Source organism: Bombus impatiens, unplaced genomic scaffold (assembly GCF_000188095.3).
Source record: "Bombus impatiens unplaced genomic scaffold, BIMP_2.2 scf_1183, whole genome shotgun sequence".
Lineage (NCBI taxonomy): Eukaryota > Metazoa > Arthropoda > Insecta > Hymenoptera > Apidae > Bombus > Bombus impatiens.
Genome location: NT_177602.1, coordinates 1 through 127,776, shown reverse-complemented (window position 1 = coordinate 127,776; position 127,776 = coordinate 1). Strand labels below are relative to the sequence as shown.

Sequence of the window (127,776 nt, the reverse complement as noted above, 5' to 3'; positions counted from 1 at the left end):
CCTCGCCAGCTGTGCCAGCTGTTCCAGCCGTCTCGAGGTAGTTTTTCCGTCTCGTCGACCAAATCGTCTCTCGTTCCACGTCCACCGACCTCTCTCTCTCGTCGGCTTCTCGACAGGCGATCGAGACGGTTATCCATTCTAAAGTTATCTATTCCGAAGACGGTTTCCTATTGCAAACAAAGGTCATCTGTTTTCGAGGAGTTTATTGACACAAAGAGGATTTTCTATGGAGGTTGTTTAAAACACGTGCTGAATTTTTCACGAGATGAAGGAGCGTGAAATATAAGCAACACTGTGCCGATTATTTCCATGGATAGCAGACCGATAGATGGTCGACAAGATTTCCGATGTGTTTGAGGATCTCGTATCGGTTTATCGAAATTTTCTTGGGCAGCGTTCAGGTAGTGTCTCTAATTTTCCATGGTTTCTTATACCGCTTTCTTTAGTTCGTATTTCTTTGTTTCCTTTGTTATATCGTGATTGAGATTCTCTGTACCTTGTATATTGACGAAGTATGTAAACCTTTCCATCGCACGATACACCTGACAATATTATCCTGTGATTTCCATCACGAAGTTTATCTAACATTTTGGTTAACCGATCTTTTCGCTTCGTTTTATCGTTCAATAATCGATCTTTCCATTTGGTTTGATTCCGTTGTTTGTCCTTGTAACGACTCGAATTAATTTGCTTGATCGTGTCAATATTAGCCGAGATCCTGCGGTTTTCAAGGACGAGTTTGTTTGTTTGTTTGCTTTTTTTTCTTTTTTAACGATCCATCTTTCCGTTCGGTTTCATCATTCCAGAATGACTTTATCTTGCAATAATTGATTTTTCGGTCTGTGATCTGATTATCATCGTTATTACGGTAATGATTGAAATATATGATTATTTCGTTTACTCGTATATAATAAAATATTGCTTTTGTGCAGGCACGTTTAATGGACTCGTCCTGTGCGGCTGTCCTTGTTACGTTTCTGCCCCATTTGGGTTGTCCTGATTCATAGATAATCGAATCACGACGCTCTCTGCTCTAACTTTCTTTACCCGTTTCCCGCATGGCCTAATAATTTCTCTGATAGCGTTTCCCTCGAAGAACGTCAAACGGCCTTGCCTTCTCGTTTTTATAGCCACTAATCAACCTTGAATTTCATCGGCCAACTTGTTCATCTTTCATCTTTTGCTTCCAGCCTGTTGAGAATGTTGTTCATCCAAGACTTTATTACATGGTCCGATAGTATGTATAAAATAGACTCTGCATCTAATAACGTATCTTTGACTTTAAATAATAATTCAGCTTTACATAATCTGCTCTCTGATGAACCTTCTGTCCACACGACCAACTTCTTTCCATATTCCATTTTTCTTTCCACTCTGTTGATTCTTCCAATCGTCGTTAATCCAGAATTTTGATTTTAATTAGCAATTTCGTATCGAACAATCTAATCCATTTTCCATCAAATTTCTATTTGATCGAAGAATATTTCCCCTTTAGATATACGTTTTCTTTTTCTAGCCTATCGATGACGTTATCGATCCGAGACTTTGTTTTTTTCACCTACGAAAGTAGATTACGTATCTGACAGTGTGTCATCTTGGATTTAGATAATAATTTTAAATAATCTGATCTGATCGACATGGCGACTGACCAAAGACCTTCTCTACTTTCAGTTCCAGCTTGCTGCGAGTCTTATTAATCGAACGCTTTGTTACGTGATACGAAAGTAAATTTTTCTTATCAGATGCATCTTTAGTTCTAAATAATGATTATTTGTACGTGCAATCTATCCGATCGATTTATCTGAATTTCGTTGCCTTCCAATTCTGTCACTCTTTAATCCTATAGATTTTTTCCACCCTGTATAGAGATCTCTAACAGATAAGATTTATGCTTCGGTTCGCATGGCTTCTAGCGATTGTTTCCATCGACGTTTCCAAATAAATTTTCCCGCGATCCTGCGCTCCAGAGAAATTGGTGACCTCGTACGATTTAACCGCGCATCGATCCCATCCCTACCCTAACCAGTCGTCCCTCCTTTTGCCAAACTATTTTCAAATTCCGCATTTCAGTTTCTTGAAAACCCTCCGTCGATGTCTTCTCTTCTGGCCGGCGAAGATAATATCGTTAACAGCTTCCTGCATTGATCCTTCTTAGGGTGAATGTTTATTAGACGTTGGATATTTTCTTCGATCCTTTTTTTGTCCTTTTTTTTTTTTACAAATCATCCATATACCGTAGAATGTAAAATTCGAATAAAGACAAAAGAACGTGGATCAAAGAAAAGAAAACTGCAAGATCGAAATTGCAGCATTAAATTTATTAAATGAAACTCTAGTTAATTAAGATAATTTTACTAATTGTTAGCAAAATTTGATAAGATACCAATAGTAAATTCCATAGATTGCAAGCCATTTGTAATAATAATTATCTTACTCGATGTAATTCTAACTAACGCAACAGAATGGTAGAATTATAAAAAAAAAAAGAACGAGCAAACAAGTATCATAGCTGACGCGTTCTTTTTGTTATATGGTTATTTATAAAGAAATTTAAATATCATTTGCCGTTATCCCAGGCGACTGCGATTATCTCGCGCTATCGAGCACAAATATATCGTCCATTTCATTTATTTATGCAGAACGAAATGCAAATAATCGTTTAGGGCATATCGCTTATAAATATCTCACCAGATAAGCGTATAAACGCGATCTCACGCTGTTTACTTGTGTAAGAAAAAAGGGAAGAAAGTAAGAGGAGAGATGAAAATATATCTATGCATTTTCAATAATTTCCCAGCTAATTGATAAAGTGTGTCGGACAATCGACGAATATATATTTGTAGCTATTTCTAACTATTTATAAAAAGAGATCTCCGACAAGAGGAACAGCAATATAATAATAGGAAGGGCGGCAAGGAATTTTTAGTTTCGTATCGTACGTTGGATAGTTTCTTTCACGATTTATCGAAGAACATCGCGTATAGCACGGTGGAAGTAGAGTAGACGCAGTACGTAGCATTCGTAATGTTTGCTTAATGTTGCCAAAAAGTTCGTTGACCTACTAACAAGGAGGAGAGGAACTGCAGCTGCTTGGATGTTTCGCGTTATAAATTCCTTGATGTTTATCGATCGCAAAACGCGCGCTAATGCCGCTTCCAGCGCTTTTTCTCCTTCGTAGAACGCAATTTTCCAATTTCATTATATTCCAGATCCCGCTGCATCTATCAACGTATCTCGAACGCGTAGGAAATTATGAATCGAATAACGAGCCCCAGAGAACCATCTCTCGTGTCGCGTTCAATTACGAGTATAGAAATCTTGTGAAAATTTCACTTCGTCGTCGTTATAGAAATCGTATTTTCCTGTCCTTTTCTTTTTTTTCCTTTCCCCGGCGGAGAAAGGATTTCTTTTTGAACGAAACAGGAGTTTCTTCTCTCTTCGTCCTTGAGTTTCAATGGTATTTTCCTTTCTATCGAAAAAGATTGTTTAAGATTGTCGCGATGGGATTTTTGTCTCGTCGAAAGGGATTCGAGAAGTTTCAGCGAACGAGAATTCGCGTAACCTACCGATGGCGTTGATAAACATTCCACAATTTTACGCATAAATCACCGAGTTTACTCGAGGATTGCAAAAAATTGCTTATCGTACGCGTCTCTCCTGCTGTCTTCGTTTACAAACAATGCTCGCCTTAGATGTTCGAATTTTCCGCCTTGGTGAACCACGATTGATACTCGATCGAGCAGAAAAAATTGCTAGTAAAATGTTTGCTTGTAATGTAGCGTATTAAACGATTCGTTAAACGAGCAGATTATAAAACCGAAGAGAAAATGATGGAATAGATATCGATGGATTATGTTCGATCCAGGAGTATTCTATATAGATAATAGTGGCAATTACAGAGAATTAGAGAGGAACTGCGAGTCGGATTGGCAACAAAATCAGGTTTAAAGAAGCGTAAAGCAGGAGGCAGCGCGGAACGATCGTTTCCCAGCGATTGCCAGATCCAGCAGGGAGAGAACAGTGCTCGACTTATACGTATAGAGAAGCTCTGATGTTTGCCTCGACGTTGCCAAAAAATACAATGACCCAAATAAGACAAGTTGCACTCGTTTGTCGATACTCTCTGCACTGCGATCTCCTTCTCTCTGAAACTGTTTCGTTCAAGTGCACGTACCACCGCGTGCTCCATAAAACGACACAGATACTTATTCCATTCAAGGAAACGAAAGAGAGAGAGAGAGAGAGAGAAAAAAAAAAGAAGAAAAAGAAATAACGCAGATCAAACTGTTGCCATTAAAAAAATCTACATACATTTTCTTCCATATAAAATGTTTCTTTTCTTTTTTCATTTTTTTGTTTTATTTTTTACTTTTGTTTCTCCTTCCTGTTGTTATGCATAGTCGTATATTCTATTGGAAGAGGAGAAAAGAAGAAGATCGAAATATTGCCATACAAAAATCTGTATGCCTTTTTTCCTCTCAACATTCTATTATTATTATTATTATTATTATTATTATTCTGTTGGTACGAGATTCTTCTTTTTCTAATTATTTCTCTTTGTTTCTTTCGATCGTTGGGAGAGAACATCCTGATAAAGGTACCGTTTCTGCTTCTTTCTTTTTAATTATAAAGAAACAATGTTATACACACAATTCTAATGTACACGTAATATTCTCATCTATGAAGCGTATAAAAATTTCAACTCGAGCTGTTGGCGATTAGCAATTGAATAATTCTATGAGAAATTCCATGCTTACGAAGGTAAAGTTGCTGAAACGATTTGACGAAATACGTTGAAATTGACAGAGGAATGTTCAAAAGCGTCGTCGGTTTTTGTTATCGAATGGTATCGGTAGGTTGGAACCAGTTGGTGACCAACGAGACGTAAACTCGTCGAACAAACGAAATAATTGATAGCACTCTTATAATTGAAAGCCTACTCTACCACTTCTCTCAGCGGTTAAAGAGGAAGTCCCTTGTACCCTTTCGTTGAAAGTCTTGCCTCGACTTCCGATTTTTCCTCACGTTTCGAAAGCTTTATATAACATAATTTACCTGGAACAAGTGCCGCGCTTAATGTCTATCTTCTCAAATCTCGTCGATCTTATCGGAATATTTTAACATCTATTTCATTTAATCTTTATTTCTAAAAATGTTGGAATTTCTAGTATTTAAGATGTAATTCGATGTAGTAATTAGATTATACCGCCAGTAGATAGTGGTTTCATGGAAATAAAACATTCCTTGAGAGCAGGAGTATCTGCTTATTCGATCTTAAAATTGCTTGAAAGTTTCCTGTAATTAAGAATTACGGCGATCAGACAAGTTTCTGATCTGTTCTCCGGGCAAATTCTATGTAATTCTGAAAGCGTTAATTGCAACTAACACGTCCGTAATCGCGTTGTTAAAGAGTCACGTAAATCAAGCTACATACTCGTAAGCTGCGCGTAAATTCGAAAAGTTGCGCGTGTAAGCTTTTCACGATTGAATATTTGAAAGAGAATTTTTTTTACTGAAATTTGAACATTCAAGGACCTAGCAAGCCGAAAATTTGTTCAATCGATAGATTGGAAAATTCGTAAGTTAAACTGTCGTAAGATTTCGAACTTGGTAAATTAACGATTTATCTCGTAGCTGGTAATTGGAAAATTTACACGGTCTAGCCATATTGGGCAAAGCTTGTTCGTTAGCTCGTAAATAAGTGAGTTTTCCATTTACGAGGGCACCGTGTACCACGTTTGGGTTATCGATTGGGATGGCGAAATTTGGCACCTACTTAGGACACACCCGGAACGATGATTTAATAAAACGATACCATTACCGAGCCATTAAACTTGATATTTACCAAAGAATTTGGCCTACCCACGGGACAAAATTTGAACCAAATCGGTGAACCGATGTCGTGTTCTCCCCTCGTTAGTTATCTTCTCGACACACGATGATTCATCTTTAACCGTCTTCCTTCAATTGCCTTCACAGACTGCCTCCATATTCTGCTAACGTTGAACGCAATGCAGCGAAACTCGTTTAAACCGTTCGTACTTACATAATAAGTTTATTCGAATAACTCGATGTCACGGTTCTCATTTCTCAGTAGCAACGGTATATTATTTTTGACATTACGCTAAGAAAATATTTTGCCACCGTTGCTTTGGCACAAATCTTGCCTTTGTGTAATTTTAGAAAATTTTCTCTCTCTCTGTCTTTCTCTCTCTCTCTCTCCCCCCCTCTTTTTCTTTCGTAATATAAATTAGGTTAAAAATATAATAGAGTTATTTACGTCGTGCAGCGTAGTGATTTGTCAGTAAATAATACGTATATTTTTGTGAAATAAATTCCAATAACACTTTATTTTAAACTACTTTTTACATACGTACAGTGGTCGATGAAAATATCTGAATATTTGTATATTATATTGTATTATATATTATAAAAAAATGTTTACGCTAGTTGCTCGTGCATTTTCGTGGATCGCTGTACAAACGTTAAGTACAATATACGTTAACGCATTGAGACGTAGGATTTTATAGAATTTTTGCAGAAATTTCCTTCTTCGAAATCTTGGCGAAGTTTTGTAAGAAACCTAGAAAACGTTTGTTTCACAAATTCTCCTTGATTGTGATATTTTATGTTAATTACTGTTGACCTTCAGTGCGTTAAAAGATACAGTATGATTGCGAGAATCGATAGAAAATCGTAAAAATTTTTATTGAACGCAGGGATTAGGATGTAATCGAACGGACGATTTCAGTACACCAGTCAGTTCTGGCAGCAACATGAGCAGTATAGCACGGTTTCCAAAGTTGGACGAGTGTGCCCACTTTCATTACGAACATGTTGAACTCAGTTCCTTGGAGGTCAGTTACATTCGAATTAACCTTAAGCTATTCAATTCCATCCTCCAATCTTGGCCAAATTTTCATTTAAAAATATTATCACCTTACCTGTGAACTTCTAACTAAAACTGTTAATTATTACGTATATTATAGACAGTTTTAATGTACTCATTCCATAAGAATTATTCAAGATATAAATATAAATACATGTTTATTTATAAATATATACATTTATATTTTGAATAATTCTTACGCAATGAGTACATTAAAATATCCACGTTCTTTGTTTAACAATCCTTACGTTCAGTCAACTTTCTTTCAATATTTTAAAGATCCCATTTATTCTTCTTCACATTCGATTAACTATGTTTATTCTATAAAAAATTCAATGTATCGTTATTTACTGAATTATTAAATGTCCCCAATTATTATAATCAGTCATACGTTCTACAAAAGAGATAATGATATTCCTCCGGTATCGATGAAGCGCCAAAAAAAGAAAGAAATAAAAAAGAAGAAACGGCGGATTCAAAAGACACGACACGCGTGTTTTTTCAGATCCGTCGTCTAAATAAGACTAAAAAGTTATACGTTGGTTTTGCAGGTTTCGCTTAGCGAAGGTACCAATGATTCCGACAGCTACGCGGTCAGAGTAACATCCGGGGACGCATGCTGGACGCTGCAACGATCTTATGATAATTTTGTTATGTTTGACAAGCAATTGCATCGCTGCATATTTGACAGGAAGTTCTCTTCCTTAACAAAGCTTCCAGATACACGGCCAAAGAACACCTGTGATATACTGAGGGACTATTTGAATAGGTTCTCGCAGTTAAATCACGAAGGCCTAAATTGCGGTCCTGTGTTAAATTGGTTGCAGCTAGATAATAGAGGAAGAAGAATCCTCGTGCCAGAGTCAGATTCATGTCCCATTAATACTCCCGCAGTAGCCGCAGCTTATGCAGTTAGACCTTACGTGGCTCAGGCACCAGATGAAATCTCCTTTCAGGTATTATTTCAACTTGATAAAAAAATTCCAATATATACCAGTAAGTAGACCGCGGATCGTTATTCATTTGTGAGAAACTGTTGAGTATAAAAATGCACAGAACGTTCATAAATAGACAAAAATATATAAAATATGCAAAGCAGAGTGGCTGTTGTAATATTTAAGAAGATTTGATAAATCTCTGGTTAGCATCTGATTTAGAAATGAAAGATGATCGTGACAGAGTGCAATATTAAATTGCATAAATATTGAAGATCTAATAGTACGAGTTTGAATAGTAAAAAGAAAAAGAAAATTATATAACAAGTCGATAAATTTAATGTGAAAATATTGATGATTTTCAGGTTGGAGACATGATTTCTGTAATAGATATGCCTCCTCCAGGGGAAAGTACTTGGTGGCGTGGGAAGCACGGATTTGCAGTCGGTTTTTTCCCAGCCGAATGTGTGGCTGTGATCGGGGATAAAGTACCACGGCATCTGACCGTGTCAACGACAGTTAGATCAAAGTTACCCGTGAAACCGGTGCTTAGAAAGCACGGAAAGCTAATCGCCTTTTTCAGATCGTTCATATTGAATAGACCGTCTAGGAGACGATTAAAGCAGTCAGGAATTCTGAAGGAACGTGTATTTGGTTGTGATTTGGGGGAACATCTTTTAAATTCTGGTCAAGATGGTATATATCCGCAAATATTTTATATTGAGCTTGATATACAATAGCTCATGTATGTAATTTCTATATGCATTTTCAAATTGCTTAAAAAGTTTATGTATATAATCGTGATAGATCTAATTAAAGCGCCAATGAGATATCAAAATATCTTTCATAACGCACAAAGTATATACGTGTACATAAAAGTTTCCTATGACAAGTGTTCAAATATTTCCATGAGCCATTGTAAGTCACTTAATCGTATACGGTTTAACAATTGTACAATGTACCATGATGTTTATAGTGCCTACCGTTTTAACGTGTTGCGCTGAATTCATCGAGAATCATGGCTTAGTGGACGGTATATATCGTCTAAGCGGCGTGACATCGAACATTCAGAGATTACGAAACGCGTTCGACGAGGATCGTGTTCCTGCATTGCATTCCGATGAAAGTATTTTACAAGATATTCATTCTGTAGCGTCGTTGTTGAAAATGTACTTCAGAGAACTACCGAATCCACTCTGTACATACCAGCTTTATTCTACTTTCGTTAGTGCGGTTCAAGCTAACACCGACGCGGAAAGATTAAGGCGGATGAGGGATACCGTTAGAAAATTACCACCACCGCACTACAGGTAACGCACAGGATAAAAAGACCTGGCTTTCCCTTTTCCCTTAGTACATGTATTTCAAAAGCGATACAACTCAATAAGTTGTCAGGAAAAGCGAAAAATTATGTTTTGGAAGCTCTACAAGATAATTGCTAATATGAGATATATGATGTTGGTAAAAGAAATAGACTGTAGGAGACAAATATGATCGTTGTGATTTTTCATGTTCTTCCTCTAAGATTGCATCATTTTCAACTGTGAATTGGATCATTTCAACAATTTTGAAATACACGTGCAACTTGAAATCATAAATAATTCTAACATTATCTTTATAACACTATATGTATTTTGGATTTCAGAACCTTAGAATATTTGATGCGTCATTTAGTGAGAGTGGCAGCTCGAGGAGCGGAGACCGGTATGACACCACGTAACGTTGCCATTGTTTGGGCTCCAAACCTTCTAAGATGCAAGGAATTAGAGGTTGGGGGTGTAGCAGCGTTGCAGGGTGTCGGTGTGCAGGCTGTGGTCACAGAGTTTTTAGTCTGTTACGCCGAATTAATTTTCGGAGACGGTCCAGTTGGGCGGCCGAAATCGCTAGCTATTACAACACCGGCGAGATTGCTTAGTTTGGAAGAGGCTCGAAATCGAAGCTTGAGAGGCGAGCCTGATTACGTGGAAGTGGGCGCCGGTCCAGCCGGATTACCATTACATTACCATACGGTCATAGAATTACCGCGAAAGAGAAACGGCTCGAAACGTTCACCCTCATTGAACTGGAGAGCTTTATTCGGGCGAGGTGGCTTGGGTGCCAGAGGAAAAACAAGACAAGTTGGCACGCCACCTCAAACAGAAACGGTGCCAAGTTCCTTAAACTCCTTACGACGGTTAAGACCGGTGAAAAGCGCAGACAGCTTGGACGGTGAGGACAGTTTAGGTCCTCTGCTTGGACCACCACCAGCTAGACCTTGCGGACATAGTCGATCGGTTTCGCATGATTCGTATTTCGATCATTTAGCGGACGCACCGAATACATCATCGCCGTTGGATCTGTCGGAAATTCAGCTTAATTTCGACTTGGAGGAACGAGAGATGAGAATGTTCTCGGAGGAGGAGAGTGGCGGGGTGGCGTCGGTAGAAGCATCACCAAGACGTCAGAGGACGGAAGGAACGCAAAATACCGCTGCCACCGGTGGGTCCAAGAGAAAGAGATCGCGATTAGAGGAAAGACTGCAGTGCGACGTTGAGTTGCGCTTCATTGATAGCCAAAGTCCTGATCAGGTAAATGATATTTTACACGTCTTTATATATTTATGTTTCTATAATTTTGTAGATATGGTTGTGCCATTGATGTTGATCGATATATTTAACGCGCGTTCACAGGTGATGGTTTCTGCAGATGTTCACAGTATGGATACCCCATCTCCTTTGCCAACACCAGGGTACCTTCCATTATTATCCGAAGCTTCAACCCCACTCACACCCGCCACGCTACATGGAACACCGCATTCTACATCACCTGTACCAGCTAACAGTCCTAGGATAAGTTTTCGAAGTTTCACTTTACCTTTAGAGATCGACGAAGAACAAAGCAACGCGAACAAATTGAACAGAACTAGCGTGTCTTCCGATAAATCATCCGACCCTAGTCATAGGTTATCCGTAAACTTAGAAGGACAGAGTAACGCTAAGTCCTGCGAGAGGATAATGACATACGACAAACATGTAGATTTGTACGATGATAAAGAGTCTTCCAAGGCTCAAAAGACTTCGAAGGAATCGAACCTAGTTGTATCAGACGTAGTCGACCAAGACATGACACCTTGCGATAGGTTAATGTCTCATCCTAGCGAGATAGAATCTAGTAAAGTAACCATGTCTCCGTGTAAAGACGTAGAAAATAGATCGAGCTCCTGTTCCGTTGACGATAATAAATCTCACTGTGACAACAGAGACACGTTGGACGTGAGAAAACACGATGCATCGACCAACAAATCGATCGGTTCGCAGCACGACGATGCCATGGCTGGAAATTCAAACGCACACAGAAACGAATTGCCAGGACTGCCACTATCTAGCGCTACCGATCTAGATTCTCCGATGTCATGCGAGCAGACTATCGAGGACTTGCCCGATTCCGGTTTTGTGATTTGTGATAACTCCGACAAGATATTCACCAACACAGAAACGTCACAGATGATATCGAATACCAACGATTCCGGCGAATGGGTGATAGTCGAGACTACGGGCTCGATCACGACACCGACGAGCGAGTCGAGCAGTTCGAAGGATCCTTTGGAAGGCACCGTGAATAACGCGATCGCGACTGATGCACCGCAACTGAGATCCATGTCGGAGAACGTTTCCAGAACCTCCTTGGATCTCACTATGGGCTCAACAGTAGACACAGATACATCGTGCATCGGTGTCAGTGATTTAACCGAAAGTCCCGTTCTTCCTCAAGAATCTGCCGAGATGACATTTGACGTTGCCGACAACAGAGACCTCGAGGAACACGACGCTACCGCGCAGAGGACTTCTAGAGCTTTCGAGGACCAAACGAGTTTCGGGATGGTCAACTCTGGCAATAATTATTCAAACATCGTTCACTCGCCCATACACGATCAGGATAATGGAAATCAGAAAATTCGCACCGTTAGTATGACGGACATTCGTATGAACCAGAAATCTAGCGAAATGGAGCACGAGGTCACCGCCTGCTATTCGCAACTAGACAACACCGAAGCCTTCAACAGGAACGAGAATCCAGCAAAGGAAGAAGCTGTGGTAGAAGAGAAGACCTTCGAAAGCTCTCAACGCTCTTCGAAAAGCCACTCAGACTTTCAGCAGAAAGAAATTCGACGTTCTTTGCAGCTACATCAGAAGCCACAATTCCAAGCAAACGATCGCCGTTCGTTCTCTAATCAATCAAAGAAGAGCCAGGATCTGGATCTATCTTTGGCCAATACGGATAATAAGCAACGCAGTCAGAGTCAAAAGCCAGAAAAGTGCCAAAGCTTCGAATACGTTTCACCAAAGGAATCAGCTCAGAACAGTCAGCAACACAAACAGTTCCCTACACGTACCGAGGACCCTTCTAAATGTAACAACGTGAAGAACAGTCAACTGCAAGAGCACATAGAAGTAGTAATACCATCGGAAAATGCTGCCGAGCCCAGTGAGATAGCTCATCCCCCGGAAGGTGCATCCGAGCCAACGTCTTTAAACTCATCTTGTACTTTCTCGAATGCATCTTCTCCAGTGGATGATTCTATCGTTCTTCGAGATACGGCCGCTATACTTCAAGAGTTAGCGTTGCAAAGATTATCTGGAGGCATTGTGGGTGACTTGTCTGTTCCTCCGCGAAGAAGATACGAAACGGAGAATAATAAAGATCGAAGAAGCTTCGATTCTGAGATCGGTAGAGAGATAGTTCGTGAAAGGAAGATGAGGCAGGAACTGGACTCTGCTCGGGGAAAATCGGAAGAGCCACCGGTGAATAATACTCAACATCTGCCGCCATGTTTGAGAGCTCGTCACGCAAGAGCGACACGAGCGTCTCTTAGTAGATCGTTAGACGAGGCAAAGTTTAACAAAATGTCAGAGGAAGCTTCTCTACCTGTGAAACAAGCTACGGAGGACGTACAGCACAGTTCCACACCTAACGTTGGAACAGGATCGTCGAATAGTTCCTCGGCTAATTCCGATAAAACGCATCTAAAGAACCTAGGTGGTTTAGACTTGGGCGATCCCCAGTGCAGAGAAAGGATAGAAAAGTACAAAGAAGAGAGGAGAACGTTCTTAAGGGACAAGTACAGATCGGAGAGTTTTCGAGGGATGTTATCGAAGACAGAAGACGATGGGGAGCAGGCGCTTTTGGCTAGGCTAAAACAGAGAGCCACTAGGCCCTCCCTTCATTGATATTAAAGTAATATTTATGGAAACGTTTTGTCAACTTTTCCCCACGCGTTGAATAATTGAATTAATTGCCTCTGCAATCGCGTCATGCGATCAAATATGATGTATTCTAGTGAACTGTTCGTTGTAACGATCATTGCGTCTAACCCTTTGCTCTCAACGTTTGTTCGAACTTTTTTGATGTACGTTTTGTCCTTTTTATTTGTTTTTTTTTTTTAAGATTCCTGTGTTAAATATGGATACTATAGGACAAGAGTATGATAAGCTAAATTCTGTTGTTTTTTTTTTTTTTACAAAGAAAAAGGTTTTAAGAACCAATACATTGTTAATCAGTCTCACGTTGTCGGAATTGTGTTTTTATTCGTTTTGAAGCTTTTTCGGTCAATAGTTTTTAAAATTAAAGAAAAATAATACTCGTTATAATATTGAGATATTATGCGAATATCGAAGATATTGAAATATCGCTCGTCTTAAGAATTTCGCCTCTTAGAAGCCATCTGATCAACTCTATCTTTTAAACAACAGCAAACACCAAGATAAATTTAAGAAATGGCTTCTGCAGTGATGACTCGATCATACTTATGCTGAACGATTCAGCAGTTATTAAAAGACTCGTTTTTGGACCTAACCAGGCTTTCAGACTGTTTCCATTTTTAATTGTCTCATTGTAAAATCCTGCTATTTAAGCGCGAAGTAATACCAAAACTAGCAAAGATGAGAGATGTGCTTATCATTGCTTTCTCCTGATTTCTATACGAGAACAAGTATTTAATTTTAGTTTGAGTAATTGTTCTATACGAGAGGAAGCGAATCTCAGTATTTTACGATATGTTCACCGTAGGTGGTAGGAAATCGACTAAATTGTAATTTTAAATCGACAAATCGATGGTCCAATTTCAATGAACGTATGTACGATCAAGTTTTCGATGTTAAATACGTGTAGCAACACGCAGCGAAGATTATCGGACGTTCTGCCATGTTTTCTTTTCCTTTTTTAAAGTATTATCGTATACGTTTAATTAGTAATATAGAATCTTGTTTAAGAGGCGCTGTATTTATGTTCTTCTGCGTCCTAGATTAGTCGAGCGTGAAGGGTTAAAGGCGTGGGATTTAACGAAGTCGATTAAACACGAGTGCTAGAACGAAAAAAAAAAAGAAGACGGTCTGACGATTGACGCTTTTAAAAAATGAATTCAACGGGGAACGTTCGTCTCTTTTCTTTTTTTTTTTTTTTAAATTGCTGTTGTTAACAGAACAGTTCGATGATATACGAGTGTAATTTGTATCTTTTAATTTATTATTATAATTGATACTATATATACGTATATATTATTAGAATTATTTCTGTTATTGTTAACGCGTCGTGTAAGAAATCATTTCTCCCATTATTGTTATCGCTCCCAAAGATGTCCCATTTATTAAAGCTTTTCGCGCTGTTCTGTTAATCGACCCTTTTAATTTAAAACGATATGTACCAGAGTGTGTTGGGTTCGTGGACCGATTTGTTGTCGACCCTTTGCACGCGAAACTGCATTTTTTACGCGGGTTAAGCAAAAATCTAACTATGTAAGCTTGTTTGACAAATTTTACGCAAAGTTAAGTTTCCACGTACGAATTTATATGTATAAATATTCTCTTTGTGATGGTTGAGCTAAAAGAAAAAGAGTTTTCGAGTGACTGAGCGTCCGTAACGCGTAGTGCTTTAACGAGATACTGTTCTCTCGTGTTTTAATGTCATACCGTTCGTTCGAGAGTAACAGTAAAAAGGGAAAAAATTGAAAACAAAAAAAAAAAAGAACAAAAGTAAGAGAGAGAGAGAGAGAGACGTGAAACGACCAAATTGACAAATTCTATTATAGAAAATAGCGGAAATATTCGTTCTCATCTAGATTCGAAGTACGGGTGCAAAGGGATTAATGCTTTTCAGTGGAATCACGTGTCTTCGTATCGATCGATGTAATTGACTTACAAGATATGTTAATCAATACGCTTCCCTTTTTCTGTAAATTTCGTTGTTGCTCGCTGTTCCGTGTATTTTTATACGAGATGTGAAGCGTGCCGCGCCTTAATCACAGCGAGATGAAAGCTTGTTCGTTCGATAATTGTTCCAGATGCGTGCGTTAATTGTCCGAGCAATCTGTCGCTTCTTACTTTTTTCTCTTTGTTTTTGAATTTGAGTTATTCTGTTTGAATTTTTCTTTTCTAAGGACATTGTTAATTCTTTTATTTTATTATCATTTTTAATTATTTTTCTTTTTTTTTTGTTTTTTTTTTTAAGTTTTACACGTTCGTCTCCACGCCAATCGCTTGTCAGGTGTCACAGAAAGATAGCACGTAGCTAGAGATCTTTAAATATGTTAGATTTTATTAGCGATATATCGATGTCGAAAGAAATTAGAATACTCGTTGATATTCGTGTTCAATTTTACGTTAGAAGCTCTGGTACATTTGATGAATTTGTTGTTTGTACTTTACCGGAGAAGAAAAATTTTTCTTTTATATACATATATATATATACAAACAATTAAAGAACCATCGTATTAAATTAAGTATTCGATATACGCGTTCATATATTTTCTCTCTTTTTTGTCGTGGACTGGTCCATGGCTTCTATATAGCACCTCCTTTGTATATGCTTTATTATTATTATTATTATTATTATTATTATTATTATTATTATTATTAATATTATTATTATTATTATTTAGTCGACATGTAATATATTAATTTATACATTTTTTAGTTCGATCGTCGACGTAAAGAAGAGACTAGCTTGAAGTGAAGATTAATGCAGGACCGACTGTTTCGTTAAAGATAAACAATTTTATTTCACGATTACCATAGGATATTATATAATTCGTTTATCGATAGAGAGTTTCAACGAGAATAATTTTTTTATATTTATTTTTTCCCGTTTTTCTTTCGTACTGTAATTTTTACATTGTCAAGGAATTATTGTTCCAGTGTAAACGACGATCTACTTCTATTACGAATTATTCAGAATCTCAATGCTCGCATTTATCTTCGATCAGCGATTTTTATCTACTTATTACTGCTATAATTTACTCGTGAGTACACCAAGATCTATCAACAAGCTGGAGAATATTCGTTCTGTAGACCGGAAGAGCAAACGTGCGAGGATCGTTTAATCTTTCCCCCTGAACCCGCGATCTTGGTTCTCTCTTCTCCCAGCAACGAGAATAACCGAAACACCGGAAGAATCATCTTCTGTGACAGCATTTATATTTCATCTGACATCGCCATCGCGAACCAATGAATTAGTACCAAGTCTATAGACCGTCATTTTAACACTGTACATTTCGATCTCTGCCCGAATCAAACCACTTAACATACGTAGCTCAGAGAATCATCCTGTTCTCAATTTGTGATCCTGAAGATGCTCAAAACGAGAGAAGAAAGAAAGAAAAAAGAAAAAAAAAAAGAGCCGCTAGCAAAGTTTGCGTACGAATAACGACGAAACCTTTTTTAATCGAATTAATGTTAACATTGCTGGTGTGCGTGTTCCAGGATAGTCCCGATATTTTGCGTATTTTTTTATGCTACGATCATACAACAAGTAGTATGAAAACGGTTTTTCGCAAACCAAATTGCAAACCGAGCGACGACCAAGCACACATACTTTTACTCGAAACCTTCGAGAATACTTAAACCATATTAGTTACAATTTGTATTCGAATGTTTATGAAAAAAAAGAAAAGAAAAAGAAAAAAAGAAGAAAAACGCGAGAAAAAGGAAGGAAGAAAGATTAATACTTTATAAGGAGGAAATTTAATAACTTCCGAGAGGACGAAGGATTTTCTTTTTTTGATAGATGTTACGATAATAACGGCTATGATAAGAGTGAAAGGAAATTATCGACGAGAGAATGTTGCGTCGATAGGATGCGTTCGAGGGACGAGTCTCGAATTATTCGAACGATAAAAAGTTAGCGATCGAGTAGCGGTGATAATAGTGGAAACAGTTGATTATATTCCTCGTCGAATCACTCTTTTTTGCTAGCATTTCTCCTGTTCGATGTACACGTGACTCGCGTGATCAAACTTGTTAAAGCGTTCACGAACTATTAAAAAAAAGGAAAAAAAAGCTATACGAAGTATAAACGTTTCTATAGTGCGTGTCGAAAAAGACTGTAACAATTTGCATTTACAAGAAATTGCAGATTGTTCCAGTAGTATCGTTCGTTATAGTTTTCCATTGTGTTTCTCATTGAATTTAAATGAATTTGTAAACGGGCATTGATCATTCGGAGGGCTGTACAAATTCCGAATTTTCAACTTTTCAATTTTTGGATATTTACGATACTTCAGTTTATTAACAGTTGATTACTTGAAAATGCAGCATTACCACTTGATCATTTATTAAAGATAAATATTAACGGATAATTGTCAATAATTACTAGAACATCGGATGGTCAGTGCTTGATCCTCTCTGTTTTATCGGTAATCGTTATTTAGTTTTAATTGATTTAAAAAAAAAAAGGAAAAAAAAGAAGAAAAGGAAAGAGTCGTGAGCTCGTAAAATCCGTAAAAGATATGCATGCACAAGTAGCTTGTCCCAATGATGAAAATAAGACGAAAACTGTTTAGAGATATATTTAAAAAAAAAAGTGAAATATTTAAAGCGAACTTTAATAGCTGCTTCCCTGGGTACCAAATATAATAGGAAAGGCCTAGTTAGCGATATTTAAAATAATGCCTAAAGTAAATGAAAAAAAAAGAGAATGAAAAGCTCGAGAATACATCTATTTACGAGTATACTTCTGCACAATATAATGCGCAATAATGATACATCCGTAGGGTGTATATTTTTAATAATTTGAGATTTTCGCGGTTATACAGGATATAATAGTTATTATAGTCGTAGGATTCTGAGAATGAAAGAGAGAAAAAGATACACGCGCCTACTAGAAATTTAATATTTCCTGTGAGAAACGACGCAAAAGACTAATCCCTCGTAGTCGCAAGAGAAGGAGATAAGGGCTAACAGCAATCTTGTTTTTGAGCGTCGAAGACCCACCGTTCGTTAACCTTGAAAACCATTTTTATTCCCTCTCACCCTATCCTTCTTCTCTATTTCCCTTCAACTTCTTCTTCTTTCACAACGTTTTAGTTAGTATTCTTGTCGTACGACTGTTCTGTTATTAAACGATACTACTGTTTTTGCCTACTACAATTATAATTATAATATATGGAAAATTATATGTAAACAAATATAAATACTATAAATATCGGAGAAATCACGTCGCTCGTGTATTTTCACCTGTCTCTAATGCTTCCCCTCGAATTAAAAATCACGAGAGTATTCCATTTACAAAAATACTTTGTCTTTTTAAACATCACTTTACTGTTTCTTAACTGCTTCGTAATGTTCTATCGTACGTAGCTATGGCGATAGTAAAGTACAAAATCATTGGAATTAAATTTATACGTAATTCTATAATTAAAATTCATCTTGTGAAAGATAAACAACCGTTTAGTCATTTCTAAGCGGTAGCGGTATCTATATACATTGAATAGAATTAATTAACGCGGATTTATGTAGATGGCAGGACGACTGCGCCGATTGTTGACCACTATCAAAAATCGCGCCAAATTAGTGAACTCGTGATCTCTCATTCCGCCGATTGTTCTTCGTGATCCACTTTAAACTTACAAGAGTTCTTTAGTCTTTAGTTCTTTATCGTATCCTTCTCGGTCGATTCTCGAGTCTATTGAACGTCTACCCGATATTCGTTTCGTGATACGAGCAGTGTGTAGTGTATCCGTCAATTTAATAAGGCATATCCCCGTAGTACACCTTGTCACATTGTCATCGTCGAATAAACTCCTTTTCGAAGCGGTCTAACCTCTTAAAACGGTAAAGAACCTTTGGTCTTTACTTCTTTAAACGCGGTGATAGAGTGGTTGAAAGGTGAGGAGGCACTCGAGCGGTGCCGGAAGAGACGCGAGGACGTACTGAAGGGGTTGGCTGGGCTGCCTTTATGCCGTAACAACGAGGGCCCACTTCATAGGGCAGGAAGCACAAAGGTGAGGACGACTCCGTGACTATCGCTGAATCTTCCATGGTAATTATTTTTAAACACGTCCTGGAGATACGAATCTTTAGTGGCTCTAGCACCGAACGGCCGAGTAAACTTCTCGCATCTCCGTTGCCTAACTAAATAACCGGACTAATTAGACCGTAGCCATGCTTTCCAGCACGTTGTCGTCTGTATCACGTTGATAATTATTTTTTTCCTTCCTCTCTTCCAGACGAGAATTTACCCGTGCCACTCTGCCCACTCGTGTTCCCTGTCCGCACGTATGTATCGTTAAAAGTCTGTTACAATAATTAATTATGACAAATGAATCGATAATTAAAGGATTTTATATGAAAATGATTCTCGTCGAGTTTTCTTAGATTTTTTTGGATATATTTTAATACTTGGACAAGTGAGATTGATAAGAGAGTGAAACTGGTGGCATAAGGAACGATTTTACGATTTGATTACAATATTTGCGATCCATCGTAAACAAAGTATTTGATTATTGTTATTTTGTAATATAGTAGAACTCTGTTTACATAAAGTTGTTGCGGTATAAATATATATTTTATATAACTGAAATTCGTATACATAGGAGCCCACTTACGGATTCAACTGGTACAACAGTTCACTTAACCTAATATCAACCAATTCTTAGTATAAACTGATACTAAGAGGTTCTTAGTATAAATCGTTCAATTGCAATGAATAAAATTTTCATTTCGCCTCTACATATATTTTTATATTGATAAGATTTTTTTAAGATCATATCATATTATTTGCAATTGAAAACTTTGATGAAAATACCTCTTACTTACTAAACTTGTCTGTAAAACATGAATTTTATGTTCGTTTTCATTCTTTAGCTATTAGAATACAAATATTGCGTTCACTCTTATTTCTATTTTATTGAAAATGTTTTATTTTTCCTTGCACCAAGATCACTTTAAGATCAATATCTTATTATTCAAAAAACGTGCTTTAGTGAAATATCAGTAATATACAATTTTTCAGCCCCCTCTCTGTGCTGTTTCTTTCATTCTCCTCGAATCTTTCGTTTCCTTTTTATTCATCTTCGTCAGTCGTCGCGAAGCTTTCCCTGTTCTGTTACTGGCTCTCCCCAGCAGCACGCTTTTATAGTGTAGCAAATCGAATCAGAACGCCCCCGCAGGGTCGTCAACAATATTATTTGTTAGCGGAAGTGCCGTAGTAACTGGAGGTTGAAATGAGGCCAGATTGGCCAGGGTGATCAAGTTAAACGGCACGTGGACAGTAATGCTGTTCCCTGCACCACAAATATCCTCTCGTCGATCCTGATCCTTCCTCCGGCTCTCCAGATTTCAACAGATATTATGCTGTGGGTATTTTCATTCTTTTTTTCTCCTGTAAAGTTATTCTAGTTGGATAAATATTTTTTCAATACGTAGCTGTTAGAATTTGATTAATCAACTACTTAATTAAAATAAAAGTGAAATATATCGTTCGTTAGTTTAAAGGTAGAAAATTAATTGATTTATGCCAACAGATCACGAAGTTCATGATTCCAAGGACATGGAATTCGCAATAGATCATGCAGAGATCGAGGACTTGAAAATACATGATCCCATAGTTGTAAAAATCGTCACAAGTCATCTGAAAGTCGAAGAATATCGAAATGTATTCATGTATCATACTGTGTAACACAATTTATGTTCAAAAATGATCTTGGTGCGTTTATATCTATTGAGACTAATTGGTTGTCGTATCATATACTTAGCTTTAATGTAGGCATTAAAATATTTAGACAAAAATATTGATCGATAGCTGTAATTACGATTACAACTACTTTAGATCTCGAGAATGGTGATGCAACCAGGAAACAAGGAGCAGACAATGGTATAACGCTTGATCAGAAGTGAAATGTCAAGGTAAAGAGCAGTAAAGAGGCTCAAGCGTGTTCGATGAACAGCACGCAACCGTTAGCCTAACAAGCTGTCAAGACGTCGCCGCGTGTCAATCCAATGGTCTCTACGCACCCTTCGAATAAATCTACTGGGAGTCTGTTTCCACCCCATTTCTCGACGCCGCACCAACCAGAACTGCTGTTGTCTCTCAACCACCGCTTGCAAACTTTTAGCCCTGTGAATGATTTAACTTCTTAGATTGCGTTCCTCTCGTATCCAGTCTTGCATATTCCTTATCTTTCAAAGGTAATATTTCTAGCAATGATATTTATAATATTATTTATATCATTCGTTAACATATCGACGAATAGTGGTATATCATTTTATCTTTTTGTAGGTAAGTTAAGCTCGAGCAAGTCAACTATCGGTAGACTGTGGATTTTTATGCATTTAGATGAAATTTAATAGTGCAAGAATGTACGGAATGCGTACAATGTGCAAAAATACATAGAATACCCAAAGTAAAGTACCGATTATAATTTTTAATAGATAGGTGTCAATTTTCTCTAGTTGTGCACATAAAAACGTAAATTTGTATAAAAATCCGAGGTGTAATAACCGATAGAAAGCATACTATTTCGTCTCCTTCTTAATTTCAAGATTTTGCAATTTACTGCTTTGGGATCTTAATAAAATTATCAGCTACAGACGTGTTAGAATTCGATGCTTTATTGAATTATTATGACTGTACTTAGTCAGGAACATGTGATCGAATCTCTAAGCATCTCTCAATAATATGGTCGCTTATAAACTGTTATTGATCCTGCATGGAAACTTTCATAGATCTTATCTACTAGCTAACGTAATTTAATTTCCTCGAATTAGTACGTGCGTGTGGGGTGCCTTGTACGTACGATAATCTTCTCCCCTTTGATCTATCTATGACGTACTGTTTCAGATTATACACTTTGTAATCTGTAATGTACTCAATCTAGCGTACGATGTAATGTAAATTTGTCGATCATATTTAGCGGTATAAAATCACTGAACTTTTTAGACTTCTCCTGTAATTTTTTAACAATATTGCCGTATTCTTTATAAAAGCTATTTATGCGATGATTATTTCACGTAGTATTGTACATATTAAAATATTCTGAAACGAATACTAATCGTTATATGAATTGAATTATATCGTTTTGCATTGTTTGGAATGAAAATATCTTCCAAATCAATGTTCATTTCATATAAACTGATTAATACATTTTCATAGAGAATATTAACGAGAGACACCGATTATTATTATTATTATTATTATTATTATTATTATTATTATTATTATTATTATTATTATTAGATAAAGATAAATGATCTTTACCTGATCTTAACGCCTCCATTGAACAATATAAGCACCTCTTATCTCTTCTTTCCGGTTTCCAGTAATTCTTCTAAAAATATTCCCTTTCATATGATGTACAAATACTTTTTGAGATTTTTAGAATAATAGATCAAGACCAGACACCCTGTATATACTTTCTTAGAATCTAGGGAAAATTATAGACCGCTGTTACGAATGCAATTATCAGGTAGTCGACTTTTGGATGGCGCGTAACACGTTTTGTAATTCAGTTCGGCGAAATTGTGCGATTTTCTCATCAGCATCTCGACCGCGTGAAATCAGATTAGCGATAAACGAACTCGCTTCGTTACATCGTTACACGTTACGATATCAATTTGTAGCATGGAAGACCCGTTACAGTATGAATGATAATAATCGAAGTTTAGAGTTTAGCACCTATCATTGGTACAATATTTCGAAAACATTTTTGTGTGTTAAGTCTCAGACTTGTTAGAATGTTGTGTTAAATCCGTTCGCTGCAAATTCTATTTTTCCAAGTAGGAAAATAAATTTCCGAACGAATAAGTATATAACACAATAATTCACAGATAATTAGAATACTAATCGCGTAGAACTCATTAAGAAATCATATTCAACAATACTAAGTAAAGCGATATATACATATTTCATTTTACAGACACGTAAACGTCTCAATTTTCCATAGATCATAGTTTTTCCAAAATCACATCTTCATCTTCTCTAATCTTTCAATAATTCCATAACTCCTAGATATACAAATCCTTGTGACGATAAAGTCTCCTCACTAAGTAAACTCTTTCTCAGCTCTCAGTACCTAAGGTATTAAGTACATATATACATCTGCAGGATAAAGTCATTCAGACATCATCCATCTCAAGCGTCAATGCATTATGTAGACTTAATGAGTTGCCTCTCAAACGAAACATAGGTATTGATTTATTATTTCTAATAGACTCAATACGGTCATAAAAACAGCCAAGCGTGTTGAAGAATGTACAGATATCATACAACACCGATGATGTGCAAGAGTATTCCTCTTATTCCAGTGCTGTCTCATATGCTAACTTGTAATCTATAGGTATATTTGATTATTTTTTTACGTACTCATCAGTACTTTAGTTCATAAAAAAATGCACCCACCGCACCCGTAGTTTTGCTTTAGACTTCAAAACTTGTATACTTCACTATACAATCCCCTCCATTAAGTATACCATCTCTACACAGTACACGTTAAGATTAACATTAAGGTTGACTTGATTATTATCCGTTTTAGATGAACAAGGAGTGACACACACTTGGAAAGAAAGACAAAGAAGAAGAGACGGTGAAAGACACAGCCAGGTAGCTGTCTATTCGAAGCCACCCTCGCGCTTTACAGACTGCAGTATCCTGTGCTGCGCATATCGGTACCGAACCCCTATGACGGAAAATAATGAAAGTAATGGGAACCCGCCCACTGCATTTAGTCCGCGCAGCTACCAACCCCCATTCATCCCCTCGCTGCCTCTCTCGTCGTTCCTCTGCCCACCCTGTCCGCATCACCGGGGGTTCTCTGTACTTGCCGCCTTGTTCATTCTCATCCATCCTAGCCTTGCTCCATTGGCTATTGTACCTGCCATTTCATTGTCCTTTATTTCATTATTTTCGCCGCATTCCTGTCTCCCTTTTGCCTGGCAAGGGGTGCGAATTTTCCCCCTTTATTTACGGTGCCGTAATAACAGACGTCTTAACGGAATTTAAACGTCATAAATGGCCTGCCATGATCTCATTAGTTTACGAGATAGTTGCTTTCTCTTCCTACCTTTTCTCTTCTGCTTGTTGCCTGTGTGGTTCCGTTGCTCGGCGTACGACAAAGCTTATTCGAGAGCGAGCAATATCGCGAACCTGAGATCTGCCGTTTCGACATCAAAGAAAATATTTTGTAATATAGCTTATGCGTGCGCACGATTCAATGTTGAATGCGAATGTTCAAAGTAGACAGAGCCGAAAGAGTGCGTCGAAATAAAGCTGATGTTGGTACACGGTATTCTGAAGATTTGGTCGTTGTTGAAGTTTATTTTAAGCTCTTAATCGGTTAGAATAATATTGGTGATAATTAGGCTGCGGACATTTATGATATGCAAAAATTTTGTTCGCTCATTATATATACACATTCTGACAAGTATTTAGATATTTCACATACTTTTTGCGTATTATGGGTATAATATGTATTTTTGTATCTTTAAATTTTCCATAAACGCAAAACAATCTGCAATCTAGTAGTAATCTTTATGGATGTGTTTCTATCTAATATCGTACAGTATGTTCAGAAGAATTGGTACTTCGTGTCCTATATAAGATTTTAACAAATTGTTTACTAACTGTTTGTTACATCACATGCGTAAAATTCATTAACCGTTCTTTAATCTTTTCCAGACATTTTCTGTGATAAAATACGTGCCTTTATTCTTCATATCTTGAACGAGGGTGTATGTCAGGAGAAGGTGTGATGAAAGGTTTTGACGCTTGACCCTTGCTGAACGTGTCGATGAAGCGGCGAAGGAAAGGAATGAGAAATAACGTTATCGGTAAAAGTATTTTCTCTTACCTAATATTTCTCGCCGTACAAATATCATATTTGTAAGAGAGATTTCATCCGAGAATTTTCTTCTTTTTCGATACAGATGCAATCACCCTATAAAACCTACCTAAACATTTCTCGCCTGCGTTTCACATCTCTAAAATGTCACTTACCTATCGAATTCCAAGCAAGTACGCTTTAATTGTATCAAAGGAGCAAACTTTCTCCTCGAATTATCGGCTTATGTAACCAACCAGCCTACGATACTGTGCAAAGGTCTTAGACGATCATTCAGAGCGACCAAACGAAGCTAAACGAAAAGAACCGACAGAGCAGAATAAATTTCCTAAAAAAAGAAAAAAAGAAAAAGAAAAATTCATACAGCCAATAGCAAAATTTCCAGAATCATAATCCACGAAAATATATAGCAAGAAGTGATCCAACATTCCCAAAAGAGCGATCTCCGGCAAAACACCGTCTTCCATCGTCCACATACAAACAATCAACGGAATATCGTTGCACAAGTGTTTTTTCCGTTACAAAACACCATGATCCATCGTAGATCCGTATTTGAGAATATGCAGCGTGATTTAGCCTGGGTAATATGATTATAGGTCTCTGTCTCTCTCGCATCCTCTGGTTCCTCCATGTCTCTGCCTCTCTCATCTCTCTTCTCACCCCTCTGCTTGGCAATGTGTGTGCGTGCGCGTCTGTTGGACCGTCCTTTTCATCCACCCCCACGAATCTCCGGCGCCGCAAGGGGATGAGAACGCCGACACCTCCACCCTCTCTCTATACACGCTCCTGAATCCAGAAAGAGAGAGAGAGAGAGAGAGAGAGAAAGAGAGTGAGAGAGTAACTCTGCTCGCTCTGGCTCTGATCCCTCGCAATTACTTCCCATTATCTGGGTATTAGGATTCACCCCAACTGGGAGCAGCACGACGTGTTCCGCAGACTCCGCCTATGCCTTCGTGCTCAGCCGGAAACGCTCCGGGACTGTCAGCTCGCGATATCCCCCTTTTCTTTCTTTCTAGACACGATCGCGACCTCTAACGTTCGGCAACAGGTAGCAAAAGACGGTCGTGGCAAAGTCCTTGTCCTTGGCATTTGTCCCTCGTCCATTTCGACATCGATCTCCTGGATCTGTTGGATTCATACGTCTGCCGCACAATTTTCGGAGATTCTGGAAATTTATCTTTTCTTTTTATTTTTCATTACTTGTTCCCTCGCGGTATTTCGGTATTAAGCTTTCTAGGATAGATAATTTACGTATCTTCCACGAAGAAATATCATGTTTCGATTAGGTGGAAACTTTTTAATCTTCCCTTTTTGGTTTTTGGTTCGTTGGTTTTCGGAGTTTGTAGTTTCAGAATCTCCGAGTTCGGTGGTTTACCGATGAAGAATTTTCTCAGCTTCTGAAAATTTGTTGATCTCTTCTTTTTCTTCTTGTTTTGTTTTTTTTCTTCTTTTTATTACTTATGTGGAGGGTTTCGGCTTTGAGATTTCTAGGATCGGTGATTCATTGTACGTCGATTCTGAAGGGTATTTAAGGTTCTGAAAATTTTATAATGATTTCTTCTTATCTTCTATTTTTTCGCTTATGGCTTATGGTTTTTAGCTTTTGCTTTTAAACAGAACATCGTTAAAAAGATTCAACCGAACGCGGCTTACGCGTCTAATTTTGTACAGGAGTTTTGTAAGGAAGCTCAGTCGGGGGATGAAACATGATTCACGGTTTAATTCACGGAATTAAGCCGAGATTAACTGCTTCTTTAGCTCGTGGAGTGCGTTAAGCCTCGAAAATGTCCCAAACGACGGGCAGAAAATGTCAGGCTGTCAATTAACGGAATGATAATGTTGCACGAAAGGCGACCTCGTCGTTCATGACCCGCGACAACCTATAAATGTCAATTACGATACTTATCTGTCGTCTATAGGAACGCGCCAAATCTAATTTGAAAATTAGTTCGTCTATCTTTTAACTCTTCGCTTTACTTACTTTAAATAAAAAAATATAGAATTTTAAAAAAGAAACTGCATAATTTTATACGACAGTATTTCCTCTTCTTTCCTTCTCTCTTCTTCCAAATAAATGACTCTTATTTTAAATAAATAAAAGTTATACGAATTGTAATATGTAACTCTAAGGAAATTTAGCCAAGGAGAAGGAAAAATAACGAATCTGTACAAACCTTTTTCTTCCTCTTTTCTTTTTAAATAAATCACACCCGTTCAAATGACAACGCGTGATCGTAAAATGTGATCTTCCTGTCTTTAAACAAGTAACACTGAATCGAATCGTAACTATAAAAAGGACTTCTAACTGGGGAAAGGGAGGAAGTGATTATTATACATCGCGTTACATCATGACATTTTAATCCCAACTTGAATCACAAGCTAACTTTCTACTTCGCTATAAAAAGTGACTCGAAACAGACTAGCTTTATTATGGCATTTCGCTATAAAAAGTGTCGCGAGAGATCGACCAGACTCTAATCGCTAAAGAGTCATTTACAAGTCGTTTACACTTTCTACATCGTCTCGAGTCTTTCGATCTTCTTATATTACACCATTTCATTGTACACTATTCCTTCAATCACAAATTCATTCTTAACACTGAAAGTGTCGTTCGTATTTCTTTCACGTTCTTTCACGTTGTTCTATTAGTCACTGGTTCAAAACGAAGAGTCCCTCCTAACAATCTTGTTCGATAAGCGAGACAGTATTACTTTTATCATCCATCGTCGGATCTAGGTGGTTTAGAATCGTCAATTCTTCTCGTTCCTTAAATGAAAATATTCAAATTGTCTAAATCAATCTGTAGAAACATTTTGCTCCGATAAATAAAATTTCACAATTAATGGAAAATGTCGTCGAGGAAATTCTTTCGAAATCGCATTGCGGATCTTCGTATTTCCCGAAGGACTTCCTAACAGTTGTTTAAACCGATTGACTGCACTTTGAGAGAAACGATTCGAGCGTTTAGAAAAATCCACGTGATTTCTCTCGGTTCTCCCTTCTCAAATCTTCCTTCAATTTCTCAGACCGATCACTCGGTTTCTCGTTCTTCGATGCAATGTCTGCATTTACTAGCTCAGATTAAACGTTCTCCCGTGTGAAAGAGCAATATCAACCTTGTACTGTTTCGTTTCAGCGATGTTGGCGTTGAATAGCTTGTCCGTGTTGGGGTTGATGAGACAGGCTAACCGAATGACGATACGTGATCTGATGAAAACTCGTCGGTGAACCGGCACGCCTAGAGACGTGAATATTGCCTGTTCGCGTTGGCGATGGCGTCTCGTCACCTAGAACGTCGATTTCATCGTCGTCGGAGTCTACCGGCGCGTCACTGCTCGCCCGTGATTCTCGCCCGCCGCTCAGAGAGAAATCCACCGGTCGTTCTGTAAACAATTTCATCGCAAACAAGCTCGTTATTTATTTCTGCAAGTTTATGGGATTTTTTAACGAGTTTTTGTGTGATTATGTTGTGTCGTATGATTATGTGTCTATTATATATCTATATTTTTATGTCGATGGATCCCTAAATCTCTATATCGTATATTTATTTCTCCATCCGTACATCGTAGTTTTTCGATACGATTCATTATCTTAAATCTAAGTTAGCGTTACACCACAAACGTCAAATTTAGGACCTAGTCTCTATAAGTTTCTATATTTCTATATCTTTATGTCGATGGATCCCTAAGTCTCTATATTGTACATTTACTTCTCTATCCATACATTGTAGATTTTGGATAGGATCCAGTAACCTAAATCTAAGTTAGCGTTACACCATAAACGTGAAACTTAGCACCTACAGCCCCTAGTCTCTATAAGTTTCTATATTTCTATATTTTTATGCTTATGGATTCCTAGAAGTATCTAGAAGCAGGCTGAGTCTGCATATTTTTATATTTGTAAGTCCATAGATTCCTAAGTCTGTATTTCTAGATCTACAGATACCTGGATCTCCAGGCTGTTACATATATTCCTAGGTCTACAGATTTTTAGGATTCTGTGGTTCAGTATTCCTATATTTCTAGATCTGTAAATTTATAGGTCTCGATATCTTTAGATTTCAATATGTATCTCTGTACTTCCAAGTCTGTAGATCCCTAGATCTACGTATTTGTATATTTTTATATTCCTAGCTTTGTAAATCTCCGTATTTCTACATGTCTAGGTGTCAACATCTCTATACTCCGCTTCTTCTGTACTTTTATGTTTTTTTGTCATCCCTCCACTTCTATATATTTCCTGTACAAATTCGCGTAGAAGAGATTAATTCAAATTCATCTTCGTTCTGTTTGAAGAAAACAAAAGTAGCACGAAGACATTTAGTTAAAGAAATAAACATAATAATCGAAGGTTACTATTTTAACGAGTGGTTAACGTATTGACGGGAAACAGTGTAAACACAGTTCAGAACAAGAGGAATTTGACCACGGTAAGGCAGGATATTCGCTGAGAGTTCTACATCGAAATTATAGATATGTATTCGTCTGGTAGAATTTACTAGTTCTACAAACAGAATCGACAACTTTAAATTAAATTTCTCATTGAAATCGCCTATAAAATCATGAATTTCAAACCGAATTTCATATAGGAATTCTACGTTTCCGTATCTCAAAGAAGCATTCTTATTAATTTCAGATCTCCGAATACGCAAGATTCTTCGTCATCTTCCAATTTCTTTACCTCAAAAAAAAAAAAAAAAAGAAAAAAAGAAGAAGGAAGAAGGAAGAAAATATACGAATGCCATTAATTGCCACGATTCGAAGCTAATCAAACGCACCACCAGACGTTATACGAAACCCTAACGAAACCGAAAGGAAGCGTAACCGACAGAGAAAATGCCTCTAAAAAGCTACCTCCCCGGTTCTTATCTCGGTGGTCAGAAAATCGACTGATCAAATTGGGTCAGATATGTGCCGGTACACAACTATAAGGTCCTCGACAGCAGCCCTCGGCCGTGGGCAATCGTGAATGTAGGTCTGGCCAAGCACTTAGCCGATAATTGACTAATTTTCTCGAAGACCGAATCGAGAAGACAAGAGGTAAGAACAAGGTTCGTAAGACGTTCAGTCGGGAGCAACAGAGAAACATGCGATAAGAAAGTGATAGATGGATAGAGATAGATAGATAGACAGAGAGAGAGAGAGAGAGAGAGAAATTGGTGGTGGGGTGTCGTAACTCTGCAGTGGGTTCCTTAGACGGTATCCGTTGGAGTCTCTCGAGGACAAGGCGGTCTCATCTTCTACGTGCTTTCCACCCCTTACAACCCCCTTCTTCTTGGCTACCAAGGAGACGTCTACTAACTTCGTTAGCCCTTCCTACCGAACGAAGCCATCTTGGCTACCGAGACGAGCAACTTGCCGAAGGTTATGAGTAGATGCGGTGTAAGTCGCAACGGGGTCGGGGGTGAGTTCGAATCGTGCACCCCCGGTTCAGAGAGCGATCGTTTCGTGAAGATACAACATTGTTGGAAAAATATACCGCCTTATGGTGTTTAATACGATATAGATGTATCATACATTTTCTATTTTATTGTTTAATATAACGTATGTAAGATATAATACATTGATATTGTATATGTATATGCGTATATGTAATATACAGTGGCGGACAAGGGAAAGTTTATAAAATAAGAAGTATAGAAAGACGTCATGATTGTACAAAATGAAGTTACATTTAATAAGAGCAATGAAGAAATATAATATATACGGCAGAATAGATGATCGTTATCAACATCGAAAGTTACTAAAATTCATATCAATTTTAAACATTCTTTTATCAAGCACTGTATGTTACATTATATATAATGCCGGCATTACGAGGAATTGAATATTTACTGCGTTATATTTTTGCAACTGTCTCATCATATTGTATTTAGATACAGTACAATTGCGGTAATATATTAGGTTGTCCGAGAAGTTTCTATCGTTTTATGCGGAAATAATAGATGCACAACATTTTTGTTTTATATTATCTTATTAAATTATGTATGACCCATTTTGTTCTATTTCCATTATCATGATCATACATAATTCAATAAAATAATATAAAACAAAAAATGTTGTGCATCTGTTATTTCCTTATAAAACTTATAAAAGAAACTTTTCAGACAAGCTGATATATATTTTTAAACCTTATAAAAGAAACTTTTCAGACAAGCTAATATATATGAAAATTCTAGAACCCAGAAAATTGTACAAATTTGGGAATGTATATTTTCTTATGTATTTTTAACCGTACGTTGTGCCGTTTTCTCAGTGAAAGTTTAATAAACAAGACAGTTGGTTAGAATAGCGTATTAAGAATAGCATTAGGATTAATTTTATATCTTTTTAAAATAATTCAGAGGAAAGGTTCCTCCGAGAAGGAGTAAGCGGAATAAAGCAGTATTTTCGTTCGCGAACGTGAACGTTACAGCTTTAAATCAATTCACGCGAGCAATCCGATTTAATTATTCCCAGATCACGGCATTTACTACATTATAACAGCGTCGATCGTGCACCATTGTGCGTGCACAAAGCGGTACAGTTATCGGGAATTATTGCTCGATCTATTTGCACGACGCTGTTGTTTCGTCTTCTACGTTGTTTACGGTGTTGTAATTCACGTGATAAATACTTACGCGATACAGAGAGCTTTGCATGTAAATGAATTCTTTTTTAATCAACAAATCAGAATCGAAATTTGAAAGTGAAACAAGAAATATTACTACTCTGTTGCTTACTCTCTAAATCTACATGTTCATTTATATTTCAACTTGTCGTAACTATAACTTAAAACTAAAAACGATAGCCCGTATCATATTACGATATCATTACAACATCGTCGTCGCGATAACTAGTAGGAGATACATATCGACATTTATTATTCGTTTACTGCGATGTAACAATTTTCGATTGTGAAGTGCTAACAGATAGCGCCTGATAAACGAAGATACTTAGATTAAATTAGTAATAACGAATGAAAATACTTCTTTTATAACTGCGCCGTATAATTTGACGTTGAAATCCGATGTAAAAATCTTACGCGAATCTTACGAAAATCGAAGACAATTCAATTTAACAGCAATGCTATCCTACCAGGCGGTCGAACGACCGGTTTCAAAATTTAATTTAAAATTGTACATTCATTGTTATTTCTTTCGTTCGTTTAACTTATCTGATTAATCAATTAATATAAGAATTTACATAATATTAGACGAACGAAAGAGATGACAATGAATGTACGATTTTAAATTAAATGTTGAAAGCGGTCGTGTTAATCCTTAAATATCATTTATTTGCGAGAATTTGTTTCAATATTTAGAAACATAGAGATGCGCATATTGCTCTATTAAAGATCGTTCAGACGATCAATATTATTGTCAATATTTAAAGTTCTCAACGTTATCGCATCTAAGAGATCCTCCAGACGATCGATATATACCGTCAATACGATGTTGAGAATCTCAAATATCTACAATAATATTGATCGTCTGAACGCTCTTCTGTATACAGTTTTCTCGAATGAAAAATTATGTCATCCTCCTCTACCAATTTTCCTTTGAGTCTCTCTCTCATTGCATCGTTGTTATTCGCATTTTCTTCATAAAAGAATACGGAAACAATATAATCGAGCGTACGAAAGCCTGTTGAAGCGGAATTTAGAGGAAGGATAACAGAGGGCTAAACCGGAGGATAGGAATTGTGGGAAATTGTACGGCAAAAAGCGGTCATTATCCATGCAACGGTAGTTAATCATTATAGTTACTGCGACCTCGGTTATGGTCTGGTTAGTTAACTAAAGTTGCGTAATTTATTGCCAGCCGAATTTTGGTTGCATTATATGGTCCATTAGCATGATAACAGGGAACTATTTGACGTACACGGAAATTCCGACGCGCTGCCCGCGCTCGAATGCAAATTGATAATCACAATTACGAAGTTTATACTAATAATGATTTAATTGCGATACACAAGCCACCATCTACTTTCAGCCACGATTATTACTTTTCTGCTGGCTACGACGACGACCAATTACTGCGCGCGAAATCGTTAACAATTCTCTATCTGTCCGCCAACTGCACTTCGTTTCTTTAGTTTTTTCTTCATCTTTTTTCCTCGTCTCCTCTTTTCTATCTCCTCGGTAAATATTTAGTTTGAATCGGAATTTAGCGTACAATAATACGATTACTGTAATTATCAGGTTGCGAGTATTTCTACAAATTCACATTTTTAAAAGAGTAGGACAGAAGCAGCGATTTGTTATATAAATACCATAACGACGAGTATTGATACTTTCGATATATATTCTTGCGTGTTACGTGCATTTCACGCTTCTTTTTCCTTTTTACAGCTTCCCATAAATGAACAAAGATGCGAAGACTGGTAATCGTTTAGTTGATATCGAGATCAGAAGAATGATAGAAGCGTTTTCTCAAGAAGAAGATGGGACTAAATCGTCTGATCACCGTTGATCAGTAATCCAACTAACATCACGAGGCGTATTCCGAAAAAGTTGAGCTTTTAAATTACGCAATTAGAATACGAGAATTCACTTGAAACAGCAGAAATATGAACGTGATTCTGAATCGGACGAATATGATCGTTATTTCTGACGAAGAAACGATAGCAAGAAGGACATCTTTAAAAATCCTTAGGATTTCCCTTTTCTTCGCATGCGTGAAATTATATGAGAAAACAGGATTCGATAACGCAAACTGACCGAAAGAAAAAAAGAAAGAACATTGCAAACGAGATATCACTTTAACAAAACTTTGATCATTTCGATATGTTTGCGACGTTTTTAAACTTTCAAGAGCGATATTCAATATCGCGGACTTGTTCCCAGTTTTTATAGAGTGTCTTTCTTTTTTTTTTTTCCTGCCGACGTAGAATTCCAAATATGATTTATGAGCAATTGATTATGTAGGACACATCGTGTTGTTAATCCGAGCTAATTGATGCGAAGCAACGCGAGCGGTCGCGTGTTTATCGAAAAGTCGATACATGTGTTTAGCGGTAATTACGCATTGTTAGGCGGATACGAAACTGCACGGGGGTTCCAGCAATTGCAATTAAACGCTTGCATTAGCTACGCGATGCGTGAAAATTTTAAGCGTCATCGAGTTTATAATAGGAAGCTAACTTTCCATTTTATCAGCTATAACTTTCCCCTGAAGTCGTGATCGCCCGTTTCGCCTGTCTGATCACCTGTCCTCAAAGTCTTTTTACCTTTCCAATTTGTTACCCAACTTTCGTGTATGCAGCTCGTTCGATCCGTAATAATTTTATTACGAAAACAAAATCTTGTATTCGCTTTAAGAAAAGTCGAATGTATTGTTCAATTCGTTGTTCAGAGGGCAAGACGTTGGAACTTTCACGTGTTCAAATAAAAGTTTAAATAGACGTTCGATGTTCAAACGCATAAGTAGCAAGTCGCTGACGAGTAGAATACATACACGACGCTTTGAATTCGAGTTTACAAAACGATATTGCTGACACAAAGATTTTAAGAATTGTATGGGCAATTATAAACAGATTTCAGAGATAGATAGATATTCAAAGATATTACGAATACGATGATTCAGATACGTCGCCAATAGCGAAAATCACGATCTATGATTCATATTTCATTTCATAAGAATTCTTTTCGCAAACGTTGAAGTGATTCTTGCACGAATCGCTTTAAAACATAACTTGCAAACAAATTGTACGTTAGACAAGATATATACTAGTTACGATACGTTCTCGTAATTCTTAATCATTTCTAGCGCTAATGTAAGATCGTATATCAGACGAGACATATGATATACTGATTGTGATAAACTCTCGTAACTGTTAATCGTTCCTAGTGTCAATAATTCCATTTTTTTTTATAAAAACGCGGAAAAACATAGATATTTTCGTTCAATTTTATACCATCACGGTCTCAAAACTTACTAATCTTTCGCGAAATTGTCAGGCGAGAGTTAAACCCTTAATTACATAATTACGCGAAAGTTAAACCCTTGAAAAAAATGTGTACACGTTAGCTGTTTTATTTGTAACGCATATCGAGCCTGAATCTGCAACAATCTTTTCTAGATTCTGTTGTAAACGAAGTCTAGCTTTAATTATTATCAGGATGGAAGAATATGAGATTTGCTTACCGGCAGGCGATGTAACGGAAACGGATTGACCGGTGCATTGCTGATTAGAATTCTGGTTGCCATTGCTTCCGGCGCTGGTGTTCAATTTCCTCAATTGTTTCTTGTGCTTCATCCGCCGATTTTGAAACCACGTTTTCACTTGGGTCTCCGAGAGGTGAAGAGCCGCCGCGAGCTCTACCCTCTCCGGTGTACTCAGGTACCTCTGCACCTCGAATCTAGCTTCCAAACCCGCTAATTGTTGATCACTGAACACCTAAATACGACACAAACGATTTCTTGCAAGCCTGTACGAACTTTTACTTATTTCGACAATAGCGTTTTTAGTAATTTCGTTCTGTTTGATAAAATTACTTGCACGATCGATCGATATTGTTTCGACGATTAAATTATTTCCCGTGACATTTCCACGAACGTTGTTAACCGTTTGTATTTAATCTTGTCATACCAAATTCATATAGAATTTCATTAGTAGCATACTTAGGAAGCCGAAGGTAAAATATCGCAGCTGTGAAAACGAGCAAAGATAGAATTTAGGTGATCGGACAATGGAATTTTCTTAGCGCAACAAACCACTTCAAACAAGCTTACGCTTATTACTAAATAGCTTTGGTTTCTCTATTGGCTAAATTACCAGGAAACGTTAATAACAGAAGCTAGAGCGACAATGTAAAAATTAAGGAAAGAATACAGTTGCGAAATTTACTATGGAAGAGCTTGGCTCGACATAAGAAACATACACAGAATGCTTCGAACCCTTGCTTTGCCATTTTCTTAGTAGCTATTTAAATGAAGTTAATTTAAGATGTAACTGTCCACTGTTGTAACACCATGTCGGATGCAAAATGTCGTGAAATTTAATCCGGTTAATGTTTAAACTAAAATTAATTCAATCTAAATTTCTAATAGTTCAAATCACAGTTATAAGTAAACTTCGTGGCTGAATTGGAAGTACGATCCGCGTTACGAGTACGATTCGATATTTTAACATTAGAATTGCCAATTATAATGAAAGAACTACGACGAAAATAAATCTATAATCATAATCATTCTTATTCCAATGAGATCAATATCGATTTCGTGAATAGCGCATTTGTATGTTTTCAGTAATTAAAAGAAAATGAAGGAATTAAAAAGCAAGTCTGTATAGCCGTAACGTTCCGGTATTTTTATCTTCGTATCGAGACGAGTGAATCATGCAAACGACCACCAGTGGAAGAGGCAAAAGATAAGGATTACAAGTGGTTTCACTCACTGTTCTTGCCTTTCGTCGACGGCAGTGCTTCAAGGCCGCAAGTTCAGTAACTCCCGGTACCACGCCAACCCCCATCGCCGTGTTACCAAAAAGTGGTCCCAGGAAGAAGGTTGCCGTAGGCGGTGCAGAAGGATAACCAGGTAATAAACTGGCGAATTGCTGGTATTGCTGATGTTGTACTCCGTGACCGGACGTGAGGTGCTGATGATGAAGTTGATGATGAGAATGCGGTGGAGCGGTTCCACGACTCAGGATATCTTCTATCAAAAACGATGTTCTGCTCGCGGAAGTTCCATTCTGACCTGGCTGGGCCTGTTGTTGCTGACAAGTGGACTGCATTTTTACCAAAATGAGCAACTTTTCAGCTATCGAACTTCGATTATTTGTATTGAAAGTTGCTTGTTTGTTACATAGTTGGCGAAGTTTTCTTTAAAAAGTTATATATATATCAATCATGTAAGTTTAATACCGTTAAGCTTGATTTCATTCGTTTGAATTTTTAACTCTAACTAAGTGTTTTTATTTTTTCTCGCTTTATTAGTTTGTTTTCATGTTATTTGTTCGACGATCGACGAGTGGCAATTCAACGTTGAAGATCTTGACCATTCGAAAAGCCCTGGTATCTTCTTCTATCTCATTTTAGAAATCCGCATAGAAACATTCCATTCGCCGGTGTAAGTGCCCTTAATTACTCTACATCTTACAACCGCACAATAAGATGCCATTTATCAGATGACCGACACAAACGTCTTCAATAACTCTACGTTCTATATCTTGCAGAAGTCCAGGCGACATTGTAACCAACTCATCGACCAATTACTTCTCAACATCCAGTTCAATCCGCAGTACATATCAACGTCTATCTGACAACAGATATAAACGTCTTCGATTACTCTACAATCTGTACTTTTCGTCCTAAATGCAGTCTTGCAATCAACGTCAGCAAACAATTAGTCCAGTTCAATCCATGGTAAATATTCCAACGACCACCGCCATCGAACCGATGCTTGGCCAAAGTTCACCAAAAATCCTGATCATCACGTTCACCAAGCACTAAGCTGCAGAAACTGGTTTCAGGGGCTGCAAACTCTCCAAAAAATGGACACGTACACTGTCCCGGTTCGCGTGCTGGGATCACCAAACGTGTTTGATCTCGCGTAAACTGCACTACTGCACTAAAGAAACTAGAGAAACAAAAATATACAGGCAATCCACTGTGGCAGGCGAGACTCGTTTTGGCGCGTTGCACGGGCGGCTTGCAGCGGAAAATTCTAATTGAATTGAAAGGGGAATCGAAGGCAAGCAGCTGTAGGAAGGAAGAACTCGCGGATCGTGGCGGCGTCGCGTCGTTCTTCGTCGACGTTTAGGGAGTATCGGTGCGCGATTCAAGGCGATTCAACCCCCCGCGCGCGCGATCATCTCCACCCTCAGCCGCTCTAACTGGTCAAGAAAAGTAAAGCTTGGGAAGCGGATATCGCGGGGCTCGAGTCACGTTGTTATTGGCCGGCGTCGCGACGCCACTCGCCCTCACGGTTGGCCCCGTGGCGAACGCGGGGCGGTACCATTGGCGCCGTTACCATGGACACGATGCTGTTTCGTCATAGGATTTCCTAGCCACCGACGCGGTTCTCTCTCACCCTTGTGTTCGCCGGAGCAACCCCCTCGGTGCCGGATCCGAAAGAGAAAGGGAGGAGGAAACCGTGGAGGTGGAGGTGGAGGAACGAGATGTTCTGTATTCGTGGTTCCCCATGTCGTCGTTGTGCATTCACATCCACTCCACGATAACGGTGTTCACGCGTGTACCTTTGAGGTAGCTTTTCCTACCGCTTAAATTGTATTTCTTTCGCCTTTATCTTTTTCTTTCCTTTACTTTTTTTCGCTGGTTTTTATTGCTCTTTTTTTTTTTTTAAGCATTCCCTCCGAGGATCCGCCGATCGTCCTTTGTTCCGAAGATGGCTGGTGGAGAATTTCAGATGAATTTTAAGGTATTTCTTTACGTTGCAGAGGTTCGATCGTTTATTTTCTACGCTATTGGTCGTATTTGTTTTTCCTCTCGGCATGAAATTTTGTTTTTCGCGGAATCTATGGTTGTATATGAACGAAGGAACGTGAAGAAATGTTGTATTTCGAGTTCTTCTGCTATATCGAAGTAGTATTTCGTTAGCGAAATTCTAAATTAGAAGAGCGAAGGTAATATGATGATATAGTAGCTTCATATTCTTGTTCACGAAAAACTAATAAAACCTTCTTGAAGAAGGCGATGCATTTCGTTTGTCTATTGTTGTTCGCATTTCATCACGTTCTTTCTCTCTCTCTTTTTCTCTCTTTCTCTCCGTCTGTTTTTTATCTCCTTTTTTACTTCTTTCTCATAAGTATTGATCCTCCGTCTGCGTTGAAGTATATAAAAGCTTTTCGCAAGTCAATACATCTGTATCGAATCTTGAAAGGATGGAGAATGCGGATCAGGAGGAGCAGGCGGATCAAAATTAGATTTACTCGTTGGACGATGTGTACACGACGCAGGATGTAGATACTTACGATGTAGGTCCAAAATAGATAGGTGTTCGTGTATATCCGTGTGTATGATCCTCTGTAGCTTAGCGTAGGCTCTCGATCAATGGAATTATTATGGCATCACGTCGTAGATGCTAACGCAATTTTTACGACGAGACGCCCTATGCAACCGCTAATTGCACCTACTGAGAAGAAGATTTCATAGTGTTTAACGAATTCTCAATCTGCGTCCCTTTCTCCTTTCTATTTTCCATACTTGTACTCATACTTATACATTCCTATCTTCTATGGGTATTTATATCTTTTCATATTTCTATAGTCTTACATTCTTACATACCGTTATCTTCATTTTTCCATACTTCCACAATTTTACATTTCTATTTCCTATACTTCCTTACACACTGTATACACATGTACATCCATATGACAAACTGCGAATCATAGCCAAGTTAAAATTCCAAAAATTTATATCTATGCACTTTTCCATCTTTCGATAGGTAACCAAGATGTAATTTCGCTGTCTATCGTGACGAGGCATTTTTGTTAACCCAAGGAGACACGTTCAGTGTTTGTAACACCTTGTAATCCCCACGAAGGAGAAAAACACAGGACCATCCTTTCCTACCTCCAACGCCGAAAATAGGTCTCGCCACTAACGATCAGATGCATCAAACGATGCATGATAGTCACAGTCGTTTAGTATCTAAATGATGCCGCGAAGGTTGGCGATTTCTCGTGTAACAAGTCCCGAGAGGGTGTGTTTAGAGCGCGGCGGTGGACTTTGCCAGCGGTTTCCGGAACATCAGGGGGAACAGGGGGCTAGTTTCGACAGCGCTAAGCTTGCGGACGGGATTTTCGGCTTTGCTATCGACATCGAGGGCCGGCTACGCCGTATTGCGGACCGTCGAGGGATCGACGGAACGGATGAATGGACACTCGTCGGTAACACAATTACCGGGATGTTAATTTACCCAATAATCGCGGAAGCAACCCCGTCTAAATGCCGGCACGCGCCACTTCCCCTTCCGCCGTCGCCTAAATAGAGACAGCCTCGCTCTAATGTCAGGGATGGATACATCGGCTCAGGTTTTACAGACGATTGCGTCGTTGCACGTGCGTTTTACCAAACAGCTCCAGCTACGTACAATGGTCTGTAACTGGTCTCTTTGTGCTGTGTATCGAACAAGGCAAATAAAGTTGAGCGACTTTGCAACTGTGGTGACACGATGGCTAACGTACTTTGAGAATCCTGAAGCGATTTTTCGCAGGCTGCGATGTTTAATTATAATCGACGGAGAAGCTTTGTATAGATGGTGTTTATGTAGGAATGTAAGAACATGTAATACAACGTAGATACTAGGAACATAGAAATATGTTTGCGTGTATGTAATGCATTGGAGTAACGTAAAGTCTGGTGATGTGTGTGGGAATTAAAGAAGAAGCTTAAGGAGTAGGAACATAGACGTATGGAATAATGGAAAATGAAGATATAATAAGGTAGAAACGTTAAAATATATAAATATAAAGATGGAAGGAGTAATATCTCCTTCTTACTTTGCTGATTTGTGCGTCACATCTCGACCAATATTCCTAGGAATTGTTCGTTACCTTTCGTGCCTTTTTGGTCGATATGTGAAGTCTCTGTGGAATAATGCGAGACAAAACCGAGTTATATCTAATATATTCGATATATTCTTGGTGCTAATAAAAATCCAGAGCATTGAGCGCAGTGCAGATAGTTAAGAGCAGCGTAAACGAACCGCTTGGAGATTCGTCAGGATAAAAATAATGTACTCGTAATCGTTCATCATCCAGACGGTAATTACACGCATATTTGAAAGTCAATCATGACACGTAAGTTTTCGCAAACGGATGTGTGAAACGATCGCTTAATTGTTTCTCGTCTAATTCTTCCAAAGAACTGTCGATCTCTTGCAAACGCGATTTTACCACAACAATAATTCCAAAACGATCTTCTTACCAATATTTTATTACAATATGCATTTTTATTACAAAACACGTACATCGTTGGATGATTAAATACATGTATACATGCGAACAGATTATCCACGATAGCTTATAAATCGTGATCAACATAAATTAATATCGTCGAAAAGACTGCGAATTGCTACAAAATATTTAACATTTCCGTTCCACACTCTTACCATATATAACGTATAAGTTTGATACTATCTTATCAAACTGTCGTATCTATCACCTTATCGTTTCTACTTCGTGTTTTATCACAAACACTTAATAAAGAAACGTACGATCGTCCATATCTGACAAATGATTCACAGTACACGCTTGCGCTATTTTTTCTACAAATTCCACCGTAGCTTGCTTTGTAAGCGAGACACAGCGATCGTCTGAATTGCTATTGAACTGCGTGATGTTTACACGTCTGTACGAAATTATGGCAATGCCAGAAATTATACAGGCGGTCTCGGTGATCGTTGTCGATTCTACGTGAAAAGATAAGTCGACAATGGAGAATGAAATTTGTACTCGTTAAAATGTTTGCCGAATGAAACGAATCTCTGCATTTACAAAGATACAAATTTGCATAAACATGCTTTTCAGTCTGGTCATTTTATTCGCCTCTTTTTACTAACGAGATAGAGGATTATTCATCGATAGGAGAAAATTCTCAGAATTCATCGTCGTCCGTGGCTCTCTTGTAGAAAGCTCGTGAGAAGGTGGCGGGTCCTTGAGTGCCGCAGAAGAAGAAGCCACGACGCCAGAAAACGAAAATCGTCAGGCAGACTGGAATGGCGAGCAACAGACCGACCAATACGCCGATCAGGATCGTCGCGTCCCTTTCCGGTTTTGCATTGTATAAGTCCAAGCAACGCAAGCTTCGATGGGATAACGAAGACAAGTTCTTGCCAGCGTGTTCCGGCGGGAAAGTACAGGTGAGTGAATCCAGCTCGTCTCCCATGAGCTTCTTGCCGTATGTTGGCAGCAACGTGCCAATCTAGAAAGAAGAAATTAATATCGTTGCATTTGTACGATTTCCACCTTATCGTTTTGTCATTTCTATCGTATTATTCTATTTTATAATTATTATATTCGAAACAAGAATTTCAATGCTTCATCTTGGATTATTAATTTTTACTATTTTCCATATGAAATTCCGTGCATTTCGTATCTTGTAAAATAATTTTGGAAACTCGTAATATCTTATATCGCACTTTTCTATTTTCCAACAGTTCCAGTGTTTAATACGAAAATTCGAAAAATCAAGTAGTTTAATATAATTTCAATCGTTATCGTCGCGCAGTTTTTCCTCGAACAAGACCAAACATACAACGAAAGCTACCGTGTTCCCGCATTGGGTTTCCAGGTATAGTTTCATTGGAATTCGGTTGAATGGAGAGAATATTTCATACGAGATACTCGGCCAAAAAGAGCGATGGAAGAGATATTTCAGAAAGACTAGATCGACCTGTAAATCGAAGACTACCAGCAGAGGAACACGTTAAGTCACATCTTTTTATTTCTTACTTCTCGTACTGCTGGAATTATTTTGATGCTTGCCTTTCTAGTCAAACATACGTTTCTTCGTTCTTCTAAACATATTTAAAATGTCGCTTTCCTTAATAATAATTATACTTCTGGCATTCCTTAATAATAATTATACTTTTGGCTTGCGTAAAACTTGATCAATTTACAACCGTTATATTTAAAAGATTGGCAACGCCTTTAGACTTAATTACTTTCGTTTTCAATGACACGTTATATTAACATTCTGCTGTTTAATCCGACAGTGAGACTAAAAATCAACAATGCTGCACGTAACAGATTTTTCACCTCTGATCTTCAATTGGCATCGAAGGAACGATCGATTGGTTGGATGGAAAGTACGCGATACAAATGGAAGTGGATTGTGCGTTTCGTGATTGCCAGAACTTACCAGATATTGATTATTGCAATCGCAGCTCCATTTGTTGTTCATCAGATCCAATTTTTCAAGCCAGTCCCATCTTGCTACCAATTGCTGAGGCAAATATCGCAGGGCGTTATCCGATAAATCGAGTTTCTTTAGTGGCGGCCACACAGGTGCCTCAGAGTTACTCTACAATAATTTATAATAATAATTTGGCACGTAATAACCGTTCTTATTCTATCTGAAGGGAAACGGACGAACAAATAAATGAAAATGATGAAAAGGAAATAGAACGTCGATCAATATGTTCCTCGGTTATGGATCGTATTAGAATTAAGTGGAGGAAGAAGGATGAAATTAATATAGCAAGAGATGGAATTAATAAAAGTTAAGTTAACGCGATTTAAATAAAAATTAACGAATCAATGGAACAATACGTAAAACTAACTGTTGTAACAGCTATTTCTGGATGAAGTTACCTGCGTGGCAAGAGCGTAATCATCGATCGATTCCAGTTTTGGACAGTTTTCTATACGAAGATGCTCGAGAGACGTCAAGCCTGAAAAGGCATATGGTCCAACGATCGTCAAATGAGGCATGCAACAGAGGCTTAACTCCTTCAGCTTTGGAATAAGTGGAAACGGGTGTGAGTGATTGATAATTTGAATTGGATTTTCGTCCAGGTAAAGCACCTCGAGCATCGTTGTTTCCTCGAGAGCTTTCGGAACAGATGTAAATAGATTTCCGCTTAAGTTAAGCTTCCTAAGGGATCTAATCAATTAATTATTAGTTAGCGTTCCATTTGATTAGACTTAAACGTAGAACGTGTCTTATCGTATTGTGAAGCCATACAGTGCACGAAGATACTATTAAACAATTTACCAAGACATTATGATAAAAGGAAAATAAATAAAAGAAAAATAATAATGGTCTTGCTTTTAATATGGTAATAGGGTAAAAATAAAGGAATAATTTCAGAGCAGACCTTGTATAAGACGGCTCGTTAATACAATTTTTTAATAATATTTTTATAAATCGTGGAATTCAGATGTGTCATATTTTATGAAAATGCCAGGAAAATTCAGAAGTGGAGAGAAAGAAAATACGGAACATTATTTGGCACACTGACATTTTGTAGAACTTTCTTTCAATTGTATAGCTTCACGCTGTTGAATGAATCACACAGATAAATTGTTAAATTATGGAAAAAGTATAGGAGAGAAGGATGGAACGAAGAAAAGGAAAAGATAAAAAGTAAGGGAAGAAGGGAGGGAAACAGAGAAAATAGGGAAGGAAAGGAGAGGGAAACGATATGGAATAATTGGCAAGGTTCAAGCAGGAATGAATGAGATATTAGATTCCTGTAAATTGATTACATGCATAAATGATCATTGTCCTCTCGTCCATAAAATACTATTTCTGTTCGTAACAATGTATCTGAATATACTGGAATTTTTAAGGACTATTGAAAATTGTTTACTCTTTCGTTTACGTTATATGTATGCTATACATGTATCAAATAATGACTGTATCTCGTTTCTCACTTTTTATGAATTTTATTTTTAATTAAATTATTAACGCGGCTATTTCAGCCAATTAAGAGATGTTCCTGTATATCTGAACTTCCTCTACATCAAATGTATTCCAATCATTTACACAAGTATGCACTTATATATCTTTGTATCACGGAATTTTATTAATAAGGCAAATTATATAAAGTTCCTTCTAAAATTACTTGCTGCACAAATATCTTTTTTCCCATTTTTTCACGCTCACTGTGTACGTCGATATATAACGGATAGCACGTTGGAATGCAAAAATACATATCGGCTACTGGCTTTGATTTAATAAACTATTCTGCTATTTGATATACCTACTTCACTGTTCTTAAGTCTATACAGTAAAATGGGTATATCAAATAATAGAATGGTTTATTGAGTTAAGTAAAGTAGTACGTAGACGTGTATTTTTACATTCCAACGTATTATCCGTGCTTATTGACGTATAACAGTGTGCGTAAAAGAAAAAGTATTCGCGCAGCAAGTAATTTCAGAAGCAGCTTTATGTAAACCGGTTTATTAATGATATCGATGAGGATAATAATTAAATCGATGTGAGATACAAACATCGTTCGAAGGTAATCAATTAGAGCACGAGCATATCGTCTAAGTAGACTGTTAATCTTTTTCTTCCCACTTTTTATATTTTTATTCGCTTTCAGAATCTTCTAAATAAACCATTTATGAGACTGTGTTTATACGAGACAAATTATCGAGAACAAAATTGGACTAGACCAAATTTTCTCAATGTGAGTTTATGAAATTAATTTACAAAGGTAAAGAAATCTATCTTATTTTTGCAAATGAAACCTAGAGAGCATAACGAAGCGATGTGTAATATAACTGTACCTGAAAAGTAAAAGAATACCAAGAAAAATGAGAAAAGAAATACATAGAGCGCTTTGACTTAACTTTTTTGAATTGAAAGACAACGGTATATCAGGTAATTAATTGAAACATTTTGGTGGAATAATTTCTCGAATATTGCAATTATTCCATTTTTACTCTCAATAATCCATATAATGAATATTTTGGTAGAAAAATGAAAAATAAAAAATAGACCAGTCCATGAAATACTTGACACACATCGTGTAATTTCATAGACGATATTGTACGTTATCGAGATTTGCTGTATAATAATTTGTAGAATGCTATATCTAGAGTTTGTTATCAGTATAATACGTTCTATCGAATCAGTTTCCGTTACTGTATCAATGTTTGCCTGATAGTTTGCAGTAGTATCGAGGAACTGAGATATTTACCTAGATGAGTAGAAATGAACGTCCGAAAGTGTCTTTAGGCGACAGTAACTCAAGTCTAACTCTTCCAGATACGGAAGAGAGCTGATCGCAATGGACGTACGTTCGTCGATTCTCGTGAACTGATTCCAGGAAAGGTTCAACACCTTCAGATTTTCCATGTGCTCGAAAAGATCTTGATGCAACGAATGGAGCACGTTATGAGCCAAGTCTAAGACCACTAGCTTTTCCAATGGTTCGTAAGCATCTGGTGAAAATTTGCCCTGAGGTATCAAGACATAGAGATGATTAAATTTTTAGAAGTATATGAGAAACGATTAAATCAAAGCTTGTTTCTTCTTTCAGGAATGCCAGTACCGTTTTGGAAAAGGTAATCTATATTATCAAATGCAATATGCTTTAAATATTAATTGTAAATTGAAATTTATAATTTAATTCTATCGAAGTTACGTTTCAGTTAATGTATTTAATATCCATAATACTGATTAGACGAAAAGAATATAAATGGATGTAACCAACGATGATAAGTAATTAATCGATTACTATTGATTTATCGTGACACGTTATAAGATTCTTCAAGAACTGTAATGTTTCATTACGATTATGAATATATATTTCTATGACTTAAAATGTGCTTAACTAGCACGTAAATATTACCTCAAACACGACAGGTTTTAAGTTTTCCGTCGTAAGTTGATTATGACTCAGATCTAACTCGGTAAGATTGATTATCTCCTTAAAGGCTCGAGGATCGATTCTCATGATTTCGTTCTTCTGCAGCGACAGTTTCCTAATTTCTATTTTTGGGAATGGTTTCACGTGAACCAATAAATTCCCTTTGAACGACGCTATTTTTATTGTTTTATTGGACCATTGTTCGCCCTCGAAGTGGTGGGTCAAATTTCTGTTTCCACAATCTATGATATCATCTGATAGGAAAACATTAATTCGTTTATAAATTTCTATTTCTCACGTTCGAATATTTCTATATTCGTTTCTATCTTTCCTTGAACATTTCTTGAATATTTATAAAATATTGATTCTACTGTCGGTCTGTCATTTGAAACTTAGTAGATCTACCGGTTTAAATTTTTAAAAGGCTTATATCTTTGGATTTAACTGGTCTTAGTATTATACATCGTGCAATGGTAAAATACTGCTTTCTATTCAAATAGCTTCGAAATTAGAAAATTAAGAAAAATAAACTTAATACGTTATATAATGACCAGCGTACACGGTGTTTTAGTTTATTAAGGACTAATTAAGGATTAATTATCGTATTCGTTCATTATCAAATTCTCTTTTTAACGCTGTTACTAGACAAAGGAAATTCCAAGAATTCACTTAACATTTTTTTCGCCAGATTTCGTTATTTTTGCCAGAAGATGTAGATTTTGCAGAATCGTAGATTCTACAATTTTACGAAACTTAAAGACATGTAATTACTTGTAACATTACGATAAACTGTTGCTTGGTCCTTAATAGACTAATAGACAGAACTTTGCACTTGGTTGATTTGAAATTACCTATACAATTGCATACTGTGCACAAATGTGGAGGTTTCGGCTCAAATATTTCCTCCTTCAGATTGGTAGTTTCAACGTCCACAGTTGCATTCGTATTGTTTGCATTTGCATTATTGGCAACGTTTTGGCACTCAACGGTCGCAAAGGTGAAAATAAAAATAACGAAAAATCGGTAATTCATGATTTCTTGCGAGATCACTACCGGTAGAACCTCACAGTGAGAACTGAAATCAGTTTTTCTGTATCGAGCCGAGTGCCTCTGATAACAAAACCGGTGATAAGATACCGTTGATCACCGTTACTCATCGTTCCAACCGGGTAAATCCTTTTAATTCGCTTTCACAGTTTGTTTTTATTGAAAGCCACCATTCGCGTATATTGACGTCTTGATTCCTTCCTTGAAAATAATCGAATTTATAATTCATTTCGTCGATGTGGAATAAAATATTGCAAATATTTGATACTATTATTTCGTCAATCCGCGCAAAGACGATCGAATTAAAAATTTGACATGATTATAACTATGTAAATTTACAGATTGTGAACGTGAATTTATATATTACAATATGAAAACTACAGGAAATAAATATGGTAAATCCACTTTCGACATAATCGAGAAGAAGAAAATAATCAGTTTAATCTAAGGGTATATAACCGGTTTAAAAATAGATAATACATCTACAGAAACGTATGTTTAATCTCAAAATTAAATAGTCAGGCAGAATTAGAAATACGAGTGTGGATGACAGTTTATGGAATTTTTAAATTACTCAATCACAAAACATAAAGCTGCAACTTATTGTATTTTTTCTCTGTGGTCTTCATATATAAATATGTATATTTATGCCATAATTATATTATAATGTTTGAATCTGTTACATCCAAAGAAACAAGCCTTTTAAAAATAGCTTATAAGTTGACGATTTTTCGTAATAACCAGAGCTACAATCAATGAAACAAGCAATATTTCGTTTGAAATATATACAATTTTTTTTCATGAAATTTAAAAATCGCGCTCCAATTTGAGCGACACTTGAATGAACCGATAATCGCGTTCGTGTTGCCATCTGGTGTGTATCCGTGATATTAATGAAGAAGAGAAACCTTCGCGAAAAGTATTGAATCGATGACGTCACAAAAGACGTGTCAGTGGAAGGAGTAGACAGGGATTGTAGAGAAGCATGTTGAAAAATGTCCGATTACTTTAATTTATCGTACAGCGTGAATAGTGGTAAACAGAGGGGTTCGTGTTGTCGCGCGTGTGTACGTTAGACCGGTGTCGTTACATGATTATCATTGAGCCTCGAGGTATCACGTGGACTAAGACGAAGTCAGTTTCGAACTAGTCAGACACGCCGTCGTACCGAAATATCATCGAAAAATAAAACTGGTGTGGACGGTGTGGTTTTGTTCTCATGGGACTTTTTGGATGCTGGCTTTTGCGATACGGTAAGTAACCATAGGATAAATGATCTTTCGATTAGTGTCATCCAAACAGCTGTTTCGATACATCGTTCGATTCAGCGTAAATTCCCGCTGGGCCGTGCACCTGTGAATTTGTGAGGTTAGGTCTCATTTATTCGTTCCTGGTGCGCCGATACACGCGAAAAACTTGTTTTGTGCGCAATGCCCCCAGTGAACGCCCATTCCTCGCGGTCTGCCTTGACAGAATTGCGGATTGATACGATCGATATTGTTAAGGCTCTTCCAAACACCAACTTTTTCCAATGACATTGTGCCTGCCATGCGACCGATCCTCCATATCAACTGCCTCTCAATTGATGTTCATTATCTAACCCGTTACAAACATTTCTTCTTTCTTTCTGTTTCCTATTATTTTAAATTAACAATACAATATTTAATACATATATTTACACGATGAAATTGTATTGCATTATCTAAACAGGAATCTCAATAACTTGTAATCAATTAATTTCATAGAAAACTAATTTCAATAGTTACAGAGTAACAATGATTCTTATGATAACTTACAATATTGAATATTTTTCTGTTTATGTAATACATTACGCTCTCATACCTTAAAAAAATTTAGTCAATTATCGTAAGATCGTTTATTGGTATTGTCAATATCACCAAGTGCAAGATAACTGGCGGGAAGTTTAATCGAAGGATATTTTGTTACGAGTATTATAACAAATTTATCTTACGATATTGTTTAATTGATATATTTTAATAATAATTACGGCGATATTTTTAAATAGATTTTTAATTCAATAACTTATTGGTTCGTTTTATATAAATATATATAATACCTCACATATAATACATGTTATTGTACATCGTATAGATATTTATAAAAATCGGATCAACTATTAATTACTGAATTAAATTAAAAATCTACTTGAGAAAATCAATGTAATTATTATTCAAATATATCAATTAAAGATATCGCATGATTTTTTCATGATGAAACTATGTCAGAGAAAATTAAAATAGTCAAATAAACTGAGAAGTGGATTCCGATTAATAGGAATAGTCACTGTATTCACCTTGGTATCGGTAATCACGCTCTCTTGTATAGTCGAGCTACATATTTATGTTTCCATCTAGAACAGAATAATGCGACCTAAACGAATTACGTCAAAAGATAAACGGGGAGCTTCAGAACGCAAACGTGTATTCTCGATGAAACGAGAAAATCGCTGTTTACATCGTATCAAGAGAACCGGTTGAAATCGTTCAAAGAATTTGTTGTGAAAAAAAAGAGTGACAAAGATGCTGCAATGAGGTATCATTATAGTGTGTGCTATATATATTCGATGAATCAAATTATTGTACAGTCGATTGATACGATGAATTTTTTTATTTAAACCTGTACTTACAAAGCGAAATAAATTGATAAAATTTTTATAAAAGAATTAACCTGGAGGAAACGATCTACAATTTGATAAATTATATAATAACGTATTCCCATAAAAAAGTGTCTAGTGATTTTTTTTTTGTAACCAAAAAAAAATTTAATTATGATTTAATGTGAAAGAAATAAAAATTGCCCAACGGAATAATTTCTTCTCCGTAGCAATCGGGAAAATTATGGGAATAAAGTCAAACGTTTATTATTATCTTACAGGAATTATTATGAAATCTGAAAATAATATCGATGAATTCAAATTTTTTCCACGAACACACGTAAGCCCTTGTTTATCTCGAATTTTGATCTCGAAATGTGTAGTTGTGAATAAAAAGAAGGAAATACCTGAAAGCTATTATGCAGGCAATTTCCTTACGTAAACTAACATTTGCAACAAGTTAAAGCAGGTACCAAAGAATTTATTAAATATCAGAAGTAGTTATAAAATATTATCCATCTATGTATATCATTTCCAGCTTGTTCATTTTTTTTTAAATAATCAGATTATACAGATTTCCGATATCTCATATGAATTTTAGTTACTAATTTTACTACACTAATTTTACTTTTTAAAAAACAAGTTGCATTTCTTTCAAATAAAAGAAACATCTCCATCATTCAAAAAAATTAATTTCTTTTATATTTCCTGCACTGCGTATCTTCTCTCGGCTCGAAATTTTGATATTATTTGCATTAATTTCTTTATTCTTACGAGTTGTATTGTATTCAATAAAATGAATCGTTTTTCAGTTAGTAAATTAACGAGATTTAGTAAGAAAATTATTACAGGCTGCTCGTACAACCTTTAATCTTCTTTATCTAAATTCGAATATTGATTCAACTTTTACACTACAAAATCAATACAATTTTTTAACAACGAAGTCTAACGTTATAATAATATGATAACTTCGTGATAACAAGATAAAGTAACTAGAATTAGGAGTAATTATGCAATTTAGTGACTTTTTCCAGGCTAGACTATTTATATCCAATCTCTTTTGCTCGAAAAGTTCGACTCTAAAGAGGTTAGGTTGCGCATAAATATTCTAAGAGTAGTAAGGAATTTTAGTTGAGTAACATTTTTATATAAATTACAGGATGAATTATAGAATACACGGGACGAAAGAAGTAACGGAAGGAACTCGAATTTCCCGCAGAAATTTTATCGAGCACCCTATAGGTAGAGCGCTGCGCAGCAGTGAAGCATCGGCGCCGTCGGCAGCGGTGGCCTCTTGTAGTTTTTGCTACGCCCTCTTCGCATGAAAATGATTCTTCCCCGGCGTGCTGTAGTAGGGATCGTCGACCATTGGTTATCGAACGTTTGACTGACAGTTCGACTATCTCGTGTTAGGCTCGCGATGAAAGGGAGAAAGAAAAACGACTTCTGGCTTCGTATTAACGCCCACCGCTGATTCCAAAGCCGTTCTTTAACTCACGTCTCTTTCTACCGCGGTGTTGTTGCCCGTCACGACGCCGGTTTTAATACGCCGATGACTGACAGGTAGTAAACAAGTCCGCTTGCCCACGGGATACCATCTTTGTCATAATTAACCCTTTCGGTGCCAGACCGGTATGTGTGCGCGTTTAAACGTGTTTCTTCTAACGAGAATTTACTCCCGCTTTCTGATGTCTCCATGTTATAATGTAATATATTGTAGAAAAATAAGAATATATTATAATAATATAATAAAAACACAATGTCGAAAAAGAAATTATATATTAATGTATTTGTGAATAAGTTTTAGACAAAATATAATATTCAGTGTTGAATTTAATAACAAACACGATTTTGTTTGAGGAATTCAACTTAAAATACGGGATGTCTTTAATATATTGTTATTTTCTGAATGATAATGTTTCGGAATTTTAATGTACGGTTTAACGATGTTCATAGATGTATGATAATAAAGTAGCAAATTGAGATGTTGAAAGTGGGAAACCATAGAATAAATTCGTACAAATATTTGACCGCAGATATGTACTTAGCGGAATTTAAGTACTCTCTTACGTTCGAAAATGATCACTGTGTCCTAACCGACTGCTATAGCTCTGGCACTTAAAGGGTTAAAGATTCGTTTCTCCTCTTATTTACGCTCGTAAAGACACGTTTCATTGCTTCTCTGTCATTACTTTGTCTTATAAGAATGAGATGTTGCTTTAAAATACTTCAACGTGTTTTCTACTAAATTTCTTTTATGTTATTTTGTAATCTTAACTAATTGCGTTCAGTTATTTAAATCATAGTTTGGCACATTTATAAAGCGTGTTTTTTTTTTTGTTTACGAAAATATTAAACAAAGAAAGAATGTAATAAATTTAAAAAATGATTGCTGATTTTATTGTGCAGTTTTAATAAGAATAATTTAATCAATTCTTTCAACAAATTAACACGTCAGTTTCACGGCTCTTCTCCAGGTTAAGTTATTGCCTTTTACACTTTGATTACTTCTAATTGCACGTTCCTTGAAACTCCAGTGTCGCAGTAATTATTAGGTCGTTACAAAAAATCAACACGTTGGACAAGTTGTGTGGCAAATCGCGTGATCAAAGTGCATGTACGCCATTACATAGTTTCCGCCAATCCATTTCATTTGAATTAATAGCCGTCTCATTTTCGGCACTGTTCATAACACGTGGCTGCCACTATGTTTTAAATTCTTAATCTTTGACCAAACGAAATTTTTACACTTGTTTTTTTTGTTTTCTGTTTTTCTATTTCTTTTTCAGTTATTCATTTGCTCGCACATGTATCATGTATATTTTATTACACAACATGATGTATATTTTATTATAACGTATTTCATATTAATACCTGTTAACTAGATGTTATCTTAGTTTTAAGTAGAAGACTACATTTTTATGTTTCATTGTTTTTCGTTCTAGGTAGCATTTCAGTAATTTACAATAATAGATACGACACTGCTTTGTATATGAAATTGTTCAATTTTTGAGACTTTTAAAAGAAAGAGTTGTTACGCTTAAAACAACTGATCTTCAAAATATTATTTTTAACAAATAATATTTCTCTCGTATATATAAAATAGGAAAAATTGGAAATATTAAAATCGATTGAGTTAATTCATAAACGGAATAAAAACAAATATAATCGAATATCAATAATTAAACTAAGTGGAAATAACTATAAAATATTTTGGGTCGCTTGATATCGTAAAATAATTCCATAAATATCAACACGACTGCTTGAATACTAAAAATCGAGAGTATCTGGATCACGAGATTTCGATGGACATTACAGATTATTATTTGAAGTATACTTTTCATTTCCTATCTCTCTCTGCTCATTAGAGCATTACACTTTGTCTGTCTCGCTTCTCTGTAGCAGCTGCTGTCGAATAATATCGAGTACCAAAGAATTTGAAAGCGAGATGCGCAATGTATCGTTTAGAATAAAATAAAATAAAGAAGATAAACGTCACCCCTTCTCACGTTCGCAATGTAACTGCGAAATATGATAAAAGTAAACAATGATAATGGTGGGTTCTTCAATCAAACAGTATCGCGTTGAAAGAAAGAACGAATCAATAACGGAGGAACATCGAGAAAAGAATGAATAAAATGAAAGTTAAGTAACACGGTTTCGTTTGAAATTTTATTTACTTTTAATGAAAAATGCAGTTAAATTGTAGAAAATGTTGATGTCGTTGTGAACGCGCCATAAAACGGAATGGGAGAACTTCCTTACCGATAGTTTATTGCTGTATTACCCGAGGTTGAAATTAGAATAATGGTTCCTAGAGAAGAATATAGATGAAGTTTGAAAAGATGAACACATAGGAGAACATTTTTTTCATTATTCGTGAAAATTATAAAGAAACAAAAATCGTCGATAAGACACTAGATCATTGAATTATACGTTTCATTATATTTCAATATTTTTTCTTTAGAGAAGTTACCTTCTAGTATAAAGAGCAAGTCCAGGTCAACTATCTGTTACCTACCATAAAATGATTTTGGAAATGAATATCATATTGTCACTTTTCTCGACAAAGGTGAACTATATTCATGAAAAATGCATGGTTTGGTCCATTCTTCACGAACAGACGTACAAATCTTTTTATTGTATAGAAAACAAACTTATACACATAAACTACCTCTATAAAGAAGAGAATATTATGAAACAGCGGACGTAGATTTCCACGGAGAGATAATTCGACGTTTGACCTAAACGAATGAAATGGCAAAAAGAACGTACGAAATTGTAAAAGAAGGTAAAGAAAAAAGAGGAAGTTGAAACACGTTAAGACCGTTTCGATGTGTGGCTGCAGTCGTAGAAATGAAGCACACTGACCGTTCACCGTCAGCGATAATATTTTTAAATGAAAGCGGCGAGAGAGGCGACTGGCACAATAAATATCGGGTTTAACGGAAAGACGCGAGTGTGTTGGAAGCACCACTTGCAAGTAATGGTTACCTCTGTCCACCTCCTTTTTTTACCGCTTCCCTAGTTCAGCTACCACCTCGCGGCATTCCCTTTAATGTATCTAACTCTTCTTCTCATATACCGATACTTTCTCTCGCTTACTCATTCTCTGCGACTATTCCGTCACGACGAAGTTTTGATAAAATGTCAGGAGAACGGCTATTCCCATTATTCGAAGAAGAATAAGATTCCATTGTGTATTCGTCCTTTATACACATACTCTAATCTTTCTTACTTTTAGATTTAAAAGTCGTATTATAGTTTGCGGATTTTTATAAAATGGATTATGTATTATATATCTAGGACTGAAGGATACATGGAAAATGCAACTTATACAAAATTATATTTTTTCATGAGAAAAGAAATGTCAATTTTCTTCTAGATAGAGATTTTAAAAACAATCTTAAGGTCAGCTTCTTCTTTATTTTTCTCTGTTTTCACACCTTATTACAAAGCCATATTTCGAAAGTCACAAGTAGAAATAAAAATGATTGTAAAATAGATAATAACAATTATCAAATATTAAATATTCTTAAGTGGTCGTGCGCAAAAATAAAAAGCACTACAGTTTAAAAGGTGAAAACAATGTAATTAGCATGAGTCGTTGGCAAAAAAATTATTGGTTTAATGACACTACTACTTAGCTAACGAAGGTATTTTTCACAGACAGTTATAGCTATCAGTCGTAACCACGATTTTTCGGGTGTCGTCGTCTTGTCAGCCAGTCGTGTGTCGCAGTACTTTATTTATTCATACCGAGGGAACGTGTATGGGGATTGGGGAAAATTCAAAAGGAACGTTCGGAATGGGAAGCAGAACTGGTGCCAGCAACAGTGCTGATGGTGTTGAGACCGTCTAACGATGACATTTAAATGCAGTGCCGCGCATCGTTTGGTTCTTCGTGCCACGACGATTCTCTCTCCTTCCCCGACCCCTTCTTTTTCCTCTCGTCTCATCTCTACCCCTGGTTCATCTCTACTCGAAATACGCCGGGATATCTTGCTTAAAGTATACGATATTTTTTATCCTATTATTTTTTCAACCGTTACCCATTCCATTCTCACTTATTTTACTCTCAATTTACAAATACACAATACTCGCATTAATCATTATATACGATTTATTTTACTTTCAGATCACAAGTACGCAATAGTTATATCAATCGACATGTAAATACCATTCGTTATATTTGTATTTTACTGTTAATATGTAAGTTTCATTTATTACACTTATTTTACCTCCAAGTGACAAGTATGCAATTATAATCAATACATTAGCCAGTGGTGACACTCATTGCATTGTCGAGTAACCGATTATTAACCCATGTGTATTAGAATTATCACGAATATCAATAGATTGGATATTTCTTTTGTTGTAGGATAAACGTGTAAATTATTGGAAGACTGAAGATAGATCGAGGAATATTTGCATATCAGAGGCCCCGGAGGACCTGGGCAACGATGGAAGCTGCCAGACAGGAATGATAGGTAACAAAAATTCTAAAGAATGAAAATTTAATTGATGGCCAACGGTGGAAGTACCAAAAGTAAGCAAGCATCAAAATAATAGATTTTATATTTGTCGACTTTGCAATTACTCCGTAAAATTGATGTCGACTCTTGTTGAGATATATGTTGTTAAGATACGAGTATCTATTAAAATTTATTTAATTCTAATCGTATCCACTGCTAGCAATAAGTATCATATTAGGATACCTGCTACTTGCATTCGATCGGAAAACTGTAAGAAATATTTTAGTTTACTTATTATTTTATAATACATTAGAAGACACGTCATATAACGTAATGAAACGATGAGATAATTATAAAATAAAAATAAAACTGGAAGAAAAAGATGTTTGAATATTTATGGCCAACAGTGTCGATGCAGTATTATAAATAAACTGCAGATGTCTATACAAATTGCAATTTTTGTGCACGTAACTAAAAGAGAATGGAACCTATAAAAACTCACTTCATTCGCTAAAAATTGTAACCAAAAGTAGATCGATTATTTTATATGTTTTGATATTACGTTTCATTCTTACGATACACATATCTCTGTACCTACGTATCTCTCATAAATGCATAAACATCCGCTGTTTAGTTTTTATCCGCCACTTTTATTGATTAGGCCTTTAAAAATAAGAAAAGAAAACAAATAATAATTTAATGATATGAACGTAGAATGCAAGAGGGTAGCACCGCCGTGGCGCTAGCGATGGTGACTCCTGGCTACGATCAGGACCCTGCAAGTGGGGTTGCCGATTACACGACTCATCAAGATCAAGCTCAGTTCGAGGCAGACAAGAGGGCAGTCTATAAACATCCCCTCTTCCCGTTGCTCGCGTTACTCTTCGAAAGATGCGAACAAGCTACACAGAGTTCGGACAACTCGACGTCCGAAAGCTTCAACATGGACATACAGGCCTTCGTCCAACACCAAGAAAGAGACCGAAAGCCTTTCCTAATCAATGACCCCGAAATTGACGGTTTGGTAAGTTTCTTTATAGTCCAGGTATAACATTAGAAGTATAACATCTTCTGGAATCCCTCAAGACTAATTTACACTCGTAATAGCTTGAGTCAAAGAATTTATAATTTTAGAATATTTCTTAATCTATATACACATTTTGCTGTTGACCATTAATGATATTTATTAAAATTAAATATTCAGTTAATTAATTTTGCAGTTAATGGTGGAACGTACGACAGGATTTAAGAAAAAATTAAGTTGATTCTAATATTAAACTAATGTAAATTAATGTAGCCATCTCCGCGCTATAGTAAATGATATGTACATAAGTGTATTTGTGGAAAATATTCAAGGTAGAAATACAAGGTTATAATATTTAGTAGATGAAGCAGGTTTATGCTTGATGTATGTTTATGAAAATATAAATTTACACAAACCCATAACTCGTTAGAACATACAGAACTGCGCTGCAATTTATGCATTTTAAAAAATATGACATTCTTATCTATTTTTATAAAAAGTACACAGTCCAAAAATGTTCGTAATTCCTTCACATACAAAACAAGACACGCATTGGATTGAATAATAAGTTCAACACGGTGTATACTATTTCGATAAATTAAGATAAAGAAGATTAAGATTAAGATTAAGAAATAAGATAAATAGATTGCTTCTTAACTAGACAGATTTTTTATGAAACTAGTTCAAAATTCATGTTTCTTTCTTTCTCCTCCTTTTTCTTAAGAAAACGTGAATGAATTTATTACTCCACCTCGTGTTTATTAAAAAAAAAAAAAACAAAAAAGAAAGGGAAACAAAGAAAAAAGGAGAGACAGGAAAAAACAAAGAAACAAATAATAAGTGACGCGGTGCAACTCGATAATGAAAAGAAAATCGTTTAATCGTTGACGTTGTTTTTGTGTCTCTGCCAACGCAGATGATCAAAGCGATACAGGTGCTGCGAATTCACCTACTCGAGTTGGAAAAAGTGCAGGAGCTGTGCAAGGACTTTTGCAACAGGTACATCACGTGCCTGAAGGGCAAGATGCAGAGCGAGAATCTGCTACGCAGCGATTACAGTCACCATGGACACGATATGGGTCCATCGAGTGGCAGCAACGGAAGCAGTCCTTTGCAGGTTAGATATTATTTTGAACGTTTAATAAGGCGGCCTGGCCTGTTTCCCCCTTTACCTAAGTAGTTATCCTTTTTTTTTAGTGATGCGCAAGAATCGCGACTATAATCTTGAAAAACGCTCCAACGCTGCTACGTGTGTCTCTGTCTCTTCTTTCTTCCTACTCTCTATGTCTTAACTCTTCGAACCTAAAAGAACAGAAATTTAAAACTAGAGAACTTCTGCGCCTTCTCTTTATTAACATCGCTAACATGTCTCGTATAGAAGTCAGTGTACTTTTAAAATAACTTCGTTGGGAAGTTTGTACGTCGAAATGCGAAGTAAGAGGAAAAATGCCTCTTTGTGGGATATCTCGAAATGTCGATCGATTGACTAACTCTCGTGAGTACTCTGACCTAAATGTAGCGGTTACTGATAGCTAAATAAGCTATTGATCGAGCAACATTTTTCTAAGGGAGTTAAATAAAGTTTCGTTGGTAAATAGGCAGTAATTGGAGGGAAATATTTACTCTATTATATACGAGATACGTACCGGTTGATTTAGTAGTATTGTTATTGTACAGAATACATTCAATAGTTAGTAAATCGTAAACAAAAATTAGTAAATTGTTCAATGCATATGTAAGAGGTCAAACGTGGATCAAATGCTTTCTAATTCTTTACTATCTCTCTTTAATCGTGTTTTATCTGGTAATTAACATTCCAAAATTAACAGCACCTTGTAAATTCTTCAAACTCTAACAGTTGATCTGAACGATCTCGCTGAATATTCAGTTTAGGATCCTTCTCATAACAGATTAAACGATATACTATTTAGATTAGTCAAAAGTCAAAATTATTCTAACAGTAGATTTAACACTCTAATCAACCAGTCGATTACTTAATTCAAAGCATACGTTATTTAAAGAAAAAAAGAGAAAGGAAAGGATGAGCGATACTTGCGCGTCGCTCAAAATATTATAGAACCCCACCCCTGCTCTCTGACGGCTAGTTGCGACATATATTTCCCAGGTGCTGTCTTCTACAGGCAATGATGTTGAGTCGGGAGCTAACGGATTCAGAGTGAGCAGAGGCGACACCCTGTCGGAGAACGGTGGTGCGAGTCAGTTGGCTGCGCAAGAGGAAACCGGTAACGACAGGCCGTCGTCGGTGCGATCATCTTCCACTGCTCAGCGCTCGATCAGATCCTCCAGCCAGGACCATGACGATCCACTGTCACCTTCCACGGTACACGGGAGCACACCGCTCTCACAAATTGGGGCTCATTCCTGTGCACCAGTCAACGATATCTATCTTGGTCAAGGTAAACGTATTTGTTTATATTAATTCATTTTACATAGCAAACGGGTAACGATGATTCTAGCTAAATGGCTTCTACTTTTCGTTTCATAATTTTTTTTCTCCTTTCTTCAGTGTTTAAAATTGAAGAGTTTGCAACAATGAGGAAATAGTTACAATACTTAAATTGTATCGATTGGAAGAGAAAAGAAAGGTATAGGTTTTATATTCAAAATTCTATTAGATCTGGTACACATGAAATGATATATCGTTTCTTTGAAATATTGAAATGATTGCTCTATCATACATATTAAGGAGATCCATAATAAAATTTTGTTGGTTTACACAAATTACTAGAAAATGAAGCCGCTTCCTTATTGCAGCAACCTCTTCAGTTATATTTGATTGTTGATTAATCAGGTGAAAACAAAATAAAGTGTAAAATTCTATGCATTTGAGTCTTTTATTTGCAATTTTTGTTTACATTGAATTTCACAGAGCACATTGATGATTACAGTATAGAATATTCAACAATTAATTGTGTCTTAGCTTGAAACTTGAATATTTTTGTGATTATCACGTCATAAAAATTGAGCTTTCATAAAGATTAAAATATTGATTTAAACGTAAGCATTGTCAACTTACGTTTATAGATGATATGGACTGTGTGAATATTGGCGACAGAATATATTTAGAAGAGGTTGGTTATTGGGGCCTCCTTGCCTTGCAAGAGCGTGAAAATGAATACGTCGATGTCGGGGATGCGAATGACGAAAAGTATTTTGGTTAGACGAACTTGGTTCTTTCTTACCAATGACTAATGTTTTTTTTCACTTGAATATTAATTACTAATTAAACATGTGAATATAAACTAACTAAATTAGAATAAATAAATATTATCAATTCTGCATGGAGCTGCAGTTAATCGGTCACAACAAATATATCGTGTTTATTATGCCCAGATATTACTGTGGCTGGCTCTCCTTCACCTGCACCAAGTGAAGACGAAGACGAAGGATGTGGCACTGGTACTGCTACTTCCAATCACAGTAGTAGTGGTCATGGAGGTAATCATAGCAGCGTTAAGAAAGGAAGACAAAAGCGAGGCGTCTTACCTAAACAAGCTACAAGCATTATGCGAACTTGGCTCTTTGAACATTTAGTTGTGAGTATAATCTCCTGTAATATAATATAAAATTCAATCCAGTGATCATTATTTTATACTTCAGTTTACGACTTTGTTATATAGGATCACGAAAGTATTTACCACGGAAAATTTTTACGAATATATTGCATAGTTGTAATTCTTGTAAATTCTATTGGCACTGTAACGAGACACGAGTATAGAATAAAGTAAATAAATGATAATTATCGTTATCAATTATTTTTTAGCATCCATACCCCACGGAGGATGAGAAGCGTCAAATAGCGGGTCAAACGAACTTAACGTTGCTACAAGTCAATAATTGGTTCATCAATGCTCGTCGAAGAATCCTTCAGCCAATGCTCGACGGTGCCGGAGCGGATTCGATACAGCGAGCCGGGAAACGTCACAAGGTATCGAAACACGTGGTGCAACATCAACAGGTGCAGCAGCAACAAGGCGGCGGCTGGCAATCTGAAGATTCTGGAAGTGACTCCGGCTCCAGCGACGGTGAGGGAGGTGCCGATAGATCGAAAGATGGTAACGATAGCGACGAAGATGATCTTCACTGACCTCTGTCGATCATTAAAACATCAACCTCTTTACGGTACCTTCAAATCCAGTTGCTCATTACAGTATTAAGGTATTCGAGAATAGATTTCGCTTTAACTGTCAAATACGTAATTATTCTCGCGAAAATCAAGGGTATTATTGGTCGAGGTTATCACGCTCTCTTATCGGATCCGACAGTTTCAATCTCTTTTACTATCCATGGAGTATCTTAGCGTTTTTAAACGTCGTTATTCGTTAACTACGATCCGAGAAAGATTGAACAAGAAATCCTGTATAATTCGAAACATGTTCTTTCGATAGATCGAAAGATGGTAACGATAGCGACGAAGATGATCTTCACTGACCTCTGTCGATCATTAAAACATCAACCTCTTTACGGTACCTTCAAATCCAGTTGCTCATTACAGTATTAAGGTATTCGAGAATAGATTTCGCTTTAACTGTCAAATACGTAATTATTCTCGCGAAAATCAAGGGTATTATTGGTCGAGGTTATCACGCTCTCTTATCGGATCCGACAGTTTCAATCTCTTTTACTATCCATGGAGTATCTTAGCGTTTTTAAACGTCGTTATTCGTTAACTACGATCCGAGAAAGATTGAACAAGAAATCCTGTATAATTCGAAACATGTTCTTTCCCTTTTTTTTTTTTTTTTTTTTTTTTTTTTTTTTTATACATTGTCTGTAAGAATAATTCGATCATGATAAGAAAGAGTTTTAGGATTGTTATATTTTTTAATCAGTTTCCTTGATTCGTTGATAAACAAGTTACATTGAAGCAACTTTTTTTCTCCTGAATAATTCGTTCTTGCTGTTGTTTCTTCTTGATGACTCTTGATGAATCTTAATGATTATTAATTTATGTGTAATGGTTCAAGGCGACAAACGAAGATGGTATAAAAAAGTCATCACTTGTATCACTTACTGAACAATAGACAGTGTTTTCCAAGATGTTTATCAATCGAGTTGTTTAGCTGATTAGTTAAGAAGTAGTTCAAATCAACTGATTTGTAGAAGCAAATTATTTTTCGAAAGAAGACTTGAAATGTTCGTGAACAATATTCACACTGTGAAAGATCTTTATGGAGACGAGTATGTTTGCGTGTAACATGTACATTTTTTCTATGATATAAACTACGAACAAAGAGTTTACTCGTTTAACAAAACGATTAGAAACAAGTTAAATCTAAGGTGACAACAACACAAAAGTTAGCGTTACTGTTTATATATTTTTATATCGAAACTTTATTTCCTTCAAGATACGTTTTTCCCAGGCTTCGCAGCGATATGACACGTCTTTCAATGTTTAACAACAAAACAATAAAAAAAAAATAAGATCAGTACGTGCTTAAAGATCATAATTTCTGTAGAAAGTTAGCGATCTTTATATCACTTTATTTTCAAACTGTTCTGAAATACTATTAAACTTACAGATACATTTATCCAATGAACTCTGGGTGGAATAAAAAATTAAATACTAATGACATTTAAAGTAAAGGAAAAAAAAGCAAAGATAAACGTTTGACTATTTATTGGTTCGACCAGCCTCACACAGTTAACTCGATTCCTGAATAGTTTTGAGAGAATTTAGGGATATTTCTGTAAAGGGGAGACTTAGTACTTTCTATAGTGTTATCGAAAATCGTCCAAATGAGACTATGTATAATATAGATATCTTAAATAACGACACAAATGAACGATCGTTCTCAACCCTTCCTAATTAAAATAAGCTATGACGATATTGTGCTACTACATTTAACATAGGCGAGATATGTTTTTGTGATCGGTCGGCAACCATCGAAATGCTAAAAAGATAAATCTAAATCCCGGGAAAACCCATGCGTAAAAAATGAAGAACTGGATTACAATGAATTAAAAAAGAAGATGATTGTGATGATCGGTCAGTAAAATGGTAACAATCTCGGTCTTGTACTCTTCGTGCCATTAAAGAGCGTGGTAACTTCCGCGTTTAGTCTTTGTTCAGCTCTGCAGTGTCGTGACATAGCGAAGTGCTATCCCTCCAAGATAATAATAATAATAATAATTAATAATTAATAATAATAACAATAATATTATTATTAATAATAATACCATTACGACTAATAATGATAACAACAACAATGATAATATAATACTACTTTAAATATATGATGATTATATTTTTAAACTCTAAGTGTCGTCTTTAAAAGAAGAAAAAACAAAAAGAAAAAAAACACGTGTACCGCAGTTTGAACAAATGTGGTAATGCTGTACATATACAATATACAAGAACTATTAGAAATAAAGGAGAAGAACGTTTAATGTGATTTCTCTTCAAACAGAAATCAAGAGAAAACAGGAAAAATTGAAGAAAAATATGATTAACAATACATTTTCTTGTAACTGAAAAAATACAACAGAGAAAAAAAGTCTAAGGCTCGACGACAAGCACATGCCATCTTAGGATTATAAGTGTTCATACATTCGCTGTCTGCATATGATCGGTTGCGTTTTACTGAAAGTGTCCTCCAGATTGCGCGTGCTGAATAGTTAGCGACATGTAAAATGTTTTACTTGAAAGAATCAGAGAAAATTGAACGGAAAACGAGTTTCAAGATTTTTATCACTTAATCGACGTTGTTTTAAGTTCGATGACGATTAATCATGTACATACATACGATGCTCTTCCTGCGTACTTGTCTTCGATTGTTCTTCAATTATTTCCAAGCGTTCCGTCCATCGCATTTTCAACACTGTTGAGATCCTCGACTGCCTTCGAAACGCTATTCTAAAAGAACAAGCATTTTTTAAACAATCATTCAAATGTAGAAGTGTAATCGCATCTAAAAACGCAACTTACTATTAGCAATAATTTTCATATTTCTTTTACGATTTTCTCTACTCTTTTAATGCCTGCAATGAAGACTATTTTTCTGTATTCAATCATCCCTTATCGATCCGTAAAATATGTTAAGGTGATATTGGGGAGCGTTATCGAGTTCCACCGGATAATAGGAGAATGAGAATGAAATAATGATTCGTTTGAAATGAATTTCATAAAATTTCTTAATAAGCTATGTTGGTGTCAGTGATTCCTAATATACAGCACTCTCTTAATTTCTGTGCGAGGTAATAATAATATTATAATCTGTAAACAAGTATATGACTAAGAAACGAACGCTAGTCCACTGATTAAAACGCATAGAGGATAGCCCGCATAAGTAGTCGATTTTTGGTCATTTTTTGATCATTGATCGCTTCCTAAAAGGACAAGATGAAACGATAAAGTTAGGTTATAGATGTGCAAAGATAAGAAAAGAACAAATAATAGTTATTAATGTAAACTATGCGGTCGATTCTCAATGTACTCAGAGGAGCGAAAAGTTAAAAATTATTGATTAGGTCTATTGATATTTACTTTGCTATTAATTGGTATTATACTTTTCTTCCGGTATATAATCGATGTACATAGCCGAAACAGGCACAAAGTGCTTCCATTAGTGGCTTACGAGCTTTTTCCGAGCATTGTTCGAGACAAACTGATTTCTATTCCAATAGTTGGCCAGTGTCTTATCCGGCTGCTCGAAACTGTTAAACATGTTCTAAGGGAAAGAAGCAAGTTAATCGAGGCTTAGTAAAACGATATCATCAGTTGAAGACAGCTTTTATTACAGTATAGCTCCATATACGGTGTAGTGATGTAAGTGAAACAAAAATAAATGGGGCGAACGATTGTGGACAATGGTTGCGAAAAAAAAAAGAAAATCAACGAAAAAAACGCTGATTCGATTATATGACGAACTATATATTATTTAATAGCATTTTTCTACTTTGCTTTTATCTCTAACTGGATCAGCGATTAATAAATATGGTCTACGATCGTTCGTACCAGTTAGTTCGTCTGTGTTTATAAGTACCAGCAATAAATGCGCACTCTCCCTAAGAAAATAGAACTAAGAATCGTCAGCTCGTATCGCGTCAAATCACCTGATACGGGACTATACTGTACACTCTCGACTAAGTATAATTATAAAGTAATGGTAGATTAAGAGGTAGGTTGTAAGGCTGAACCACGTATACGTATGTGCTGCGGCACCAGACGACTGTGATAACTCGGTGGGCGGTGCCCAGCCTCCTACTTCATACTTGTATACTGAAAATTATGGAATACTTCAAAGACACACACATACAAACACACCATACATATACACAAGATAAAAAAATCAGAGACTAAATACACAAGTAGGAACATTTACCAGAAAGGATTGAATGTATATGTTAGAGCTTGCATTGAGAGAACTTAGTGCTTGGTCCGTAGGCTTGCTTGGATTGTTCTTTTTGCCCTTTATAAGTTTTTGCTTGTGATCAGTGGTTCCTATTGAGAGTGCTTGTTTTAAAAGTAACTTGGACGTATTTAAAAACCAACGAGTTGTTTGAATTGAATATTTCATATATTTTGTAAATAGAATAATTGATAGTAGATATACATTTATTATAATTATACTATACAAACATACACATACTATAATTGTTTACATTAAAATATAAATAGGGATATAGAAATTCAAAACGTATGAACATTTTCATCCTTCCAGGTGCATGAGGACGGACTTCCAAGTAAATCTCTAATGTTGCATTAGTGATTGAAGTGCAAGCTCTAAAATATTTGAGAAGATAGGAATGGACCGAAAAGTGTGATGATAATAAGAGTTTTTTTGGTACAAGATTAAGTTTCATGTTTTGACTGCCTGAGTTCGTTGAATTATTTGTTTATCTTCCATGGACTTTTATAACTAACATACTAAAGATAATGTATATTTCACATGTTACATTTCTCATCTTGTTTTACAATATTTTGTACTGTTATTCCGTTAATATCTGATATCGTCAGGGAACACCCTAGGATAAAGTACTTCTTTTAAACTTTTTATGTTGTATACGTGCATTGATTTATATTGTTCTACTATAAATGTGATACGAAAAAAATAGGACAACTCAAATTTTAGGCTACCCGCTTTCCTAACATTATCCTTGTTGTAATTTCGTATTCTCTATTTTTTTTTTAATTTCGTTATATTTTGTTACTCCTTAAATAATAATGAACTATACAAATATTTGTAAGAAATATGTTTTAGTTCATGTATTTTATAAATATTCACGAAATCCCTAGAAGAAATATTCTGTACCTTTTTAAAGATATTTAAATGTACATTAACAAATGTTTGTACAATACTGCATGTATATGATAATATTAAACTACAGGACTTTCGTAGGTCCATTCCTAACTTGAAATTTTAAGTCATAAATTAAACGTATTACGTACATACTAAAAAGAAAGCATAAGTAAACAACATGAATACTTCTCTCTCGTGTACATCAAGGTCCTGTTAAATAAGTTGTTTATTAATAATAAACGCCATCACGCTTGCAATACGTGTTTCTGATTTTTATCGTAACCTTAAGATATTGATAATCAGTTTTCCAATAAATAATTATATATCAAATGATATGAAAAATTAACTGACCGATGTAAAAACAAACGTTTCTATAAAAAAGAATGTGTCTTAATAATATAATATTAGAAAAATTTAAGCAAAATTTAAATTTGTAGATTTATCATACAAAGTAATAGTAAGACCATGTAACTTATACATTCAACAAAATACCAATCAAATATACATATATTGCTCATCATGCTCGTATATTTTAAAAATAGTATGGAATTGCAAATAATCACAGTTAATTGTTTACAGTTTAGATTATAATAAAGAATCAAAGAATTTAGTAAACATCTCTCTTATAACGTACTTACATTGTTTTTATAAAATACGTACAAATTGGTGTATATATTTACAAATATCTTTGAGTAGAATTTTCTTATAACAATTCGTTCTAATCTCTGACAAAAGAATCCTCCAATCTTCAATTATGCTTTACATAATTTTGTTGTGTCATTTCCTACATTGAATAATCTAGATTTTATAAATTAGGGAACACTATTAATTAAAAAATAAATATTGCAAATATGCAAAAGACACGTTAAAAACATGAGATAGTGAATATACAACCTTAAATTGTCTTTTAATCAGAAAAAATATTTATTGCAATTGAAAATTTCTCTATTAAATAAATTCTTAAAGTTCTTATCGTAACAATTGGCAAAGAAACTTGATTACATTATGTATATTACATTATTATCGCATTTCGATATTTCGTACAATTGTCTAGTTTTAGGTATCGTGAGCAATAATTGTGTTAAACAAATTAAATATCCTGCACTAACATCGATTCATTACCGATATAGGATAACTATAATAAATAAACAGAGAAATATAAAATTAATTACAAAAATTATTACCTATAAAATCTCGATAAATGTACTGCAAATAATCAACGATTCACTATAATATGAGTCAAATACATGCATGACATTTACAATACTAAATGTTCATGAAAAATGGGCATGAAATTAAATAATAATCGTTTAAAGTATTATATTGATCATACTAGCTGTAAATATTATATGTAATTATGCGTATAAATAAAATACGTGTGTATATATATATGTATATACATATGTATATACATATATATATATATACGTTTCATCATTGCGTACAAAAAAAATCCTAATGAGACCAAAAATTCAATAAACTTTCTAGTGCTAGTGTACCCCGATTATCTCGAGATACAGGAGTAATACTCTCTTATTAATTTTGTTACAGAATTAAAAAAAAATTGCATCGTTTCATTTCATACACATAACGCACATTTATAAAAATGTTTATGGTCGAATGTGTTGTATATGTATAATCATCGGTAATATCAGAGAAAGGGACGTGACAAATTAAGCGGATGCACATCCGTTCTCATTATACTAACAACAGGTGCAAAAGTTTGATTAAATAGCCGTCGAAACATCACGATGATATCGGAATTAAACATCGGTGGCATCATATATTTCAACATTGAGGTATAAAAATTGTCCGAGAGCGTACCACACATACATTCAAAGGCTAGTTACTGGAACATCCTCGTCTTCTTGATAGTAATCCAACCTGGCCATTGATATGTGGTCCGCAGCGTATCCCTAGCAGTTTATTGCTCTTCTAAAACAAATTTCTTTAATATTTAACATAGTAAGCAACTAAATCAGTATTTTGGATTTTCATATTTCAAGATCATTAAATTACCTTGAATTAAATAATATATCCGCTCGGGAATTAATGAACCATACGAGTACAAATGATATACCAGCTACTGAACTTCCTAAAATCATAGTGAGTTGTTCGGTTGCTGCTGAAGGTTTCAGGAACATTCTTACACTTAATGTTTGCCATATAGATTCTGTCCATGTTGAATACACTCCGGATTTCATGTCATACCCTATTCAGAGCATAAAAACTTTGTAATACTTTGTTTTGAAATATCTGCTTTCACTAGTCAACAAACTTACCATCAATAATAAATGCTGGACTCATAGCTGTGCTATAATTTACACTGGAATTTATACATAAACCTGAATTATTATCACCAGCCATCCAAATAAGGTGGTTTTCATAACATGTTGTTTCTGTCATATTTGCAACTTCCTCTCTAGTCAGATATGCAAGAAGTTGACCAGTTAGTGTTGTGGCAATATTTGGTACCCTATGTACACCAACATATAGTGATAAAACTTGATTAATTAATTTAGCGTTTGGAGACGAAGCAGCATGAAACAAAGGGCATTTAGCACTTTCTAAATAACATTTCAACATTTCCAAAATATGGTGTTCAACAGATTGGAAAGAATCATAATTGTCGAGAGACCCGGTACTGACTACTTCTTTGTAAAGGATTTCAGCGACATGAACTGCTATCTTTGCTAGAGCAGTTGCAAGCCCATTTATGTCGCTCCTAAAAAGGAACATACTTTATATAATCAAACCTTAAAATAGAATCTTTATGTAAAAAGATATAACATTAAAATATAGTACCTATTGAAGCTAAGACTTTCTGCGTCATCCAAAATCCCATTGTAATATTTGTTTTTAAATTGTTGACCGTGGTCACTTATAACAACAGCAGTCAAATCTGGCTTTTCTTTTAAGAAACTCTGTATAGACGTAGGCGGAACGCTGTCTTCTAAAACCGTAGCATTTAACGCTACTTGTATCTTTTTTATCATTTCGTCATTTTGCGCATTATTAGAATGAAGAAATAATTTTCCTTTAGTCAGTTGGCCAAATTCGATCACAGTTTTAATGTCATCAAACTTTAAATTTACTCCACCTAATGCATTGAAATTACCTTCTTTCAAATCATAAATGAATCTACTAGATCCTATATAGTCAAAAGCTTCTCCATTTAATAAAGAGAAAACCACATTAGTGTCTGAAAAAAAGGACATAAAGAGCAATTAAAAATATTTTTATATGTATAGCTTATATTATACATAGTACACTGTTATACTTACTTTCCACTACAGCATCCTTAGCTAATATATTTAAATAATAAGCTGTAGCAAGTAATGTTACTAATCCTGTGACCACATTGCCTGCTCCAGGTGATATTCCATCAAACAAAGAAGATGCATCTAATCTAGCTGTCACCAATATTATGGAGTTTTTATCTCTATTTATGGGAGCTAACGGCCAATATATATTCCTATCTCCTAAAGGATCACAAAATTGTGTAGGATTGAAGTTCAATTTAAAATCACTACGTTTAATGCAAGATTCAGAGTTAATTGCAGCAAACATGAATGACTTCATTTCTAGTGCACACAGTGGTCTGTACTGTTGATTTTCCATATCAGGAGCATTATGTTTTAAAAAACAAGATTTTACAGCTTCTATCAGTGTTTGATTCTGAAATTAAAGATTGATATAATTAATTAAACAATAAAATATATGAATTTTAAAAATAAATTAATTATATAAGATTTTAAAGACAACCTCTGTATAAAACATGGGAAAAGGCCAATCTTCCATGAGCAATGAGGATCCATAAGGATTCCACCCCAAATCCTGGCACTTTTTATAGCCTGAATATCGATTGGGACAAGTATCTTCAGGAGAATAATATTCAGGATGTGGTTGACTGGTATTTTTAGTTAATAAAACTCCATTTATATTATGTGTATTTCTTAAACGAAGTAATATGTCTCTGGTAAACATAGAAAATGTAAGAATTACAGTATAATCTCCAACATTAGCATTTTGTTCAAGCCATCTGATATCATTTTCATCTTCCACTAAGTGAATAACACCAACACTTCCTGACCTACTTGCTATAACAAAAAATAAAATATCTTATGTAATTTACCTCTGTTATCAATAATTAATTTAGTTCAAATAAGGTTAAAATTATTTAAAAGAAAGTTACACAATGAAATAATGCAATTTAATATATGATAACCTTACAAGAACATCCAAATTGATGTGTTCCATTGTGTCTACGGAAACAGGCAGCAACTCCTTCAAAATTCATATAAATCATATCTTTTATTCTTTCTGCACCCACTAAAACAGGCAATTACATATCTATTAATTCTTATCGCAGAATTTTGCTGTCTTTTTTGTTTTATTTATGCAATGAACAAAGAAATAGCTGTTTTTAATTGATAAAAATTTCCCAATTGATACATAATATTTTCCCTATGTTTAACTTTATTTCAAAATAGAAGGTTTATAATTTTGCACTTTATTAAATTACTCATGGAAAAAAGATCTTATATTTAATCTTTTATTCAATTGTAGAAATAAAATTTTAAGTATCTTTTTTATCTTACCTAAATGTACGATAAGAAATATTAGAAAGTATCCACAACCTAAACATTTTGCCATTTTTCTTTTCGTGGTGGCACCTGTCAAGAGATTGTTTTATTTTCCTTCCACTATTGCTATGAATCCTTTTCACACAGGTTAGACACGATGACACAAATGCATCGCGTGAATCAGAAAATAATTGAACGTTTCATATTTCGCTTGGTTTTACCTACTAGCGCCATCATACTGCAATCTAACTACTAGAAATTGTATCTGCCTTATGATTTTCTGGATCACTACGGTAAATTAGCATCGATAGAACTTACACACATTCTTCTTTTATTCTAAATAATTAAATTTAATTTCAGTAAGAAATATTTAAAATATATTTAATTACTATCAATATATCACTTTACATTATTTAAAAATAATGTAAAAGAAAAATATATATAATTCAACAATTTATTAAATATCTCATTTCAATATGCATTATGGCGGTGAAGTAATTTAAATGAAATTACTCGTTTGATTAATTTTTAAGATTCAATTGTGTGTAGAGTGGCAAAAATATTTGTGAGAGAAATGAAAATTAATTAAATTAAAGAATGTACCCATAAATATTACGTTCCTGAGCATCGTAATCATTCATTAGTCATTCTCATTTGGTCTAAGTTACACGTTCTAACTCTCTTTTTTTATCTTTATCTTTTCTACGTATTCTTGTTTTCAAAAAAATGTTCGATAGCGACTGTATCTTTCCGCTTTTACTGGTCGTTTGAAACGCTATTAGGTTTTCTAAGTAAATTAACAACTCATCTATAAGACGTCATCATAACAAATAAATTATATGACGCGTGATATTAATTGAACGTCACGAATAAATACATTACATGTATTGTGTCGATCGCAATTTTAGATAAAGTAATTATTAATAATGAAATTAGTAATTCTTTGATCTTCTTATAAAATTCCCTTAATATTTTTATTTATTAAATTTAGTAAAAGCCATTTTGTTGTTTACAGGAGATCTTTCCACATCTTTGTAAGATAAGATCCAATAAAAAAGAAGAGATACGCTTATTCATGTTTTGTGTAATAAGCTATAAAGGTAAACAATTACTTCTATAATATTTAAGATTTCTTATATCAGACAAGATAATGGCTAAAGTCTTCTTTTCAATAAAAGAATAGTAGTTTAAAAATACTTTAAATGCAAAAGAAAATTTCTGAAAAATTGTTAAAAAAGAACTATTAAAATTTATTAACTTTGCTGTTTTGCTTACTCCTTCTTCGCGTCTGTGTCTCTTTATGCATACTCTCATTTTTTATACTCTGTTCATAAAAAGCGTGGAATACACATCACGTAGTAAAATCATGTTCAATCATCATGTCAAATCATCAAAAATATATTTAAACACTACTTATATTTTAATGATATGTATTTATTGCAATATAAGATCCATTTACTAAATTGCGATCTAATTTCTTTTTAACTAATTTGTCACACGCTAACTTATCAACTTTCAAGAACATTAAACTATCGAATTAAGCAGGTCTATCATAATTATATCGTAAGCACTTGAACTTTACATTTCATACGATTTTAGAATCTACGTAGAAGAAATAGTATTGGAGAAATATTATTTCCCTTTCAGAGGGGTAATGTTAAAATTTGGATCGAAAACAGATCGCGAATGAAACGCTGCGTTAACGCAACATTAGCCGTCAGAGGCCAACACAAAATTCCATACAAAGCGAAAGTATACTTCACCATTCGATTAAACTCGAAAGACATCATTCCTATATTTTTCAAATAATTTGTTATTCATTAATTCCTAACTTTGAACTCCTAAAAACAATAATCAGGTCCGGCATTTTCCCAAAATAGAGACGCAGAAAGAACGACACGCAGCGATGATGACGCATATCGGGTGAACGATACATGTATACATAGGATAGCCATGGGCGAATGCCTATGCACATACAGGTATCAATACACAGGGTACACGTGAGCTGTGAAACACGTGTATCTATTTCAGCTGCCTTTAGCAGTGTCGCGTGCGTCAAGCAGAACACCGTAGGCGCAGTGAGCAACTGAGCACAGTATTAACTCGAGACCGGTTTGTAGGGACGTGCGTTTAACGAAAAATATCTGCTAAAACAAAAAATTCTATCGGTCTCGAGAAGTCCGTTATAGAGTTACCGCGTAGAACTGGAGATTCCTCAACAAGAAAAACAAAAATACATACATACTTGGCAAATTGGTATTTGAAGAACATTGCGTGTCGTTTCGCTTCGACGTACCACAAAACACGAATATCTGCGTATTAGTAGGTGTGATCAATTATTGGGCAAGCAATTCGGACGATTCTAAAGGGGGATATGCGTAGTAACATGATGTTGAAATTCGACGGTCAGGTTGCAGGATTCGCTGCGTAACGTTCCGTGACAAGGAAAGTTGTAATACATAGAAATAGTTTTTTGATTGGAAACGGCGAAGCGTTATTAACGATCGTAGCAGTGCCGCGTAAACTGGACCAGATCTTGATTCGTTGACTGGCTACCTTTTCCCACCAGAGTTCTCGAAACTGATCTTATGAAGTGAATCTCTAGTGTTATATGTACTTACTATTTACATATGTATACGATGGCACGCGAAAATTTTTGAATACTTAGTACAGATATCTTGTAGGAATATATTATACGTGTTATATGAAACATTTTGAAATTTCTTCATTCTTCTGTTTCATTAAATTTGAAATCAATTTGAAGTTACGATATAATTAAGATTAAAGAAAAAAATCAATATACGATATGGACAGCCATTTGTGCTTAATGTACTGAATAATTGAATACTTAAATGCCTTTGTGATCTCTGAATTATAAATTATGATTGTGATGTGATGTATATATTTGTACTAAATATCTTGTAGCTGTTATATAGGTTTTCAGATTCTGAAAATTTAAGATCAGTCTGAAAATGTATATAAAAGTTACTAGATATTTATTCCATACATACACTTCACAAAGATGTCCAGAATATTTGAACAGTTGATTATTGATTATATTACTAAGCTACAATATTTAATGAGACCATCTTTTACGCTAACTACATATATTTAACATCACAATTCATGCTATATATTCGTTTTTTACTGAACGTATTTTTATAATAAATGACTGTTTCATTAGAATGTTAATGAAATTTCGAAACGTTTTTATATAACATGTATAATATTCATATTCATAAAATGTTTCTATATCAGTGACAGGTATTTGTATTTCATTCGTACTCAATGGAGAGAAGAAATGATAGTTGTGATTTCATAGGAAAATATATTTTCCGATATAGTTGGCCAGATAAACTAGATCCGTGGCCAGTTAGCGAAGCAGTGCTTGGTGTAATGAAGCATTACTTGGAGAAATGAGTTCATTGTTCAGGTGTATGACGACAGTGTGTTAACAATACGCGTGCTGTTTCAGGTAACAGTTTAACTGACGGGCAACCGAATCGAATGCTGGCGGCGAGCCACTGCAAAAGTAAATGGGTTTCGCTTCCAAAGAACACGACTCTCCTCCGCAAAGAGCTTTCGTTCCATCTGTCAGCTTGTGTCCCGCGATTCGCGTTCACTCGCAAATCACTGTTCTTAAGGAACGTAAAATTCAGTCACAACCGGGATAATAGGTAATGTTCTTTATATCTTTTTATATGTAAATATTTGTTTGCATTTTGATCTGTATAATTCGAATTTTCTAGAACACTGAATGATTGGTTGGTGTATGCATAATATGAAAAATTGTAAATTTAAGCTTAGGTTTCAGCCTCTTTTTTGTAGATGGACAATTTATTATCGATATTAGATATTATCGATATTAGATACATTGATCGAATGCTTTGGAATAACACTTTCTAAATGGTACAACGTTACAATTACGTTGGATGAAACGGTAAACTGTTTGGTAGATTCGTGCAGTAGCACTCGTTATTTAATGTCTGTTTAGAACTTCGCGCATCGCGTAACGAATAAAATATGACGAATTTAACGTTTAACGAAGCTTGACTTTCACCGCTGTTACTTATATTTGCCGTTCTAGCCATGTTCTTCCGACTAGCAATTTTATAAATGAGTTTGTAAAGGGTTAGCTAAATTTCCTAAGATTTGTACGTACCTATATTTTAAATGTTTTTAAAAATATAATATAATATAATATACAAATCCAGTATATCAAATAAAATGTATAAATTGTAAAAAATATAGAAAAAATTGCTTATTTTCTTACTAGATACTATCGAAAAAAATATAATCTTTTTAACAGGAATAAAGAACGAAGTGTTTAAACAAGTATTCGATAAGTAAAGGGAATCGAGTAGGTATCGAACGATGTTTAATTAGTTAGTCATTTATATCAGTTTCCTTTCTCTTCGTGATACACGTGAGTCGCAAAGGAAAACACGTGCATGGTCTACTGGGAACCGGCAACAGTCTCTGCAAGTCCATGACCTCCTTTTACGGATTACAAACGTTTTATTGAGCCCGCAAAATATTTAATATTTGAGCACAAATGCGCATCAACGCAATGATTATGTAATATTTATTTCGTTTGATTAATATTCGTCTCATTTATTTTCATTGTTTCTCCGATCCAGTTATGATCTTTTTTATATATTTTATTTTTGATAGTATAAATTCTTTGCTCCTTTCTTTTCTTCTTGACTGTCAAATGTCACAGAATCTATCGAATTCCGCGTCATTTTTTTACGTGTAAAAAAACAAAGAATTCTCCACAAATTCACTGAAATATGATATTATTACCAAGTAAATCGTTATTTCTATTTATTTCTAGAGAGAATTCTGCTGCAACGATAAAAGATCCTCGTGGACCCAAGATTTAGGATTGTCAAAGAAAGAATTAGAATACTTTAGAAAACTGAAGATTTTGAATTCTCAGAGAAAGGATCAGTACTCTTCAGAACACTGAAGATTTAGAATTTGATATGCGTATACTTAGCACTTGCTGAAAATTTCTTGCTGTCCTGTCATAAATTCTATTATAAACATACGCTACGTCGTGCTACTTTGAAAAAAGAAAAAGAGTAACGAAGAGTTAATTAACTTGACTAGCAGTATCATTTATCAAACTGGAGATCCTCTTGATACGGGCAATGCACGTGATCCGCAAACGCTAGCACGTGAATAGCAATATAGCTAGAGGTTAAGGAACATTTAAAACATTTTACTTAGTCCATGACCGCTTTCTATAGCTATGTAACGATCCTTTTACCTGGGTATACGGCTCAAAGTATACACAGACTCCTTATAAAGTTAGCTGCGGAACCTAGTGCAACGGCGCATACCTAGCACGTGCATGTCCTAGTCACAAGCCTCTCCGTGGTCCCAATTCGATCAGTGTTTTCTCTTGCACAACGATTGTAACAGCCTTTCCAATCGTCCTTTCGCTTTTTCTCGCCGCTTCCTGCGGCGGAGGCCGTACGAACTAGCTCTCTTCAACTATGAGTCGAAGGTATTGCATTCCTCGGCGTAACAACTTTGTCCGTTCCACGAGTTCCTGAAGAGTCATAGTAGCGTGGAGCCTATCGAGGCTGTCTGCACGCTAATCGGATACCCATTGAACATTTTCGGCGGTTTATGGTTTCTGTGGCTGGTATAAGATTAATTATATCAATTGTATCGGTGGTATAAAGAAAGTGTTCAAGTTGTGGAATTTTTTGGAGACTTCCTTTGGAGTATATTCTTTTTTAAGGAACAATTAAGGATTGTTATACCGGCGAAAGTAAGATTTTGGGAAGAGCTAATGGGATGGAAGTAAATATAGTCTGTAATATAAGATTGTGAACATTATGCCTCTGTGAAAATTAATTCTTTTTATAAAAAGATTTATAATATCATAGATGATGGTACATATAAGAATGTGATACACTTTTACTTAATAGTGGGCTCAACCCTGTACGTTATTATCATACAAATATCGCAACTGGAATGATATAATGTTCACTGGTGGATTCCTCTTGATAAAGATGGAACCATCTATGAAATAAAAGTGTATTATTTTTGTAAATATATATTGCACCCATTTAATCATGCGTTATAGATTGTAAGTCTTTGGGAAGGACTAACGATGGATTGATTTACATATGTTTCGATGGTGTAGTTTGATTAGATTGATCATTTTTGATAAACATATATGAAATTAAATGGTGAAATGAGTAGAAACGAAGCGCGCTGATCATTGTGTCATTTGATTGATTAAGAATACTAAGTCAATTCAGCGGTGAAGAAGTACAATTTTAAATCTTTACCACAAGTCCTGACTAGATTTCTCTATTCTAAAAGAAACTTTTATTTGTAGTTTAAAGAGACATTATTAAATTTTTTAAGTTAATTAATTAGTTTTTCTGTTGGAATGTTTGCTGATAGATGCTGGCACTAATGAGCACTGCAAAGCCTGATTTCTTAGACATCGACAATGATAAGTTCAAATCCATCATAAAAATATCAAACAAAGACTCGATCGAACAAAAGAAGGATCGTTCCGGAAGCGATGACGACTCTTCGAAAACTTTGCAACTTCTACGAATTAAGGGATTTCCTCGATTGTTACCCGAAGGTTTAACTCACTTTCATTCCACAAGAAATAATCCAATGCTTGCTAAATTTCATCTTGAAAATATTCAGCTCATTCGGTGTTAATAATAACGTTAACGATTATAAGAAGTATGGATAAAAACAATATGATATGAACAAATTTTTGCAGGGATTAAGGCGTTGGTCAATTATTGTCGATACCTGCAAGAGTTGTCACTGTCCTATTCATTACTTAGCGACGAGTTACTATTAGCTTTGAGTTCTGAAAAACAGGTGCAATTGGAAACCCTGCGATTGGAAGTGCATCCAGAGACAAAACCACTTCCGCGAGTCAGCGATAAAGCTTGGTTTACCTTTTCAAGTCATTTGCCCAACATAAATCTTATACTGTGAGTACACCTTATATATTTACTTGTACCGTAAACGTTCGTTCTTATCTTAATCCTTCAGAGCATCGTAACAGAGCTACAATATTTAAACAGATTAATATGGGATACATTATTTCACGATATAAAATATTTTTGTATAAAAGGAATATCTAAATTCTATCAGGTGCATTGCGGTATATTTATATTATGTAAAATGTGAAATTCACTCTAAATTAGATTGTCCTATATGACGAGCGAAGACGATCAGAGTCCATTATTTGCACCGTACGTTCCTATAACGCACCTATACTTTGGGGAAGCGCCGTCGGAAGCAACTGTGTTACGTATTGGCTATCAGTGTCCCCGGCTGATTGAGCTAGTAATTGCAGCTTATGGACCCGGTTTACTCGATCACGTATTACTCTCTGTCGCTCAAAGATGTCCACGCCTAAGCGCCGTGGGTTTGGGTGATTGTGAAATCACGTACGTAACACATTAATTAAATTTGTCTATACAGTAAGCAAATGCTTATACGTAACGAATAGAAATAACAAATTTTATATTGCGAAACATTTTTTCAATTTTCCAATATCTCCAGCTATTACATTATATTTTTAAATCTTGTATTATTTACTTCTGTATTATCATGCTGTAGTTTCTTTTTAGTCGATCCTAATTAAATTAAAATAATTAAACGACGATGATCTGTTTTCCTTAACATGTTTAGTTGCTCAGGATTGTTGGAATTTGTTACGCTCTGTGCAAAACGTTTGCGGATACTGTACGTTTGGGAAACGTCATTGATAGAGGATTCCGAACTTGACGTCGCAAAAGTATCAAAGAATGTCTCATTGCTCCTTGGTCGTACTTGGGTACCTGAATATATACCATTATGTTGAGACTTAATGACCGATGCAATTTATTACGATGCAAATACACTTAGTGGCCGACAATAGTTTGCGCATGTACCAAAAATGTGAGTAGACGATAAACGGGACATTATGGATATGTATCCATAATCGTCGTCCATTCCTTACATTAAAAAAAAAAAAAAAACAATGTAAAAAATCATAATTTGTAGCATAGATATTATATGCATATTATAGGTTTCCAATAATCTTAGGATTGATGTTCACAAAAATGCCTTTCCGAAGACCACAATGTTAATGATTGAGATAAAAAGATGTGCACACTTTTTGACACATGAACGACCCAACACGTTACCGATTGATCACATGCGATTCATACATACAAAAAACAATACCGAAAAAAATCTCGTATTGTAAAAATTGCTCGTGTCTGTTAATACCAAAAATATAAACTTTATTAGATTATAATGGTATCTCTTGCGTGTAGTGTATATAAAATAAAATAATACCACTACATATTTAGCAATCGTCACGCATGATAGATGTGTATAATACATAATAATTAATATAGTCTATAATGTTATTGTAATACAACAGAGTATGTACATTATTTCTACATTATAACATAATAAATCATTGGGTATACGATATCTCAAAATTTTGATTGGGTATACGATCAGGTAGTTACGATATCTAATAACGTTAACAATTAATATCCTTAATATTTACTTGTTTTTCAATTATTTTGTTTCATCTTCTTTTTTTTTTTTACATTTTACTTATGCTACTTTAAAGATGCGAGGCGCTCAGTCTTGTATTCCAGCCGATATATCCAATCTCTCGTCTCACTAAGGCCGATTAAAATCTTAACGTTTCGAACAATTTGCAAATTTCAGCTAAGTTTATGATAAATTATATTTTAATTGTAAGTAAGAATCTGCATCGCTTTTTATATCGTAATAATTCTTATATTATAATACATAACACGTAGATCGTGTCGAACAAATATTATACTTTTATGTACATTATAATATTTTCAGTTTTCAATGAAATAAATAGCAATTTAAAAAGGAAGGTGATAGAATTTAAATTATTCAATATGTACCACCAACATGCTATATATTTTGTAACATCGTCGATTATAAAACGTATTTATTACTCATTAGCATCCGTTAAGCAACTGATAAGTAGTAATCATAGTCAAAATTAGTTTAACATTTAAAGTAACAGAGCCCTTTGAACACACTTATATTACATATTAAAATGGTTACCTCTCTGATAGTATTAATATAAATATTTTTATGAGAAATATTGCGAAACTTTTAGGAACATGTAGAAAAATTATTCTAATGTAAATGTATGACTTTTGTTTTTTGTTCTATATATTATAAACAGACTCGTTACAGATGTATGTTTAAAATTTGTTATTAAAATGAAAATTATTCGAAAAAGGGCTCGTAAATATAATAAAACGTTTCCAAGAGAATAAAAATAAAATGTAATTAATTTTATTATTTTTTCGTGTAGTCAACAATTTTTGTTCATTAATTGTGACAATCTCTTGAAATTTACTAGACGAATAATACAGCCATGTCTTATTCACAATACAAATTTTGAATATTAAATAATGTAAGATAAAAACGGTAATCTTTAAAAGAAAATGTAAAACCGTAATTAATCATATCGTTCACAGCTTTACTCGTTTTTACTTTTTACTATTTATGTTATCTTTATATATACGTATGTATACATACAAATTTTTTTTACAAATAATTCAATGTTGACAAACGTTATGTTAACGAAAAGTCAGACAGTTACGCATTAATCAAAACTTAGCTATATACATAATAAACTTCCTGGACATGACCTGTACAGTGCTAACAAATCCTAAAACTTGGAGTATTATTTACATGAAAGATTTTCCTTGGTAACAAGCTTCAAATGTACATTTACGACACTCTGCAGGAAAATCTATTTAAAATATAATATATTACAAATTAAGCTTAGCCCTGTACAGATCACGATACACTGAGGTTTAGTTTCAATTTTAAACACAGTTCACAGTTGCATATAAAACATATCTAAGATATTTTTAATTTTTTTTAGCACCAGCTTAGGCATATTCACCATTATTTTATACCTACTACTTTTGGCAAAGTAATAATAATGCTACCGTTACGTAAAGTTTACGAATAACAGGCTTAATAAAATAGGTCGGCAATTATCCTATATCATTATAAAGGAGCAATCAAACAAATGGACGGGTTGGTTGCTTATTCTACGCATAATTTAAGTGTTTGGATAGACATAAAATTGATGCAGCTTTAAGAGACAATGATTTTGAGCACTGCGACTGCTAAATTTGCTCTAGGGGCATTTCATGTAGATGCATCCAATATTGAACTCTATCTTCAAGTAGATCGTATTAAAAAATCTTTCAAGATCTTTTCTACCAAATCTTTACAATGATCATGTAAGGCTTAAACCCCACGAATAAAATGGGTAATATAATTATGATTGCCTTAGCGCACAGTATGTTTAACAATAACAAGACTTTCATATCGTACCGAAAATAACAATCTCCCACTTTTTTTTTATAATTCTGTTATTATTTACGCACCTATCCATCACTTGGTAAGATATCGCATCTGGTATGAACCAATCATATGGATAAAAATATTTCATATATCCGAATAGACCCTGTAACATAAAATATTTCTTTTAAATTGACATTAATTGTCTATATCTATGTATATTTATGCGTACCTAAACAATATAATCAATCCGGCATATCGATAGAAATTATAGGTACGACGGGTTTCATTAGGTCGACTTTTTTAACGTATTTTTCATTCTTTTCCGACACCATTGGTTGGTCTGATGGTGGTTGGTCCTGCTCACTTCGTGGTTGATAAGAAATATTACCATATTCTTGGAGCAATGGACATAATCCCAATAAAAAATGACAAAAATCTTTCCTAACACCAAACCACCCTAGAATAAGTAACAATTTTTTCTTAACACTCTGGGGATTGTATTATTTGTATTATTCAAGCATGTAATGTAAAAACACATTCATAACATTTTGTTTACAGCACCCATTGCTTCTTTACTGTTTTATTTAACAGTAGTTAACATTTTTATAGGATATCATATGAAATACGTAAGACGTGAATTCGCGTCTCCGGTCCCCAACCATTGGAGAAGTAAAGACGCGAATTCGGTCCTTAAAGTGTTAATAGTAATAATTTTATCATTTTAAGATATCTAATTTTATATGAAATCTATATTAGATATTGTTGTCTTACATATGTTTCCTCCTTTTGCCTCAAATGACATAAAAATAAGTGTTACATGAGATATTAAAAGTGGCATTACTACTGTTGTATAATTCAGTGAAATATCTCCATCTAATTTATTTGCTAATAGTACCTAGAACGAATAAAATCATAGTATTAATGAAATTCGCTAAAAAGAAAATTAATTAAAAGAAAATTATTGTAATTCTTACTTGGAACACTAGGACTGGAACCACAAGAGATGTATATGCCAATGCTGAGTACAAAGATGTCCGCCTTTGTCTGGCATTAATCTGTGGAGTTCTTAATAAAACAGCAGCAAACACTATTGCATATAGTACTGCAACTAAAGATAATGATAACAGTGCCCAAAGGGGAGCAAACACTACTTCCCAGCTCCATGTAATTATACCATCCAGTTTTAATGCTAAGAAAATAAATTGCAGAATATTTACTGCACAAAATAATTCAAAATCAAATAATCGATCGTGCTTTGCAGCCCATATACAAACCTAAAAATATAAGAACATTTTCTGTAGAATCAATCCATACCTTCCAGGTATACAATTAAAAATTACTTACAACTATTGATACAGCAGAGATGAAGATAAGTGGTATAAATACAAGCATCCAAAGGTGTCTTTCAGATTCTAATTTATCACATACTAACAATTCAAACATTAATAGAATCAAATGTAATGCCAATGTAATCAACATTGCTTTATAATGTATATAAGCATCTCCTTCCAATCTTGCATGTGGATGCTTCCACCAAACATAACTTCCAACAGTAGCACCCAAAATTACCATGCTTTTCCAGAACCATATTGGAGTAAATACAGTCCAATAACTCCATTCTATGAAACCATCCAAACGAAGTGCAAATAAGATTGTGAATATCATCAAACAGCAGTGTACCAAAAATTTACTAAAATATAAATTAGAAATGATTAGTATATTTTGTTGCATATACTTTCATAAACATTTTTAAAATTGCATAAAGAATATGTTATAAAGTTTTATAAAATTTATTATCAATTATATTTATTATTTTAAATAATAATTTCCAATGATTACAAAATATATATCATAAATAGATAAAATATTGAAACTGTATTACTTTCGATAATTTCCGACAAAGGTCAACAATGATAAAATGTGCTGAATGAAGTAGCAGTTATTTGTTTAAAATAACCATCTGACCCAGATAAAATGTGTATCTTAGACTAAAATTGAAAATATTAATAGACCCTTGATGCAAATTATCAAAAGTTACGTAAGTTCACAAATGAAATCATATAGTTTTGCGAAGAATATCGAATCAGAAATTAAACAATATAAATCTTTAAACGCATGAAATAACGCTCGATGTTTTAAACTATATTGTATGTTCCAGTAAATATAAAATACCACTATATTACGCGAATTTATTATTAATTTGGAAATAGCATTTAAATTTTTAAAAATTTAAAAAAAGAATCCCCGTGCAATAATTTTTACCTTGGATTGAAATCCTGAAACAGCGTGTGGAGATTCATGATTATCAGAACGATTTTATAGGCCAACTACTTGATACAAGTCTCCGTAATGACCACTGCGTGCACATATATTCCGCTAAAAATCGTCTCATTTACCGAGGAAATTTATCGCGAAAAAAGACGAACGCTGAACATTGCATTTGCGTTCGATGAAAAAAAAAAATAAATCCCACCGTCTTACATGCGAAAATTCGAATTGTACTGAAATTAGCCAAAGGCCAACAGCTGTCGACATTCGATATCTTAAGTAAAACTCAAACTTTAGCAGAAAACTTCGTACCTATATGCACAAAGTGCAATTATGCATTTATAATCTCCAATAGTCAATATATTTAATTGTATTTAATGTATTTAATTAACAGTTTAAAATAAGATTTCTTAAAATAAATCTAGATTATAGAAATAGCAATTTATTTTTAAATTAATCCATATTAAACTTACAACATATAAATAAACTTATATTATAATTTAAGCTTGTAAATACAGGATTATTTTCTTTAGAGCAAAATATATTTTTTATTCGATTTTATTGTTGCTACGTACATATACCTTTGTATATCCAAGTTTAGTATAATAATATATTAAAATTGATGTTTAAGTAACACCATTGGAAAATTCTTATTTATATTTATTTTTAATACCCATTTATTAATATTAAGGATTTATTTATAATAAATATATATGATTAGGAATTTAATTTTTAAATGATTTTATATGATCACAAGTAAAATATTATTTAAAAAATTGTATTCAAAATAGAAGCGAATTGGTTCAACCAATCAGCGTTCGTGTATACGCCGATAACTTATAGATCGCTCTGCCAGTTTCCGTTATAATGTAAACGTGGTTCTTTTCGTGTGTAACGTTAGTCATGGCGGTCGGTAAAAACAAGGGGCTCTCGAAAGGAGGTAAAAAGGGCGTTAAAAAGAAGATGTAAGTAAATTATAATATTTCCTCGATGTATTTTAAATATCTCTTATGTAAAAAATGTAATTTTCTGTCTGATGTCGCTAAAGATGCTTGATATTGAAATAGATTCTCTACACGTAACAGTCAAATGTATGCGTATATTTCATGTTTAATATTACGATTTTGTCAATATTTATTCGTTTATATAAAAGATAATCTTAAAAGGTTGTATATTTTATCTAAATATAATTTTTAATTGTATAATTGAAAATTTAACTTCTAATGTTTATTACTCATTTTATTGACTTCTTTTTAAATAATGTTATATCAATAGAAATTTATTGAATTTGATGCTTTCAATGAATTCAACAAATTAAATTTTGAGTTAAAGTTTTCAAGTACCAAAACATTAAATTATAAGGAATTGTTATATCTAACCTAAAAATTCAACCATCCTAACCTAACTCTTCTTTTCTCACAGTGTTGATCCCTTCACCCGTAAAGATTGGTACGATGTTAAGGCACCATCTATGTTTACCAATCGTCATGTTGGCAAAACGTTGGTCAACAGAACACAAGGAACAAGTAAGATATTTTGTGTTAACAAAAATTTTGCAACTCCAGCTCCATAGAAGTTTTATTAATACTTTATATGGCGTTTTATGTTGCATAAAGAAAAGCAGACACTTACCATAATATTATTCTAATAATAGTATTAAAATTAGTTACTGCTATAAATTTATTTAAAATATATTGTACAGTTTATAATATTTTGTTTATTAATATTATGTTTATTGTTTTACAGAGATTGCCTCTGAAGGTTTGAAATATAGAGTATTTGAAGTCTCCCTGGCCGATTTGCAAAATGACGGAGACGCAGAGAGATCTTTCCGTAAATTTAGGTTGATTGCTGAAGATGTTCAGCATCGTAATGTGTTAACCAATTTCCATGGTATGGACTTAACTACAGATAAATTGAGGTCCATGGTTAAGAAATGGCAAACCTTGATAGAAGCTAATGTTGATGTAAAAACCACTGATGGGTATCTTCTCAGAGTTTTCTGTATTGGTTTCACTAACAAAGATCAACTGAGCACCAGGAAAACGTGTTATGCTCAACATGCACAAGTTAGTATTTATACAAAATAAACTTATGTTTTATCTAATATTTGCAACTTAAAGTGCATGAGAGTGGTATACACACTTTTGTGTTTTACAAAGTTGCATACAATAATATGCACTCACTTACCACATTACTTTTGGATTAGAGAGTAGTGATATTGATATTGCAACATTTTTATTTAATATATATAGATTATGAAGTTATTACTCATGCATAAGGTTACTTATGTGTACGTGTATTTTTATGTTTAGGTCAAGAAAATTAGACAGAAGATGGTAGACACCATTACAAATGACGTTACAAAGAGCGATTTAAAGGGTGTGGTTAGTAAGCTCTTACCAGATGCTACTGCCAAGGATATTGAAAAAGCTTCACAAGGAATTTATCCACTACACGATGTCTATATCCGCAAGGTATATAAGCAGTTTTTGTAAGCTTAATATTTTGAATAGATTTAAATATAAATGAGAAACTTATTACACTACAGGTTAAAGTATTAAAGAAGCCACGTTTCGAATTGAGCAAACTCCTAGAACTCCATGGTGATGGTGCTGGTAGCAAAAGTGAAGAAGTGGGTGAAAGTGGCTCAAAGGTTGACAGACCAGAAGGCTATGAACCACCTGTACAGGAATCTGTTTAAGGGAGTAATTCTCTTTCAATATTTGATATAAATAAAAATCACTTTCCAGTGAGAATATCATTCTCTATTTTATTCTTTTTATTTACCTTTGTAATGCTTTGGAAAAGAGCATATGAAATGATTTAATGAAATATTACTTTATTGGCAAACATTTATTCAAAAAATAATTGTATAATGCAATGTCTTTTATGAACTATTTTAATTAATTCAAAAAAAAAGTATGGAACAGTAAACAAAAAAAAAGGAATTTATAGTTTATTTGGTCGTAGGAAAAATTTAAATTGCTAAAAGTATTAAAAACTAGAGATCATTAATTAGTGCGACAGAGTTCGAGTAACAAATAACCAACTCCCTATTAGCAGTGCTCTGAAACTTTCACTCCAGGATGCTACCATATAGATTAGTAACACGAAGAAAAGTATCTTCGTAATCACGTCAACCCAATACATGCTGCAACAGAAATATAAAAATTTATTAAAATTGATAGGATCTGAGAATCATTTCACAAATAGATCTTACATCCTCAAGTGTCTTCGAGCAGCTGGCAAAGTTTCCGGTGGTTCATTTAGAATGTAAATTCTTGCTGCTCGTATACATGTCTCGAAATATGCGTCTATATCCATGTCTTTCCCGTGTAGCTGATATTTCTTATATTCCACAGGATTAAGTTTATTCCTTAGTTCGAATATATTCGAATTGTCGAAGTCCCATTGGTTGTTGGCGTAATACTCAAATACTTCGAAACCTTTTTGTATTCGGCGTTGTACACGACACATACTGTTTATAGTAAGAGTTTTATGTCCTTTAATGTGGTCAAAGTGTTTTGATTTGCAAATAATTTAACATCTGTAGTTCAATAATTGCAATATTTAGATGTACTTAGGTATACTTACATTGGTTTATAGCCTGCAAGAAAAATAAGTCCGTCTATGAGGTATGCGGGTATCATATGAAAGAGTAGAACACATATATTGTGCATGAGTCTCGATTTTTTCATACTGCCACCTGGGTACCAAACAACCCCATTCAAAGGTACCTTTTCTGTTATTTTTCGACCTCTGGCAATAATCTCTGCCCATGATACCTAAATGAAACAAACTGAATTATAAACTACATGTATAAATCATTATCCAAAATTACTTTTATTAAAAGATAATACACCTTAAATTCACTGCTACTTGTAAGATTATAAACTCTCTTTTCATGGTCCTTGCAATATATAAAATTCCAAGAACTGGCAAGAATTGCATTTACCGCAATATCAACAGGAAGATAATCTGCATAACTACTGTCATTACAATACATTGTTCGAATAACACCTTTACCAGCACCAATTAAAAGTCCTGTGGGACCATTGATATTGTCTGTCCATCCTGGCACTGGTTCTTTCCATATAGGTATAACTATACTTGGTCTGGGGGGTAAAATAATCTTCCGCAATTAAAAATACTTTATACTCTGCAAAAATTATTTTTATCTATACCTTAATATAATTGCTGGAATATGTGGCATTGCTTCTTCAACCAAGCCTTCGGACAAAGCTTTGGTAAAGGCATACGTATTGGGAAGGTGTCCTAAAATTTTATCTGTCATAGCTTCAACTACATCATCATCCATCCATTCAACACATTTGATTATTTTATGAGGATCTGCAGGTGGTGGATATGGTTTCTCTCTTAAAATCTAGAAGAAAATTATATATTACTCCAAGTATATATTACTATAAATAAGTATAATATGTTATAGTACCTTTTCTTCAAGATGACAATATGCTGTACTGATATGAGCAAACAGTTTCAGATGTTTCATCTCCTTGGCTAATTCTAACATTTGCTTTGTACCACGTGTGTTCAGTAATACCGCTTTCTTCAGCAATTCATCAAATCTGTAACAATTCAATGATTAAATCGAATATTATTTTCAAGTTATTTACACATAATCCAAATATACTTCATTTTGCACCACGTTACCGTACTGTGGCAGCTGCATGGTACACGATATTTATCTTTTCACAAAGCATCTTTCTATCTTCTGAGGAAATTCCAAGCCCAGGTAATGATACATCTCCACTTACAACAGTTACTGATTTTTTAAGTACCTCTGCACCCCTTTGCCTCTTCACTTTCTCAAAAAGCTAAAATAAATGATTTCTAAATCAGAGTGGAATTACATTTGTATGAATTATTTTGCTCAATTTATGAGACTGACCTCTTAAAATTTAAAGCTTAATATATCAATGGATTCATTTTTGATCCTTGGATTCTTGGGTTCTATTTTACTTTGTTCTACTTGTTAGTAAAAAATTAATTCAACGTTTGTCAGAAAATTTTTTCCAAATTCAAATACTATTGTTTACTGAATACTAATATATATAATTATTACTGAATACTATTCATGACATATGCCTCTATAAAAATTTCATCTGTAACCAGTTTCTCACTAATTGGTATATGTAATTCACAACTAAATTCTTCAGCCTATGTTGAGTGTACGTATATATGAATGTTAGAAAGGGGTCCAGAGGCCAGTAGCAGGAAAAATATGATATAATACAGCAGTACAAGAAAAATAAGAACTTTCACCGGACACGAGACTTGATAATAATGGTAATAATAACGTTTGCTATCCTCTTCTCTATGTTATAGGGCCTTGACTTAGTTTCTCGGATTTTTGTCTCGTAACAAAACGCACCGCCTTACTTTTACTTACACGTGGTGCATTTCGTTGTTGGTAACCAAATCCACGAAAATTTCAGCGATTCACGTTACAATTATTATGAACGTAATTTCGAAATATGTTCCACTGCGCAGGAAATGAAGATGACTCGACGGATGACGAGTAATTTCTCTTTTTTTTTTTTTTTTTTTTTCAAACATGACATTATAAGTTACACACAAAATATTTCACTGACTATTACGTGAGTTCTTTTATTTCTATGTTATTTACAACCGTGTCATAATATGTGATCGATTGACTCTTGGTAATTCATATAAGTGAAAGAAGAAATCTTTCTTTCTTGCGAAGAAAAATTCACGATGTAATAATAATTTCAGGAATGATGGCTGTAATTTCATTCGAAGAATATGCGAAGAACACGATTCTTTGCGCAATATCAATCATCTTGCATCTGTACAGATCGGATTCTTTCTCGTGGCCTTTTCACTGGTGTATAATTTTCGTCTGCAGTCTACTATGTGACATTGTTTCGTCATCGTATTTAAGAAAGGTCATTGTTTAAGTAATATTTTCTTATTTGGCAAAAGTAAATACATAGAGTATTTTATAACGTCTTGGAATGTTATTATTTGTTGAAACTTTAGATATTTCTACACAATCGTGTCTAAAAAAATTGTCTTCCTTTTCCAGCAGTGAAAACAACTTCTTTAAAGAAATTGCACACATCTAAGTCTATCTTTATCGCACAGGCGATACGTAACACTTAACTAATTAAATTTTCTCTACGTGTTTGTGTTTGAAATATAAATTAAAAACAGTAAAATGTATGTATTCCTAACGCAACAATTGTAACAGTTTCTGAGGAAACTGGGACGAAAATGAGTTCCCATGCAACTTTAGCAAGACTTGCATTTGTAGATTTTTGAAATATCTTTTGAAGAGTATGGCAACAGTGGACTAAATATCTCTAGCCAGAAAATTAGGTCAGGAAGAATTCTCTTACGTAGAAAACGGGTTACGAGAAACCTGTTTACGTATACGCATGTGGCTTAATTGCTTGTTCTTCGTACTTATGCAATATCGTCTGCATCGTTTAAATACATTTCGGTGTAAAATATTTGTTGAATGTCAATCTACAATTCTATATGTTCGCTGGTATTGACTCTGTTTGAAAACATAGATTTGGATATGGAGAATGCTCGTACGACAATGTCGATTTTATTTATTCCATTAAAAAATTTAATTAACCAACTCAAATTAAGAATTCACGACCCACGAACACAAGTTAATTATATTTTACGCGACGAAAGAGATATCTTACCGGCGAATTGAAGATTTCCTCCAAACGATGTTTCGGATCTTTTTCCTTCTTCGTCCTGATCAACATGTAAATTTGTTTCGTGTTCTGTACACATCTGAGTAACTTTTCGATGACGACTTTTCCAAGAAAACCAGTCCCACCGGTGATTAGGATGTTCTGTCCTTCGAATGTTTCCGCTATTCTATCGGGGATGTCCTCCGTTTTTGATTCTGCCATCGTCTTGTACTTAACTAAAGTTTTCAATTTTGGCAAACTGTTGTTCGCTATATGAACAAAGAAGGAGAGAGACAAAATTATTAAATTTCGTTTGCAAGGAAATTCCTATTTTATGACGAGAAATCTGGTCTATCGTCCAGTTTCGCAAAATTATGGCGATTTTTCGTTTGCTAAAAGCTCGTTTAAACGAAAAGGCAAAAATAACAAGTTACGAGTAGAAGACAATTTCCATGTCAGATTTATGTCAAGAAGTTACAGAGATATCGCATATATATATATATGCAAAAAAACGGTGACATAAATAGTGCACCGGAAAAAAGAGTTGTACCACTGGAACGAAAATTGTAGCGTAAATTATAAATCACACGAAGGAAGCGGAGAAGGCGTTCTACGGCTGTCAAAATGTGTACTATGTGTACTAAGTTGTCACAACAACGTGTATTTTTCTTTTATTATCCTATTCGTTCTCAAACTACAGTATATTCGTATTCCTTCGAAATTCTACTTTCTAAAGCATGCCCAAAGCAGTGTCGTTAATTATTATGATAACGCGTAATACAATCATGGTATTTCATTTTTCAATGAAGCAGTATTTCGAAGGATACAGAGAAAGGGAAGTAATAGCCCCAATTTTGTTTTGTAATTTCACGTTCCATTCTTTTGCAGTTATTTTTCTGTTTTTTGTTCAATTAGAAAATAGTAATCGAGATAGAGTCGAAATAAAAGGAAGGATTACGCCATTCGTTCAAGTATTAATTACAGTATTTGGAAGAACATGGCAAACAAATCTGCGTGTTCGTAGCGCACCGAGATTCGTCATTGAAAATTACAGTAATATATCTTAACTTCGCACATAACAACTCAGTTATGTGACTGCTTCTGTGAAACAAATGACAAAAAAAAAAAGTCAGACAGTTTGCATGCGATCATCAAATGGGGATGTCAAGACAATGAGTATCGAATAATTGGAGTAGATTAGAGAAACACAGGTTGACTTACGAAACAATCATAGCGGAGAGTGTTCGTGATGAGACTGGGCAAATGATACGTTTTCTACGTTGATCTACATCCGATTTTTATATAAAAGAGCATACGGTTGCATTTGTTCGAATGTTCGGTTCACGCTGCATCTTTGTATTATCATACGCTTCTGTAGCTTAAAAATATAAAATATAATCGGGTGGTCTTCCGTGAAAGAAAATATTCACAAGACAAAATCAAACAAATTACGTTGAAAGTTTTGCTTCTATCCTTTCAATGTTATCTACATTTGCTTAGCGGCTATTAATTATGACACTCGGGCTAATGTTTAAAGCAACGAGTGTAACAGATCCTCTGAAAATGAACCCTGTATAAAAGAAAGGAAATTATGTTCGCAGAATCTTTGGAAGGCGATGTTGCAATAACTTTTACGACGATGCAGAGACGCAACAACGTATTGACAAAGAAACTGAAACGTATGAAGTTTGATTACTTTAGAAAAAAGAACCTTGGCAATAAGAGGAATGGTAAACGTCTCGCTTTCTCTGTTGAGAATTCTTTTCTTCTTTCTTTCTCTGTTGAGAATATCAGCTTCTGTTTCGTTGCTCTTCGCAGAACGTTTTATGACGGAAGGACCAAACATTTCTAATTCTCAATTTTTAAAACGACATTGATCGTTACGTAATCGACAAAATAGCGTCGATCGGAAAGTACGTAAAATCTCGCGTCTTTGGAATTTTCTGTTACCCTGAGGTATATCATATAATATGTATCGAAATATAAATTCCTAAATCATTCCATTGATGTGTCATTCCTATTCATAGTTTCACGTACCTTTCAAATTCTCATACCTTTCGTGGATACTGGACATTCCGTGTTAATCATAGAAAATGAATATCTGTTATTTATTAACGAGACCGCGGAATTTTATACATCTATGGGGAACATAAAATTGCAAATGAAATAAATTTCTACTTAGATTTCGTCTAATCAGGTTTATAAAAGTAGAAACCTGAGTAAAAATTCGCCGTTCATTGATAATTGAAAAGATACTAGTTTCATATTTAGTCATTTTTTTCAGCACTTTTAGCATTCGTCACTTTGGCGCTTAATAAGTACTTAACATTCAATATGCTCAGGTACTTGATGTTTGACACTCATTGCCTGGACTTAGGTAATATTTGATACTCAGTACACGTTAGAGATATTTACTCTGTTGATACGTACAGGTACGAGACACTTCACATTGTGTACTTAATATTCGACATTCAATATTCGGTATTTATGAAATATTCAACAGCCAAGTCGATGTACTTAACACTGAGTACTGCTGATAGTATTGATAATTACTTAATCGTACTAAGATAAGTACTTGATACACAATATTGGGCAATGTAAAAAAATGCATCAGTCTAAAAGTAACATTTCGTATCAAAATTAACTGTAACGTTTCAACTACTGCTTTATATCCACGCATTTCCAGTATTCCACATTTGGTATCTTGCTCTGTTCGGCGGTTAATACTGACAAGACTACCCAAGTATATAACATTTAACGCTAGATTAGAACCGAATATTCTGTATTTTGAGCACATAACTTTTTATAGTCAGTGTACAGATCATAAATTTGTTTGTAACTTTAAAGTACTACGATACACATATACGTTGAATCACTCTGTTCCACGTTATAAAATCTCGGTCACTATTACGTTCGAGTATTGCTTCACTTAGAAAGTTTGGCATTCGTTAGTTTTTAGCAGTTACGATTACAATTTTTTTTTTTTTTAAATTTACATTATATGTCAGACATTGATCAATTAGATATCATATGAATTATATATCATCGTGTGTATCTATTTTTACTTACTCAACGTCCATTTTCAGAAAACAGAGATTTATTTCTAGCACGAACTCGTCTTATTACGAAATACAGCGTTACGCAAAAAGAATTAATAATTTTGAAAATATAAATGTAACTTGCCAATTTAAACGCCGGTATCATACTCGACTAATTCTTTGTGTAAATTATACAGAGCACCGTAACATGTATAGGATGTACGATAAGCAAGATCGAAGCTTCTTTACTTCGTTTTATCATTCGAAGGAATATCAAGATAATAAGACAGAACCTTTGCGTGTAATAATAAATGTAACTCTTAAGAGTTATTCTGTAGTGACGACTCACTGTCAAAACATATTATGCGAGTGTATCATTCGAAAGGAACAAGCAAAGCAAAAAGGAAGAAAGAAGAAAGCCATTGGTTACAATGTCAAGCACTTACTTACAGAAATGCAAGAAAATTCCTCTTTATCCGAATCCTTTGTCGAATACGACTGGCCACGAGTGAACAATTGGAGAACGGAACGAAACGAAACGAGACTTGAAGAGTGACCGGCTACAGTCGATACGTGTTACCTGAACGGTGAGCTCGGTATAAACTGAGAAGGCATAACGTTGGCCCAATATTTCCTTGGACGATCATCGATGCAGCCCCACATTCAGTTTTCTTTGCCTCTCCCCACCTTTATTTACAAGAATATCTCAATATTATCCAACTTTGAATCACGTAATTGTTCGGTTTTTTTTCTTTTTTTTTTACATTTTATCATACAGTTTAATCGTTCAAAATTATTTAATGAACGTGAAATATGAATTGAATACGTTGTTCTATGTTTTAGCCAGATCTGTAGAAGCATTTTATGAATGTGAGATACAGATTGAAAAAACTAAATCGAAAAGCTTTTTGAGACAAGATGAAACGAAGAATTGAGTGAATCACGTTGGAAGAATTTACGTTTAATGTGTAATCGGTTCTGTTAATTCAATTATTAGATTAGAAAATACACTGATTATCTATGTACTTACTGATATAAATATTCATAATGTTCGTGACTATGTAAGCTATATTCTAAATTATGTATATTATGCGGAGTGTCTTGTAGTTTAGTATACGAGTTTTGCCAGTGCTTTCTATGGATAGGTAAAAGTGTGTAAGCATTTTGCACATATCAGTATGTACAATGAACACTATGTATCTTGTTTTGTCCTGTGTTAAACCGAGAGATGTGTATTGACATCTATCTATACATGTCATATCTCATATTTTTGTGGTAACTTTCTAGTGAAGCACTTGTAAACTTCCTGTTACATGACGCTTTATTCTTATACGTACAGAACATATTGACAAAATTTCTGTGGGACAACCTGTATACTTTAGTCTATATATACATGTGTGATTACTTATAGATCCTTTCTTTTCAAGAAGTATCTCGATTATGTTATATTATACGGATTGTACGTTAATGTAGCAAACAGGAGGGAAAATGGATTTTTGTATATTTTGTATATCTATGTACGTGCGCCGAGTCTTGTCAAATTGCCTTTACAAGCCCTTACGTAATTCGTGAAATGAGCTTACGCTGGAACCTCTCCTTCTTCAGTTGTTTAACTTGATATTAGTCATATGTAATTTCAACACAGTGATATATTGGATGCACGCTTTTGTTAATTTATATATATATATTAAAAAAAATTACTATAAGAAAGTATATGACTCGTGCTGAACGTTTTATTTAGGATATTTAGTAATTGAATTTTTAACTAAACAAAGTTTTGTATGTGTATTTCAATTTATTATGACCGTATCCTTTAAAGAATTTAAATAAGCAAAGTAAATTATATTCATAAAAAAGTCCTTGGAATATAGATTTAAGATGGTAGTTTGATTAAAGTTCACTGTGAGTTTTCTGAATACAGTTGTCACGTTGTGCTCGTTGTTATTATTCTACTACATTTTTATCATAGATATTTTATAAAATTTTGTATTATTACAGTAGAATAATTTAAACAGTGATTAGTTTTCTTCGTGTCTTTCATGTTAACTTTAATTGTGATATTTCGTTTATATGATGTTTTGTAATATGAATTTATCCTCGATATTCGATCTGTTGTTAAAATCCAATATGTCTCGTGAAAAGTGGAAACAGTCATGATTTTATTGAAGCATAGGGGATCTAATTCCCGTGTATGTTGAGGATATTTCGAAATTCTTTGAGAACCAGAATAACGAGTGGCAACCGGAACTTCATTCATGGCAAATGAGAATTATCTATAAATAACAAGAGGCCAGCTGTTTTCCTTAATTATATCGATTAAAGATTCTGCATCCCCTAATTTTTAATTACAATTCTTTTCGTATATTTACTTGCTTCACAAATATATTTAATCATATACTTGACACAAATCCATAAATAAGTTAATAACTATAAATAGGTTAATAACTATTAACCTCTCACATTGAATTAAAAGAGGAAAAGACAATTTGTTACACCTCATTTTTCATCTTTTAAAGTTTTTTCTGTTTGAAGTGCTTGTCTATAATATTTTACAAGATCGATTAACATTTATATCTAAGTAAATCATGCCATTAGCAAAAATTTACTATGCTATAGGACGAACATTAAAATTATAGTAATAAAAAATATTCGTTAAATGGTTAAATTTGCGGCGAGAAATATTTGGAAATTTAAATTCTGAGAAAGCCATGTTTTTATTAATAAATACCCTATTCTTTATTAACACGAAAAAATATTCTTATTAATAAAGAATATTCACATTTTAGTTTTCTCATAAATATTGTGATTACCATTCATAAATTTTGACCAACAATTAGATTGTCGATCAAATAATGTCGTCCTCTGTTAATTGATTCAATTTTACTTTCTTAACCAATCTATTGAGAATATGTTAAATTTAATTAAGATTGTTGTCCGTAACGTAGAATAGAGTAGAGAAAAGTATACGGAATGATTTCCTAATAGTGGTACACCATCTTCTTACATTTATTGTACAAAGCAAATGCTTTGAATTTTTAACTAAATTTGATTTAAGTACGATTTAAGTACACATTAATTAAAGTATTATAATAAGCCAATGATTGATTAGCTTTTTCATGCAAAAGCTAAAATGTTGATTCAGTATTATAATGGACCATTTACAAGTAGCAAGAAATGAAGAATTTCTTACATAATTGTTACAGACAGGTTGACCTCAAGCGAGAAACGAGGGACAGTTATTTATATATCATTACTTATAGCGGTATCACAATTATTGCGAAATCTCTGAAATTTTTGGGGTTATATTAATTATTTAAGGTTATACGCGTTCTAGTGACAATTTTACCGCTTACGAAAGGGCATTCGTTTCTATGGACGTTCGCGCATGTGGCGACGTGACTGCAGAGCGACTTCTTTGTTATTACCAGAAGAAGAACTTAATATTTGTTTGATGCGATCGTTTCATTATAACTAATGCAGGCATAGCCCTACATTAGAATGATCTTAAACTAGTTTGTCTTTACAATTGTTAAAAATATTCAGGTAATTTCATAAATATTAACGTTTACTTCTATTGACGGCAACATGACAACGTATATTTATCTATTGTCATCATATTGCTTTAATTACAACTAACCTAACACTATATAAATGATCAAATAATTACCGTTGTTTTTAAGAACATTTTTAAGAAAGGTGACTTAACAGATTACTTATTTAAGTATAACCTACCTAGCATTTGTTTACTCGTTAATATTTAAGATGACTTGTTTATTATAAAGACGAATAGAAAGAAATGAAGAATATTACCATATATAAATAATAAAATGTTTATTGTCTTTCTCTTAATGTTAAAAGTGACAAAATTTAAGAAAAGAGAAGTTTCTAGGTACGAAAAGGAGGTACGAAAGACGTAGCAACAAAAAGTAAAAGTGCGATCATGAGGAATGACGCGGAGCGAAAGCGTGCGTGCACGAGCAATCTTTATTCAAAAAGAAACGCGCCAGCACACCTGTAGCGATGGCTGAAGAGTGAGGGCTGTACCGCAAAAGTAAAAGTGAAAATGGTAATGTTGCGAGAGGAGGGAGAAGAAGGAACGCACGTGCACGAGTGAGAATGAAAGAGGACGAGTGCTACAGTGTCATGTTTCGACATCTTTGGGGTATTACCGTGTTCGCAATGTGCTTCGTCATTTTTCGTTTAGTCTTCGTTTTCGTCTGAAGGTAGTCATTGTCATCAGTTGGTCCAAGATGCATCACAAAAATAGGGTCGAATTATTCACACCCATTGACTGGTATTTGTATTAGTCGTTATTTTTGTTGAATTTATTTCTCTACATTCAAGGTTAGATCTAGTTAAAAATGATATTAGGGTTATCAATTTTATTTCAGCGTTATTCTTTCTATGATTTCTTGTTTAATTCATTTCTAACCTGTTGACTATACTTCCCTTTAATTAAGAACTTATATAGTAAAAATTTTGATTTCATTAATGTAGGTAAATTATTTAAAACGGATGGAAGACTCTTAAATAAGAATATTTTTCGTTAGAAATATTAGCAATTCGAATGATGTGTCAACTCATTTTCCTCAGTTTATAGGTTAACATTTCATTGAATATTTATGCCATTCTTAATGCCAAATAAGAGTAGTAAATAGATCTACAATATAATTTAAATTTGAATATTTTACGAATTCTATGAATATTCTTATGAATCTATCAGTAAAAGATTCATATTTTTTCTGACATTCGTGCAGAATCTTTGTTCGTATCGATAATTTAAATGGCTATTCTTATGTAACTTTAGTCAGGTAATTTCGATTCTTATGTAACGGGCGTAACAATGTAGCAGACTTTATCGAGCCGATTATGGACTTGGTAATGCCCGAAATGTTGATAGAAGTGGATAATACATTCTTAAATACAGAAATTACGAAATAGAAGCTTCGTCTTAATATTATATTTTCAAACACTTTCAAAAGTTATAAAAAACCAACATATTTTTATCCTATATACAATTTTTTTCGCCTAAATTTTCGCCTACACCTTAATTAAATATTTCAGCCTAGAAATATTTGTAAATATTTTCTATTTCACCAACAAAAAGAAATAAAAAACAAATATTGCCTTATTGGGTGGTCAATTTGAATTTATTTTAGAATATTTAAATCTCGGGAAATCTAGATCTCGTTAACCTCAAAGACGGCCGCAATTCGTTCTTCAAACGAGTATATCCACAAATATATAAACCACGCGAAAAAAATCGCGAGGCCAATTTTAACCAACCAATCGGCGAAATACAAACACCTAAGAACTTTTCGTGCACGAGGTATTGTTGAAAGATCGTCTTTCAAACAATACTGTCTGGTGCCTAATATATAGATTGACATGAATTCATCCCAATCTATTTCTGTTGTATCTATAAAGAACTCTTCTTTGTCAGAGGAATTCATTTCAGACTGCAATTCTTTCATACGGTCGTTTCTGAAAGGAGAAAACGAAATTTTTAGTCATTTGCATCTTATTATCGTATTATTATTATGTTATTTTATAATAAACGTAATTACGGAAAGTTCCATTGTTTGGTAGTATAATATTGTATCAGTTTAATACCAAGATTAATTCTGTTATGCACTTTTATTAAAAACGGTTTGTTTCCAGTTAGAAGAACTAAACTATCTATGAGAAGTGCAGGTATATAATGAAATAAGATCACACGCAACCAATGAAACCACTTTAATGTAGTGAGACTTCCACCAGGATACCAAAGCACACCTTAAACAAAATTTCTAGGTTATTCATTTTATTCTTTTATTCCATACCGTATAAATATAAAACAGATACTATTGCATAAAATAAACGAAAGTACATTTTAGTTAGAAGTGGACAGATTAATTCAAACAGTATATTATTCTTCCCTCACTAACCTGTAAAGGGATACATTGTGGTATATTTCTTGCCAGTATCTACAGCCCAACCCCAAGAAATTGAGTTTTCAATACCATCGGTAACGTTCATAAATAGTGGTTTCTTAGTGTTTTCTTTCCCTACTTTCCACGCTAGTACGATAATCGCATTAATTGCAATGTCACAGGGAATTATGTTCATTTTGTAATCGTAGTTACAAAGCACCGATCGAACTACACCTTTTCCAGCAGCTACCATTAAACCTGTTGGTCCATTCAAGTTATCTACCCAACCAGGTTTTGGTTCTTTCCACGATGCAACCACTAAAATTAAAATTGACGTCGAATTAAAATTTACATAATAATTAAATCTATAACGTACTAGGCATATGCATTATATTATAAGCATATTTATTTTGAAATCATATAACGATCATAGGGGAAGAATACAGTAAGTCGTATTCTCCATTTTTTTATGGGAGAACAGTTTCAAAATTCAGTATATTTAACATATAATAGTACACGTTTTCAAAATTGCGCATTTACCTATTGAAGGTCTTGCAATCCCTGCAGGTACGCCACATTTCTGCACCAGATCTTCAGCGAGTGCCTTGCTAAAGGAGTAGGTGTTGGGTAATCCTCGTAGCACTGTCGGTGTCATTAGTTCCAGAAAGTCATCTGGTCTAGTATTTACCATTTCTATGATCTCTTCGGGGTCCATATCACACGGGTAATATTTTTCTTCAAGTATAGGCTCATTGCAGTGGCAGTACGAAGTAGAAACGTGAATGAAGGATTTTAAATGAGGTAGCTATGAATAATATATCTTTAAACTTCCCTTATTACGAATCAAAAAGGTAGTGAAACAAATTTTATTATAATTATAACATGTAATAATTCTATTATAATACATAGCATAATAGTAAGAAATTTTAAATATTCATGATAATATATTAAAATGATTAAGTATTTACCTGTTTCACAAGATCTGTAACATTTTTGGTACCAAAAGTATTTATCGTTACCGCTTCTTTAAGCGTTAAGTCAAACTTGACGTTTGCTGCCATGTGGAAGACAACAGAGACTTCATCCATTAATCTCTGCTTATCGGCGGTCGATAAGGCAAGACCCTTACAAGTTGTATCACCTGGTATCAATATAATCTTTTCCAATTTCTCAGGATGTTTTTCTTCGATCATTTTAAGTGGAATTTCCTAAAAAATCAATCGAAAATTGATCTATAATTATAAATTGTAACATGAATATAATAATAAATTGATAATACATAAAAGAAATGGAAATATTTCATAATACATACATGATCGAGATTATCAAATATGAATAAACAATTATTCCAATACTCAATCCTTTTTATTCATTGAATACATTAAGAGGAGATATAAAAAAAGATTAGATCGTGAACGAGAAAAAAAAAAACTTATTTACTATGTAAAAGTGCTGTTTAATGATTTACCTATAAATGCATTTACGTTTTTCTTACCGTGAATGTATTTATTTCTACTGGTTTTCTAGAACACGTAAAAACGTATACACTGAAATTATCATATACCATAAACTGAACCGTACCTTTCATTTTCGTTGACACGTATTAGAAGTGCCACTTATCGAGTTGTCAGTATAAATTGACAATTTTTGTACCACTGTTGCATAATATTAACTAGAGCCACAAAACGATAAGTTTAACGTAGAAATAGAAATTTGCTCTTCTGTTATTTCTCCACTAGATTTATGATATTTTTTATATGGTCTGTGTTATTTACAGTCGCTACATCTAAAGAAATCTTCGGTGAATAGTACCGTTAATCAAATAGTCAATTTTATAGCACGAGAAATAACGCAAACTATTAATTACATTGGAAAAGAAAAGATTTCAAATACATTTATATACCATAAAAATATCGTAAAACAGATAGTTGCGTGATTTCCGTAATAATCTGCAAAAAAACCTTTGAATCGATTGCGGTGTCTTATAATCGATGAATGATTACAATCCAATGGCCTACAACGTGAATGATAGGTATATATGTTTTCTTCCTATCTCGTGTTACTGGTAACATTAGTCATGCTGCGCGGCAACCATCTACGTGTGATATACGTTGCACACATCACAACAAAGGGTGTCATAAAGAACAACAGAAGCAAATAGATTTTATAAGCCATTAGAATTAAATAACTTTTGCAATCTTCTATTTCTTCGCAGAATCTATTATCTGCAGGTGCAGTTTAATGTCGTCAAAAGGAGGTCGAAAAAAAAAACGATGACGCGAAGCAATAAAAAATTTCCAGTAAACAAGCACACGTATTAAATTGAAATCGATTTATCTAAGATTCCAAATACCACATTCCGATTGAATGCATGTGCGGAAACAACGACGAAGTCTGTAAAGTTCTACTCCCTCCTTAAACGGTAAAACAGTTCGATGTTGTCGCATTGGTAACTGAAAGTCTAATGAAAAAGAAGGACAGAGATAAGCTTCAAATCTCTAACGTTTCCTCAATTTCTCAAACAGCATATGCACAAAACATTTTAACATTACCCCGTGAAGCTTTCAACTGGGAAATCTACACATCTTTCAGAAAAGAAATGTCGTTTCGTTTCTGATTTAAATCATGCTCGTAGATGTTATTTGAATCCGCCATGAGTTACGATAATTCCTTGGAATAATTCAAACTACATCATACCTGCATCATGAGCTTCAATCGTGATTGTGGATCGACATCTTTCTTCTTCCTGACCAAGACGTAAATGTTTCCAAGGTCATGGCAGCTCAACAATAGTTTGTAAATTAGGACTTTTCCCATAAATCCGGAACCACCTGTGACGAACACGTTTCGTCCTTGGAACCAGGCAGACACCGATGCTACGTCTGATGCCATATTTCAGGGAATGCTGAACAAAAAGATGACAATGAAACGAAACAGAAAAAGTGGTTGGACGTGTTTATAAAAGATAGCTGCGCTCGTATAAATATTTTTATTTTTTATTTCCCTCGTCTTGTTATTGTCGAAAATATCTTTTGAGATAGAGCGAGAAAGAGAGAGTCTATTTTCGAGTAAATTTATGGACGAGATTTTCTTTTCATCGAGACGTACTCTAGATGCTCTTCTCACCTTTATTCGATATTCATTTGAACATACGTAAGATTCGTTATATAACACCGCTGCGTTCTTTCAGTTATTTTCGAACAAATCCTATTTTTCTAGCGTTAAAATTTGTTTCTTAAATTTAAGGAAAATGTAAAAGACAGTAAATGCGTTCTTGCGCATCGATATTACGCTAAAGAAAGATTGTTTTTTATACGTTAATAGCTCCTTAGCGCGTTGAAAGCTTTGAAAGTAAATGAGTTCGAGGATTATGGAAATAGCATTTACGAGAGAAATCTCGCCGTGAAGAAAATTCTCCCCGTGTTCCTCATGAACCATTATTCAAATGCAAAATAAAGCGATCGTTTATAGAAATTTATTTAGGTAATAATATTTCTAATTATTTAAATTATATTATATAGAAAGTAATTTGCAATAGTATTTAGTACAATTCGACTAGGTTCGAATAAAATTAGAATAGTTTAGTTAAAAATACAGCAATTGTATGTTAATCTGCTTCGTTGCCTTTAAATAGTCATTGCGATTTCCTTTGAGTTTCATTACGCATATCAGCGATCAAATCCAATCAATAATTTGAATGTTATTATTCATTTAATCACTTCGAGCCTGATATCGCCCGATTGGTGCAATTAAATTTGTATGTGTTTGCATTTTCTACAAATCGACGATTATGAAATTGTAGTTACATATATATTTATAACACTAATTGGTACAAATTGACGTATTTTTCGACGTGTTCTTCGCGTTTCATTCGTGTTATTTTAGAAGGAAACCATACAATTTTCTCCATTAATAATTTGCACATAACAATATATTTACCTATGTTTCAATAATATTTACAAATTTCATTCGATCTTATTAAATGATTGGAATTAATGGAAATGTAAATTTTCCCATGCATTCGCTCAAGGAAGAAATTCTTTCTATGATTTTTACGATGCAGTCTATTTTAATCGGATTTTCATACATCCATATGTAACATTTAAAAATCTTGGAATCATCGGAAATCCATAATTCATATGACAAAATGACCGCTCGATCTTGGTTATTCATACGAGAATAAAGAAGATAAAATTAGCACACGGATTAAATCGATGATATTTTAGACGACATCGTATTCCGTTTGCAAAACGTGAAACGTGTGCTTTTTTTCATTTTTTTCCATTCAAAAAATTCCATTCGATTTAAACATTCATGGAAATCACTATCTTTTCGAGTTATGGGCTAAACGTTATAAAAACCTTGCACGTGATATAGTAAGTAAGATATTTGACGAACATTAGCTTTTTTGTTGATAAAGTCGATTAACTAACTAACGTACTGTTGTTTATTACGTTCAGAAATTCTTCTTTATTTCTTTCTTTTTTTTTTTCGAAAAACTAATGCTTTCGAGATATATCACTTTCGAAACAAGGATATGTAAAGCACCTGTTATTATTATTCATGAAACGGCATAGACACGCTATAGACCAGCCATCTCTTCACATTATTATTAGCAATTCACGAACATTGTTATATATTCGCAACGTGTTGCGAGCATTTCTCTGGAATCTTGCTTGCTACTGTTCGTGCGTAGAATATCGATGAGAACAACAAAGACGTCTCGATCTGGTTTTTGATTTCGTGTACCGTGTATTATTCTATTATTTTATGGCGTAACGTAATCGAAAAATCGTCGGACTTTTCGTCACCTGATTTAGGACGCGACTATTTTCGTTGCTTGTAATCGAAATTAGAAACACTCAAGTTCCTCCGTTAGCACAATAATTTTCCATAACATGTCACAACTGTGATTGACTCTTCGATGACCAAAATGTGCAATTCATGGCAAATATTTGTAATGAAATTTTCGTTTACGTTCTAACCGTCAGCTATTTTACGTTATGACTGTGGTACGTTTACGCGAGATAATTTACAAAGCAAACCTTCAGCTTCGAAACCGGTTATTGAATCATATGCATTGTGCATAGCACATCAATTGGAGGTCTTCCTCCATTATATCCTTTTTCCTTTTTAAATTTATTAAATTTGCTAAATCTTGTTAAACTTTCGAGTATTAAATTAGTAGATACGAATTAAGGAATTGATTCCTATTAATTGTCGATTTACAGCGAAAACAGAGAAAACACTTTACTCTCTGCATCGTACAATTTAAACGAATCGTCGAATAGCATAGTAAAATTGAGCAACTTCCGTTAACTACATGTTTTCTCTCGTGCAATTTTAATTTATAATCATTTATCGTCAGTTTTTTGTTCATTACTGTCATCTTTTTTATAGCGAGCAATTTCTTATTTAACCATAATTAGTTTCTTACGATAGTTCCTTATTTAACCATTATCGACGATAATCGTGTTAAAGATTGTAATTGAACAATTATCGTACGCCCTGTGTCCCATAAACAGAATTTTATCCCGACGGTAGGTTTTCAGAATTAACAGATTTCTCGTTTCAGCACTTTCAATTTTTTACTGTAGACATCGAAACATGTCTTTCCCGCTCAGTTATCATTTATAATCGTCAACTGTCTTTTTTTTTTCATTACTGTTTCCTTTTTTTGTAGCAAGCAATCGTTTCTTATTTAACGATCTTACGTTGTATCGAACCGATTTAATTTGCGTCTTACTGTAAATGCTTTGCTTTCTAAGATAGTAACATATTTTTTAACTTATCTGGCAAATAACGTCAAGTACATATTCATGAACTGGTTTTTGTTAGTGAAAACCTGTGGTATTATCTAACGCGCTACTGGCTGATGTGTTAATACGTTTAACCGACATTTACTGGCATCTTTAAATATGTTCCATCAAATAAAATGTTTGGAAAAGACATTACATTATTAACCTTGGATTGGTGCACCGAGATAAAGTCAGATCCTTCATTACTTCTTGATGGAACTTCCTATACGAATAAATAGATAGTGGTTTGTATATACAGGGTGGTTGGTAATTGGTGGTACAGGCGGAAAGGGGGTGATTCTAGGCGAAAAAAGAAGTCGAAGATATAGAATAAAAATTTAAAAATTTTTAAATTTAAAAAATTAAAAAAATAACGTCAATCGAGACAACGATCTACAGTGAGATCCGTTATAACGAGACGCGATGAAGTGCACGCGTACCCAGCGAAAATTCAAAGTCGATTTTCTCGAAAACAAAGCCTCGAACGAAAAATGTTTATTCTATATTTTCGACTTCTTTTTTCGCCTAGAATCACCCCCTTTCCGCTTGTATCACCAGTTACCAACCACCCTGTATATATTCGATGGAATCTATTTGATATTTACATCATTTATAGAATATATCATTGTCATTTAGATAAGTAGGTTCAAGTTACTACGGTCAAAAGGATGCCTTGAAATAAAAGTAACAGTGAAAATGATCTCCTTCTTTGTTTTACCTAATGGAAAACTTTCGTTGCAATTTTTGGCAAAGCATCTCTATGCCTTGTACGTTTTCTTTCTTACGTTTCTCAGATACCTTATCCCTTATCGTTATTTATTTGAACTTTTTTTATTATTCCGGGAGAAAATCTTGGAATATCTCGCGTGAATTTTCTTGAATTTATGTATGAACCATATAATCGTATCGTTTATACGCGGTAATTTTATCGATTGGTGTCCTTCACAGTCCAGTATCGGTTTAATTATTAAAATTATGTCAGGCATAGATCTTTAATTCCAACTCTTACGTAGATTTTATTTATAATTAGTCGAAGTTTGATATTATACTTGGTAATAAGAAGTTTGAATCGATAGCATTTTCTTTAGGTTCGATATAATTTTAGCTGTAATGCTCCCCTAATGCTTGCGAAATATCAGAATATTTTATTGGAAAGGACACAGGCTTGCATCTAGTGTCATCCACTTTGACGTGTAAATAATTCCATTATTTTTATTTCTAATGTTGTCTTATCATCCTTTTGTAATCGTGCTTGTCGTGATGCAAAAACAGAGAGCAATTCCTTGTGGGTAAGACCGCAGCATCGATTCTCAATTATCGTAAACACTTTACTACTTTGGTTTCTACTGGTTGCAAACGCTTTTAAGTTCAACCTACGCAATGGTATTGAGGCCATTAGAGGATTACCTCAGGTACTTTTCTTTCGACTTAGACATTTTGCGAAATTTCATCCAGCCAATATACTGTTACACGATGCAATTCATTGGATTAGTTTCACTTGATAAGATCGAAATCGTACTATCGATTTTCCTTAAACAATTAATAAAACAAGCGTTGTATAATTGTCGATTAATGTATCGTTCGTTTAAAAAGCTGCTAAAATTATTCTATTGGCATTGCATAGGACAGAACCAATGGAAACGTATAATCGTACCATCGATAAAATTAAAAGAATTGTATCTTTTAAGAAATAACATTTTCTATACCATATAAACTTGTTTCCGTAACATTATAAATAAAATTATACGAGGAGAATAAAATAATAAATGCACAGTCGTATTTCAATCTCAATAAAAAACAATATCGATTTTGTCGAAGACACCTACATTTTCTTGGTAACTGAAGGTTGCTGTGTTCAGGGGCCCGCTCCACTTGTGTTTGAATTATATGAATAATTTGAATAAAACAATAGGAACAAGCTGAGGATCGATCAAAATCGAATCACTTTTTGAAACTTTATAAATTCATGTTATAAATTTGAACTGTAAATTCATAATCAACTAATACCAATAATAAACTTTTGTAATTTTGAATTAAAACCCTATATCTTTCTTCCTCTCAAATCCTTCGATTGTAAAAGGTTACTTTTACGAGAATACTTATTCTCGTAATAAATCAATGCAATTTATATGATCCAACCAATTACTTCATAATGTTCCAAATTTCCCGATTGATTTTTATTCATTATATATTATCAATTATTCTCCATAATTTACCAAACATAAATCTCAATGCATATCTTTCGTCTTAATTCGATATTATATCGTGCTCTAATACGTACCTAGTATATCACAGGAGCTGATTGACACAAAAAGTCCTCAACACGCACCGCTTAAGAACCGTCTTTCACAATTTGAGTTTATTAATAATATTTAAAAGTGACAAGAAAAGATGCAGAGTATCTACAACAAAGAAATTACTATTTGAGCATTACTAAATTCGAGCATAACGATCGCGGTGGCAAAACCAAAGAATAAGACCTTCGATCACAGAAGAGGAGCGAAACGTTCTGACAGAGTTGCGTGCGCGTTCACTTGGTGTTCACTCGTCTGACGAGAATTTTATAGAATTCCAAGTACGATTAGGAAACCGGTAACTTTTCGAGTTATAGTAAAGATACGCGATTACCGACTGATCGTATCTGCTCATTTAGTTACAGTTCACCCCGCTCCGTATCTGTTATTACTTGTTGCATGATTCAACATTCGCCCCTGAAGAAGTCATTGTATTTATAGTCGAATTTTGGAGGTTACGTTCAAGGTAGACTGACCGAACAAAAGTGAACGCACCAATCCAGTGAGTTGAGCATGTGGTAGAAATGTTTTCGCATGACAAGATCCGGAACAATATTTAGGACGAAGTAAACAAATTTCGAACAAGTTTTCTCCGAGGTTTCATAAACAAAGTATCTATTAAACGAAACAAAACACGAGTTCTTTTCATATTTCGCTTTATATGTTAAAAAATATTATACAATACAATATGTCTAGTTTTTAGGTTGCAAATTAGTAGAAGGCACGAAGAAGTCCATTTTTCATAAATCGTTTATAATTTTAGTTAAAATTATCGTATAATATCGAGGCTTTGTGATAAGTATGTTCTGGTCATACTAAAATATGGTACCAAATTTTAGATCGATGCGTTTGATAGTTTTCGCACAATCAATTTGTCAACTTATGTAATGGAAAACCTTAAAGTTGCAATAAAAATGTATGAACTTATTTCGCTTTAGCCTCTGAGCTTGTACGTTATTTAGAAGACCTATATTTTGATACGTCGGTGTAAAAAGATTTTGTCATTCAAATACTTGGTCAAAATACAGTGATTATTATTTTTTGATTCAAAATCATTTGTTGCAAAATTATATTGTGAATAATAAATTATTTCTATAATGTTGATGTGTTAAACTCGCGTTATCATTTATTTATTTTATTCTTTATTAGTCATTAGTTTTTAGTCATTATTTATTTTATTCTTTATTATTACATTACGCTGAAATTATATTATTATTTAATTTAATTTATTTCAAAGTTTAACGTTTAAAATATTTTATAAGTATAAAACAAACAAACTGCGTTTCCTATCCTGTTTTTACTTTCACTCCTCTGTCCTCCATTTCTTCTCGTCATCTTAACTGACTGTGACTAAAGAAGAGACCTTACATTACCTCATTAAGGACCAACGTTGTATTAAGATAACATTCCTTTAGAATTTGTTTTTACTCATTTATATTATTAAATTCTGCTTCTAATGTTGTGACTTGGATGGAAATCACAAAGATGTGCTGAATATTTTCTTGTCAATTTCTTTTTCCACTTACATACCATGATTTTATAAAGTTCAAGATTATAATATTATCGTATCAGTTTCGAATTAATCCAGGTAGGCCTAAGAGTCCCTCTTTTTTGTAAAACTTCCAATATAAATTGAACTTGTTAATCAAATTTTTTAATTAAGGTATTGTTTGTTATTTACTTGTTGCTCTAAGTATCCAGAAGAATAATGTTAAATGTTTTATATAAATAAAAGTAAAATTAAATATACTATTAAAGATTGCGCAAAAAAATTGTCTTGTAATTATTCTTCTGAAAGGATACCAGAGGATTCCATATCTGAATTCATTTGAATGAAATCGCGCGGAATTTGAATTACGCGCAAGTTATTATTGACACTGTCTATATTTATACGTGTTGGTTTCGTAGGCAAAACATGTTGATAATTTTTCGTTGTCTGCATTTTCTTCCAACATTTACTAGCTTTGTCTCAGTCACCTTTACGATGATTTACTGTAAAGTGATTCAATCTCTTTGTTTTATCGAGTAATGTATATATATTCACTGTTCATGTTATTGAAGTACCGTATATTATGTTGCATTTCATGATAACGATCACGATTATAAAATGAATGTATTTCGAAGAGAGACTACTTATGAATTGCGTTTCACGTAAAGTCTTTCTCATGCAACTTTATTTGATGTTAGGATAAGGTTATGAAAACGAAGGAAAATAAAATATAATGCACATACATAAAGACTAATTTTATTATGGTATATTTAGATCTTGCGTTATAAAAGTTTGCATATAGAAATATTTATTTGAAAATTAATAAATTATGAGTCACAATTTTGTAACTCCTAACGATTAAATGAAATGGTACAAAGCAAATTTTATCTTGTTGCCACAAAGCAATGAATAAATTTATAATATAATTTAAAAGAAATAAAATATTTCGACAGTTATTGTAGGTTATATATATTATAATATCTCCAGCATAGTTTACTATCGTATGAAACTATAGAAAAAGTTAAACATTTTATAATAATGTATAAACAATTGTCCTTCCCAACACCGCACTGATCACTTTCAGTGTATAAAAATCTGAGTGTACTCTTGATGAATTACACTGAAAAAGCGCGGAGAACTTCCGGAGAATATATATCCTTACCCGATATATGCATGTTTGTATATATATAAAATGGAGATATTTATTAATTTTAATTAAATGATGTATGTAGTCTATAATTCATCAAAAAGAAGATAAGTAATAGGAACAACTAAACCAGCAGCAGTCCAAGAAGTGGCAAAAATAGTTTTGACCAGCCACCAAACAAGTCCTAACAATACAGCTTGCAAGCCAATATGAACAACCAGTAGACTAAAAATATAAAAAATAGGTAATGACTTCTTTATTGACATATATTTTCTTTTTAAGGAAAGAAAAAATTATATAAGTACTTACATCTTATCTTTGGAACGCGCTTTTTCCAATGATTTTGGGGATTCGTTATTTAAATATTGCCTGACTCCCTGTACCAAATCAATAAAGTAGCTTTCCCATATCAGTGGCTTAATATCTAAATTAAAGAGGTTTTTGTCAATCTCTGATAGTGAATCATGTAAATCTATCGTACGAGAATTATAGAACTTCCATTCGGTAAAAATAAACGTCTTTAGACGATCCAATGAGTTATTAACATTTGTGTGTAATCGTACCAAACTGAAAAATATATTTTTTATCGATTTGATATCGTAAATACAATTTACATACATTAAAAATTATGTATTAAAGTAATCATAATTTATAACTTACATTGGTCGACCACCTGTTAATCTTGCAACCATATCCAAAATATATGCTGGAATTAAATGTACAAAAATTGCAGAGAGCCTAAACATGAAGATCGAAGGTAGCAATTTAAGATACGGATACCAAACTGCACTTTGTAATGGATATTTATGTAAATAATAATTGATTTTCGGTTCGATGTTAGCCCATTTGAATGGATTGCGTGTACCTGATGTACAATGGTACACTTTTAACTTTCCTTTACTGTAACAAGAAGATATTATTGTATATAATAGTTAAGTGACTTAAGTATTGTAAATTTTGCCACACCTATCTTGATTCACAGCATAAGCTGCAACGATGAGATTGTTTATAACCAGGTCCACTGGAATGTAGTCGTAAATTATGTCTTTTACAACTGGTAATCTTCTTACAACACCTTTGCTAGCACCCATTAAAAATCCTTGTATACCATTCTTTGATACTGTCCATCCAGGAATTGGTTCTTTCCATGATGCTGTTACTGCAAATATAAAATATTTATAATATATAATTTTTTTGGAAAATAGAAATATTTTTACATGTAATATACATACTCATTGAAGGACGCACAATAGCAGCAGGAATACCTCCATTTTTAACTTCATGTTCAGCTAAATGTTTTGTGAATGTGTAAGAATTTGGATGATCCTTTAATATACTTGGGGTTTCTTGTTTTAACGTTTCAATATCCAGTTTTTCTACTAACGCGATTAATTCATTTACATCATATGGCGCAGGATAGACTTGTTCGTCCACTTCAGTCAACACTGAGTTTACATATGCACTAGAGACATGCACTAAAGCCTGAAAAAAGGAGTTAATGGAAATTTTATTTAATAAACAGAACACTATGAATTAAGTTATGATATATAATTGTCTAAAAGTACATTAATAGATAACATATAGAAGTAATTTACCTTCAAATCTCTTATTTCTTGGCAAAGCTGTACGACTCTGCGTGTACCTAATAAGTTAATATTTGTATTAGATTTCAAATCTGCTTCAAAATCCAATGTTGCTGCAGAATGAAAAACAATGTTAACATCCTCAACAAGAGTCAGTCTATCTCCAGATGATAAGCCTAAATTTTCTTCTCCCACATCACCAGCTACAGGAATCAATTTGTTAAAAAGATTTGTCTTGTTCTCTTCCTTTAATCTGTTGAATACCTAAAATATTAGAACAAACATAAATATGTTGTTAGATGAACTTCTCAAAAGCCAAACTAATTAATTCTATATTTTATTAATATCCCAATTAGATAATTCATTGTGAATAGATTTAAAATAAATTAATTCTAAGATACATTTAAAAAAAACAGTGTTTTTGTATTATTATCACTTTTTGTGTTTTTGAATTTATGGAGTTGAGAATAATGTATACTACTGTAAAATAATATACCAATTTTCAAATTATAAGTAAACAATTCTTAAATGGAAAAAGTTAGAGAAATTCATAATACGAAATAAAAACGAAATTACGATTGTATTTAAATATTCTAAGTAGAGAAAGTATTATAAAACGAAAAATTACATAACACTCGATTTTTCTAAGAGAAAGAAATTACATACTTAAGGTTCAAATCATAAGTATGTGGTCATACACAAAAAAGAAATATATTTATATCAAGAACTAAAAAGTGAGAAAAAAGAGAGAGTTTATATGACGACTATGATTTAAGGTAATAACATATGTTGAAAGAAAACCGTACAATAAATAAAGTTGATTGTGCGTTCATCAAGGTATTAATAAGTTAAAGATATTTAAATGCCTTGATATCTTTTAGTTAAAAAAAAGAAATATTGGTCAGAAGTTAAATTGAAGGTTATCATATCAGAGGTTGTCTCTTTCGTTCGATGAGATAATGACGAAAAAAATCTATATTTTGAGTATACATGTATTAGTATACCGAATTCTTTTTAATGTCTTCCAATCTCTCCTCTATTTTTTTCCCTTTTTTCGGTCGGAGAAGCACATAAATGTTTTTCAAGTCGGGCATACACCTCAATAGTTTTTCGATCAGGCAGACACCAACGAATCCAGTTCCACCGGTGAGAAACACAGTTTTACCGTTATAAAATTCTGTTACGTTCGATGCCATTATAATCTAACGTTATACAGTGTTTTACTCGATAATTGCTTCGAAAATCGATGGAGAAAAGGATTGAGAAAAATAAATCACGTTAATGTAAAATATACGGCGAAACGTTACTGGACAACGCAAGTACGATATGCCGTACATTCACCAGTGGTTCGTCGTAAACTGAACTAGAATGTTCGTAGAACTCTGCTATGTTAATGGGAGGGATAATAAGACGTACACGTTACGAAGTTCAGAAAATACGGATTTTCTAATTCTCTGAATTATTTATCGTGCGAATTATTACAATATTCTGTATGTACTGCAATCGTGTATATTAAAATATAAAAATAAATGAATTTGTACGCGTGAAAACTATTAATTTCGTCACACGTCACATGACCATCATCGACTGATGTTAAAGAGTGTAATTAAACATTTACTGACACATACATTGACATCCATCAACAAGATTTTATCCTGACAGAACATTTTCAAAATTAATAAATTTCTTGTTTCAGTTCTTTCAGTTTTTTTACTGTAGGTTTCGAAACTATGTTTAATTATCGAAATTTATTTTCACGTGCTCTTCACGCTTTATAAAGCATTGAAATATTAATTAGACGACGAATGAAATATTAATAAAAAACTTGTTTTGAAGATGGACTTCAGCTTTCCACTTATTAGTAAAAGATAAATTAGCTAGTAAAAGATAAATCTTAGAATTATGTTATAATAGAATTCTAATCGAGTATACAAAGTTTTTCTGACAAAGTTTTACTTTCTTAAAACTACTTTACATATGAAAAGATAAAATTTAGTAATTAAGGTACGTATATACGCTGAGATTTAATGTTTAAATTACATAAAGAAAGTGTTCTTCGGTAAAATGAATCTTTAGTAAAAAAATTATACGATATATGTCTGCATGACATTTAGTTAGGACGAGAGTGATATGTTTGGATAAGTCAAGACTTTCTGTCCTTGGTTGTTATAAATTATGCTACACAAAGTAATACTGATGAAAGAGTACAAAGGTGAGTATTTATTTATCCTGACCAATCCTCTTGAAATATTTCAATTGTCGGGCGCCATATCGGTATATACTCTTTAACGTATCTTTATAAATTGAACATTTGTTACATTACAATTTTGTATGGACGGTTATATTTTTCTCGTATTATTCAGTTTGTGTGGTAATTTACTATAATTTCGGATTTTTTAATCGTCCTCGACTGTATATTGTGTGATGCAAACTTGTCAAACAACTTGTGGTACAATAAACTCGATCTTAGTAATTACACACTACATACTACTGTTACATTCTATTACTATTTATGTAATTGATTTGCTATACTTGACGTGTTGAATGACCAACGATATTATTAAAAATAAATTCGATTATGTTCAACAGATTCGTTGCGGATCCGAGTTTCATGTCATAGATTTGTGATAATAAATAATTTTTACACAATATCTGGTCTTTATATCGTGAAACTTTACATATGTATGTGCTTAATATATTATGTTATGTCGTATATAAGTTAATCACGTGAAAACTAATTAATTATTCTACGTGACAACAGAAATTAGAATATCACAATTCACAATATCACTAGTATATACGTTGATGAAGATAAAGTGTCTCGTAATGGTCATACACATAACGTTCATTGAGATAAAATTATTTTAAGTGTTACGAATGCTCATATTCTATAAATGTCTTCCACTAGTAAAAGAAACAAAACTGAAAGTATAATTATGATAACACAACAAATTGCTAATAAGTCATACTTTTTGATGATAAAGCGAATTCAGAAGTATTTAACGGTTATTTTCGTCGCGCAATTATTTTCTATGGTTCTATTATTAAATTCGTAGTAAAGAATTTTACTTTTATTCTTAAGCAATTTTTTACTAGACAAATTATTTTGAAAAAAATGAGTTTTGTCAAATTTCGTGTAATTGATAAATTTAAAAAAATATATGGGATATTTATATTACGGCAGATATCTAAAAAAGAATGGAATATCGGCTTAAGAATTGAACCCAATTGAATTGAACTTCGGCGAAAGTCAATTTTCAATTTCGAAGTAGAATTCTCAAAGCTGTATTTATTTTTTTGTACTCTTTACACGCGCTATTTGTTAAATAAAAATTTCTTACATAAATGTAAATTACACATATAATTTCTAGTGTACGAATCAATTATTATCTTAACAATAGATAACAGATAGCAGAACATAACAATTTAATTTAAGTTACACGAAAAATGTTCTATTCTGTGATAGCCTTATTATATGAAACTTAAGAAACACTTTAATTTTCTAGCACCAGATTGAGTCACTTTCTCTTTAATAACAGAGTAATTTACTAAAGTTTATTATGCTTTATTGCGTATTCGTTTACTTTTATCTCATTTCTGTTACACTACTAAATTTTGAGAAATATTTAATATAAGAATTATGCAGTGTGTTCCAGTTCTTTTCCGGCCAAACGTTATTAGTATATTTTATGAGTCAAAACAACTAGATATAAACATATTTCATTTGTAACTATATTTTCGTCAAAAATTTATAACAAAGAAACGATATATGTTGATTTCGAAAATATTCGGACTATAATTTAACTTGGACTTCTATGTTCTTTATCTGAAATAAATACAGATAAAAAGCAATAAAAATGTTAAAAATTGAAAATTTTTTATTTTTAATAAAATACAACATCTACAGACTCTACTGCAGTGATTTCGCACTATTTTCGATTGTCAATTATTTACGCGAAGTTAAAACTTTGTGGAAATGTAGATTTTGTTATTCTGAAAATGTGTGGAAAACTTTATGCCCAAATATTTATTAGCTTTTACAGAAAACTATTTAACAACTAAAGAGACGTCATCGTAGAACCTAATTTCTACAATTTTCGAAAGTCGCACAGCAATTGGCGGGGGCTTTTTCAATTCCTGAAGAACTGCACTATAATGTACAACTCAAAATTGGTCGATTTTTAAATCCTAAATTAGAGAATGGTGTTAAAAATTATGCATCACTGTACTTTTCATAGGTCAATTATAAAATATCAACTAGCATTGATAAAACACGTTTATAATATAAAGAGTATTAATTTATCCTTAATATTTATATTAAGGACGTAAAAATGATCAGAATTCAATAATGCAGACAAAAATAAGATCTAACTCTAACCTAACCCTAATCCTAACTATAATTGTGATGACAATTATTAAAAGTCTTTAATTATTTAACAATAAAGTAACAATTCCACTTTTCTTGATGTTCGTTATAAAAATATATAGAAGTAATATCGATGATTATGATTAACGATGAATTAGTGACAAAAATAAAAAATTAAATGTAAACGAACAAAAATTTCTATTCTGAAATCAATTCAATTTTAAATTATACTTGTGAATTTGTAAATGTAACGTGTGACCTCACATTTGACAGATATTTCTCATATCTATAACTTTTATTCTGAACTTTTTGTGATGCAATTATTGGGTTCATTGTTATATGCAAAAAATGTTTTCCACAAATCTGCAGATAGTTTACAAAGTTCACGCAAGAAACTTCGAATGGCAAATATACAGGATTTATTCCCGAACGTGATTTCTATGAACACGCGTAAGAAAATGTCAGATACTATTTAATATCGCATAACAGGTTAATTTATCTGGATTATAGTGACCAAATAGTTTTGAAACCGACTGTACGAAATGAACGGTGAAATAACGAACGTGCGTTACCATGATACATAGTATCGGAGAGGAAATTTCCTCCATGATAGTATTAATAGGAATATTTACCTAGGAATATCTAATGGTAGTTAGAAGGCGTCATAATAGGTTATTTTACAAGTATGTACGTAAACATCGAACTACGTAAGAGGTGACAAGAAGTTGGATGAAGTTGTCAAAGAACCATTATCTCCAATTTCGATGATTCTGAAATATGTTATGAAATGAAACATTTCGAAAAACTTTTTCCTATACATACAATCGATAGTCGGCCTTAGTTTTCGAGTTATATACAAAAATAACCTGTCGCTTAGCGTTAGTTTTTAGGTTGGGTTGCCATCTTTACGTTTTCTCTTAAAATGCAGATGCTTTGAGATTTGAATAGAAATTTGCCTTTAGACATTTTTGATTAATTTGCTTTCCATTTTTCGCTGTTGCTTGCTTCTTTTTTCAATATATGTAGCGGTAAAGAGCGCGTTTCGTGTACGTTTATTTTACATAAACGTTACAGACGTCAGACATCAGTACTAATGCGGTAAGTTTTTACTTTGAAAAAGTATTGCATAAATAATTTTTTACCGCTCCAGGCACGAACACTCTCCTCTGGCATTGTTAATCAGTAATGTTATTATTTCGACATTGGGAAATGTAGATATATTTTGTTTTCGATTATAAAATTAAATTTTTCAGAAACAATGATCACATTCTCAATCTTACTTAATATATTAAGCTGCTTCATTTCCACTTTTATTTCAACATTTAAATTTTTATTATAAATGCTCTCAATATAAGTTTTACAACTTCCTTTCTATAATCATATATAGGTACATACATTTAAATTTATTCTTTACATTTTTATATATCATCCCTTCTATACAAATCAGTAACTATTCTATCACGAACGATTTAAAACATGTTCTCTCCAAATCTCTGAAACTTTTAACTGCACGTTGATCTCATTGTTATTGTCGAAAAATATTTTTTTGTAACTTAGAATCTTTTTCTATATTTAATTGGAATACTATTTACAGCTTTATTCTTAAACTCCTTGACATTGTTACGCGTATCTTTAATAAAATTGGTTATGCGTAGTAGTATCATCATCATTATATAATATAATGATACTGTAGATATGAGAATGATATTGAACCTGTTAATGATTGCAATGATTTGCTAACAACATTTATTCTATATAAAAAATTTTTCTACATAATCATTAATGAAACAAGTTTGAATTTATGCACTTTAGTAACTAACGTATCCGCTTTTGCTCGAACAACTGGCTTTTCAGTTTCATTTATGGACAGTTTGTTTAATGCTGTTTCAATATTAATATAATTCTGCTTTAAAGCACTTACTTATCTTGTATGTAACAAAGATTTTTGCAAAAAGTATTATTATTGATATATATTTTTTAATTAAAGTTAGAAGTCGGAGCCAATGGATTTATTTATTTCATGCAATAATGACAAATACCTCTGCACTGTTGCCTCTTTTCAACGGACCCTAAACCTATTTTACTTAATAGTAAACACGATCCTGATATCATGTAATATCGAACAGTAAAGATATGTCGAATGAAATATTAAATTTAAATCTTAAAGATTATCGATCAATTACTATTAATATAGGAAAAAAGTGTTTGCATTTTATTGAAATCATAAGACCTTACTATTATTTAATTGCAATGTTTAAGGTTATCAATTAATTACGATTAGCAGAAAGCAAGATTTTAATATTATTAGAATGAATATCATAGAAATCTGATTATTATAACATATTTCCCGAATTTAACATATGTTGGTAGATTTCTGCTCATATTCATACATTTCTCATGTATTTCCGCATTCATACAAATATGAATATTTTTATATTTTATGGATGTGCGTATGTTGTATTTTAAACTATTTCTGCAATCTACTAACCATCATATAATCGTAGGTTTATCGTTCGTGTTTAAACCGATAGATGTCAGACTAGAGCTCATTTTATCTAGCCGCGATAACTGTGTACGTACATATGTAATAAAGAGAAAAGTATGATTTTACATTGCTTTATTAAAATAAAAAGTTTCGTCTAGGTTAAGAATTTAGTATCTTTCTAAGTTGATATTAGAAGAATTATCACAGAAATGTGATTTACTTAATAATGTATTTTATTCAATTTTATCTTTCTTTAAAGCCCCTTATAATTGATATCCCACACTGCTAGCGAGTTGATTGGTTCCACAATGTTACTTTCATTTTAAACTGATATATCTTCCTCTTTATCTTAATTACACATTGAATCATTGCGATTAACTAGAGTGAACTAAGTCTTGTTTTCGTGAAATTTTAGTAACGTTAGTCTTTACGTAAAAATCCCCATCTAAAAATAGTTAGATAAAAATGTATTATGTCTGCTTTAGTTTTTATTCTAATTATATATGTATATGTTGGAGAAAAGAAGAAATTATTAATAATCAGCGCAGAAAAATATTCAAACAATAAAAATTGTAATATATAACTGTCATCACCACATGTGACCTTAGGAGTGAATCCAAATGTAGTATCGCAAAAATTGATTGTCTTTTCGTTAATGATATAAATCGACATTAATGTTATTATTTATATTTATAATATATGTTTAGTGCATATTTAATAAACTATATAAAAACCGATAAAACGTTTGTTTATATATATAAGTAACACAAATTATAAATTAATTATGAAATTTATTGTGTTAAATTAAAAGTACACGTGTCTACTATTAGTACGTACACGTACATATAAATATTTTTTAGAGATTAGATACTATATTTAAGCAGTTACACCTTTCATACAAAGCTCTAGCCGAAAAATATCAACTTTCAGTTACAGAATTAAACACAATTACATAAGTATAGATAGTAAATAATCAGTTAATCATTTTATAAAAAACTAAAATTTACGATAAATGCCTAATATCACTTGAATTGTAGAACTAATTAGAATGTAGTTAAGAAATAATCTCAATTTGGCGATAATACAGCAATATATATCTAGTGAATTCATCAAAAAATAGAGATTATCCAGAATAAATTCGAATTAAACTTTACTATATCATTAACAAGACTAATAATTGAAAAATGAATAACATACCTGACAATACTAAATATGAATGTACTAAAAAACATCAAATTTGATTATGTTAATCTTAAAATCACATCTTAAATAAAAAACAAATTTTAGATACCAAACTATCTTGAACTTAGAACTATTAGAACTACTGTCGATACCAAAAGTAAACTTCATATATTATTGGTTTATACAGGATTTTTATGTATTTATAGGAAGTTTGTAGATGGAAAAATGCACAGAGTGCACACAATATGTAAAATGTAAAATGTAAAATATCCAAAGTATAGGACTGTCAAACAGTTTTCTATCCATGTCCCATTTTATTTCATTTCACTCATTAAAATATGAATTTGCACAAATACCACACTGATAATCGCAATAAACACAGATATGTCTGCAAAGTCTAGTGTATCGAGAAGGAGTAGAACGACTTATACTGCAGTCGGCTTGTCAAGGGTTAAGGGTGAGAGTAGTAGCGAGATAAAGATGGAAAATCTGTAGAGCTTCCTAGTGACTTTTCATGGGAAAGTATTGTCCTGCCTGGGGGGATTTGGCGGTTGCCCCAAGATGGCGGACTCGGTTGGCGTGCGACAAGCACGAGCTGAAAAGTGCCGAGAGCACGATTCGTTCGTGATTCTGTGTTAAATCGGTATCGTGAGTTTCATTCGTGGATAGCACGAGGATCGTTGACGAAGAGGACACGCTCGAATAACGTAGGTAGGTGACAAATCACTGACACGAAATTGTTTCTCTCTATACGGGGTGAAAAGCCGCGCCTACTATCGTGCATCTCGATATTGTGGTGAATATATGTCTAACAACTCTGTTTTATAAATTCATAAATACTCTACTACATATTCATGTCGATGTTAGAATCATTAACAATATTTTTCGTGATTACGACGTTCGTTATTCAGCTGGAAAAGTTTGTGATAGGGATATCGAATTTGGTGTGCAGAAATCGAACAGTCGAGTACCACGGCTGGATACTTTCGTTCAGTTTCTCTCTCATAGATTCTTAATAGTGTCTTGTTTGATAACAGAAACCATGATCGAACTTTCGTTGGTGTAATTTTACGATTTTACCAGATATCGGCTGAATGATTTTCCCGCGTGTCCGTGAAAGATATCGCGAGAAACTCGTCGCGTATGAACGCAATTGTATCGTGTTCTCGGTGGATCCATTCTTGAGTCGTTTCAACTATCCGATGTTTCATTTCTTCTGCAGATTATATTCGGTATATATTCTCGTTTGTTGCCTTGAAGAGATTAGATCTATTAGTTTTTGATATTACATGAAAGGTGAATGATTATTACCGCCTCTGCTTTGACGCATTGTCTCGATCGGTGTGAGCATCAGTGTGTATACGTGTGGATGCGTAACTTGATGTAATTGTGTGCGCGCGTTTCTTGGCGTGCGCAACGCGTACCCGCATGCTGCTTCATCGTGTAAAATAGTTGTAATTTATATTCCCTTTAATTTCTTCAATACTTAGCTGTCATACTTATAACTATCAATATAAGAATTATTACCATGGATTTATTTTGAATCTCGACGTCTAGATCCGGTGTAGATACGTGACGTATTATTGAGGTTTCATACCGGCGATAGATTTGGCAGCTTTATACATATGTATGTATTTTTGATAGCCGGGTCGCATACGAGTGTACTTATACTGCTTGCTTGGTTAGAAATACATATCGCTGGTTTCTTGGGAGAGTTACTGAAAAATTACAAATTTTGGAGTATTTATTATGATGGAAGTATAATTATAAAGTAATATAATATTTATCAAGATATAGTAAAGTATATTTATAAAATAGAATTGTTTATTTAAGAACAATTTTATAATTCAATAGTTTGTTTTAATTGGTTATTTAATCCTTTCTTTTAGTGTAACCAATATATGTAAACAAAATATGGAAGATCATTAAGATCCAAAGACTGTTAGTGACTGTTAAAACAGTTAAATTGTTGAAGGAAACAGTGTTATGCCACAGATCAATAGAACTTTTTATTCAACACGTTATTTATTTAATAGCGAAAACATTATTTTCTTTTATAATTTTGCTGATAGTTTTTGAGTTTTGACAGTTTCTCATAAAATATTGTTTATACGTATTGTTTATAGTTACAGTAAAAGAAGGGTTAAAACAATCGTATTTTGAATTATGATATTGTTCTTAAATATATGTTATAATCCAATATTTTAAACCTTGTATTTCAAAGTAACTTCTTAAATATTCCAACTATTCTTGGTTATATCACCTTTCCAGGAAATGAACAATATACATAAATGACATAACCTACCAATATCAGTGCTACCAATTGAAATTGCGACCATTTTTCATTGTTGTGTGCATATAGTGTTATTTTACTACATTGTAACATAAACTCATCCTGTTTTTATATTTAGTGCAATATATGCAATATGGGAATAAAAACAGTACGAGTCTATGTTATACAGCTCAATATGTATAATTTGTTGTCCTTGTGTAGAATAGACTACCTCGAGATTTTGACCGTAGACTATACGTTTCTCTGCCAGTGAAAATAGTGGAGAAAAGATGTATATGCACATCACCTAGTGGAAAAATGTAATTATGTATAATGATCACGTGCACAAGACAAGTAGTCATTACATGATACTAAAATCTCGAGAGTAAAAACCAAAAACGTAGATTCCGAAATAATTTATTGATATTCATTTAATTACATTCTTTTTTTTTTCTTTTTTCTAAGCGTATTATCGTTATTAATTATGGACAGATCACGAGAATTCCTGTGTTTTCGATCCTAATGCTTGCGATCGTTCACGAGAATTTTCGGGTTTCCATTGTTGTCATATAGAGAAAAGTAATTTAATCTGGCCCCTGCGTACACCTAGCAATTAAGACGGCTGGTCCGTAATGTGTTAAATTGAATGACATACTATAGACAATGCCCTAACTATATTGTGAATTGTCATCTTAATATGGATAGTACCGATAATGTTGCAATTGATATACAGGGTGTCGCAATAAAAATGTATAACACTGTGTAAACTAGTATTTATTTAATAAACTATAAAAATAAACTAGTATTTAACAAGAATAGGAAATGTCTAAAATTTTAACATAGGTTTTAAAATTAATTCTTTCGATGGCATACATAATTTTGTATCACGCTATTTAATTGACAGATAGTGTCCGAGTTGAATCTTTAATGATACATGAATAGAGTGATGTTCGATAAAACCACAGTGTAATGCATTTTCCTGTGACATTGTAATACTTTCAGCTAGTCGTTATTGCTAAATAAATAAGCTTATTCCTTTTAGTTCTTTTTATAAATTCGAAAGTTTTACATAATGTCCCATAAAAATTTGATAATTGTTATTTAATTAAACAGTAATATGTTATTTCTAATTATAAGTAAAACTACTCTTATAGATTAATTACCATAAATTACATAAGCCGATTAATTTATGTATGTGTAACAAAAACTAGCCAAATACTAGTCTGGTATATTAAAAGATGTTTAAGTATTTTCCAAATTTACTTTATAAGTACTAATTTAATCTTAATCATACCTATTACCTAATTTAACCTTAATCATACGTATTACCTAATTTAATTTTAATCATACGTATTACCTAATTTAATTTTAATTATATGCATTGTCTAGTTTAATTTCAATCATATACACTGTTCTATCTAATTTTAATCATATCCGTGACATAAATACGAGAAAAACTGGACTTGAATTGCAGTTATGTGACTGGGTCGCATTGCTTTGTATAAGTAGGTACGCAAAAAGCGATTGATTTTGATTTTTCGCCTTGAATGTATTATCTGGCGTCGGTAAATCCGTGAAACGTGATCAATAAACGGTGCGTTGCTTCCGCGTTCAGCCGTTCCGCGTAAATGGGTGTCGTTCGTGGCGACTGTTTATCGTGTTTGTACACGTTCATACATGTTCATACACGTTCATACACGTTTACTCAAAGGGAAACCTTTCGATTCTTTTTTCGTTCGACGTTCCGCTGCAACCAGTATTACATACAGTGTCTATAAAAAGTATTGACACACAACCCTTTATTTTCCAATGAAACACTTTTTTTTTATCAGGTTCTATACATTTCATTTTCATAATACCAAATTTTTGTAGTCTGACAATAAGGCAGTAAATTTAAGAAATTAGTATGTAAATGCTATAATAAGTACAATGGTGTGCCAATATTTTTTTTGCCATTGAAGTTGAAAAAATATGAGAAGCTTGCTAAGAGTAGAAATAAAAGATCACAATGATCATATGTTTACGAACCAAAATCAATTGCGTTTCTCAAAAATATACACTCGTTTTATATTTTGGAAGAATTCTTTTATATTATTCCTGTTATATATTTTTTTCTTATTAGCTATTGTTGATTTGGATTTAACTTTTCTACGAAAGATTGCTTAAAATTTTAAGTGAGAAATTACAGTAAACATATATTTACAAATCAATTAGATTCTGGAAAACATAGTGATCTCGCGTATCAAGTTCCTGTTTTCTTTATCATATGTTTATCATATGACATATATTTAATTCTATTTCTTTCAATTTCTAATTATTTCTCTACTTCATGTTTCTTATTTAATTATTTTTTTCCATGAATGTCCACTATTACAAAGATATAGGAATATACACTGGCAATCATTAGTATTAAGATACCTACTGATATTTAGTACAAATTGAATGCTCATTTATTATAGTTATTATTTTCTAGTTGCTTTATTATAAATATATTACGTCATTCATAACTATGATGTAAAGACTAAATAAAGTAAAATTCATTAGAGTTTCTCAATCCATAAATGTAACAGATAGATATTAGATGTCCTAATACATATAGCTGATAGTAATATTAAAGTAGCCCCCCGTCACATTCCATCAAATTTTGTTCTGAATTTTTCTTCCATTGCTCTTGACAGTATTATACAAACACATATCGTTGTTTCGCTCGTATGACATATGTTATGCACGCTAACAGAATCTTAAATTCTAAACTTCATAATTACTGATGTGGTGACATCATTCTCTTTCTCTCTCTCTTTCTCTCTCTCCTCGCTGCCTTATTGTACTAAGCTTCTTTAAAGACGCTATATCAGAATTTTATTTGCAAAAATAATATTTACAATTTTGCAATTGCGCGAACTTTACAATTTTCGATTTTCTTAAATCTCCCGCGACTTTTTTCGTATTTTTTCCGTGTATAGCGTATCGATACCGAGGAATCGATATCGAAGAAGGAACTGGACAATATGCAAATGTTTTATGGGCTGTCTGAGCATCCAATGCGTGAGACGAAGTTGTATTAAAACTTTCCCTCTTTGATTTGCGTTTTATTTAGACGAACCATTGATAAAGCACCGATTACGTTCCTATTGTTCTAGAAATTCCACATTTCTTCATTTTCCTTCATCTCCTAAACAAATTTTATCCTCCTGTTTGTTGGCAATTATATTAGTATACACTACGCTAGACTAGATATATCAAAGATCTGTTTTGTCCGTATTAATCAAAACGTTATTATTTATCACTTCAGAATTAAATAAAGTTAAAGTTTTATCATTTTCTTCGTCATTCTTATTCTTCGTTCAATTCAAAATATTTGGTTATCATCTCGTAATAGAGTGTATAGTATAACTGATCTTAAAAGATAATAATCACAGGCTAAATGAATTAAGAAAATTACAAGATTAAGCAGGCTTAAAATATTCCAGGAAATATCTTGAAAAATAAAGAGAAATGTAAGATAGAATATTTTAATGGGCTAACCGTGACGGTTGGTTATCGGTGACTCAGGTTACTAAACTTCTCAGAATATTTAAAATAAGATAAATATTTTACAAAAATGAAACGTTATGATGCAACACATTTCAATCTATTGCGACTGCTAGGAAGAAATATATAAAATTACGTAGCAATCTACGTGTTAACTAAGAAGGGCAATATTGATATATCTATGTATATATATTTTATGTGCATACATGAAACTTCCTATAGTGTTTTTCCAGTTTACTTATTCAGATGGGTTTTTTTTACATTTTCTAATAGTTCTAATTGTACAAACATACGTCTACTATTGTGTAAATATACAGCTGTACATAAATTGCCTGTATATACGTGTATCATTATGCACATACCGAAGTGAACAATATCATCGCGTTAATTAAAAATTTAGATCGTCGTGATGGCATCGAAGAAAATGAGCACGAGCAAATATTGCCAGCTGGTACTCGATTTTTGCACCGTAACTCCTATGTATTTGCATATGTGAACATTGATTGAATAGCTCACAAGAACATTAGCTTTTCCTTTCTAACTCTCGGTGTCGCCGATTATGCGAAATACTCCTTTCGAAACCACCACCTTATTGCCCTCTGTATAATTTAAGAAATTTCAACTTCTAAGAGAATCAGAGCGATAAGATACCGTTTCTCGTTAAACGTACAACATTTTATACGGGTTGTTCAGTTTATCCTTTTATGAATATATCAGGTGTGTTAAATGAAGCATCTTGAAATCTCGTTAGCACCGGTAAAGTTAGAAACAAGTGCGAAATTATCCACAAAGATGAGAAAATACGTATATAGTATAGATTTCACAGAGATCAATTCAATTTAATTCAAAAAGCCAATTATCCATTGTATTTAATGAACTTCAGTATTCGATAGGATCATCTTTGATGCTTACAATTTGAAGATCTATGATTGCAATAAATATCTTGTAATTCTAAAATATCTCGTAAAAAAAAAATTTTTCAGATCGGTTTCAAATTCCAGGAATATAATGCTGATTATCTTACCTAATTGCAATGTCAATGAAATCCCAAAATGTTTTATCTGTATAACACACATAATATGGATATACTTTTCTATGGTACACATTTAAGCCATACTTTCTCGAGCCTCTGAATGTTTAACACCATCCTTCGTATCGTATATTGACTTTTCACTAAATTTGCTAAATTTGTAGTAAATATCTCGATAAAGAAGCTACCTCCCCTTATGCTATGTTTCGTATTTCTAAACGGTGCAATGTTATTGTTAACCGATATAAAGGTGTTAACTATGTTGATAAAACAGCATGTTATTGAAGAGATGTTCACATTCTAGTAGTCCTTGAAGGATTCTGAGATTGCGGAACAACGTTATTGGAAAGTTTATTTGCTCGTTAGTTTTGTCAACTCAAATTAACTTGTCCTCCTCGTTTTATGTGGCGATCATCATTAATCACGATTGCGGAATGAATTGTAATTTTGCCAAAGGCGTTTATACTAATGACATACTCTTAGTGACATAGGATTGTTTTTTGATTTATGAAAGAGATCCAGGAACTTCGCTATTGGTAAGTAAGATATTACTAAGATATTGATGGGAAGAGCGAAGTCACCGAATAGTTGTCACCTCATTTCGATGCTCTTGAAATATGTTGTCAAATTGACAATCCTGAATAACTTCTTTCTATATAGAGTGGTCACTTTCGATTTTCGAGTTGTACAGAAAAGTATGTTTGGCATCATACGCGTGCTACTGTGTACAGTTGGTAAGTACATTTTATGGTAACCAGATATACTTACAATGAATGCATTTCGATTCTATCTGTGGATATCCTTAGATGTGACTATTTTGAGAACGCTCATTCACATATATCGTCTCCACGCAAGTCGTTACCACTTTAATAGCCTAGTCCAATCTACTTCTTTTCATTTGGAATTCAGCAAGTGAAACACCTGTCGTTTTTATACACCATTCTGGTATATTTTGGTATATATATATATGTCGGAGATGAAAGAACACCGGAGCCTTTGGAATTTTGGATAATCGGAATTTTGGATAATCCTTATTATATATGTCGGAGATGAGAGGACACCGGAGACCTTCCCTCTGGAACTTCGGAAAATCCGTAAAATTGTCATTAAAGTTTACAGTTGTAATTAAGCGATTTGCTATCATTGTACTTGTTTGCGATTTGTGATACTAAACTTGAGCTCGGGGCAACAGTCAGTCGCCGAACGTAGCCGCGGTCACGGGATGAACGCTTCGTCTAACAAAGGTGCGGAGCAATTCTATAGCTCTGCTTAAAAGAAATATTTCTGGCGGCACGCGACAGTAAACATTTCAACGGTTTCTGCCCGTGGCTCGCCACACGCAGAACCTATTCTTCGAGTAAGATGATTGCCAGATGTCGATGCGTCTCCGCAGTACATGTTCAGCTAGCCCGAGGGCCGTCATAAACACTAAGATCTAGTTACCTAAAGTTCTTCAAACAGACAAACAGTCTTTCTCCCAACTACGGGAAGATAGGGGAGATCTATTTTTTTCAACGAACGACGTCTCCCACTAACAACTTTCCCTCCAGGGCGGCTAGCATCTTTTTCTAATCACCAATATGGAGATTGACCAATTAGCAGCAACGTCAATTTCCCTTACTTTT

At 33.7% G+C, this 127,776-nt stretch overlaps 11 protein-coding genes and 4 long non-coding RNA genes across 39 annotated transcripts in view; 6 read left to right on the top strand and 9 right to left on the bottom strand.

Annotated features, from left to right (window-relative positions):
* Positions 1–15,665, bottom strand: part of LOC117152344 — a 17,773-nt gene extending 2,108 nt beyond the window's left edge. Inside the window, exon 1 of the long non-coding RNA XR_004462695.1 lies at positions 15,533–15,665. This is a non-coding gene — a long non-coding RNA (uncharacterized LOC117152344). The remainder of the gene's footprint in view (positions 1–15,532) is intronic.
* LOC100743521 (GTPase-activating protein CdGAPr) overlaps positions 1–17,755 on the top strand; it is a 37,442-nt gene extending 19,687 nt beyond the window's left edge. For 4 of the 8 annotated variants that reach the window (XM_012391756.3, XM_003493508.4, XM_012391752.3 and 1 more), the window contains 6 exons: positions 6,720–6,857; positions 7,441–7,845; positions 8,190–8,520; positions 8,801–9,134; positions 9,470–10,391; positions 10,494–17,755. In XM_012391756.3, the coding sequence (XP_012247179.1) occupies positions 6,777–6,857; positions 7,441–7,845; positions 8,190–8,520; positions 8,801–9,134; positions 9,470–10,391; positions 10,494–13,031 (4,611 nt within the window). In that variant the 5' untranslated portion in view covers positions 6,720–6,776 and the 3' untranslated portion in view covers positions 13,032–17,755. Of the gene's footprint in view, positions 1–49; positions 402–6,719; positions 6,858–7,440; positions 7,846–8,189; positions 8,521–8,800; positions 9,135–9,469; positions 10,392–10,493 lie in introns of those variants that run through there. The other 4 variants (XM_012391754.3, XM_024371182.2, XM_024371183.2 and 1 more) reach the window with 4 other exon arrangements.
* Positions 17,756–27,248: 9,493 nt separating this feature from the next.
* Positions 27,249–36,638, bottom strand: LOC100745106 (brain-specific homeobox protein homolog). The gene is made up of 3 exons (XM_024371186.2): positions 36,286–36,638; positions 35,034–35,286; positions 27,249–28,290 (listed from the first exon to the last, which is right to left on the bottom strand). The coding sequence occupies exons 1-3, from the start codon at positions 36,622–36,624 to the stop codon at positions 28,040–28,042; spliced, it is 843 nt and encodes a 280-aa protein (XP_024226954.1). The 5' UTR covers positions 36,625–36,638; the 3' UTR covers positions 27,249–28,039.
* Positions 28,270–36,638, top strand: LOC112213763. Its single transcript, XR_002947672.2, has 4 exons — positions 28,270–29,336; positions 29,543–29,957; positions 33,239–36,425; positions 36,484–36,638. It is a non-coding gene; the product is annotated as an uncharacterized LOC112213763 (long non-coding RNA).
* A 534-nt stretch (positions 36,639–37,172) lies between these two features.
* On the top strand, positions 37,173–40,750 carry LOC117152343. Its single transcript, XR_004462694.1, has 3 exons — positions 37,173–37,255; positions 37,363–38,095; positions 38,197–40,750. It is a non-coding gene; the product is annotated as an uncharacterized LOC117152343 (long non-coding RNA).
* A 9-nt stretch (positions 40,751–40,759) lies between these two features.
* LOC100744505 (leucine-rich repeat neuronal protein 2-like) lies at positions 40,760–47,274 on the bottom strand. 2 transcript variants are annotated; one of them, XM_003493517.4, is made up of 6 exons: positions 47,033–47,274; positions 46,164–46,435; positions 45,510–45,769; positions 43,168–43,459; positions 42,716–42,877; positions 40,760–41,776 (listed from the first exon to the last, which is right to left on the bottom strand). In XM_003493517.4, exons 1-6 carry the CDS (start codon positions 47,211–47,213, stop codon positions 41,450–41,452), a joined length of 1,494 nt encoding a protein of 497 aa, XP_003493565.1. In that variant the 5' UTR covers positions 47,214–47,274; the 3' UTR covers positions 40,760–41,449. The 2 variants fall into 2 exon arrangements, with proteins under 2 accessions (XP_003493565.1, XP_033179625.1); XM_033323734.1 differs by having other exon boundaries at positions 46,164–46,432; positions 47,033–47,271.
* Positions 47,275–48,160: 886 nt separating this feature from the next.
* LOC100744267 (homeobox protein PKNOX1) lies at positions 48,161–66,361 on the top strand. Of its 4 annotated transcripts, none has more exons than XM_024371195.2 (9): positions 48,161–48,481; positions 55,724–55,832; positions 56,532–56,841; positions 57,758–57,958; positions 58,967–59,258; positions 59,887–60,018; positions 60,196–60,398; positions 60,626–60,917; positions 61,262–66,361. In XM_024371195.2, the coding sequence occupies exons 3-9, from the start codon at positions 56,533–56,535 to the stop codon at positions 61,291–61,293; spliced, it is 1,461 nt and encodes a 486-aa protein (XP_024226963.1). In that variant the 5' UTR covers positions 48,161–48,481; positions 55,724–55,832; position 56,532; the 3' UTR covers positions 61,294–66,361. The 4 variants fall into 4 exon arrangements, with proteins under 4 accessions (XP_024226963.1, XP_033179628.1, XP_012247197.1 ...); XM_033323737.1 differs by lacking the exon at positions 61,262–66,361 and adding an exon at positions 51,002–51,405 and having other exon boundaries at positions 48,162–48,481; positions 60,626–61,253; XM_033323738.1 differs by lacking the exons at positions 48,161–48,481; positions 61,262–66,361 and adding an exon at positions 55,030–55,353 and having other exon boundaries at positions 60,626–61,253.
* Positions 66,362–67,008: 647 nt separating this feature from the next.
* LOC100743282 (nicastrin) lies at positions 67,009–70,947 on the bottom strand. Of its 5 annotated transcripts, none has more exons than XM_012391763.3 (8): positions 70,706–70,947; positions 70,338–70,436; positions 69,870–70,204; positions 69,389–69,782; positions 68,910–69,306; positions 68,387–68,829; positions 68,124–68,316; positions 67,009–68,036 (listed from the first exon to the last, which is right to left on the bottom strand). In XM_012391763.3, the coding sequence occupies exons 1-8, from the start codon at positions 70,758–70,760 to the stop codon at positions 68,021–68,023; spliced, it is 1,932 nt and encodes a 643-aa protein (XP_012247186.1). In that variant the 5' UTR covers positions 70,761–70,947; the 3' UTR covers positions 67,009–68,020. The 5 variants fall into 5 exon arrangements, with proteins under 5 accessions (XP_012247186.1, XP_003493554.1, XP_012247185.1 ...); XM_003493506.4 differs by having other exon boundaries at positions 67,009–68,052; positions 70,706–70,946; XM_012391762.3 differs by having other exon boundaries at positions 67,009–68,039; positions 70,706–70,946.
* A 436-nt stretch (positions 70,948–71,383) lies between these two features.
* Positions 71,384–79,216, top strand: LOC100743162 (F-box/LRR-repeat protein 3). Of its 6 annotated transcripts, XM_012391766.3 has the most exons (8): positions 71,384–71,603; positions 71,706–71,790; positions 74,166–74,367; positions 77,120–77,309; positions 77,457–77,676; positions 77,893–78,138; positions 78,383–78,631; positions 78,762–79,216. In XM_012391766.3, exons 4-7 carry the CDS (start codon positions 77,120–77,122, stop codon positions 78,552–78,554), a joined length of 828 nt encoding a protein of 275 aa, XP_012247189.1. In that variant the 5' UTR covers positions 71,384–71,603; positions 71,706–71,790; positions 74,166–74,367; the 3' UTR covers positions 78,555–78,631; positions 78,762–79,216. The 6 variants fall into 6 exon arrangements, with proteins under 6 accessions (XP_012247189.1, XP_024226967.1, XP_003493553.1 ...); XM_024371199.2 differs by lacking the exon at positions 71,384–71,603 and having other exon boundaries at positions 71,697–71,790; XM_003493505.4 differs by lacking the exons at positions 71,384–71,603; positions 71,706–71,790 and adding an exon at positions 72,775–72,946.
* A 794-nt stretch (positions 79,217–80,010) lies between these two features.
* On the bottom strand, positions 80,011–83,361 carry LOC100743042 (transmembrane protein 185A). Its single transcript, XM_003493504.4, has 6 exons — positions 83,324–83,361; positions 82,406–82,751; positions 82,036–82,335; positions 81,833–81,956; positions 81,291–81,518; positions 80,011–81,224 (listed from the first exon to the last, which is right to left on the bottom strand). Exons 1-5 carry the CDS (start codon positions 83,359–83,361, stop codon positions 81,304–81,306), a joined length of 1,023 nt encoding a protein of 340 aa, XP_003493552.1. The 3' UTR covers positions 80,011–81,224; positions 81,291–81,303.
* A 774-nt stretch (positions 83,362–84,135) lies between these two features.
* On the top strand, positions 84,136–86,093 carry LOC100742921 (40S ribosomal protein S3a). Its single transcript, XM_003493503.4, has 5 exons — positions 84,136–84,294; positions 84,752–84,855; positions 85,076–85,398; positions 85,645–85,806; positions 85,881–86,093. Exons 1-5 carry the CDS (start codon positions 84,233–84,235, stop codon positions 86,031–86,033), a joined length of 804 nt encoding a protein of 267 aa, XP_003493551.1. The 5' UTR covers positions 84,136–84,232; the 3' UTR covers positions 86,034–86,093.
* Positions 86,094–86,183: 90 nt separating this feature from the next.
* LOC100746398 (putative fatty acyl-CoA reductase CG5065) lies at positions 86,184–94,004 on the bottom strand. Of its 5 annotated transcripts, none has more exons than XM_033323731.1 (9): positions 93,513–93,999; positions 90,031–90,293; positions 88,004–88,167; positions 87,783–87,918; positions 87,517–87,716; positions 87,288–87,447; positions 86,927–87,117; positions 86,553–86,810; positions 86,184–86,483 (listed from the first exon to the last, which is right to left on the bottom strand). In XM_033323731.1, exons 2-9 carry the CDS (start codon positions 90,244–90,246, stop codon positions 86,348–86,350), a joined length of 1,461 nt encoding a protein of 486 aa, XP_033179622.1. In that variant the 5' UTR covers positions 90,247–90,293; positions 93,513–93,999; the 3' UTR covers positions 86,184–86,347. The 5 variants fall into 5 exon arrangements, with proteins under 5 accessions (XP_033179622.1, XP_012247208.1, XP_012247210.1 ...); XM_012391785.3 differs by having other exon boundaries at positions 87,195–87,447; positions 93,509–93,998; XM_012391787.3 differs by having other exon boundaries at positions 87,195–87,447; positions 90,031–90,260; positions 93,513–93,998.
* Positions 94,005–98,013: 4,009 nt separating this feature from the next.
* On the bottom strand, positions 98,014–107,483 carry LOC100742805 (putative fatty acyl-CoA reductase CG5065). Its single transcript, XM_024371191.2, has 8 exons — positions 107,253–107,483; positions 107,054–107,174; positions 101,672–101,879; positions 99,943–100,182; positions 99,515–99,779; positions 98,990–99,292; positions 98,630–98,837; positions 98,014–98,546 (listed from the first exon to the last, which is right to left on the bottom strand). The coding sequence occupies exons 3-8, from the start codon at positions 101,864–101,866 to the stop codon at positions 98,243–98,245; spliced, it is 1,515 nt and encodes a 504-aa protein (XP_024226959.1). The 5' UTR covers positions 101,867–101,879; positions 107,054–107,174; positions 107,253–107,483; the 3' UTR covers positions 98,014–98,242.
* Positions 107,484–109,299: 1,816 nt separating this feature from the next.
* On the bottom strand, positions 109,300–112,664 carry LOC100742685 (putative fatty acyl-CoA reductase CG8306). The gene is made up of 7 exons (XM_024371190.2): positions 112,290–112,664; positions 111,298–111,549; positions 110,935–111,184; positions 110,669–110,861; positions 110,363–110,602; positions 110,012–110,269; positions 109,300–109,927 (listed from the first exon to the last, which is right to left on the bottom strand). The coding sequence occupies exons 1-7, from the start codon at positions 112,479–112,481 to the stop codon at positions 109,789–109,791; spliced, it is 1,524 nt and encodes a 507-aa protein (XP_024226958.1). The 5' UTR covers positions 112,482–112,664; the 3' UTR covers positions 109,300–109,788.
* A 5,613-nt stretch (positions 112,665–118,277) lies between these two features.
* Positions 118,278–122,362, bottom strand: LOC112213765. Its single transcript, XR_002947674.2, has 3 exons — positions 121,529–122,362; positions 119,334–121,036; positions 118,278–118,581 (listed from the first exon to the last, which is right to left on the bottom strand). It is a non-coding gene; the product is annotated as an uncharacterized LOC112213765 (long non-coding RNA).
* Between the last annotated feature and the right edge of the window lie 5,414 nt (positions 122,363–127,776).

Bases quoted from the DNA above. Each gene is read 5' to 3' on its own strand.
- LOC100745106 (XM_024371186.2), bottom strand. From the start codon at position 36,624: ATGCAGTCCACTTGTCAGCAACAACAGGCCCAGCCAGGTCAGAATGGA. The intron at 35,287-36,285 runs GTGAGTGAAACC...TGTCGTATTTAG, and splicing joins GTCGACGAAAGGCAAGAACA to GTGTTCAGTGATCAACAATT. The intron at 28,291-35,033 runs GTAAGCAAATCT...AATTGTTTACAG, and splicing joins TTCCGTTACATCGCCTGCCG to AACGACCGGTGGATTTCTCT.
- LOC100744505 (XM_003493517.4), bottom strand. From the start codon at position 47,213: ATGAATTACCGATTTTTCGTTATTTTTATTTTCACCTTTGCGACCGTT. The intron at 43,460-45,509 runs GTAAATATCTCA...TTAATTGATTAG, and splicing joins GTTCATTTCTACTCATCTAG to ATCCCTTAGGAAGCTTAACT. The intron at 41,777-42,715 runs GTAAGTTCTGGC...TCTTCTTTCTAG, and splicing joins ATTGCAATAATCAATATCTG to ATTGGCACGTTGCTGCCAAC.
- LOC100744267 (XM_024371195.2), top strand. From the start codon at position 56,533: ATGCAAGAGGGTAGCACCGCCGTGGCGCTAGCGATGGTGACTCCTGGC. The intron at 57,959-58,966 runs GTTAGATATTAT...TATATTTCCCAG, and splicing joins ACGGAAGCAGTCCTTTGCAG to GTGCTGTCTTCTACAGGCAA. The intron at 59,259-59,886 runs GTAAACGTATTT...TTACGTTTATAG, and splicing joins CGATATCTATCTTGGTCAAG to ATGATATGGACTGTGTGAAT.
- LOC100743282 (XM_012391762.3), bottom strand. From the start codon at position 70,760: ATGGCAAAATGTTTAGGTTGTGGATACTTTCTAATATTTCTTATCGTA. The intron at 68,830-68,909 runs GTACTATATTTT...GTTCCTTTTTAG, and splicing joins GAAAGTCTTAGCTTCAATAG to GAGCGACATAAATGGGCTTG. The intron at 68,317-68,386 runs GTAAGTTTGTTG...TGCTCTGAATAG, and splicing joins TCCAGCATTTATTATTGATG to GGTATGACATGAAATCCGGA.
- LOC100743162 (XM_012391766.3), top strand. From the start codon at position 77,120: ATGCTGGCACTAATGAGCACTGCAAAGCCTGATTTCTTAGACATCGAC. The intron at 77,310-77,456 runs GTTTAACTCACT...AAATTTTTGCAG, and splicing joins TCCTCGATTGTTACCCGAAG to GGATTAAGGCGTTGGTCAAT. The intron at 77,677-77,892 runs GTGAGTACACCT...ACTCTAAATTAG, and splicing joins CCCAACATAAATCTTATACT to ATTGTCCTATATGACGAGCG.
- LOC100743042 (XM_003493504.4), bottom strand. From the start codon at position 83,361: ATGAATCTCCACACGCTGTTTCAGGATTTCAATCCAAG. The intron at 82,752-83,323 runs GTAAAAATTATT...TTTATATTTTAG, and splicing joins TTTCAGGATTTCAATCCAAG to TAAATTTTTGGTACACTGCT. The intron at 81,519-81,832 runs GTAAGACAACAA...TACTTATTCTAG, and splicing joins GGCAAAAGGAGGAAACATAT to GGTGGTTTGGTGTTAGGAAA.
- LOC100742921 (XM_003493503.4), top strand. From the start codon at position 84,233: ATGGCGGTCGGTAAAAACAAGGGGCTCTCGAAAGGAGGTAAAAAGGGC. The intron at 84,295-84,751 runs GTAAGTAAATTA...CTTTTCTCACAG, and splicing joins AAGGGCGTTAAAAAGAAGAT to TGTTGATCCCTTCACCCGTA. The intron at 85,807-85,880 runs GTATATAAGCAG...ATTACACTACAG, and splicing joins ACGATGTCTATATCCGCAAG to GTTAAAGTATTAAAGAAGCC.
- LOC100746398 (XM_012391785.3), bottom strand. From the start codon at position 90,246: ATGGCAGAATCAAAAACGGAGGACATCCCCGATAGAATAGCGGAAACA. The intron at 87,919-88,003 runs GTAACGTGGTGC...GAATTGTTACAG, and splicing joins CATGCAGCTGCCACAGTACG to ATTTGATGAATTGCTGAAGA. The intron at 87,717-87,782 runs GTACTATAACAT...ATTTTCTTCTAG, and splicing joins ATTGTCATCTTGAAGAAAAG to ATTTTAAGAGAGAAACCATA.
- LOC100742805 (XM_024371191.2), bottom strand. From the start codon at position 101,866: ATGGCATCAGACGTAGCATCGGTGTCTGCCTGGTTCCAAGGACGAAAC. The intron at 99,293-99,514 runs GTAAATGCGCAA...TTTTAATTTTAG, and splicing joins GATTGCAAGACCTTCAATAG to TGGTTGCATCGTGGAAAGAA. The intron at 98,838-98,989 runs GTTAGTGAGGGA...ATTTTGTTTAAG, and splicing joins CACAATGTATCCCTTTACAG to GTGTGCTTTGGTATCCTGGT.
- LOC100742685 (XM_024371190.2), bottom strand. From the start codon at position 112,481: ATGGCATCGAACGTAACAGAATTTTATAACGGTAAAACTGTGTTTCTC. The intron at 110,862-110,934 runs GTATGTATATTA...TTATATTTGCAG, and splicing joins TATTGTGCGTCCTTCAATGA to TAACAGCATCATGGAAAGAA. The intron at 109,928-110,011 runs GTAAGTACTTAT...TTATATTTTTAG, and splicing joins GCGCGTTCCAAAGATAAGAT to TCTACTGGTTGTTCATATTG.